This window comes from Phoca vitulina, unplaced genomic scaffold (genome assembly GCF_004348235.1).
Source record: "Phoca vitulina isolate PV1807 unplaced genomic scaffold, GSC_HSeal_1.0 scaffold4, whole genome shotgun sequence".
NCBI lineage: Eukaryota > Metazoa > Chordata > Mammalia > Carnivora > Phocidae > Phoca > Phoca vitulina.
The window spans coordinates 16,238,343-16,360,238 of record NW_022589707.1 but is presented as its reverse complement, the minus strand read 5'-3'; the positions used below and the strand labels follow the sequence as shown (position 1 = coordinate 16,360,238).

The window sequence follows — 121,896 nt, the reverse complement described above, 5'->3', positions numbered from 1 at the left end:
AATGCTGGGGAGAGTGGGAGAAATTTCTACTCATTTTCTTTAAAAGAGGAAGGGAAAGGGAAAGAAGGGAGGGTGGGAGAGAGAAAGAGGAAAAAATAATAGAAAACCTTAAGAGATGATCCTGACCCTTTTCTTCCAATTGCAGCTATGTCATCTGAATTCCCATTTTCCCTAAGTAAATGGTTTCACAAAAGTTTGTACTTTTATTCTGTGTGCACATGCGTGTTAGCATGTGTGTATAGGTACATGTGTGCGTGCGTGTCACTGCTACCAAGTGAACGTTTCAGTTCTGGTTTCAGTTTAGTTTTCCTTTTTTTCCTTTTTTATTTCTTTAAAATTATTTTTCCTTTGAAACAAGTTCACCAGGAAACCAGCTCCCCTCCCACCACGCCGGACAGGCCGCAGCCATCTTTTTTTTTAAACCGCGCTGATTTTCCCTCACACCCCCAAACAGGAACTCCTCAGGACGGCCTCTGAAGGCTGGAGTCTCTCCCTGTCTGGCGGGACGCCGTGGTGGCGGTGAAGGCCCCTCTGCCACAATGGAGGTTTCTGATTGTGGGACACAGTCTGGTTTTTGTTTTCTTCCTGTCTTCTAATTAAAAAAGACATTCCTGACAAAAGAGAGAAGACCATCAATAACTGTGGTTCAGGAGATAATAAGCTTCTTCTAAAGTCAAGGTAGAAGTTTTCATATTTGCTCAGGTACCTCATTCTGGCCTCTGCCATAAGAACTCAGCAAGAAAAAAAAAAAAAAAGAAGTTGGAGTCTTTACTTGTGATTTCAAGAGAGCAACTGCTGTAATGGATACTGCCTGCAGTCCTTTTCTGAGTGTGCTGTGGAAACTAGGGATGCTTTGTGGGGGGTAAAGAGTGAGCCAGCAGGTCCAGGCTGCCCACCTCAAACCAACCAGAAAATCTCTACTTTAGTCCATTTAAATACTGGGGTTTCATGCAAGAGTTTATTCTGAAGGAAGACTCTGCCTACTAACAAAAGTTTAAAAACCACTGATTTAGGCTGTATGAAAAGGGCACTGTGTGAATGTATGAAGCAGAGTGGTTAAAAGTAAAGGCTCTGGCACCAGCGTGTCTATCAGTTCCTGACTGTGACATCAAGCAAATCGTTTAACATCCTGGAACCTCTATTCCCCTGCACAATGGAAATAATAATGGTGACTAACCTAGAGCACCACCTCAGGATGATCTGAGTGAATACACACAAAGCACTTAGAACAGTACCTGACACACAGTAAGGGCTCCATAAATGTCAGCCGCGAGCATCCACAGCTGTCCCCACATAAGCCTATGTGTACCAATGCTGGCTATTACCGACACCGCAGAACTGGAGAATCCCAAATGGTATCACTACTCACTAAAGAATAACATTTAGAAATAATTTCTGGTGTGGGTGAGGGGCACTGCTGCACAGTGCCTTCATCTACTACTACACTAAATGACAGAAACCACCAGAGAGGTGCTGCACATTCATTGAGAACTGTCTCGTGGGACAATAAATACTGCCTAAGACCTCAAAGGGGGGTGCGGGTGCTTAAGAGGAGAACTGCCTTTCTTCTCTCAGTCAAGAAATTGACACCCAAATCCCACTACCCAGTTCTTTCTGTCCTCAGCTAAGATTCTTGTTTTGCTGCAGAACCAGGAGTCAGGAAGCACATGGAGAAAAACTGGTGATCAGGAGCTAGACAAAGATGCTATCTCCTTTCCTCTACCTCTTGCCTTGGGCAGAACCTGGCATTTCAGTGTTCAGACTGTAGAAGTGTTAAGAATAAGCATCTTTGCTCATTAAATCCAAAAGGTCAGTTTTAGGAGAATGGTGTCAATGTAATCACAGTCAGCTTTAGGTCAGTACTGTTTTCACCAAAGTAGCCAGGTTAAAAATATTTATTTGTTAACATACACTCTTACCATCCTAAAGTGTCTGTAAGGGGATGAGAGGAGGAATTTTTTTTTGAGATCTCCTACAATAATAACTTTCCTATGGGGGTGAAGATGGTATCCAAAAGCAGCTGGCAATTACCTGGCTGCCTGGGCCCAAGCAAACCAGGGTCCTTTCTTAACTGTTTACCAGTGTTAAACTGTTAAGTCCTTCCCTAACTAGCTATAGTACAAGTCCCATGATGGGCATTAAAACCTATGCCATCCTGGGCGCCTGGGTGGCTCAGCTGGTTAAGCGACTGCCTTCAGCTCAGGCCATGATCCTGGAGTCCCTGGATCGAGTCCTGCATCGGGCTCCCTGCTCGGCAGGGAGTCTGCTTCGCCCTCTGACCCTCCCCCCTCTCATGTGGTTTCTCTCTCTCTCAAATAAATAAATAAAATCTTTAAAACAAAACAAAACAAAAACCTATGCCATCCTAAGCGCTCCTGACAGTGAGGGGAAAAGCCAGGAACTATAACCACTCACCTGGGTGACAGGCACAGTTCAGGAGTGTGAGCTATCGGAACAACCTGGTGAAGTCTCGCAAGGCCCAGCAAACTTGTTTACATTCCTCAGCACTAGAAAAGAAAAGGTAGGTTGGCCCCTGATGAGAAAGATGTTAATATGCTGCAAACAACCACAACACTGAGGTCCACTGAGAACTATCCTAGCTCTGCTTGAAGCTCTCTCCATTGTCTCTTGATTCTGCTTCGGATCTTTCTGTAACTCAAGGCAAATATTAACTACTGCATGTGAGAATAATTATAAGCTGTATGGTCCCTAAAGAGTGGCTGTGGAAAAAAACTGCATACATTTGAATCTTGGCTCCACCACTCTTGGGCGAGTTACCAACCTGTTTTGTTGCCGCATCTGTTACCTACCTTATAATGTTTGGAGGATTAAGTCAGTTCAACATTTGGTTGAAGTCCCTGACATATGAAGTCCCTGACATAAATACAAGAAAGCCAGAACCCCCAAATAAAAAAAGCAAGCATATTCACCTAAGGCTGACAACTTTAACTCTATGAGCTGAGCTAACTTAGGTACCCTGGTTTTCTCATTCTCTTCTAAAAGCAGATTTTGTTTACAAAGCCCATTCCGGCAACTAAGTCTCTATCAGTCATCAATTTTCTAGTTGGACAGGCTGCTCAGGGTTTCCTCCTGTGGGAGGAGAACGGAGAGGATAGAGGAAAGGGTTAAGGCATGTAGAAAGGGGGGAGGAAGCAGGACTTGGTCCTCAGGCAAGCACTGAGATGGGGTTTGAATAGCCCAATATTCACCTGACCCTTTTTTTTTTTTCAAAAGGCCTGCTTTGTCCAAAACTGTCACCGAGAAACCAGTTGATGCCCACCTTCTTTCCTCTGTGTCAGTCTTCAGAACAGGTTCTGGTAACTGAACATGAAGCTGAGCTACAAATAGTACCTGGAAAAGGAAGAACTCTCGAATATGCTCATTCTTCTATGGCCCACTCTCTGGCTCAGAAAAACTCAGGGACCACAGCCTACCGCCTAAGATTCAATGTTAGAAGAGCTTTCTCCTCGTAATGGTTAAACACCAGGGGAGAGAACTGCTAACAGTGGTTCCACAGAAAAGGTGAAAGGAGAGCTATCTCCTTAGTGCCTACATCTGGATTTCCCCACCTACTATAAGGTCTGAAACATCATTAAGAACCTTGATTCAGACCCCAAGATTTGACTCAACAGGATATTCTAGAAACTTTCTCCAGTCTCTCTCCATCCAAAATTAATGAAAATGATAAAGTCTTCTGGTTTTACTGAAATTCTGCCATTTGTGAATTTAACATGCTTCAATACAACCATTCCTTCCCTCAGTCTATTTCCAAATCAATACTGACTATTGAGGAGGCAGTTGGGCTGGTGAGCACAGATCACTCATGCTCCCACTGTCACAAAGGAAGAAGATATGTAACCCAAGAGAAGCCACCATGTGGCATGTTATCATAAGGAACTACAACAGTAAGAAACAGTTAAATGTGGGGCAACAATGCAGGCTTAAGATTCTTTTGCTACTCTAATGCCTTACATGTTTTAAACTCTACCCTTCTTCTACCCTTGGTTTAATCTGGAAGAGAAATGGTAACTCCATCCTTCACCTCTCTTGTGACACAGGAGAAAAAGTGCCAAAACCAGAATGCAACTACAGAGAACTGTGTTAGCCAGGGTGAAAGAGGGGTAGGCTGGCATCTCGAGTCAGCTCAGCTCTGCTCCCAGTCCTGTTGGCAACTGCTCTGGTGTCCGGAGCCTCAGCCAAATGTTTAATGTGTCCTTGATTAGGCTCAAAGAAATGGATTAAAAAAAAAAAACACCAAACTTAGAAGCTACAACTATTTTCTGTTTTCCACCTCAGTCCTTCTGGCATTTATTTCCCATTTCATTCATTTATTTAAAATGGCCACTACTGGGGCACCTGGGTGGCTCAGTTGGTTGGGCGTCTCTGCCTTTAGCTCAGGTCATGATCCCAGGGTCCTGGGATCGAGCCCCGCGTCGGGATCCCTGCTAAGCAGGGAGTCTGCTTCTCCCTCTCTCCCCTGCTCATGCTCTATCTCTCGCTATCTCTCTCTCCCTCTCAAATAAATAAAACCTTAAAAAAAAAAAGTCTTAAAATGGCCACTATTTTTTCTAGATTCTATTTTCTGGCTTCTAATCCCACAACCCTGATCCTTTCACCATACTTCTGAATACTTTTATGGTGACCGTTCCTCAAGACCCGTAATCCTAGCGGTGTGCTGAGAAATACAGCCCTTCTCACCGGATGTTCGTGGATAATGGAGAGTAACCGAGCTCTAACTAACGACTTGAGCAAGACACCCCCATACTGGCTTCTAACTCTAGAGTCAATGCTTCCTTTATTCAACATCTTCTGACCTTGAGATTCTCATGTAAGTGTTAAGAGTCAGGGAATAAACATCAACATAGAGACATGGGAGATGATGGCAGGATTTCTTCTAGTCATAATTAGTGGTGTTTGGAGAGCAAGAATGATATTTCAAATGAAAAACCTCAGCTTTCTTTAAGTTGACCAACTAAAAATGTTAGGGAATTAATTACCAGTACCCTTTGAAAAACAGGCTTGGACTTGCTGAAATGAAACTGAACCAGTTTACCCTCCCTGTTAGGATGGCAAACAAAGCAGCATGTTGAGGCAGGAATTATAGGACCTTACAACCAAAAGGGAGACTGAGTCATGCATGGAACAGAAGGTTCAAGAGCAAAACGCATACTAGAGAAAGAATTACTACAAGGAGGTGAGCAATCTCAAACCTTTTCTCTAGTACCTCGACACTGCCTCTTCTGTTCATTTCCCACCACACGTCACAGCCTACTATAGGAGGAACTACAAAATGTATTCCACAATGAGAGACCAAGTAGGCCAGGCTGGTAGTGCACCTTATTTCCCCATATCACAGGGCAAAGATCACAGATATTTTTGTTTATAGCATTGCATTATTTGGGTTCTTTTTCTGTACCACTCAATTTTCCTTAAATGAGGGAATGTCCATGACTTTTCAGACTTATTCTATGGTTCTTCCTATCACAGATTAGCCCAGATAAGGGAATACAGGTTTGGTGGAGACTTATTCTAGAATGTGTGGGTGGTTGCCTTACAGCTGGCAGGAGACATGCTCCAGCTAGCTTTGCAAGTACATAATGACATTCCAGCAGGTTCTTTTCCAAGGAGAAAGTTAACATTCACTGATCACCTACTACATATCAAATCTTTAAATTTCTACTTGATATCTCATTAAGAACCCCTTATGAATAAGATAGGTAGTACTAAGACTATTTTTCAGTGAATAGACCGAGGTTCAGTAAGTGGCAAGATGCATGCCAACATCCTTGACTCTAAGCCTAGTTCTTTGAGGGTTCTCTCCAGGCTCTCATTTGCTTTAAGGAAATTAGAGCCAAAATGATCCTACCCTTCTACTGACCAATACTAGATGGAATACAGGAAAACAGAAACAGAAAGAAGCTACTTTTCCCTGAGACTGCTTAGAGGTGGAATACTACTTCTACTGGGAAGATTCACAGTAAAAAGAAATAAAATAATTTTGTAAAGCCATCCCAGTCAATATACACCCATCTAGAGGAGGGGAAATTCCCTTCTGACAAAATAGGTCATGAAGGTAGTCACATGTCACTTGATCTATGGCCAAAATCAGTAATACTTCTGGGACATGAAGTTAAGCCACTTTTAGTAAGCTACAAAATAACAGCACTCATAGGCTTGGAATTTTAACAAATTAGCAAAATTTGGAGAAACTCTGGGAGGTGAGAAAGTAAACCATTTTGGAAAGTAAGATAAGAAATCTCAGAAAAGAAGATTAGCTCTTATACCACCACCTACAATTTATTTTCTTCCCCTTTCATTTTTTTAAAGATTTTTATTTGAGAGAGAGAGCGAGCGCAGGAAAGAAGAGAGAGAGAGAGCAGGCATGCACACAAGCAGGGGGAGGGGCAGAGGAAGAGGGACAAGCAGGCTCCCCGCTGAGCACAAAGCCTGAGGAGACTTGGAGATCAGGACCTGAGCTGAAGTCAGAAGCTTAACCAACTGAGCCACTCAGGCACCCCTCTCCCCCCTTTAAAAACTAGGTCTGGTTTTAATTATAAATGTATACCACATGCTCATAAAAAAAATGAAAGCAGTGCAGAAAGTTATGAAATAAAAAGTGAAAGTCTTTCCTCCCCTGCCATCCTGGTCCTAGTTGTCTATCTCTCCAGAAATTTGCTAGGCATATATATAACATATATAATAAAACAACTTTTAAAAAGTGCAAGTTGGTTCATTTACAACAGCATCAAAAAGAACGTAAAAAACTACAAAATGTTGCTGAAAGAAATAAAGACACCAATAAATACAAAGACCTCTCCTGTTCATGGACTGGAAGACTCAATTTTGTTAGGATGTCAATACTACTCAAAGAGATCTACAGATTCAATGCAATCCCTATCAAAAATCCTACTGACATTTTTTGTGAAAATAGAAAAATCTATCCTAAAATTCATATGGAGTCTCAAAAGACCCTGAATATTCCAAATAACCTTGGAAAAAGAACAAAGCTGGGGGTCTCACACTTCCCAATTGCAAATTATTACAAAGCCATGGTAATCAAAACAGTATGGTACTGACATAAAGACAGACACAGAGACCAATGGAATAGAACAGAAGGCCCCCACAATAAATCCCTCGCATATATGGTAAAATGATTTTCAATAAGGGTGCCAAGACCATTCAGTGGGGAAAAGGACAGTGCTGGGAATTCTTTTCAATCCAAATGAATTGAAAGCAGGGTCTTTCTTTTCTTTTCTTTTTTTTTTTTTTTTAAGGTGGGGAGGGGAAGAGAAAGAGAGAGAATCTTAAGCAGGCTCCATGCCCAGCACAGAGCCAAATGCGGGGCTCGATCTCACAACCTTGAGATCATGACCGGAGTAGATATCAAGAGTTGGGACACTTAACTGACTGAGCCACCCAGGCACCCTGTAAGCAAGGGTCTTGAAGAGATATTTGTACAGCCATGTTTAGAGCAGCATTACTTACAATAGCCAACAGGTAGAAGCAAATCCAAATGTCCACCAATAGATGAATGAATAAATAAAATGTGGTAGATACATAAAATGGAATGTTATTCAGCTTAAAAAGGCAGGAAATTCTGACACACGCTACAACATGGATGAACCTTGAGAACATTACACTGAGTCACAAAAGGACAAATACCATATGATTTCACTTATACAGGTACCTAGAATAGTCAAATCATAAACAGAAAGAGTGATGGTTGCTGGGGGATGGGGAATGGGAGAAGGGGGAGTTGCTGTTTTATGGGTATAGTTTTGGTTTTATAAGATGAAAAAAATTCTGGAAACTGATTGCAAACAATGTGAATGTGCTTAACACTACTGAACAGTATACCTGAGAATGGTTAAAATAAATTCCATGTGTATTTTTTCACAATTAGAAGTTAAAAAAATTGTCAGTACAAGTTGGGTTATATGATACTGTTATTTTTTCCCTTTATAATATACTTATATATATTTCTGTAGCATGACATGCATATTCTTGCTCCTTCTTTTTTAGTGCCTCTTTATTTAGTTACATTCTGTTATTTAACCATTCTCTATTAATGAGCAATTAGAATATTTCCAGTGTTTTTCACTATTACCAAACCTTACTGCAACACTCATTCTTGGACCTGTAAATCATTCCACTACTGTATGCATATAAGCCAATGCCTAAAATTTAGGCAAAATTCTAGAGATTCTAGATATATAAAAAGGCGTTATCAGGGTAAGGTAGCACACAGTTACAAAATTGCTACCATTAATACTACCAAAAGCCATCAAAATCTCATAACCTTTTGATTCAGTGATTGCATTTTAAGGAAAATAGTCAAAAGAAGGAAAAGGCTAGGGTTTTAATATTACCCGTAATACTAAAAAATAATCTAAATGTCTACTAACAGAGGCACTGTACGGAAATTAAGTAATAGCTTTCTGGCTATAAAGTAGTAATTAGGAAGAATATGTAAAATGTTTACTATGGGCTCACAGTAAAAAACACTCATGTATACTTAACATTTTTACTAAGCTGTAAACAAGCAGCTCATGGGCTAATCCATCTCAGAGAGATATTTTGTTTGGCCTGCATGAAATTAGAATTTCAGTATCTTTAGGCATAGTGAAAATTTTCCAATTCACTGCAATTTACATCATCTATGTTTTACAACTAATGCTTCGCCTATTCACATCTGCATTCCTGACCCCAGAATACAGATGAGAACAGAGGACTTCAGAAAGATAAAGACAGATCTTGTGAAGGGTAGTGGGCTAATGAATGCATTTTTCTTTTGGAAGAGATAACGCCTCCATTTAGCCATTAAGATCTTATACCAGTTAATAAATTTGTACAGTAAAATTGATGCACACCTATACGGCATGATGATATTAAAACCCTAGCCTTTTCCTCCTTTTGACTATTTTCCTTTGACTATTTCCTCAGATTGGTTTCTAATGTCAATTTGTGCAAGTTAATGCTAAACAGACACTAAATTGTGAATTTACCAAGGCAAACAGAAACATACTCTTGGGTAAATTTGGTATAAGAAACAAAGATATATTTTTTCTGCATACCCACTTCTGTTCACATTAAAAAAAAACACAACAAAACCAAAAAAACCTCACATCACTCACCTAGTGACTTGTTTGTGGAAATCTGTAAGTTGTTTGTGTGTCACTGTGACCGCTCCCACAGTTGTCTCCTTTGGCAAACCTTTCAAGGAGTTCTCTAACCATCGACAAAAAGTCTGTGCAGAGAGACAGTAAGAGTTTTAAGAGGAGGCAGGACTTACTCAACTGGACACTACAAGTAATAACAAAACCTGCAGGTTTTTCTTAGCAGCATCAGCTCTTCCCGACTTGGAAGTAAGGAAAGGAATTAACAAAAGCACTACTATCTTCAGGCCTTCCAACCCTCTGGGGTTTGGAATAGTCTACAAAGGCAAACCTAGACTTCCCTTCAAAGGTGTAGCAGGCATCATTTCAGAAAGCCCTTCTCTACCTTAGAAGAGAAGTCTCTTTTGGATGAGACTATTGTTCTGTTTGTCATTAAACTTCTGTAATATTTCAAAAATTAAACAGCTGCCAGAAAACTCTTGAGTGTAAAGATCAAAGGCAACCTACAGCAAAAGTTCAGTACCACAAAGAGCAAGGACAAAAAGTATATTTAAGTAAGAGGTGCCTGAGTGGCTCAGTCGTTAAGCATCTGCCTTCGGCTCAGGTCATGATCCCAGGGTCCTGGGATCGAGCCCTGCATCGGGCTCCCTGCTCAGCAGGAAGCCTGCTTCTCCCTCTCCCACTCCCTCTGCTTGTGTTCCTGCTCTCGCTATCTCTCTCTCTCTCAAATAAATAATCTTAAAAAAAAAGTACAGTTAAGTAAACATGTCAGAGAATATATACATAATATGAATCCAGGGTCTAAAGGATTTTAAAGTCAACTCTCAGTAGAATAGTCATATCCAGTCAGCTCCTTTGTGATACCTGCCTGTTCTTTGGGTCAGAAAATTTTGTTGCTCACTCTGGTTGCTACTTAGAATATTACTGGGGCACCTGGGTGGCTCAGTGGGTTGAGCGTCTCACTCTTGGTTTTGGTTCAGGTCATGATCTGATGGGTTGTGGGATCCACTGCTCAACAGGGAGTGTGCTTGGGATTCTCTCTCCCTCTGCCCCTCCCCCGACTTGTGCACACTCTCTCACTCACAAATAAATAAATCTTTTTAAAAAATGTTGTAGTGGGGGGGGCGCCTGGGTGGCTCAGTTGGTTAAGCGACTGCTTTCGGCTCAGGTCATGATCCTGGAGTCCCTGGATCGAGTCCCGCATCGGGCTCCCTGCTCAGCGGGGAGTCTGCTTCTCCCTCTGACCCTCCCCCCTCTCATGTACTCGCTATCTCTCATTCTCTCTCTCTCAAATAAATAAATAAAATCTTAAAAAAAAAAATGTTGTAGGGGTGCCTGGGTGGCTCAGATGATTAAGTGTCTGCCTTTGGCTCAGGTCATGATCCCAGGGTCCTGGGATCGAGTCCCGCATCGGGCTCCCTGCTCAGCGGGGAGCCTGCTTTTCCCTCTGCCTCTCTCTCTCTGTCTCTTATGAATAAATAAAATCTTTAAAAAAAAATATTGTAAAAGAATATTATTTACATCTGAGCATAGTCTCTTTATACCTTTTATATGCACAAAAAACCCTACTTCCTTCCTCTTCAAACTAAAAATCAAATTCTAGAGACTTCCTCTGGGTTATTTTCAGTTGAACTGTTCTTTGAGTTAGCTCTAAATTTTCCATGCCTTTCTTAAGTAGGGTGTACACCTTGGTCGTAGTTTTCAGCAATAAAATAACCTTTTATAACTAAATTTTTTACATTATATATTCCCCCATTATGTTAATTTATGATAACATACTGGAGCAAAAGTAAATATTATATTATAAATGCTTAAGAAGTCCTGCATAATTCTCCAAATGTTGCCCCCAAGGAAGATAACACTCTACTAAGACCAACAAGGAGGGGCAAGAGATTCAGGAAGAACCCTTAACTGATAAAGTTTTGGCATCCAAAAACAGCCTATGAGATAGCCCCAACCAAGAATAAGAAGAGAAACTAAAAAGCAAAACTAATCAGCTAGCACACAATGGGTCTCATCATCTTCTAATAAAGGAATCTGAGAAATCTGGTTGAAAGCACTGAATAAATTTGCCACAGATGGGTATCCAACAAAGAAGGTAAGGGTTTAAATATATTCACGTATATTCACGTCACATGACAAAGCTGATATGCCATCTTCTATTGAAAAATCCCTCCCACGTGTTGAATTTTGAAAATGTTACAGAATTAAGAAAGTGCTCAAGAATGAAATTTTCCTTTGGGCTTACATCCTTAGAATTTCAATCAGTTTACAGGGTACAGACAATCCGTATTTATGTAAGAGTTCATTTACAAAAACTCAGTTGTAAGTTGATGTTTATAGAAAACAATCACTTTAAATTGCTTCACACCCATTCTGTGGGTATCTATCTATATAGTAAACTCTTATGAGCCTATGGATATCTGGTTTCTGTTCCTGACTCAACTTACTGTTGTAATTTTCTTCCCTCTGTTAGCACTTAAGGATATGTTTACAAATTAAGAATGTTTTTATTTTTATTTATTTTTTTAAAGTTTTTTTTTATCCATTTATTTGAGAGAGAGAGAGAGAGAAGCAGACTCCCCGCTGAGCAGGGAGCCCCACACAGGGCTCGATCCCAGAACCCCGAGATCACGACCTAAGCCAAAGGCAGCTGCTTAACCAACTAAGTCACCCAGGTGCCCCAAGAATGTTTTTATAAAGTTAAATTTACATAATAAGTTTTCTGACACCTGGGAAACAAGTATGTTTGTAAAAATTAACAGTATGGAAATTTTATTTCTCATGTCAAGGACTTTTGTGATTAAACCTGTTGGCACTGATGGGGTTCACTGAGTACTTTCTTTATGAAAACACAAAAATATAGCCATATTAAATTGAAAAAGAACATGCTGAACAACTAGCAATAGGACCTGTAGATACTATTCATTCCTGAAGCACTTGAGCTTACATGGAAGAACTGCAGAGCTACCTGATGAAACCAAAGTCACATAGGAGCCTCAAGAGTTTGCTATAGAAGAATTAGGGGTGCCTGCGTGGCACAGTTGGTTAAGCGTCCAACTCTTGGTTAGGCTCAGGTCCTGAGATTGAGCCCCGTGTTGGGCTCTGCACTCAGCTCGGAGTCTGCTTGAGAGTCTCTCTCCCTCTCCCTCTGCCCCTCCTATTCGTCTCCTCTCTCTCTCAAATAAATAAATCTTAAAAAAAAAAGTTCAGGGGCGCCTGGGTGGCTCAGTTGGTTAAGCGACTGCCTTCGGCTCAGGTCATGATCCTGGAGTCCCAGGATCGAGTCCCGCATCGGGCTCCCTGCTCAGCGGGGAGTCTGCTTCTCTCTCTGACCCTCCCCGCTCTTGTGCTCTCTCTCTTTCATTCTCTCTCTCAAATAAATAAAATCTTTAAAAAAAAAAAAAAAATTCATGTGGCTGTTTTGGAAGATAAACCTAAAGAAAATGTTAGAAATTTATCAAGCATCTGCCCTACACATGACCACCTTTCATTTTAGCCAAAGATCAAGTAAAGCAGATGCTCACTAAGACAATATAAACCAATCACTGAATTTTGGAGATGAACACACAAATCCAAGGCAGAACTTCTGGCTCAGTAACATCAGAATCTAACAGTAAAAGTGTACTCTGTTTTGTGAAACTGCTGAAGTTGAGGCTAACAACTGTCATCAATGATACAAAGCAAGAGATAACATTAAGATGCATATGGACTTAAAAGTTACAATAAACTTGTGCATCTGGATTTTTCTGTGGTTCTGGAAGATAGCTCACTTTAACTAGAACCAACTGTGCACTTTTCTAAACTGCTTGTAATTAATATTAAAAATTATAAATCCTATTTAAAAAATAATGTATAGGCTATGTATACTTTACCACTATGCTCAAAACTTTCATGCAGTACACATAACCTGATTTGTGATCATGTGGCCCAGTACTGATATTATTTGGACATTACTGGATAGCCTAAAAAACCTTCCATGCTCAGGTGATAAATGACCTGGATCAAGAATTGAAACAAGATGCAAGTTAATCCAAAGGAGAAATCCAAGTGTATATTGTGAGCTGATTTTCTGCTTCTGTATCCCCAAATGCTCTGGCTAGATTTATTACCAAGGAAAACCTTTATACAGTGCTATCTAAGGAGCTTGGAGTGAATTCACTTCTTGAATAACCTGTACTACTATGTAACTGATATGTGGGCATCTCTCACAAGTGAACAAATTTCTCACTGGCCAGCACACAGCTGAATTCAATGCTTAGTATTCACTTCAGGTAATATAAACCCTGTGACAGTGACACCAACATGCTTTCAAAAACCTAATAATGAATTACTGGCCTTCTATAGGCCCCTTCATCTAATAATTAAGCTTAGCAATATGCCTAGATTAGGTTCCATGAATATACAACAGAGCTGGTTTCAAAGTTATAGTCTGCCTCCAGGGACCAAAGTTTAAGGACTGTGAGAATGGGTTCTTCCTGAAAACAGTCTTACCGGTCTGTCAACCTGCATGATCTCCCAGAGCACTTCAGCCACATCTGGTAGGGTATAGGGAGGGAGACAAAAGCAGCACGTGTGGAGCAGTTGGCTTACAAGTTGCTGTCCAAGCTGGTTCATCACCTGTCCAATCAGTTCTTTCCGTAATTCAAAGTCTTCTTCGTGCTATAAGGAAACAAGAGCAAAAGATGAGTTCTAATTTCAACTCTCCACTCTTAATAATTCCTCCTTCCTGGAAAAGGAAGTATATATAATATATAACAGCTAGATTCACAGACTCCAATAAAATGTTCCGTCCTTAGGAAGAAAATATCAAGAATTTAGTATCAAGGAAATGGGCATGGATTTCAGCTGAGATTAACCTTAACCCTTAGATTTTTCATGAATAGAAAGCAGAAGAGAAACAATGACTAAAGGTTACAGGTAGCAATTTTAATTATTTTTCAGAGAAAAATAATTTAAAGTGTTCCTATTTCCTTTTTTAAAACCAACTGAATTGGGGCGCCTGGGTGGCTCAGTCTTTAAGCGTCTGCCTTCGGCTCAGGTCATGATCCCAGGGTCCTGGGATCGAGCCCCGCATCGGGCTCCCTGCTTGGCGGGAGGCTTGCTTCTCCCTCTCCCACTCCCCCTGCTTGTGTTCCCTCTCTCGCTGTCTCTCTCTGTCAAATAAATAAATAAAATCTTAAAAAAAAAACACAACTAACTGAATAAACAAAGACTTCTATCAGATACCTAATCTTTTCTATCAAAAAAACCTTATTTTCTTCCTCTCTATAGTCTTGAATATACATATATTTCTAATATCTTGAAAAAAATAACTTTTTTTTTAAAAGATTTTATTTATCTGACAGAGAGAGACAGCGAGAGAGGGAACAAGCAGGGGGAGTGGGAGAGGGAGAAGCAGGCTTCCTGAGGAGGAGAGCGCCCGATGCGGGGCTCGATCCCAGGACCCTGGGATCATGACCCGAGCCGAAGGCAGACACTCAACAACTGAGCCACCCAGGCACCCCAGAAATAACTTTTTATAAATTGCTTTTCACATCTAGTTTTCTTCTTTTTCTTTCTCCTTTTATGACCAAACTTCTTAAATAATTAGCCCACTCACATAGTTGCTTATTTCTTCACTGTTCTCTATAACCTTAAATTCTAATCCATATTTAGCCAAATCTACCTTTGAAAATTTTGTGAACTATTTTACTACTCCAGTCCAACTATCCTGACTTTCTCTATGATTTATGCCCCAGTTAAGACTATCCTCCCCTCTCTGATCCATCCAAATTCCACCTATATCCGATGGTCCCACTGAAGTCCCTCTTCTTCCAGAAATTAATCCCAACCCACTTCTGACCAAGGAGTTTTCCCTCCTCTGATCTCATAGCAATCATGACTTTTATCACTCAACTGGCAATCAAATACTGCCTCCCTATTGTTATTTAAATATTCATATCTGTTTATCTCTTCTACTAAACCTCGAATGACATGGGAGCAGAAATACTTTTAGACTGTTATATATACCTTACAGCACTTAGTAGAGGCTGTCTTAAATCTAATAGTTAATGTTTTGGTTAGTGAATGGTATGTACCTACCAATATAGATCAAATAACGAGAATCTGGTTTTCCCCTAAGAAATGAGGAAGACATGTAAAAAGTGATAAGCTGCAAAGTAGCAAGGTACAATGTTTATACTTACATCATTGGCTACCCCTGTATGGATAAGGTCTCGTAGGAACCTCATGACACTGCAATTGGCATCCCGGTGGTCCAGGGTAGTGGAGGCAATGGCCCACTGCAAGATAGGGATGACCACTTGGCTCCTCAGCAAGGTAACAGGGCTACGCTGAATAAATCTGGTGTGGAAAGACAGGCTAGATATAAATGACAGGATTAGGCTCTACAAGCAGCCAGAGTAAAAGGCAAAACTACGGATGCAGACAGTAAAAAAATCAGTGGTTGCTAGCGGTTAGAGGGTTAGGGAGGGCTGAACAGGTGGAACACATGGATTTTCACAGTATTAAATCTATTCTGTATGATATTATATTGGTAGATACATGTCATTACACATTTGTCCAAATCCACAGACGGTACACCACCAAGAGTGAATCCTAATGTAAACTATGGACTTTGGGTGATAATGACATATTAATATAGGTTCATCAATTCCAACAAATGGACCACTCTGGTGGGGGATGTTGACAGTGAGGTAGGCCATGGCGGGGGCGGGTGAGCACTGGTATATGGGAACTCTCTAAACTTGCCTCTCAACGTCCCACAAGATTTCTCAGACCCTTTAACGTACACGGAGAATCTCCACAAAAAAGATACAGTATTTTCCAAATTTACTTCACAATGCTTATGTGCAAAGAGCATCTCTGGGGATCAGTTTTTCAAGGAACACACACTGGGAAAACAGAGACTGGAGAGTCCACCCAACGTTCTCCCGTATCAATAACAACAAAGGTGGGGGCGCCTGGGTGGCTCAGTCGTTAAGCGTCTGCCTTCGGCTCAGGTCATGATCCCAGGGTCCTGGGATCGAGCCCCACATTGGGCTCCCTGCTTGGCGGGAAGCCTGCTTCTCCCTCTCCCTCTCCCCCTGCTTGTGTTCCCTCTCTCGCTGTGTCTCTCTCTGTCAAATAAATAAATAAAATCTTTAAAAAAAAAAAAAAAAAAAACAACAAAGGTGTTTCTAACTTGTCCAAAAACTAACCAAAAAAGCGTATGACATACAATCCTGAAATAGTCAATACTACTTTGCATTTGTGATAAAATATGTATTAAATATATAATTACATATAATAATCTATTTTCATAATTTTTAAATGCTTTTATGTTCACTAACTGATTTGGTTCAAATTCCTTAGCGAGGGACTAAAGAAGGAATTCAAAGGTTTGGCAATAATATAAGTCAGTGTTACTGGTAAAAGGAAATTCAAGCAAAAACTGGGGTGGAAAGCTGGGGGTAGACCAGGAAGTGCAGAACAAGATAATTTCTAAGGCACCTTAAAATCCTAAGAATTTTTTACTCTGAGATGTGATTACATCTAAAGGATGCCAAGCTTCCTAAAGGAAAAAGCTGAAGTGGATCATGTCATCAGAGCAGCACAGAAAGTTAAAACTACAGGGGATTCTAGAGATTTTCTAGTCATATGTTTTTACCAAGCTGGTTTTGTCTTGTCCATGTTCTCTCCTTTGTGATAGAAACCCAGCTGCTTTACCCTGCTCCCATCCAACTCCTTTTCCTCACTTACAGGGATATTCTGGTTCACAATTTAACTTTGGGCTATGAATCATTAACCTACCTATACTTCACTAACCTCATTTTATAGAGAAGCAAACAGTCAAGTGTTACATGACAAGACGAAGCAGTGATGGGGATAAGCAATAAAAGAAAGGGTTGCTCTTCAGAAGGACTGACCTGGTGGCCAGCCTGAACAGGTCATCCACAGTGTCAGGGTGATTCTGGAGCCCATTCTGCTGTTCCAGCAGCTGAAAGGTAGGGATGCACAGTGCCTAAAACAGAACAGTGGTTTTAAATAAATGCTAGTATATAAATCAACAGCATTCAGACTTGCTAAATATCACAACATATACAAAAGGAACAAAGTGGGGGAAGCAAAGTGGGAAAAGAAAAAGACTATGATGAGAATCAGATCAAGAAAAGGAAGAGAGAAATCTTTCTCAATTGATATACTTTTCACATATGAAGTCCACATTTCAGAAAGGGTTGAGGGTATAAATTTTAGTTGATGAAACTGGACAGATGTCATCTCAAAGTTTTAGAAGTTTCTGGGGGCACCTGGGTGGCTCAGTTAAGCGCCCAACTCTTGATTTCAGCTCAGGTCATGATCTCAGGGTCATGAGAGTGAGCCCTGCGTTGGGCTCCATGCTAGGCGTGGAGCCTGCTTAAGATTCTCTCTCCCTGTTCCCACGCTCCCTGCCCAGCTCGCTCTCTCTCTCTCAAAAAAAGAAAGTTTTAGAAGTTTCTGAAAGTAAAGACTGCTTAGGTACTAGATATGGTCAAGTCCACTAAAGGAGTAGATGACGTTTTTTTTGAAGTTTTAAGGATAGTATGTCGATTTTATTTCTGAGAGAGAGCGCCAGTGGGGGTGGTGGGCAGAGGGAGAGAGATAATCTTAAGCAGGCTCCACGCCCAGCCCAGAGCCTGATGTGGGACTCGATCTCACAACCCTGAAATCATGACCTGAGCCAAAATCAAGAGTCGGACACTTAACTGACTGAGCCACCCAGGTGCCCCATGAAATGTCAATTTTAAAGAGCAAGACATCTTGTGAAAAGGAGCATCATTAACTCCCTAATATATTTTCCTCCCTATGACTAGGAGGGAAAAAAGCAGTGTATCAAGAGCCTTTTCCAATGCCTACTATTTACCCTATGACCATCCCTGCTAATAAGTGAGTTAGTTCACTGGTTGCTCTAGGCAAGAACCTAAAAATAGAATCATGCTTGAGCTTAGAGATCTTTTGTTTTATATCCATTTGTTCCCTTTTCCACCTCTCAAAAAACCATTATCTCTAGAGAGCATAAATTTGGCAGTAATAGCTGTAATGATCCTTACAGTCATATGGTCAATCTCTCATTCTCCCAGGCATGTCTGTCCAGAGAACAACTAGCAAGTTTCTACCTCTCTGTTATTAGGAAATCAGTATGCCTGGAGGATAAACAATGAGAAGCAAGAGAATTCAAAACATGGTGAAGAACAAACCGCTCAGGGCTTTAATCCCTCCAAGATACTCCCCAGGGAAAACAGACCTGGAGCATGTCTAGTAGTCCCTGCCGACAGCCCTCTTCCATGCCGTATTCATCCACAAGGATACTGCCAAGGTACAGGAAACAGGAATGCTGATGTACGTGGTACACATTCACCATCTGCCAAGGGAGAAACCAGTTGTTCAATTCTTTACCTGCCTAAGTATCAACTTAGGAAACTGTCTGGAGGAAGAAATTCAGAGACAGACTGGTTTCTTCTCTTTAAGACAACATAGTAAAGCTTGTTGGCAACATTTTTTGAAACACAGGGCTCAATTCTTCAATAATTTTCAAGTACTCTTTTTAGAGTCCTTTCAGCCTTTGACCTTTTATCTTCCCAAAACAATGTTGTAAGAGAGCTGTATAACAACTCAAGCTGGAAGCCAGTAAGATGCAATCACCCAAGCTATTTGCAAAATCCTAGCATAAATCCCAATACCTAAAGGTTGTTCTTATTTGCATTAAAGATTAACTATTAAAAAAAAAAAAAGCAAGCATATATAGCTATAGCAGGGCTAAAAATACCAAATACCCTTATCCTGAAAGAGACTGTGAAAGCACTGTTTAAATTTTGAGTTGTTTCTAAACCCCTCTACTTAAAACTTTTAAGTAAAAAACAGTGTTTCTAATCAAGATACCTGGATCTCAAGAAAATAAAAATGTTAATACAATATACATATTTGAATTAAATGATTTGTTTAGCATTTTTTCCCTATTCTCCTCCAAAAATTAAGAGGCATCTGCACATTCATCTATGTAAAATGCCATCACAACACACATATTGATTTTTTTTTTTTTTTAAACATAGGCCTTGAACTCACGACCCTGAGAGCAAGACCTGAGCTGAAATCAAGAGTCGGACGTTTAACCGAATATACTGGTTTTATTATATAAATTCAACTCAATGAGTGTGGTGGGGGCTGAAAGACAAAGTGACTGACTCTTATTATTAACATACACCATAGAATGGTCATGTGATGAGAGCTATGACTCTATTCGGTGTTGTATACTCAAAACTATATGCTCTACATAATGAATGATTTAAGTCAGGAGCTGGTAAACGTTCTCTTAAAGGGCCAGATAGTAAAAATTTTAGGCTTTGCTGGTCATATGATCTGTCTATTCAACTTTGCCACCATAGCACAACTGGCCAATACAGAATACTTAAATGAATAAGCATGGCAACCTCTTAGTAAAACTACATTTACAAAACCAGGTAATAGGCCCATTGATTCTATTTTGCTGACTTCTGATTTTTGGATTTTAAAAAATACTTTTCATTTTTTCACATATACTGACTTTAGAACACATTTCCTATACAAGGTGCTACTCAACTGGGTTGGTCGCATACTTAATTAGCAGGAATAAAAAAAAAAATCAAAGTCATGAGGGCATCCTCTAACAGCAAAGGGGCACTAAATCAAGTTATGTTCGACCCAGAATGTATTACACTGAAGAGGACATATAACCAAAGGTGGAAACGCATGCAGTACAAACATCTGGTATCCTCAGGGTACAGTAAACATAAACTTTAATCAAATCTACAATATAAAGGAGGCAGGGCTGTGCATATGCCAACTGATACTGCACTAGCATGACCCTACTTGAGGGTGCGTGCTTCCTTAAGAATGAGGTGCCCAGGAGAGACAGGCAGGGCAGGGTCACACCTCTGGGGGTAGTCACCACAAACTTAGCTCTCCATCCTCAGGAGGCTGAACTGTAAATAAACGCTGGCCTCTGCCCGCTGCTGTCTGTCCTTGCCCTGGCTGTTCTGGTCTCTCTGACCACTTTGCACAGAGCGAGCCCAGGTTCCGCTTTGCACGCAGCTGCTGCTCTCCCCTGCTTGCCCCACCAGGCCGGCCACCCTGCATCCCACCCGCCTCGGCTCCCAGGTGCCACCAAGGAACCGACACCTCCAAGACCAGCAGAGTTGCCAGACAGGAGCTAATAAAACTAGCAAGAATAAAGGTGTCGTGAAAACATGTGCTTGATCCATAAAGAGATTCTAACCCAAACCCTATATATTGTACAAATGGACACTGCTCCTAATGGGAGGGGTGATTTATTTTCAACATTTTTAATTTGTTTTCTTAAGGGTTTACGATTTTGAATTTTTCTTGTTTGTTTGAAAGAAAGAATTTTGATTATATCAAGCTGAGTGAGTGCAGCCTGTAAAAAGGATGTTAAGTTGTCGGTAAAATATGCAAGTGAAGAGAAATATATTGTACAAATTCTATTAAAAAAGGCGGGGGGATGCCTGGGTGGCTCAGTCGGTTAAGCATCTGCCTTCGGCTCAGGTCATGATCCCAGGGTCCTGGGATCGAGTCCTGCATCAGGCCCCTTGCCCAACATGAGTGTGCTTCTCCTGCCTCCCACTCCCCCTGCTTGTGCTCTCCCTCTCTGACAAATAAATAAAAACAAACAAATCAACAAAAAAACAACTGGCTGGCTCAGTCAGTGGAACATAAGACTCTTGATCTCAGGTTTATGAGTTTGAGCCCCACGCTGAGTGTATAAGTTACTTAAAAAATAAAATTTAACATGTAAAAAAAAGGCACCTAGGGTGCAGAATTTAAGAGGGCACTCATTGTCAGGGTCAGCTCCTCAGAGGGTTTGCCTCCTTAAAATCTGCACCATAGATATACTGTCCAGGTAGACAAAGGTCACTTCTGGCTGGGTGGGTGTGGCCCAGCCTGGAGCTGTGCATTTTCCCTCAATGCATGGATGCAAAACTTAAGAAGGCACTTACTCCAAGTCCTGCAAATGCCAACGTTGACACTTTGCCTTGCCTCAATCTAGTCCTGGCTTTGCTGTAAGGTTAACATCAAATTGCTTAGTGATCTAAGTTACTAGTTGTAGGCTTTGTATATAGAATAGTTCTTGATGTGAATGTGATCTTAGAGAACTCATACATTGAGTCACACCATCATAATTACGTATCAATCTTGGTGATTATAAAAGAGTCAAACATTTCTTGACAAATAACAGACTTATGTGATCATCTGTGGTTGAGATAGAAAAAAATTCCTTTGGGCCAAGAAACAGCAAAATTTGACGGGACACATTTTAAAAAGAAAAATTAGTACAAAAATGCTTAGTGCTGGTATATGAGAGCTGAGCATTAAAGTCATTCTCTTCTTAATTTCACAGTGGAATGTGTTACTATTTAGACTATCACTATACAGAATAGATTATAAGCAGTTTCCCTCAGAGACAACATACCATAGGCACTACTTATCTCTTTCAAATATTTTGGAGTTTGTAATTTAATAAATACAAAAGTGTTTCATTTCATCAGCAAAGTTTTTGTTCTAAAGACTCCTATTTCAGGGGTGCCTGGGTGGTTCAGTAAGTTAAGCGTCTGCCTTCAGCTCAGGTCATGATCTCAGGGTCCTGGGAGAGGCACCAAGTCAGGCTCCCTGCTCAGCGGGGAGTCTGCTTCTCCCTCTCCCTCTGTCCCTCCCCCCGCTCCTGCTCCCCCCAACCCTCTCCCAAATAATAAAATCTTTAAAAAGGAAATAAAGACTCCTACTTCAAATTCTGTACACTTTACATTTTCCCTCTCAGGAAGAACTTACCTGTGTAACCAGTGGCTGAAGCAGGGCTGCAGATCCTTTGCCTACACAGCGAACAGCAAAGCGGAGGCACCTGCAACAACGCTCTACAATCCGATTATCAGCCCGGTGTTTATTTAGAGTCTCAGATAAAACTGGCCATATCTGAGTCAAAAGTCAAAGAGCACAAGAAAGAAAACAATGAACAACTAAGAGCTAAAAAAAAAAATGCTCCCAAGTTGGTAACATCTGATTTGGTTTTCAAATAATTTGGGAAAAGCTTTCTTTATAGGAAAACACGTAGCCCGAATCTAGTGTGCATGAGTGCATGCGTGCGTGCGTGCGTGTGTACGCAATATGCCACCCATCACTAAAACACAACCACTTCTTAAGAGAAGCAGTGACTCTTTAGAACAGGAAGAAGAGCATGTCTAACTTCACTAAAAGATAAACTTTGGAATTCCTGATTTAGGATGAAAAGAATTAGTATGAATTATAGAGGAACAGGTGTTTAAAGACAGTTCTGATTTGGAATTCTTTGAACAAAAGGGCACAGCTAATAAAAAGGCATTATTTGATACTGTCACTTATGGATACTTGGTGTTTCCCCCCGTGAAGTCTGAAAAGCACTTCTCAAAACATGCCTTTTGATCCTCATATTACCCTCAGTGAAAAAAGTAGAAGTGTGTTTACGATGGGGAAACAAAAGCCATGAGGGATAAATGGCTTTGTCAAAAAAAAATTCTGCTAGTATTAATCAGGCCTCCTAGCAACTCCAGGATTCACATAGTTAATCTCTCTCTACTTCTCGGGACTTTGAGTGCATTTCCCCACAGTCTGTTTTCTTATCAAATCTTAAGTAAAAAATATTTATTTGAATATAAATTCTTCTATTCATTGAAATTTAAACTGTATCAACTGTATCAACAAACTGAATCTTCCTATGAACCCAGAAGACAATACCTTCTCACTTTAGTTACCCACAGCCTTGTAAGGAAAAAGGAAGAAAGCCTTGTTCCACAGGCATCCGTTAAGCACTTACTTCCTGTATGACTTTTTGGCACGGATGAGTTTGTCCATTTTCCACAATGGGATTGGTGTGTCTGGGGAAAGGCAACAACCCAAAATAGTAAAAGAAGAGCAATTTAACTGAAGAGCCACAGCCCCGAACCCCCCTAGCTTACTTGGTAATATTGTCACCACATAAAGAATACCAAAATAATAAAGTTATTTATGACTCAACACCTTTTCCTTCTATTCAGTCAAACAAACACAAGCACATAGTTTAAATCATTCCCCCTCCCCCCTTTTTTGCCACCTTTAAGCCGCTTCCACTAAAGCATGGGAACTCAATCTAACTCTGGCTTAACATGGGTTGTGGAGCACTACAATTATCTTTTTCTTTTTTTTTTTCTCTTTAAAACCAGAATAGGTAGACTCTTCCAAATTAATAAAAAACATTAATTAAAAACCAGGTTATCTAAATCCACTATGAGAAACCAAGTACTGTTCCACTCTCAGCATTAAAAGGCAAAAGCTTCAGGAATTCTAGTCTACCCAAGATGTTTCTCATGGTTCTAGTCTGAATCCAGTGATACATGATATGGGCCCACTCATAGTATGTCAAATCCAATTACTTGTCTAGTTCTAGAATCCATTAATTTGAAAGAAAGCAGGAAAAAAATCCTGTATGATCACCAACCTCTTTAAAAGAAAGAAATTCTTTAATTTCAATAAGCTCAACAGCAACTTAATAAAAATCTTATTTTCTTTAAATTGGGGGATTTCCATCTATTGCAGATTTTCTTCCATTTATTGTGAAATAAGGGCTGTTGGTTGGGCTTTCAGAATGTCATGTAACAGGGCTATCATGATTATATAAGAAAAGCACTGCACCAATTTTTTTTTTTTTTTTTTTAAAGATTTTATTTATTTATTTGAGAGAGAGAGAATGAGAGAGAGCATATGAGAGGGGTTAGGGTCAGAGGGAGAAGCAGACTCTCCGCCAAGCAGGGAACCCGATGCGGGACTCGATCCAGGGACTCCAGGATCATGACCTGAGCCGAAGGCAGTCGCTTAACCAACTGAGCCACCCAGGCGCCCAGCACTGCACCAAATTAAAAAGAAAAACCTGCTGACAAGAACACATAAGCTAACACACCTCAGTTTTAACTTACTCCACATAGGCTTTTACGTAACAACTACTCTGATATTCCAGTTATATCTATGGGTCTGACAAATTATAAAAAGCTCTCAAAACTCAAGTGCTTTTTTTAATCATTAGGCTCCTCTTGACTTCAAAGAAAGATTCTTCAAAGAAGGATTAATTTCACCTGATCAATGAAAAGGCTTCATGACTTTTTTGCACCCCTACCAAACACAGCAATAGCTCTGAAAGTGTGGTCCTTGGAATAGCAAGCAGCAGCAACAGCATCACCTGGGAACTTATTAGAAATGTAAATTCTTGGGTCCTACCCAAAATTCAATTGACTCAGATACTCTGGGGATGAGACCCAGCAATTTGTTTTGATAAGCCCTCCAGATGGCTGTGGTGCATGTTAAACTCTGATAATCACCGATCTAGAGACCAAAAATTTTAATTACATTTTAGAGGATCTTTTGACAAAGGTCTGCCAAGAACATATTCTTAGACTTTGTCTTTGCACCAAAATTTCGGGTAATGGGCTTATCAGTCTCCTAACAGAAGAGATTATAGGCGGCACCTGAAGTTTAGGAAAACAACACTTGCTTTCTTCAATACACAATGGTCTTATTTGAGCATTAACCCAAGGCAGGGAACCAGTCTCCCTTCTTACCTAAATATTACTGCAAGGCGATCTAAGAACACAGTGGGATCTGAGGATATACCATTGCTGGGCTCCTGAGACAACAGCTGAAGGGACAGAGAGGCATCAATACCCTGTTGTTACACATACATACCTACCGCAAGCACTGCAACATACATCCTTACATCAACCTCCCTCTCAATCTCTGCTTATTTCCTTCTAGGGTGGTGCAAACTCAAATAGTATAAACTTTTAAATTCATATTGTCAAATTACTTTCCTTCATCTTACTGCATCATGCCCAAGACTGCATATTACTACATTTTACGACATGATCACCGTGGAGTGGAAAACAGTATTATTTAATTTTTTTCCCATTTACTTTTATAATGACCAAGACATTATATACATTATATAATATAGATCATATGTAACATTATTATATAATCTATATCTTTATTTCACTTTCTATTACAACACTTTTTTTTGGTTTTTTTTATTACAACACTTCAAAATGACTAAGGCTTCATAATAAATTTTAAGAGATAAAGCAAGTTGCTTCTTATTCTTTCCTAAAATTTCTTAAATGTTTCTACCAGAATATCATTAGAGATAAACTTTAGAATCATTATGTCAAATTCTATTATTGCGCTATAAATGTAACTTGAGAAGAGTTGACAACTTTACAATATTCTTGAAGGAAACATGGTAGGTTATGGTTTTGGTTCCTAACTTGAATGGTATTTTCCCCATTATATCTTCTAAATTGTATTACTGATAGTGAAAATCTACTGATTTTAGAATACTTATTCCATATATGCAGCTCCCTTGACAGATTTATTAATTTTAATAACTTTTTAGTTTATTCTTTTGGCTTGTCTAGGTAGATAAAAGATCACCTGTAAATTGTCTTACTAAACCCCTTTTTAAATTGGACTCACCTTTTTCAATGCCATAACCTGAACAGAACATAGTTCACTAAGGCATTCAGTAATCTTATCCAAAGGTAACCTGGCTAGGACAAGTGCTGTCCCTGCAAGACAAAGAAAAATACAAATAAAACAAAATAAAAGCTGAACTGAGGTAATTCATTGGTCTCCATCATTTGACTAACAGAAGAGGCCGGCTGGTTTCATTCTTTTAAAAAGATCAACACTGCTTTTTCAGTTATAGTATCTTGTTATTTAGGTCGGTTTCTCTTTATTTGGCTTAGACAACAAAGTGACCTTCACACTAACATTTGTAACTCAAGTTAATATTAAATTCTCTCTCCTCAGCAGACTATGGGTTTAAAGATGTTTAAATACATCTCCCCTTCCAACTCTTCAAATACTTAAAAAAAATCTCCTTCACAAAGCCAATGCCAAAGCTGTTTTTATATAGCACAGTACAATGGTTCTCAAACTTCCCAGAGGTTCTGATCTAGCATGTCAAGGACAGCCTTTATTTTTGATAAGTACTGTAAGCAATTCTTATCATCAGAGAAGTGTGAGAAACAGACATAATTTTTTTGTAAGAATGGGCTGAAATTAGAGATCTGATTCTAGTTATACCATAACAGAATCTATGAGCTAGGTAAGGTATTATCTCTGGGCCTCAGTTTCTTTATCTGTAAAATTTTGAGTGCTTTGAACAGAATAAGTTAGTTTGCCTTTCTTTCATTTTTTAAATAGTTGCAAAAGCCTACCGACCCCTTCTTTTATTAAATAAAATCTTAACTTGGAACTCCAATAAAATACATTTATAAAAAAAGTAGCTGGCTTAAAGTGGGAATAGAAGGCCCAGACCCTTCTCATTCAGCCTTCCTCTTGTCATGATCCCCATCAAAGCTGAAGCATCTCCTCCAGAGCCAAACGATTATATATCAGTCTAGGTCCTTTCCAAGGTAAAAAAAAAAAAAAAAAAAAAAAAATTCCATGACTGATTTTTCTCTCTTCCAAAATTTCATTCAACAGAATAATAATCAATCCATAAGTCAAAATGTGAATGAAAAAACTAAATGATTTTTCCTGGTAGTCTATAAGCCATGGGTGAGTTAGACTTATTTAAAACTGGAGGGGGGACTCTAACTTAAATATGCTTTTTCCTTTTAATTCATTCCCACAGAAAAGAATGTTATTATAACTTTTTATTTTTTGAATTTTTTTTTTTTAGGATGTATTTATGGGGCACCTGGGTGGCTCAGTCGGTTAAGAGGCTGACTCTTGATTTTGGCTCAGGTCATGATCTCAGGGTTGTGGGATGGAGCCCCAAGTCGGGCTCCCCATTCAGCTAGGAGTCTAGGTGGGATTCTCTCTCCCTCTGCCCCTCTCCCTGCTCACATGCACTCTCTCTCTCTCTCAAATTACATCTTTCCTTTTTTTTTTATTTATTTGACGTATATAGAGAGAGGCATGAAAGAGAGAGCACAGGCAGGGGACAGAGGAAAAGGGAGAAGCAGGTTCTCTGCTGAGTAGGGAGCCCGATGCAGGGCTCAATCCCAGAACCCTGGGATCATGACCTGAGCCAAAGGCAGACGCTTAACCAACTGAGCCACTCAGGCGCCCCATAATTACATCTCAAAAAAAATTTAAAAATAAAAAGTTTTCTTCATTAAGAGGATATCACTGATGACGGAGATGCCACATCCTACAACACACAGGTTTGACGTCACTTCAGTATCAAGGTTAAATTTCACTAGAAAATTACGAGATGGCAGAAATAACCACTAGCAGTAACTAAGTAATAAGAATATTTGACTCTGATTCAATGCTTTATTACCTATGCCTATGAATGGAAACAACAAAAACCCACGCTACAAAAAGAAAATCTGTCTTGGAAAATGCAGAAACACTGACTGGAAAGGAACTTGGCCATAGATATAGAAAGATCAGTTAGTTCCCACACAAGGGCATCCAGTCTAGCCAAGACTAACTTGTTTGCTATTCACAGAGGCTTAAATGATGCCACACAGGTTATGTTACCCAATCTTTTATTTGATATATCCTCAATCCCCTCTAACTACAAGCTGTAAGGATTTCACTACCTCACAGGGCGCCCCGATCTGTTTTCAGAGTTTAGTTAGAAAGTGTTTTCTTTCTAAAAGCCAGTACATGTCAACAACTGACTACTACTCAAAATAAATCTGTTCCCTCTTTTATAGGATAATCTTTCAAATATTTAAAAACAGCCATCATACTTAAAGTCTCTTCTTTTTTCCTAGCCTTAATCTAGTTCTTCTTACTCTGAACTTCATCACCACTTTGGCTGCTTGCCTCTGGATAGGCAATCACTGAGTGTAAAGCTGATCCATAATGGTTAAAGACCACTAAGAGACCAAGTTTCTACTGACAGGACTGATCCACACACACTACCTTTAAGTTTCCACCTACCACTTTGGTATGGCAATGCTATCTGGTTTCCCTTTTTATTCTTTCCCCAACTCAAAAAGGAACTATGTTTAGTTCAAATGTGTCATCGCCACCCCAAAATTTAGGTCTGTGCTATACACACTGTAAGCAGTTTGAATTAGTTATACGGCCTTAAAATATTCTAAGAAAAGAATGCATGTATATATAATCAGCACCTTCCCCTGAGTGGAACAGCCAACTTTCTCCATCACTAAGCATACTGCAACTGAAAAACTGGGATCTGACTAGTATAAGATAACCCTCCAGAAGTGGCTTAGAGACGTTACTGGTTAACATCTGAAGTAAATACCTTTTAGCAAGCCCACAGCAGCTTCTGGAGACAACATGAAGGAATCAAGGGAACGGGCAATCTCCAGGAGTCCATTAAAGTGCTGAGCCATGTGGTCTCGGCAGACAGAGCAAATGTTATGAATGGCTTTGGCTGCAGCAGAAGCCAGAGGCTTTTCACACAGGCCTTTCATCAAATAGCCCAACACAGGGTCTAAGGAGAGAAACCACACAGTAGAGATTACATTTCTGAAACTCAAGGAAAACTTCTAGTTTCTTAGAACAGAGGTTTATATCCCTGCCCTCCCCCTTTTAATCAAAACAACTATTTAAAAAAATGAAATGTGTTCAAACTCCAATATATAAAACATAAAAAAAGGAGCTGATTTCACTGACATAGTGTCAGGGAGCCCTGGGTCCTATCTATTCACCTTCTATTTCTTTCCTCATGGCTAGGCCTTCACACAGCACAGTTTGAAAACCACTGGTGGATAAGACCATCCAAGTATTAAAAATAAGGTAATATAAGAAAGAATATAAAGCTCACTCAGAGAGCTACCATTATTTATACTCAAGAGATGAGTCACTATGTAAAAACAGCCTATGTTAATCAGGACAATGACAGTTATCTAAAGTGGACACTTTTATACTTGCTTCTTTATAGTTAGAAAAGGCCTTAAAAACAGGCAGATTGAGCTTTAGTACTTCTAGAAAAATATTCTACTTTGTAGCAAATTAAGTGTTCCAAAGAAACTGATCAAACTGGTGAATTTCTATAAAGCACATTCTACTTGTCTTTTACCTTACTTTATAAAAATCAGAATGATTTTCTATGGAAAAATCACATATGATTAAAAGAGCACTTTATAAGTACGTCAGAGTAACCTCATGCCAAACCATAAAAGAAGGAATCAAAAGAATGTCATAAAGCACATTAAAATGTTATCTCCATTTCTCGTCTAATGACCGATCTGATACACCAACCAGCATGAACCCCTGGCCCCCTCCACAAAAGAAGCCTAAAACCTTTAAGCCTAGGAATCAGAAGAACTAAGTATACAGTATAGGGAACTATAATACTGCATGCTTCTGTGATTCTCAAATGGAATGTATTGTTTTAACTATTCTAAAGTACAAACATGTAGCAATTTGTCTTATTGCTGAAGCACACACTTAAATGAGATACTGCATGGTGGTACTGAATGATAAGGCTTAACAAACAAACTCACTTCAGTTTCTTGTGGAAAAACATTCAGAGAAGAAAGTCAAATGTTGAGATAGATAATAGAAGTGAAGAATCTAAGAATTAGAAAATAGGTTTTTTTTTTTTTTAAAGATTTTATTTATTTATTTGACAGAGAGAGACACAGTGAGAGAGGGAACACAAGCAGGGGAAGTGAGAGAGGGAGAAGCAGGCCTCCTGCTGAGCAGGGAGCCTAATGTGGAGCTCGATCCCAGGACCCTGGGATCATGACCTGGGCCGAAGGCAGATGCTTAACGACTGAGCCACCCAGGCGCCCCTAGAAAATAGGTACTTTGAAAAAAATCTTTAAATGGTATGTTGAACTTGAAAGTATCTCAGCTATAATGTGAGCATGTCTATCATATGCTCTACATACAGAAATAAGAAAAAAGAAACATCACTTTTTAAGCAAGAGTTTCAAATAATAAAAAAGATCATACGTAAAATAAAATCAAGCTGAAAGGTGGTAATAAATATATAATCCAGTAATTTCACTATTGGGTATTTACTCAAAGAATATGAAAACACTAATTCAAAAAGATACATGCACCCCTATGTTTAATGCAGCATTATTTACAACAGTCAAATTATGGAAGCAACCCAAGTGTCCACTGAAAGATGCATGGATAAAGAAGGGGTGTAAACACACGTGTGCATGCACACACACCGGAATATTACTCAGCCATAAAAAAGAATGAAATCTTGCCATCTGCAACAACATGGATGGATCTAGAGAATATAATGCTAAGTGAAATAAGTCAGAGAAAGAGAAATACCGTATGATTTCACTCATATGTGGAATTTAAGAAACAAAACAAAGGAAAAAAGAGACAACCAAGAAACAGACTCTTAACTACAGAGAGCAAATGGATGGTTACCAGAGGTGGAGTGGGTGGGGGGATGGGTGAAATAGGTGAAGGGGATTAAGAGTACACTTATCTTGATGAGCACCGAGTAATGCACAGAACTGTTGAATCACTATATTGTACACCTGAAACTAATATAACACTCTATGTTAACTATACTGGAATTAAAAAAAAAATGATGATAATATAAGCATAGGAAATACATCAAACTTAATATATAATTAGTGATATTCACAAGTTTGGGGGGTTCTTAAAATTCTCAGAACATATCACTCCTATCAGGGGGCTTAATATATACTACCCTAGATAAATTATTTAGTGTCTTTGGATTTGTTTATCTGCAAAATGAGAGGAATAAAATAAATGACTTCTACCTTTACTTTTGATTCTAAAGTTACTCTGTATAATCTTTATTTTTTCAAGCCAATAAGGGCATCCAGAGGTTATGTAAGTCAAAATTCTTAATTTTAATTTGTACTTATTTTGTTTCAAATGATAATTCTTGATTTTTAAAAGGAGCATGTATTTAACACTGAAAAAAACCCTTCCTTTGCTTTAGCCTATTAATAGCATCTAAGTTAGAACTACAGGGAGTCTGATTAGCTCAAGCATGTGCCAGAGACTAACAGCAATGTTCATGCCAAAGCAGACTATTAGCAGCAAACTATTTCCCTATCTAGAGATCTAATCTTTCAAAGATCCCTTCTCCAAAGGATGATCAGTTTATAAATGTTGTGTCAACTAAGCAATAACTCATAATACAGTATTTACTCTCAGTGTCTAGAAATATTCTACCTACCAATAAAAATAGAGAACAAGCGAACAAGAGCAAAAGTAAGAGAAGAAATCAGAAAAATCATTCTCAGCAGCTGCAGAGGAGTGAGTTCATACATACCAAGAAACTGAGGATTTCGATCAACCACTTCGCTCATCTCTCCAACCAATTCAATGCTGGTGTATCGCACAGCTGTATGTACAGTCTCTGGAAGACGGACAACTCCTTCTAAGACCTCCACAAGTGTTGGATTGTTCTCCCTGAGTACAAAAGGCAAGTACTCACAGTTACTGATTTCAGAGGTTAGATTCTGGTCTAATAACAGGCCGCAAAAAGACAAATCATTGCTTTTTTCTAAACACATAACCATTTGGATGAAAGTCCTTAACATTTGGTATGAAAGTTTTTTAAGGCAAAAAGACAGAAACAGAAGATACTGTTTCAGAGAAGCATACTGCTCCTTAATCTTCTAAATGCCAATAAAGTATCTAAAGACACATCCTGCTATCAAATAAGGTTCTTCAAATTGGAGAGGCAGGCATTTACTGTGGATGAATGTCTTCTTTTAAAGAATCTGTTTTAGTTATTCTTATATCTGCAGTACCTAGAACAGTGCCTGGCACATAGTGGGCACTCAATAAATATTGCTGAATGGCTAAATGAATGAGTAATTCTCACAGACCACTTGGTATTAGTTCTTCTCCAAAAGATTTCTGATAGCTGGATACTGGAAATTTTAAGAACAGGTAAGTATGGGTGGGCCAGCTCACTAACTAAAGGAATAAGAATACAAGCTGCAGGAATAGGTAAAGGTGCCCTGACTTGGAACATGAGGGAAAATTAAAGTTAACCAAATACTCTCCATGGCTCCAAGAATTTCTTTTTTCCCTTTCCTTGTCTTTTTTCCACTCCCCAAGAATACTGGCTGAAATTCTTTATGCCCCCGTAGTGTAGGATATAATCCAGAAACGGAAGATATTTAAAATCCAAATAATGTCCTGGATTAGAGCAAAACCACTCCATGCTGATAAACTAAGTCCTTTATATACACTAAAAAATTATAATCATGCAGTTGGCCTCAAATGTGGATAAACAAAAAACAATATAAAATCTTCTCTCATTTATGCCTTATGTTTCCTGGGAGCACTAAGCTAATTTTTGAGACTCTCTACCCATCCTTTTTCACACCAGCACATATCAGTTAGAATGGAAGTGATTTTAATAATCTTCAGACTATCACTGAAGGTTCCAAAAGATATCAAAACAAATTTAAGAGCAAACAGTATGGTATGTAATTCAGGACCAGTACATCTTATTAGAGAAAAACAAACCTACTCTATTCTCCTTGAATATTTATTGGATTAGAAACAATGTAAGATTTCACTGACTAAACCCTAAGTAAGCAGCTAAGTAAGAAGCACTATACTTTTCATAAATACATGCCTTAACCATCTCTCCAACCAAGGCCTGGGACAGAGCTCAGTTGCAGGTTATCTGATCACAATACAAGAAAACTTAATAGATATTAGCATCAATTTATAAACTCACAGCACAAATTTTGTTTTTAGGAATTCACGTTAAAATAATAGAATTTCTATGCTACTCAATTAGAAATCAAATTCTAATAAATTAAAAATTTCCCATGACAATAACAAAAATAATTGCCCCTTAGATTTTGCTACTCTTTTAAGGTGAAATGGTGCCTGTCTTGCCTTTCTGAAACTCACAAATGATTCTCTAAGGCAGACAAAAAGGAGAACAATATAATGAAATATTTGTAAGGATAACTTACCCAAGGTCCAAAAGCAGATGAGAGCTAATTAGTGCCTATTCAACTGCTTTTAAGGAAGTACCAACAATTTAACAGCCTAACAAATTTTTTATTATATCAACTTTCACAAGGGAGCCTCAGTTGGAAAAATCAATCAGCATTATCTTCCTAGCATCAAGAACAAAATAATTTTAACTCTAAGATATGTGGTTAAAACATGAATATCAGCAATGCATGCTACTCTGGAATAGACTCTAGAAGTCAGAAGACTAGGCAGCATTATAGAAGAAGTTCTAAGAGTTTCCAAACATATACCATATGAGAAAAATGGTGTAATTTTCCTTCCTTTGATATTTAGAGTTCCCAGCAAAAGACTTATTAGACACTCACGGATCAACACTCTTTGCTATAGCAGCCATGATAAAGAGAACCGCTTCTGTCACCTCCCAGGGTGGGTTGCCTTCTTTCAGAGTAGAATATAACTAGAGAAGAAGAGGTGGATTATGGATCCATTAAAAGGAAAACAGAATAGAATTCCAAAACAAACAAAACAAAAAATCCTGTTAGTTAAAATAAATCCAGCCCCTTGTTTCTAAATTAATCATCTCTCAGAGCCAGGGGAGAATATTATTTCATTTTTCACATCTTCACTAACGACAAGTAACTGCTATTTTAATATCTGAAATAAACCCAGTTAGATTCCCCAAGAGTGTATCAAGATTATCATCTGCCCCCACAAAATGAGTATTATGGAAAAGCAAAACATATTACATGAATGTCTTTTCCTGATCCCTATAATAACTGCTAAATACATAAATACACTTAAAATTGAGATACAATGTAAATTTCTTATATATGTATTGATTTTACATTTCTATTGTTTTAAAGACTTATCCGCATCAACACTAGCAGTATAAATTCTTAAAAAGTAGCTATTTAGAATTCCATATCTAAGCAAGGGGAGGAAAAAAGGAGACCAAGCAGAATACTCAAGAGATGTTCTAGTCCAGAAATTTCCCAGGGTATATCCATCTGATTGGGAGTGAGTTTAAATAAGGTTTCTGTAGTCAAATAACAAATACTGCTAAGTAAGATAAAATTAAATATTCTCTTGTTGTAGGACTTCACCGAGCCTTTAACATACTGTTTAAGTCATTTCCCAATTTTAATTGAGGATTCCCCTCCCCCCCAAGAACATCTCATAGGACTGGTGTTCCACAGAATACATCTTGGACAACACTGACAATTTAAGTAAATTTGTAAACTGAGATCTGAAGAACAAGTAACTTGCTCAAAGCCACATAGCGAATGACAGAAGAGCTGAAATGTGAACACAGGTCATCTGCTTATGATCTGGTGATCTCACTGAACCTGCTTTCTAGGAATCTCCAACCCTTTGTAATTAGATCAATAAACACACTTTGCTTAATATAAAGAAAAATAGGCATAATTTTATTAACACTTTCTAAATCAGATTATGCCCCCAAATATACAAAATGGCTGGGTTACCAAAAAAATAAAGGTTAGTTCAGTATTGCTGATAAGTATCAAAACTAGTATTTCAGAGCTTAGAGCATGATCCAGCAATATGAAAACTGCCTGAAATTATGCTAATGTTAAGTGATGTGGAATGGTGATGATTGCAACCTTATGAGGTAAAATGTTACTCACTGTCAGGAAAATCATAGGACTATGAATCTTCTACTCTAGTATAGTCACCTCTGGGATGAAACTGCACAGGAATCTAACCATAAGTGTGGACAAAGGAAATGCCAAATAACTAAAAGAGTTGCCAGGATTTGGCACATAATTAATAAAGCAGAAAAACTTGCCTATTTTCCTGGCTAGGTCCAAGTTCCCTATAAATACCTTGGGGCCTTAAGGTTTATCTATGATTTTCCATTCTGACTGGACAAGTAGAACAGCTTTCAACAGCAAGAATAATGAGAGTAAACCATAACTGAACCATCCACAGACTACTAAACAAACAAAGCTACTATATGCCAGGCAGTGTGCTAGGCACCTGCATATCTACTATCCCATTTAGCCATTAAAATTTAAGAAAAAAGTGGAACATTTACAGAAGACACAGAAGTGAACACAACTCAAGTGATCAGTAAAACCAGTAAGAATCTCCAAATGGACTTACCTGAGCAAAACACTCCATAGACCCAATCAAGAAAATCAAGTCTTTCACCAGATCTGATACCCTCATCCGAAACTCTCCGAAGTCATCAGTCTCCTCAGGAACCCCCTCCTGAAATTTCAAGTCAGAGAACATTTCTTTTAAACTTATCACTAAGGCTTTCACTGACCTCTATAAAATCAAGAATAAAGAAAAAGCCATTAAGAGATAAGTTGCCTAAATCAAAGGATATTTTACTATATACGGTCTCCTAAACTTTTAGGTATGTAAAGTCAATACAACCTATCCTCTACCTTTACTATGAAAAACTGTTCTTCCTTTTACCCCTTTTTCCAAGCCACACCTTGCTCTGTTGTTGAAAAAATTTGAGTGGTCGGGGTGGGAAGTGACCTGGAAGAGGTGGTAATTTAAGAGTTTATAAGTTAATCTTATTTTTAGTACTGAATAAGCCCCTGAAACTTCATGGTTCAAGATTTACCAGAATCAGTCATTATGACAACAGCTAGATGCAGAATAGAATTTTATTTCTTTTTATTTATTTTTTTAAAAAGATTTATTTATTTGACAGAGAGAGACACAGTGAGAGAGGGGACACAAGCAGGGGAGTGGGAGAGGGAGAAGCAGCTCCCCGCGGAGCAGGGAGCCTGATGTGGGGCTCGAGCCCAGGACCCTGAGGTCATGACCTGAGCCGAAAGCAGCCGCTTAACTGACTGAGCACCCAGGTGCCCCAGGATAGAATTTTAGACCTTAAAAAGAATTTTATATAGGTAGACAGATATATAATAAAACATAAAACAAGTATAGTAAAATATTAATGGTAGAATTCAGGTAGTCGGTATATAGATATTCACTATAAAATTTTCACCTTTGCCAAATATTTGAAAATTTTCATTAAAAAATAGAGAGATCATTTATACTTCATGCTTCCAATTGGGAGATGGTTAAGGGCATGTATAAGAAGCTTTATCCATGACTATGTGGAAAAAGCCCTAATCCTATTGAGAATTGCTGATCTAGTCCAACCTCCTTGCTTTAAGATGAAGAAATTAAAGTCAGAGAATGAGGGGGAAATGATGGCTATCTTGAGGTAAGGAATCATAAAGCACTCCACACATTATAAAGCACTATATATCCACAAGTATAAGGAATTGTCGCAAGGGAAATGGTGCCAGGGAACTAGCAAAAGGAAGAACGGGATCAAGCAAGTAGAGCCAACTGAAGCCAGAAGCCCTGCTTTTATTTACATATCAGGCTTCCATGGAAGATGTAGTTGAAGATAGAATTCCTCAGTTAAACAACAAAAAATAAAGGTTGAAAACCACTAGACTAGATCATCACTAAGATTCTTTCAAGGTGCAAAATACCATGACTCAACAATGTTAACATTAAAATGAAGAGAACAAAGACAGTTACAGTTTTCACTTCAGAGCTAATTGTGAGCAATGAGAAAAAACTCTTCAAGTCCTGGGTTAAAGGACAGGAATTAAACCAACTAACCAACCAACCAAAAGGATGAAATAAATGCTGTAAGATTTAAGAGACTAAGCAAAGAATGGAACTTAAAGAGTTTTCCAATTAGGCTATTTTATAGTATTTCTAGTATATATTCTTCTAAGCAAGTAGATTATTTCTGTATTTTCTTATAAATTACAAAATCAGTATAAAGAAAAATGTATACTGTATGTGTATGGGGAAGGAAATCATATGTAATTCACCACAACCTCACACAAATAACTTCTTTTGTGTTAGTTTTAATCCAACTACATGTTATACCATTAAAAATACAGCACATAAAATTTTACATTCTAATTTTTTCATTTAGCAAACCAATTACTGCTATTTCAAAAGTCATTATTTTGCATAATGGTCCACCAAGTTGCAACATCATAATTTATGTAACTCTTCTTATACTGTTGTACATGAGTTTATCATTTTTTTACTTTACAGATAATGCTTTATACATAAAATAGCCATTTTTTTTTCTTCAGCAGAATTATTTAAGGTAAATTTCTAAGAGAAGAATTACTGGCTCAGCAGAACTTATTTCTTTCTATATAAGCCTTATACTCACTCTTCCTTACACTGGTATTGATTTCTTTAGTGTATGCTACAGAGCGACAGAAAACCTGTAGATTCCATTAGCTTTATTATCTTTTTAGTTCATTTTCAAATTAGCACTGAAAAGAGTAGGAAATTAAGATCTGCAGAAGTGGAGAAGGGAACTTACATGGTCTGGTTCTAGCTGGCAGTGTCGAGCCAAGGCATGAAGCAGCCTCTGAATGTAAGCTTTGAAGATTCCATGAATAACTTCATCATTAGTTTTGTACAAATGCTCCCCGAGTCGGTACCAAAAGTTAAAGGAAATTTCTACTACCTGTCAAATTAAAAGAAAAAGAAAAGGTTTATTTGAATCAGAAAAGGAATGGAATATGAAGACAGTTTTATTACTAGAACCATATAGGAAAGAAGATATAATCTAAAGTAATACGAGTAGAACCAGTTAAGAAGCCACCTGTTCTCCAGCAGATTTATTACTATCCTCCCAAACTAGCTTCCCATGATAGGCCCCAAACTCCATTTATGGTAACTGGGTGTACAGTCCCTCTTTAGCTAGTAACTCTCCAACAGTATGATTCTGAATTTAGAGAAACAGACACAGAAATGGAAGTCTCTTTTAAATATTTTTTCTCAAATCTAAAATCATTTCATGTTTTGAGATTAAAATACCTCTTGACAGGGGCATCTGGGTGGCTCAGTCAGTTAAGCGTCTGATTTCGGCTCAGGTCCTGATCCCCAGGGTCCTGAGATAGGGCTCCACATCGGGATCCCTGCTCAGCAGGGTATCTGCTTCTCCCTTTGCCCCTCCCCCGCTCATGCTTGTGCTCATGCTCTGAGATAAAATCTTAAAAAAAGAAAAAAACCCCACCTCTTGACAGACAAACCATCTGCAAATCCCTGAACATACCAACCTTGTGTCATTTTTACTCACCTACTTTTCTGAGTGGGACTGAAAGGGAAGAAAAAGTCTGGGACTTTATCCACAGCTTATCTTACTTATGGCACTATTTAAAGGAGTGGTAATTATTACATAGTGCTACACTTACTCCCATACATGTTTTGTGTTTCATCCAAATCTAGATATCCTCGTGAGATCAAGTCAAACAAATACATTTTTTTTTAATGAATAAGAGAAAAAGAGATGAGAATCACAGAGCCGTGCTCCTCCCTTAGAGGGGCCCTACCATCCTTTTCCCATCAAGGATCCAAAATAGACCGATTTAAAACAATACCCAATTTGGGAGTTCTTTCTCACTTCTTATACTATTAAGAGGAGGTAAAACTTCTTGAATAAACAAGACTTAAAAAAATCTAGCCAACTTTTTTAAGAGGCAGGGTGTTGTAGGGATTTTGGAATGGAGTAGACTTTTAAATCCTTTCAATCCCTTTCTCATTCCCACTCACAATTTGGAGAAAAAATTTTGGATGTTAAGACTTATACAGTTAAGATTTTATGTGGTTTTGTTTTGTTTTTAGCTGTAAAGCTCTAAAAAGAATAACTGGACCTACAGAGGGGGCTCAGTTAAAAGGTAGTAAGCTTTCTTCCTAATGGGTTCCCTGAGGTGCCTACAGCAGTCAGCCCAGCTAACCGGGTAAGAAAATCAAAAAGGATTCAAAGCAGAAACCCAAATATAATTTAAAAAGAAAAACTCTAATACAGAGGAAACCACCACATCACGCTAATCAAAAATAAGACTATAGTTTCCCACAAATAAAAAGCTAGACAGGTGGCAATGGAATATAGGTAATATGCAACAAACAACCTGGAGAAAAATGGGTTTAGCATAATACAAACACTACCTCATATTGAGGATGTCCTGCACAAATAAGCAGCAGTTCCAGAGTTCGTAGGTCACCAAGACCTTGGCCTGGAGTACAAACAATTTTTTCAAGAAAAGTTTCACATAGTTCAGTGAAAATACGGCAGTAATTCAGAACTCTGCAAATGAAAGAGTAATGAGAGTACCAAGTCAGAAATCTGTATATTATATGTACATACTCACAGACATAGTTAAGTAAAAGGATCCTCAGCCTAAGGGACATGTAGTGATTATTAGCTATGCTGTATCAAAATCTCCATAAAAGCCACCTTTCCTTATCATATATTTTTATACATATAAGCAAATCACTCATAAGTCAGTTCAAATTCTCAATTACTAAAACATTTGAATAAAATCCTTATCAAATCACACTTGATACTCCAAAGTTCATCCCTAATTCTTAGAGCCTTATCCTTTGTGAGTGGAAAAAATTACTACTTTCCATTATTCCAACCTCTCCTTCTGCATCCAATTTGCCACTCTAGGTTCATTCGAGAGTAACAGAGCATCTTTAGGCTGTGGTGTCTATATTTACCCAGAGTCTTAAAAAATCACAAAGGATGGAATCTGGGGCTACTGCCTTAAATAATCACTCACTTGTCTAAATCTTCACGTGCCACAGCCATATGATAAGCAGTCTCCAATGTTAGGACTCCTTGAAAAAGCTGCATGGCTAATGGCAAGTTAGTCTCCACATTCTCAATGGCATAGAGAGCTGAGCACACACAATCTGAAGCAGCTTCGTGTAGGTTGGATGAGGTCTTATCCTGTTGCTGGGAGATGGCAGGAATAGGGAAGATGTTATGATCATTAAGCTGTAATTCAAGTACTAGCAAAACAATTATAGCCGGTTTCTGAACATGTACTTTAAATATATAACAGCCTAACAGTCATGGCCTTCAACCAGACAATATTCATCAATCTTCCCTGTCTTATTTCTATTTCCCTATATGCCAAACAAATCAGCCTTTTTGTACCTCAATCACAGTCACGTGACTTCTAAAACTCCATGTGCTTTTTTTTTTTTCCATACCACCCCTCCAAATGTAATGCCACGTGTTCCCTACGCTGTTTTAGTCTATGAAAATCTTTTCCATCCTTTTTCTGATATTCAAGTACTATTTAAAATGAAAGGGTCTAGGGCGTCTGGGTGGCTCAGTTGGTTAAGAGCCTGACTCTCGGTTTCAGCTCTGGTCATGATCTCATGGCTTGTGGGACTGAGCCCCACGTTGGGTTCCACACTTAGCACTGAGTCTGCCTGCGATTCTTTCCCACTCCCTCCCCGTCTGCTCCTCCCCCGCACTGGCACACACTCTCTTTCCCTCAAATAAATAAATAAATAAAATCTTTAAAAAAATAAAAAATAAAATGAAAGGGTCCAACAAGTCTCAAATACCCATACCTACCGAACACATCATCATCATATTTCAGAATACCAAGGTTCAACAGAGGATCCTAAAGCTTCTGGGAATGAGAGAAGGTAACTTTGAAAGGAGCAAAAATCAGTTATTTAGCTTCTCATCAACAATGATGCCTGCCAGTATATAAGAGAGAAAGGCCTTGGAAATCTTGAAGGAAAAGAATATTGAATCTAGAACTCTATACCTAGTTAAACCATCAATCAAGAATAAAAGCAAAATATAAATATTTCTCAGGAATGCAAAAACTCAAAATTTACTTCCCACATATCTTTCTGAGGAAGGTATCTGAGGAGGTTCAAAAAACAATCTAATCCAGAAGCACAGTAAAGAGAAGTTCCAGAACACCAGCTGGGAAGTAGATCTAAAGAGCAATTGATACAAATTAGAGTAAAGTTTAAAGAGACCTCTAGGGTTTCTACTTAGAAGAGTACAGTTGAGAGGATGGATAAATTTAGTGAAGGCATATTAGTCTTCTATGAATAATAAAAAACAAGGACATTTCGAATCTCCAGGGCGGGGAAAGAGTTAACACAAGCAGGGTTGGGAGAACACAAAGATAGATGCAAATTATTCATTAGCTTATTCTTAGGTTGAGAGGTGGATTCAAATATACTTACTATTATTACTGTGTTTTAAAAGTTAAATAAATGTTCAAATTTATTCTTTTGTATATATATCCAGCATAATATTTGTAAAAGCTTTAAAAAAAAGAACTATGGGAGAAAAGGCTATATATCTGTAATAAAGTTGTGGTCCAAACATAAAGCAAACTAAAATATGGCATGATTTTGAATCACTGAATGAATGTAAGAATGAGAATATATTTGACTCTGACTCTAAAACCACTCGTCTTTTAAGTGGCAGAGGGATCCTGACACTGGATCAGTGGAGAAGATAATATAATGCTGGCACCCTACTTGGCTTGTTCCTTACCCCATTTTAATTCCCAGAAGTAACCACTGTCTTGAGTTTGATATGTATTCTAAGCTGCCTTCACTTCATATGTAATCAAGTGTATTCATAGATTTCTTTCTTTCTTTCAGACAGAGAGAGGGAGCGGAGGGGGGGGGGGCAGAGGGAGAGGGAGAGAGAGAATCTCAAGCAGATACCCCACTGAGCACAGAGCCCAAAGCAGGGCTCAATCTCACAACCTGAGCTGAAACCAAGAGTTGGCCGTTCAACTGACTGTACCACCCAGGTGCCCCTCATATTCATAAATTTTTAAACAAAAGTGGGGTATTAATTTATTTATACTGACTATTCTTCACACAATTTAGTGAGATGAGAACCAAAATTACCATTACTGAGGTAGGGCATCAATAGACATGGAAACAAAGACAATGACTAGCAAAACAATTATTAGTGTCCTAACTTTCCTGAGTCTTAGCTCCTGATGCAAGAATGAAGCATAAATACACTAACAACAATGAAACACCAAAAATGTCTCCTTGGAGAATGTGCTTTCCTTTTCTTTAATTCACAGTGGTATCAACCCATTATCATGCTACCATCTTCTAAATAACAGTGCACTAACCAGTACACACAGAGCTTCCATACTAATATGACTTCATGGAAAGAGACCATCCAGGAAAAGCAGACAAAATCACTCCCATCTCCAAAGACCTGTTCGATATGTGCTTGAGACATTGCTATGTTTCTTGTTCTAAAAAGTAGTCTTACTCTATGCACTCACTTACTCCTATCTACCAAGACAAAATAATGTATTACTAGGTACTATTATTTTCAAAGTTTACGGAAAACATGCACAAGTACATAAAAAGACACTACTTTTTATTCCATTAATCTCAAAAGCCTCAAATCCACCCTATACATACCCTGATGCTTAAATAAACGATCACAACTGCAAAGATAATATTCTGATCTGTAACTGTCTCAAAGACCCAATGACCATTATTATATTTTTAAAACAAGAAAAAAGAGACCACTGGTTTTTTGTTACTTGTTGTTTAATATGTAAATCACTGATCAACATATAAAACTGCTTTCCTATTAAACCTAACTACATTCTATTCTGAGTATTAATATTAATACCTTCATTTGGTAACTTGGTAACAAGGAAGAGACATTGCCGCTTTCTTACTATACACCTTCCAATCACTGTACAGAAATCTGAAAACACTGCTATGTCCCCGAAGGTTAGTTACTACTGTGACTACGTGGTAAAAATACTTTCATAAACAAAGCCATTACTTACCAAAACCTCGAAAAGGAGTGCTAGTAACTTATTGTTCGCCATGAAGTTACTGTCCAAAACTCCTAGGTTAAACCAACTTCCTAAACAGCGAAAGACCTTCATAAGCATTTTCTCATCTGTTCCTGCTTTTTCTACACAGGTCATCTGAAAAGAAGGGAAAAAAAGTTAAATAATGCCAAACTTTAAATTTAAACATTACAATCACCTCTTAGGTGTAATAACGAGGAGGAAAAGAATACTAACAGCTAACAGTTAAAAGTGCTTTGTAAGTACCAGATGGTGCTCTCAATATTCTTAATTCATTAATCCCCACTAAAACTACAGCCAGGTACTATTTCCACTTTCTCAACTGGGAAGCTGAGATACAAAGAGATTGCAGACTTGCCCAAAGATAGTTCTGTTTCAGAAATAATGGTTTCTTAGATCCCTCTTCTGCATTAATATAATTGTATCAAAAAATTATCTTCAAGTAATACTCATCTACATAGTTGATTTTACAGAATAAAAACAAGATAGTCCTACTATTGTATATCCCCATATAAAAAGCTGATGTTTCAGCTTCTGCACTCGAATACTCCAGCAAATACACCATTCCACAGAAAGTGACACTACTATAAATATGGTAGGTTGATAAAAGAGATAAAATGAAAAGCTAACTAAAACTCAGCACTGTTTCTCTTTGCAAACTGTTTTTGTGATGTATGTTTTTTCCAAAATGAAGTGTAATGCAACTTTTTCTGGATTAAAAAAAAATGTTTAAAAGTAACTTTTACAGGCAATGGGTCAGAAACGTCATAATTGCCATGGGGTTTGTGGTGGGGTACAGATTCCCATAGTGATCTAAATGTTGACTCTTGTACTTCTAGGTAGCCATGCTCCTCCTATATTTGCTGTATCAAGCAATTATGATTATATTCTTCTCAATTAGTTTGAATTGTACTGAACTGAATTGAAAGAAGAAAAACAAGAATGCTTCAAGTAAATTCATGGCAACCACACACATACTTGAATCTTTGAAGCTCTGGATGTAAAGTCATCACACAACTGTTTGGCCTTTATACTTCCTGAATGACATTTCAATTTACTTCCTCTTTAAGAACTGTATTATTAAGAACTCTGTCTCTTAAAGCAACGCCTCAAAGCTGAAACATTTATGCCAGAAGCGTTCACCAGTAAAAATAAAGCAGAGGTAAATAAAAACTGATCTTGGATTAACAAAATGAAGACTAAATGAAGGGAGAAAAATATATTAGAGGACAGCCTCAGTCAACTATAAGGGCAAGAAGAATAATATTTAAAACTTTTAAAAGTTCAACACAATGTTTAGGAAAGGCTCCATTTGAAGAGACCACAAAAGTAAAATACTGACAAAATGGGATGGAATAGAATGAATAAGAGGAATGTGGGGGAAACAATGAAAAAGGTTTAAGAGGCCTTTGGTACCTGGTATTACAGCCAGCCTATTTTTCCTGGCCATTCTGGACTATTTCATTTTCTGGGTTCTGTAACATGACAAGCTACATGACAGAGTTATAGACCTTATTAAGTACCACAGGGACAAATTTTTCAGAATTCAATACAACAAATCAAGCTATTGCCTGTTGTCAATTATGAGGAAGTGTTAAGTCAAGCACATGCCGTGGGAGTCCGAGTGGCTACTACACTGACCACTGCGCCTGTAATGATGCTTATGAGGGCTGCAGTGCTGACTGGATTCGTTTGGCTTCACTTGAGACCTTACAAAAAGAAAATGACAAGCTCGGGTCCCTTAACTCAATTCAAGCCATAGTCTGAGAACCAAATCTTCCACAACCACTCTAAATGAAGCTCTTATTTTGTGTAGCTCCAGGGCTGATAGTCATACACATAATTTGTGTGGCTTGCTGAATTACAAACAACAGCTGAATTCACAATCTCACCAAATTTCTCATGTGAAAGTTAAGAAATTGTAAAACGTGGAATTCTGAAACTTGGAAAAGAGACATCTGGTGTCTGGACCCTAATGAAACAGATAATCTTGAACTCCCAAATTATTGAGTCTCCCTTACCAGCAGATGTAGTCTGCCTTCCAGTGTCTGAGAAGAATAGCCTTCTTCAGTTTGAAAGCCCTGTAATAATGTCATCTGAGACAAATGGCTTCATAGGTGATGCCCAATCTCTTCAAGACCTACCACAACCATTTCCTGTGCCACCCACTATGGCCAAATTTTAGCACCTTCTGGGCAGGGGGAGGGGTGGAATGACAGGTATATACAAGAGGAAATAACTTATCAAGAAAACTGTATAACTTTGCTAACATGTATCTGAAGAAACCTGGGGAACATATACAGGAATGATTCTAAGGGTACCAGACCATGGGAGGCTGGAATATACCACTAACTTGAGTCTGTATTAACCACAGACTCACAGAATGCCATATACAGAACTCATCATTGATATGAGTGTACTTCCTAGAGATTCTGGATTTAATGAGTATATATATGGTGCCTCTGGCAAGGACCCAGGAAAATCATAGTGCAAATATCTAGGACTTGGGAGCAAATCTATACCTTCTGCAGGTAATTATTCTTTTGAGAAACAGCTTCTGGCTTGCTACCGACCTTGGCAGAAACTGAACATCTATCCATAGGACATCAGGTGATCACGTGGCCTGCGCTTCTCATCATGAACTAAGTATGTCTGAACTACCTAAACATGGGCATGCATAACAGCAACCTGTCATCCAACAGAAATGGAATACAAGAAACTGAGTTCAGGAAAGTGTAAGAAAGTTGCATGAGCAGGTAGGTCAGATTCCTTTGACACCAACTCTTCTTGCATTGATTCATTTCCCTCAATCCATGCCTATTGCCTCCTGCCTCCTGGATGTTCCTTACAACCTAGTTAACTAAAGAAGAAAACTCTAGCCCAGATTACAGAATGATGTGCACAACATGCTGGTACCACCTGAAGGTGGAGAGCTGCAGAATTACAGACCCATACAGGGTAGTGAAGGACAGTGAAGGACAGTGGTTGTAGTGAAAGGACAGTGGTTGAAGGAAAATCCTAATGGGCAGAACTTGAAGCAGTATAACTGGTTGTCCATGACGTATGGAGTGAGAGAGAACCAAAAATATGGATCTGTACTTATTTATGGACAATTTTCAATGATTTGGATGACCAGGGATTTGGAAGAAGCATGATTAAAAGATTGGTGACAAGGAAGTCTGAGGCAGAAGTATATATAAATGGTATACAAATAGGCACAGACTGTGGAGAAATTTGTCCTATGTGAATACCCACCAAAAGACATCCACTATAGAGAAATCTTTCAATGATAGATGGACAAAATTAGAAACTCTATAATGTCAGCCCCTTTCCCCAATCACCTTGCTCAATACGCTCATAAACAAAGTGGCCATAGTAGCTGAGACAGAGGCTACACTAGGATTAACATGTTCTTCCACTAAGTTAAAACTACTGATGAGTGTCAAATCTGCCAACAGCAGAGACCAACACCAAGTCCCTAAAATGGCACCATCTACCATGGGGACCAGGTTGATTGATTAAAACTTCTATCACGAAGGAAGAAGAGATTTGTCTGGAAGGACAAGGCTCACAGGAAGAAAGAGACTTATATGCTGCATATGGATTTGCCTTCCCTGCTTGCAGTGCTTCTGTTAGCACTGTATTAACCACAGACTCACAGAATGCCATATCCAACCATCATGGCATCCTATCTAATCAAGGAACTCATATCAGAGTAAGGGAAGTACAGTAATGAGCAACTTTGACCTCTGTTGGAGAATCTGATCCCCAAGGAAGGAATGCTTCTACCAGGAAATACAAACATGATTCCAGTAAACTATAAGGTAAGTCAACCACCTGGACAATTTGAGCTTCTTATGCCACTGAACGAATAGGAAAAAGGGGAGGAGGGTGTTAATCTGTAGGCTGGAGTGACTGATCCCAATAACCAAGGAAGAACTGAGTTCCTCCTACACAATCGAAGCAAGGAGTTCTCAGTCTGGAACACAGAGAATTTTCTAGAGAGCTTCTTAATACTTCCATGCTCAACAGTAAAGGTTAATGGAAAACTACAGAAGCAACAACCACAAAAGGCAGGATTATTGAGGGCTCAGACTCTTTGGGGGAATGAAGGTTTGGGTCACTTCACAGAGTAAAGAACTCCAACCAGCTGAGGTTCTGAGCAAGGCAGGTGTCTTAGTCCATTCAGGCTGCTGTAACAGAATATGATAGGATGGGTGGCTTATAAACAACAGAAATTTATTTTTCACAGATTTAGAGGCTAAGAAGTTCAAGATCAAGGTATCCCCAGATCCAGTGTCTGGTGAGGAACTGGCTTCCTGCTTCATAATGAAGGATCTTTTCTCTAGAGTTTACACATGACATAAGAGGGAAGAGAGCTTTCTGGGTTCTCTTTTATAAGGGCACCAATCCCATTCATGAGGGTCCCATACTCATGACCTAATCACCTTCCAAAAGCCCCACCTCCTAATACTACCACACTGGGCACTAGGTTTCAACATATAAATATATAATTGCGGGGGGGCACACAGGCAAATATTCAGTCCATAGCAACAGATAAATTTTGGTGGGGGGAGGGGGAAGGGGGGAGACACACACACAAATATTCAGTCTATAGCAGCAGGGGAAAGAAGAAACGAGTTGTGCAAGAAAGCCACAGATACCAATTCTAGAATTCTTCTGACCAACAGATAAATGAGGGCTGTAGTAGCTCTGCATACTTCCTATTTGCTTGTTATGCCATTGCACACAAGTTTTTTGTTTTTGTTTTTTTTTAAGATTTTTATTTATTTGAGGGGTGACTTGGTGGCTCAGTCGTTAAGCGTCTGCCTTCGGCTCAGGTCATGATCTCAGGGTCCTGGGATTGAGTCCCGCATCGGGCTCCCTGCTCAGCGGGAAGGCTGCTTCTCCCTCTACCACTCCCCCTGCTTGTGTTCCCTCTCTCACTGTCTCTCTCTGTCAAATAAATAAATAAAATCTTAAAAAAAAAAAAATTTTTTTATTTATTTGAGAGACAGCATGAGGGAGTGTGTGTGAGCGCACGAGTACACACAAGCAGGGGAGAGGGACAGAGGGAGAGGGAGAAGAAGACTCCCCACTGAGCAGGGAGCCCAATGCGGGGCTCGATTCCAGTACCCTGAGAACATGAACTGAGCCAAAGGCAGACGCTTAACCAACGGAGCCACCCAGGCGCCCCTGCACACGAGTTTAAATGTATGTAAAAGAGTTAACCAAATAGGAAGCTAAGTTAGTCAAATAGGAAGACTACATACAGCTGGTTATAGATGTATTGCCTCTCAGCACCAAATTCACCCTTTTAGACTACTCTGTAAAAATGGATCTGGGCCCTTTAAATATTTTTTCCTGTGCCAGGTAGCAGTGACTTTTTGTCAAAAGGCCACTAGAGAGAAACAAGAGAAAAGGGTCTGCTTCCTGGTGCTAGTGTGCTCCCTTGGTAGCCTTCTACAGAATGTGCCACTCCTCCAGCCCCAGACTCCTATTTCCTCTGGTGCCTGCCTCTTGCAGTGCACTGGCCACCAGTTTCCCCAGCATTTCCCCCACCCTCTCCAATGGATTTACAGCAAATCGCGTCTGGCTCCTAAAGAATGTGCAACTTCTTCAGCACCAGATTCAATGTGCTCAGTTTCTCCAATGTCTGCCGGACCTAGTGGCCATCAGCTTCCTCTGGTACTCCCATACCAAGGTGATTTTGTGGCAGAGAGACACATTCCCTGAATAGCTTTCTTGGGCTTCCTAGAAGGCAGATTTCCAGCAAGTTCAAAAAGACTGATTTTCAGCAGCACAGAGTGCCAAAAATGACTTCTCCACAATTCTGTGCCTTCTCCAACAGGGTCTGGATCTTAGCCCTGGGAGGGGGTGAACTCCTTCTTCCTTGGAAACTCTATCTTAGCCTTGGGGTTAACGTCTGCTCCTTGTTTCTGTTTTATGCTTATATTCTTTAGAGCTCTCTTTACTTCTTACTAGACAATCCCTCATCACTGTAATCTCCAGTTAGAATTAATCATTCTTTGTATTAAACATTCCCACATACTACTATGTGGTTTCTCTCCTCTGACTAGACCCAGACTGATACTAAAAGGAACCAAGGATTCTAGATCTGGGGCAAGGAGGTAACAAGGTGAGTATTAGTCCTCTTTTTGTGTTAGGAAGGAGAGAAATGCTCCAGTGGCCAAAGTTATAATATTTTAAGCATCAAAAGAAAGATTTTAGTTGAGACCCTGAATCAATGAAAACCCATGAGCCGTAACACTCCATAAAGAGATGTCAGAAAAAAAACCAGTAACACTTGAGGCAGGTTTAAAACAAAAGCTTATTTTGCAAACAGGAAATTAAAAAAGAATTTAAGATTTATAGTGCTTTTCTAGTAGAGGAATGCCAGAATACTCACAAGAAAGGCAACTAATACATACACAGAAAGAATGACAGAATTATTAAAATATTATTTTGCAAACCACAATGAAACTTTTTTTTTTTAAGATTTTATTTATTTATTTGACAGAGAGAGACACAGTGAGAGAGGGAACACAAGCAGGGGGAGTGGGAGAGGGAGAAGCAGGCTTCCCGCAGAGCAGGGAGCCGGATGCGGGACTCGATCCCAGAATCCTGGGATCATGACCTGAGCCGAAGGCAGACGCTTAACGACTGAGCCACCCAGGTGCCCCCCAATGAAATTATTAAGACAATGATTACCAACTAGAATTTAAAATCTTTAGGCAAAGGTTGATATGGAATTTAACATTTTCTATTTTATGAACTACCATCATACAAATTGCATTATAAAGAGGAAAACAAACTTTATAAATGGAAGAATCAAACTGTCATCATCCTAATCTAGTCAACCCTAACATCACTAATGGAAGGTCACCAAAAAGTATTTCTCTTCTGATAAGATGACACATGAAGTATCTATGATGTATTCCAGTCAATAATGTTTAACCTTTTGGGGCATCTGGGTGGCTCAGTTGATTTAAGTGTCCAACTCTTGATTTTGGCTCAGGTCACAATCTCAGGGTTGTGAAATCAAGCCTTATGTCAGGTTCTGCACTGGGGATGGAGCCTGCTTTAAGATTCTCTCTCTCCCTCTCTGTCGCCCCCCCTTAAAAATAAATAAATAAAAATTTAAAAATCTTTAACCTTTTAAAATCAATCATCAAGTCTTTCTCAACCAGGGTTCTGGAAAGAATTAAGTCTTACAGAAAATTATTTGGGTGACTATTTTCTCCATTATCCTAAGGATAGTATACTTGTACCATTATTAATGCATAGGAGAGAATTTGTTCCATACAATGGATGCCTTAGGGCATTAAGGCTTAATTCTCTAGAGGAATCCCTACTGAGAAAGACTGTTTTAGATACAACTTCCAATTAAAGGAAATACAGAGAACAGAAAAACAAACTAAATGAAACAAAGACAAAGCAACCAGAAAATCCAAAAGGCAAGACAGTCTATAAAATAACTGGTCCAATCTCAACTCAATCAGTGTCATTTTGAAAAGAAGGGGAAGAGGGACTGTGATTAGGAATCATAATAAACTGGAGCGCCTGGGTGGCTCAGTCAGTTAAGCGTCTGCCTTCAGCTCAGGTCATGATCCCAGGGTCCTGGGATCGAGCCCCGCATCGGGCTCCCTGCTCAGCGGGGAGCCTGCTTCTCCCTCTCCCTCTGCCTGCCATTCTGCCTGTTTGTGTACTTGCTCTCTCTCTGTCAAATAAATAAAATCTTTAAAAAAAAAAAAAAGAGGGCGCCTGGGTGGCTCAGTTGGTTAAGCCACTGCCTTCGGCTCAGGTCATGATCCTGGAGTCCCGGGATCGAGTCCCGCATCGGGCTCCCTGCTCGGCGGGGAGTCTGCTTCTCCCTCTGACCCTCCCCCTTCTCATGCTCTCTCTCTCTCTCTATCTCATTCTCTCTCTCAAATAAATAAATAAAATCTTTAAAAAAAAAAAAAAAGGAATCATAATAAACTGATACAGGACATGGTTCTAGACTAGATACTGATTTGGAAAAATGCTGTAAAGGGTATTTTAGGATGAACTTGGGGAATGTGAAGATGGTCTGGGTACTTATTAGATGATATAAAAATTTACTGAAATGGAAAGAGGAAGCTGGATGACTGAAAAAGCAGGCTATAGGAGGATAGGTAAAATATAATCTCATTTGTATTTAAAAAATTTGTCATACGTTCATAGAGGATATGTACTAAAGGGTTAACAGTGTGATCTCCAGATGGTTTGAATATAATTTGTATTTTCTAATTCTCAATAATACTGTTTCTTTAAAATAAATGGTAAGTTGAAAAATGCATATAAAAGAATAATTTTCCAGTGAATTTCTAACACCGATCTGAACACAATTTTAAGTAAAAAATTTCTTTTTCAAATAAAAAGTTCTGGGGCGCCTGGGTGGCTCAGTCATTAAGTGTCTGCCTTCGGCTCAGGTCATGATCCCAGGGACCTGGGATTGAGCCCCACATTGGGCTCTCTGCTCAGAGGGAAGCCTGCTTCCCCCTCTCCCACTCCCCCTGCTTGTGTTCCCTCTCTCTCACTGTCTCTCTGTCTGTCAAGATAAATAAATAAAATCTTAAAAAAAAAAACCAAAAAAAACCCAACTCTCAAGCAACTATCATCTTTAAATAAAAATTAAAAAAAAAAAAGTTCTATGATATTGCAAAAGTACTGAAACAATTCCCTGAAAAATAATCTATAACCACATTATTGAAAAAATTGATCTAGACTAGACTATAAAGACCTAAAAATGAGATGGGGCGGCTATATAATTTAATACCATCAAGTTCAAGAACCAGCAAATACTTTCTTTAAAGGGCCAAAGAGTAAATACTTTAGATTTTATAGACTATATGTGGTCTCTGTGAAAATTATTCAACTCTGCCATTTCAGCTCAAAATTATGGACGTACACAATACATAACTGAATGGGCATGACTATTTACAGTAAAACTCTATTTACAAAAATAGGTGACTAGTTCATAGGCCATAAATTTACCCATCACTGGTCTACAGCATTAAAATGTCTACCTATGGGACGCCTGGGTGGCTCAGTTGGTTAAGCGACTGCCTTCGGCTCAGGTCATGATCCTGGAGTCCCGGAATCGAGTCCCTCATCGGGCTCCCTGCTCAGCAGGGAGTCTGCTTCTCCCTCTGACCCTCATGATCTCTCTCTCTATCTCATTCTCTCTCTCAAAAATAAATAAATAAAATCTTTAAAATAAAATAAAATAAAATGTCTACCTAGTCAAAAAGGACCTAATCACATTTAACTCTTTTTAAAAAGATGGTGTAGTGTTACCTAATCTATAATTGTGATATTGCCCAAAGGTCAATTAAAGTCCTGAACCACCTCCCTATCAAATCTCAACTGATCCTTAAGTAAATTTATACATTAGCATGGTCCTTTGTCAAGAGCCAACAGTTTGTACCATGAAGTAGTAGAAAAGCAAGGGATGTGTAATCACAAAGCCTGAGTTCAAATTCTGAACTAGCAGTTGTATAAGTCTCAAGCCTGTATATATCATTCATAAAATGGAAATAACATCACCCTCACAGTGTTACTTACAAGCTCAAAAAGTATAGTTTCTGAATATGAAAGTATTTAATTGTAAAGTGTTCTATAAATGTCACAGTATTATCATTGCCAATTCTTGCAAAGAAATCGTATTTCACAATAATGCAATTGAATTAAAAAATAACCACCATGGCTTTTTGCCCCTACAGAACAACTTAGTATTTCACACTTACTCACCAACAGAGATACCACTGTACTAGAGTAGAAGGCCAAATCTTCTATAATTTCTGTGCGCCGGTTAGCCCCAATTCGTAAGGAACGACTATGTACTTCTTCAGGTAACACTGTAAGGATCTCCAGCAGAAAAGGCAGAGAAGTTACATCATTGCTATATCTGGAAAAGGAAAGGGGAGAGATTATAGTTACTCAGAGTCAGAAAATACACAATCACAAGATAACAACAGGCTTCGAATAACCTATAACAACAAAAGCAGCATTCTCGCTACTGTTAAAATGGAGGAAAAAAACAGATAAAATTTTTTGGAAAGGTATATGGAAATCAAAATTTCAACTTGCATCATCTGTGACCCAGCAACTCCACTTCCAGAAATTTCTCTCAGAAAATCTCACATACATATGCGAAGTATATAAATATATGCACTGCAAAACTTTTTCATAATAGCAAAAATATTGGGAAAATATAAAGGTCCTCCATTATTAGAATAAAAAAGGTTACAGACAGTTATACAATGGAATATACATAGCCATTATAGTGAATGAAATATCTATGTCCTAACATGAAAAGATGTCCACAACATACTATAAAAAAAGTATATGAAATATATTACATATGAGTGAACAAATACATAGATATATTAGAATATATACGCACTTATTTATTTTAAAATGCTTAAAGTCTGGAGGGCTATATAGTCAACCATTAATAGTGGTTACTTATGAAATATTGAAATAGGGAGAGAGAAAGGCTTTTACTTTGAAAGCTTCCACACTATTAGAATGTTTTCAAGGAACATGTGTTAATTTTCTTAATGAAAATTTTCTTAAAAAAAAAAAAACTATCCACGGTGCCTGGGTGGCTCAGTCGTTAATCGGCTGCCTTCGGCTCAGGTCATGATCCCAGAGTCCTGGGATCGAGCCCTGCATTGGGCTCCCTGCTCCACGGGAAGCCTGCTTCTCCCTCTCCCACTCCCCCTGCTTGTGCTCTCTCTCTCGCTGTGTCTCTCTCTGTCAAATAAATAAATAAAATCTTAAAAAAAAACAAAAACAAAAAACAACTATCCATATAAAGGCTTTAATGACACACTGTAGTTGGATTAGGTAAATAGGACATCCACTTTGCTCAAAAATAATATCCTAACCAAATGCCAAAATGCAAACAAATATCAAGATTATCCGGCCAAGACCATGAGGAAATGCTTTTATTCAAAGTAGCAGGCTCCGTGTATCTGAAAATCATACTGTCCCTTTGACAGATATAAAATAAACCCCAATTAGTAAGAACTTTTACTCATAATGACTTCTCATTTAATATAATCTTAAACATTCTGACAATGTTTTTATAGAACTGCTGACATGTCAGTTAGTGGGAGTGACCCACAAGACAATGAAAGACTTCGCTGCAGTTAATTCAAGGAACATGTGTGTATAAATTATGAAGGCCTTTTATGTTCCACATGACACACTTCTGTAATATTTAAATTTTAAACGATTTTCTTTTAATCTAACAAAAGTTAGTAATAATTCTTTGTTAAGTGTTTGGGGAAATATTCCAAATGTCTCGCTAATGCAAACAAATTTCTCTTTGTACAAGGTTAATAGTAATTCCAAATGCTAGAATATAGTGAATACAAGTTACTTACTTTTCCACCAATGTTTGTACACATCCCTTCCAGGAAGGCATCTGTAGGGCAAGGTCTGCTATTGCTAAAGCCAGCTGAATAAGAAGAGATTAAATAAATGAATAGAACAGATGAACAGAAATAGGGTTACCATCAATATTAACTGGAAAGCAAAGAAACTAAACTTCTTTATCCAAACAATATGACAACAAAGACTGGCACCCCACCCACCCACCTCTCCTCACCTCCACAACTACACATATAATATAAACTCTCCCGGGCTAGCTACAAATTGCTAGGATTTAAAAGTTAACCTCTAAAAATGAAAAAACAAAACCAAAAAACAACAAAAAGAAATCAGAAAGAACAGACTATAGATTTTCCTCAGAATATCTCAATACTTACTTTTATTTGGCAATACCATAGAACTTCATGGACAGATAAATTATACTTTGCCAAAAGGCCAAAGCTACTGACAAAGTCAGCCCTTTGACTCACTCCTCAAGTAATGGAATGCCATTTCCCTTCTCTTTCCATTTCTCATCTTGAAGCCTTATGCAAAAGCCTCCTTCCTCTTCAAGGGCACTTCTATGCCAGGCAGAGAACACACATGAGTATGTATTCACTGAAGCTTCCAGTCTTCCTTTCTAATGTATTTACCAGTCTAAGGCGGAAGGGCCAGATGCTTCACTGTTTCATTCGTAAGACTTTTACTAGCCAACTGGTCCAGAAACGATTTTTTTAAAAGCAAGCAGGCAGACCTCTGACCCAGAACAGAAGAGTATACAATATTTTTATCATCTGCAATTTTAACGGGGCGGGGGGGGGGACGCCAAATATGCCTGCCTGTGAAAACCTATACTCATCTCCCCCACTTCTGGTATTTAAAATGGTTTGAAATCAAATGAACTCTAATATTAACATAGAAGATTTTCACCTTCTATCCACTTAAGAATATACCATTAAGTCCATAATAAAGTTAACATTATTTCACATGGCCTAGCAATGTCAATCAAAATCTGATAAATCCTAATGGCCTTACAAATTTCCCTAATGAGAAGCACAGGATTTACCTGCGTTACAATGACAGGTGACAAGTCTTTCAAGTTCTGGATATGGGTTAGTAATGAGTCCCGTAAAGAGGCATGAGAGTCTGTGGGGAGCTCATAAAATGAGGTCTGAATTTTCATTTTCATGGTCTGTGCAGCAAAGTAGCATGATTCCACATCCTGTCGGATCTGTAACAATTGGTCTGAAATCTCCCATGCATGAACCTGAAAGCAGATCAGACAAAAATGTCTTAAAGACTATTGTACTAAGTAATTTTAATGTTACACCTCAATACATATAAAGACATATGTAGACCAATATAATAAAAACCTGAGAAGCTAAATTACCCACTAATTTAGCCAATACCTCAAACTATATATTTATAGGCCCTGTTCAACAAAAGTATTACCTAAATCCTTCTGACTCATTCTAGGAAGGCATGAGAGTTATCAATCAGATCAATAGGTCTAATCTTGCTGATCAGAATCATTATTGTGTAGGGGGGAGAGTAGGAAGAAGAAATTCCCAAAAGCTCCTACTAAAACTAAAATGTCACTGTACAACTTCCAACCCTATCTGTTTAGATGTTTCTTTTCCACTTTAATAAGCTTTTGTTCACTTTGAGAATTGAATCTGATAACCATTTTAATATATCTATAAATAGGTCTCAGTAGACCTACATTTCAATCTTTAGTTCCTTTTAGCAGAAAAAAAATCTCACCCTAAATGAGTTATTTCACATACTTCTATTACTTTCTAATATATTTATGTTTGGCAAAGTGCTATATATACATACTACTAAAATCATTTTCACAGGAGAAAATAAATGTATCTATGGAAATAATAATGGAATGAAAGCATAGGATTTGGTCTCTAATGGCTAGTCACAGTTATAAAAGAGTTCTATTTTGAAAGATAACTTTGGGAACAAAGTTGTACAGTACAGAGTAGGCAACTAATTAACAACTGATTAATTTTAATCCAATTCTACCAAACTGCCTCTTCTTGGGAGAAGGCTAAAGTAGGTTGGCAATAATGAACTGAAAAAAAAATTTCAATCTCAATTCAGCAGAAGCAATTGTGGAAGGAGATCACATAGATTCACCTAGTCAATTTCTTATAAAGCTAGAGCACTTCACAAGTAATACATAATGATTCTTCAAGATCTTTCCAAAGATAAACAGGAGTCAATAAAGAGAAACAGGCAGAATAAATGGCCTGTACAAGTTCCCAAAGTAAACTGAAAACAGAGACACTGAAGTTCATTAGAGGTTAATTAACATAAAACTTAGCTTTCAATCAAATAAGATGGTGGAAAATAAGCATAAAACATTATGTCACACAAAAAATCTTCCAGCCACATAAGTTTTTAGCTATTTGGTATCTAACCAGTAACTCAAGCACATCTGTAGTTTAATATGCCATCAAAATATATTTTTCTCAAACTGATACTTTATAATCTAGTTTATTGGCTTTTAAAAAATATATATTTTATTTATTTGAGAGAGAGAGAGAGAGCACAGAGGGAGAGGGAGAAGCAGACTCCCCTGCTGAGCAGGAAGCCCTATGCGGGACTCGATCCCGGGACCCTGAGATCATGACCTCAGCCGAAGGCAGGCGCTTAACAACTGAGCCACCCAGGTGCCCCTGGCTTTTGTTATTTTTTAAGTAAGCTCTATACCCAATGTGGGGTTTGAACTCATGACCCTGAGATCACAAGTCGCATGCTCTACCAATTGAGCCAGCCAGGCTCCCCTCCAACTGTTATTTTAAAAAAATAATAGCAAAAAGATTCTATGAAACCTTGGAATCTCCATAAATGCCCTCATAAAAACACAGCAGTTAAAGAGCAAAACTAAAGCACTATGGGCATTTACAACAAAACCAGGTATTATCTTGTTATGTCTAAGAACCCCAAAATATAAGTGGTTGGGGACAAACCAGTGACATCTGTAAGACCTATGTAGTTTCAGCTTCAGTAAAAGCAGAAGCAGAGAAAAATAAGAGGGTATCTAATGGATATAAGGCAAGAGGAACACCAAAAGAACCAAAAAGTATTCAATGGAAAGAACAGAGAGACAATTTGAGGACTGAAAATAGAAGAGGTTTTGTCCGATCTGAAAGCAGGTGAGTAGAAGAGGTGAGTGGAAGAGGCCTACATAACATCTAAGGAGATGGTACAGTCTAGCTTCTATAAATTCTTGAAATGGAAGGACAGGACTCAAAACTGAAGATAGAATGCTGTGAACAGAATCAATATTATACAGGATAAGTAAAATAGAGACAAAAGAAGAAAAGGAGAAGGTAACAAAACTGGAAATCTTAGAAATCAAATCACATTTGTAAATACTATCAGAAAACAACAGAAAAGGGGGCGCCTGGGTGGCTCAGTCGTTAAGCGTCTGCCTTCGGCTCAGGTCATGATCCCAGGGTCCTGGGATCGAGCCCCGCATCGGGCTCCCTGCTCCGCGGGAAGCCTACTTCTCCCTCTCCCACTCCCCCTGCTTGTGTTCCCTCTCTCGCTGTGTCTCTCTCTGTCAAATAAATAAATAAAATCTTTAAAAAAAAAAAAAGAAAAAAAAAAGAAAACAACAGAAAAGGAAGTTCTTTGAAGATGAAAATACTACCCTTAGCCATGCCTCCAAAAGTTCAGAAAGACTAATTTCATAAAAAAATAAGCAATTGAAGCCAAATGCCATATATAGATATAGGGGGAAAAAGAAAATAATGAGCAGAATAACATCTCTACAAGGAAAGCAGACCAGAAAAACATTTTAAAAACTAGTCTACCAGAAAAACACAGAGATATTGGCTATCCATCTAAATAAATTGGACACGATAACATTAAACAATTGCTGAATCTAAAACAACAACAACAACAAAAAACCAGTCTAAAGTCCAAAGGACATAGAAGCCAACCTGAAAGAGCTCAATGGCCAAAGATAAAAAACCTAGTGTAAGAAAATGGATTATGATAGTATTGGATTATAAACTCAAAAATAAAGCAAATGCCGTGAGTCCATACTGATGTGAACAATGACCAAATAAGTAAGTGCGAAGTTATTTGTAAGGTATAAAACATCATTTTTACAGAAGAATGCTTAGTTAATAAAGGTAAGAAGGAATGAGAAAAATAGACAATTACTATTTCAACACCACAGTAATAATTGCTACAGGCAATGTTCATGAATAGGGGATAAAATTAGTGGGTGAGCTTTAAAAAGAAACAGGGGGGCGCCTGGGTGGCTCTGTTGTTAAGTGTCTGCCTTTGGCTCAGGTCATGATCCCAGGGTCCTGGGATCAAGCCCGCATCATCGCTCAGCAGGAAGCCTACTTCTCCCTCTCCCACTCCCCCTGCTTGTGATCCCTCACTCGCTGTGTTTCTCTCTGTCAAATAAATAAATAAATAAAATCTTAAAAAAAAAAAAAACAAACAAACCTCAGAGTTCTCTACTGGAGAGACAATGTAAAGAAACCTAAGACTACATGGAAAGCAAGAGGAGCCCGGATAAGTCCAGCCTTCCAGCCATTTCTATCAGTGTCAGTCATGAAAATGAAGCCATCTTAGAACCTCCAGACCAGCCCATCCACCAAACTTCATGGAGCAGAATTAGAATCCACAGAGTCCTGCTCAAATATGTGACCTACAAAATTGTGAGATACAATGAAGTGATTCTTGTTTTTAAAAATTTTTTTTAAGTAGGCTCCATGCTCAATGTGGGGCTTGAACTCACAATCTTGAGATCAAGAGTCACATGCTCTACTGACTGAGCCAGCTGAGTACCCCCAAAACAATTTTTGTTTTAAGGTAATTTGTTTCACAGATCATGAGAACAACCAACCAAATATTATGTGCATCCTGACAAAAGAACAGGATACCACAATGACAAGAGGATCAAACTTGTGTCTCATCAAACCTTCGGATGCAGCTGGCAATTTGCAGGAAAAAGAACAAACTAAACCCAAAGCTAGCACAAGGAAGAAAATAATAAAAACTGGAGCAAAGATAAATAAAATAGAGAACAGAAAAACAAAAATTTGATTCTTTGAAAAGATAAAAAAAAAAAAAAAAGCCAAACCTTTAGCTATATTAACTAAGAAAGAAATGAAAGTGAGGACTTACTATCAATTTTACAGAATAAAAAAAGATTATAAGAAATACTATGAACAACAGTATACCAACAAATTGGATACTGTAGATGAAATGGGCAGACAGAAACATACAATGTACCAAGACTGAATCAAGAAGAAATAGAAAATCTAAATAGACTATATTGCTATAACTAGTAAAAATATTGAATCAAAACCTCCCAATAAAGAAAAGCCCAGGACCAGATGGCTTTACTGGTGTTTTCTACCAAACATTTAAAGACCAATTTTTTCTCAAACTCTTCCAAAAAACTGAAGAGGAGGAGAGAATGCTTCCTAATTTATTCTATGAAACCAAAACTACTCTGATACCAAAGCCAAAGACACAAGAAAACTTCAGACCAATTTAAATATTGATGAAAAAACCCCTCAATAACATGCTAGCAAACCGAATTCAACAGTACATTAAAGGATTATACACCATGACCAAGTCAGATTTATTCATGGAATGCAAGGGTGGTTCAACATAAAAAAATGTAAAAGTGTAATATACCATATGTTAAAAGAATGAAGGGGAAAAAAAGACTAACATTTCAATTGATGCAGAAAAAGCATTTGGCAAAATGTAACACCCTTTCATGACACTCAACAAACTAGGAAAAGAAGAAAACTATCTCAACATAAAAAAGACCATACATGAAAAACCCACAATGAACATCTTACTCAATGGTCACTGGCAGGTTTTCAAAACTCTGAAGATCAGCAACAAGACAAGGATGCCCACTTTTGCCACTTAAATTCAACACAGCATTGGAAGTTCTTATTGGAAGTTCCAGCCAAAGCAATTAAGCAAGAAAAAGAAAAGGCATTCAAATTGGACAGGAAGGGGTAAAATGATGGTTACTTACATATGACATGATCTTATATGTAGAAAACCCTAAAGATTCCCAAAAAACCTATTAGAATTAATAGATGAATTCAGGAAAGTTGCAAAATACAAAATCAACACCCCAAATCAGTTTTTATATATTAAACATGAACAGTTTTTATACATTAACAATGAACAATTTGAAAAGGAAATTAAGAAAACAATTGCATTTACAATAGCATCAAAAAAAGAACAGAATCTACTCAGGAATAAAGTAAGGAAGCAAAAAGACTTGTACACTGAAAACTACACAACATGGGGCACCTGGGTGGCTCAGATAGTTAAGTGTTAATCATCTGAGCCTCAAAAAATTAAAAATAAAATTACCGTGTAATCCAGCAATTCTGCTTCTGAGTATATGCCCAAAACAATGGAAAGTAGGGACTCAGATATTTATATACACCAACATTCATAGCAGCGTATTTCAAAATAGCCAAAGGTTGAAAACAACTCAAATGCTAACTGAAAGATGAATGGATAAACAAAATGTGGTATACACATACAATGATTATTATTCAGCCTTAAGAAGTACCATTACATGCTATAACATGGATGAACCTTGAGGACATTTTACTAAGTGAAATAAACCAGACACAAAAGGACAAATACTGCATGATTCTACTAATATGAAGTACCGAGAGTAGTCAGATTCATAGAGACAAAGTTAGAATTTTGATTGCCAGGCACTGAAGGGAGAGGATAATGGGGAGAGTTACTGTTTGATGGGTACAGAGTTTCAGTTGAAGATGCAAAGTTCTGGAGATGCACTGTGGTAATGGTGGTACACTTGGGGCGCTTGGGTGGCTCAGTCGTTAAGCATCTGCCTTCAGCTCAGGCCGTGATCCCAGGGTTCTGGGATCGAGGCCCGCGTTGGGTTCCCTACTCTGAGGGAAGACTGCTTCTCCCTCTCCCACTCCCCCTGCTTGTGTTCCCTCTCTCGCTGTCTCTCTCTGTCATATATAAAAAAAAAAAAAAAAGTAATGGTGCTACATTAATGTGAATGTATTTAATGCCACTAAATGTACACTTTAAAATAGCTAAAATGGGGGTCCCTGGGTGGTGCAGTCAGTTGAGCAACTGATTCTTGGTTTCGGCTCAGGTCATCTCAAGGTCCTGGGATTGAGCCCCACATCAGGCTCCAAGCTCGGCGAGGAGTCTACTAAAGTTTCTCTCCACTTCTCCTTATGCCCCTCCCCATGCGCACATGCGCACGCTCTCTCCCTCTCAAATAAATAAATCTTTAAAAATAAATAAAATAGTTAAAAATGGTAAATTTTATGTTATGTGTATTTTATCACCAAATGAAAGAAAGAAACACAGTTTAGAATCTGCTCAATCTCTTCTTAGATTAAAGGGATTTGGTCCTATTATAAAGACCTGCCAGAAGCAAAAGAAATCATGTCACGAGGAAAACATTTATTATCCCTTCAACTTTTCATAATATATTCAGTATCAAACAAAAGCAAGACTAAGTAACAATAACAAAGGGAAAAGAAACAGACAACAGAAAATAATGTACCTAGATAATGGAATGAGGACTAAAACAACTATGATGTCTTAACTGAAGTGACAAAACTTAACATCACCAATAATGGAACAAATTTTTTTTTTTTTAAGATTTTATTTATTTGAGAGAGAGAGAGATAGAGAGAGCAGGAACACAAGCACGGGGAGAGGGAGAAGCAGGCTTCCCGCAGAGCAGGGAGCCCGAAGTGGGGCTCAATCCCAGGACCCTGGGATCATGACCTGAGCCGAAGGCAGATGCTTAACGACTGAGCCACCCAGGCGCCTGGAACAAATTTTTATACTACTCCTGATGTGTTTCACTGGAAACAACAAATTATCAACCATGTAGTATTCCTCCAAAAAATGTTTTACCTGAATGAAATCAGGAGAAAATGATGAGACAAATCCAAATAGCGGGGCATATTAAAAACAAACATGGGCCTAGATTTGTTTTTTAATGTCACTATCATAAAAGAAAAACAAAAATACCCTGAAGAACTAAAAAGACCAACTATAAGCAATGCATTTCCTTAAATGGATCCTGGATTAGGAAAAATAAAAAATAAAAGCTATTGGGAAATGTGAATATAGGCTGTGTATTAGATAATACCATTATGCCAAAGTTATATTTCTAGAGTAACAATGGTTTTAGTTTAGAAAAATGTCCTTGTTCTTACAAGAAATATGTCAGTGTTTAGGGGTACAGCATTAAAAGGTCTTCAATTTACTTCCAAAAGGTTAAAAAAAAATACACTCAGAGAAGGACAGAAAGAGAAAGACAGAGAGAAGCAAATGGAACACTGTCAAATTGAGAAGGGTTATCACTGTTCACGCTACAGTCCTTTCAAGTTATGAACTTTTCAAACAGTTGGGAAAAAATTAAGTAGCTGATTAATATATTTAAGGAATTAGAAGACAAACTGGAGAACGTCCATTAAGAAATGTAATCTATAAAAAAGAATCAAATGGAAATTCTAAAACTGAAAAATACAGTAACCAAAATTAATAACCAAATGGAAGGGTTAAAACTGCAAATTAGACAACTGAAGAAAAGATTACTATGCTAGAAACAAATCAAGAGAAAATAACAAGACCGAAGCACAAAATCAAAAGAGACAGAAGGGAAAGAATGGGAAGAATCCGAGTGACATGTGGGACACAGTGAAAAACTTTAACATACATATAACTGAAATCCTAGAAGGAAAAGAAAAAATGGGGCAGAAGCACTACAGATAATGGCTGAGAAATTTCCAAAGTGGTAAAACACACCACCCACAGACTTAAGAAGCTCTATAAACCCTAAGGACAGAAAAACCAGACCTAGGCACATCATAATAACACTGTCAAGAAGCCAAAGAGGAGGCGCGCCTGGGTGGTGCAGTCGGTTAAACGTCCCAACTCTTGGTTTCGGCTCAGGTAATGATCTCCAGGTCATGAGATCGAGCCCTGCATTGGGCTCAGCGCTCAGTGCAGAATCTGGTTAAGACTCTCTCTGTACCCTCACGTGCTCTCTCTCAAATAAATTAATAAATCTTAAAAAAAAAAAAAAAAAAAAAAGGCCAAAGAGGAAAATCTAAAGGACAGAGAAAAGAGAAAAGAAGATATATTACCTTTAAAAGAACAACAATTAGATTGATAGCTGGCTTGTCAACATTAACAACAGGAACCAGTATCTTCAAAGTACTGAAGGAAAATAACTACCAATCAGTTATTTTATACCAACAAAAAACCCTTCCAAAATGTAACAAAATAAGACATTTAAGACCCTAAAGAAAGGGGTGCATGGCTGACTCAGTTGGTAGACCACCTGGCTTTTCATCCTGGGGTTATGAGTTCAAGCCACACACTGGGTCTAGTGCTTGCTTGCTTATTTGCTTGTTTGCTGCTTTGCTTACTTACTTACTAACTAAATAAGATAAATAAACAAAAAAATTTTTAAATAATAGTAAAAGAGAAGAAGACAGTTTATAACCAACATACCCAAAAAGAAGAAAATACTAAAGGGTGTTCTTCATGGAACAGGAAAATAATTCTGGATGGAAACATGTAAATAGGAAGAAATGAAGAGTAATGGAAAGGTTAAGGATGTGAGTAAATCTTTATGGACGCTGATTATATAAAGTAATATCATCTTGTGGGGTTTAAAACATATGAATAAAAATACCTGAGAGGAGAGACGCCTGGGTGGCTCAACTGGTTAAGTGTCTGCCTTTGGCTCAGGTCATGATCCCAGGGTCCTGGCTGGGATCGAGTCCCACATCAGGCTCCCTGCTCAGTGGGGACCTGCTTCTCCCTCTGCCTGCCGCTCCCCCTGCTTGTGTGTGTGGGCGTGCCCACGCTCTCTCTCTCTGACAGTAAATAAAATCTTTAAAAAAAAAAAATACCTGAGAGGAGTTCTACATCTATCTAAGATGTAGCAAGTCAGAAAGAACACTGCTTTTGAGTTAACAATAAACAAAAACAAATAAATGACAAAATAACTTCTTAAAATGCATCAGAAAGCTCAGGTCCCAGGGCAACCAAGTAGACTGAAATCTAAAGACAGACCTCCAAGGAGACAGGAGGCAAGTACTGGTTCATCTGTGGCATAACAAATGAGGAAAAGACACAGGGCACAACATAACCAATTAATAAAAATACTGCTAAAATTATGAACAAACTGATAAAGTCTGAGTATGGACTAGCATGAACATGTAAAACCTCTGGGATTCATAGACACAAGGGGAGTTCACAACCACCTACAGGCTCTTCTCCACAAACCTCCCCCAAATACTCAGGACAAAGATCGGAGATAGGGCAAAAGACCAGAGAAAAACTCCTTTGGGTAGGATGATCCTGGACAGGAACCCTCAAGGGCACAGAAGGCACAACAAGCTGACTAGATCCTCTCCCTTACTGAACAAAAGCCTCAAGCTGTGTGGGGGCAGCAAATCTTGTCACCCTCACGGCACAGGTGAAGACCTATTGCTGTTACAGACCAACAGAAGGGCAAATAAAAGTATCCTGCACAAGACCTGCCAGATGCAAGGCAAAGCAAGAATGCCATAGGTGAGATCAGGGTCACTGAGAAAGCCCCACCACTGAGAACACCCCACCACTGAGAACAGCAGCCCTGGAGCTGAGACTATGGTAGACTGGGGCAACAGAGAACATTCCTGTCCTCCACTCCCCCACACAAATAACCACTAAACACATCATATTCAAACTCCTGAAACACAGAGATAACAAGAAAAATTGGAGGCAGGAATCTTTTTATATTGGCTCTATGACAGCTCAACCGTAGAACTTTGTACTATAATTACTCAGGGCTTCATTCATCTTTTCTAATAGACTGTGAGCTCTTCAAAGGTAAAGCTCTTCAAAGGTAAAGAACAATTTTAACTACTGTCTACATCTCACAAAATCCTTTGGCCATAAGAATTACTTAAATAAAGTATTTATTAAATTACTAAATATGAAGCAAAATGACAAGATACTATCATCTCCTAAGTCTGTAACACCTCTTTGCTTTCCCAATCATGAAAAGCTCATCCTTCTACTACATAGCTAAATACTTAAGGATTGGGAATCAGCTCTAAGAACAGAATCCAAAATGTACTGCGAAAGGGCAAGAGAGAATAAGCAAATCAGTTCTTTACAGATAAAGAAAACAAAGGCCGAGAGGATGAGACATTTTTCATTCAGAATCCTCATTTGTAGAACCTCACATGCCTTGCACAGATGGAGCCTTGGTTCTGTTTTATTTTAAATATAGATTTTGTTTTAGCAATGAGAAGAAGCTCAATAATTTCCTAGCTAAAATCTGAAGATTTAGATTTTTCAGAAAAATTTCAGTGAAGAGAACCTTAAAATCTCCCTAAAACAGGAATCTTCTGGAATGAGCTTACTTTAAAATATTACCAGTATTTCTGAAATAGGAAAAAAGAGAACAGCACTTAACTCCAAGCAACTAAATCACCTATAAAACTTGTATCTTTTAATGCTCATTATGTAATTATCTAGGTTTTTGTTGTTTTGTAACTAAACTAAAAGCTGAATTTCCTAGGACACTTCTAGGAGAAACTGGTCTTCAGAAAATTCCCAAACAGGTAGAACCAAAGGGAAACAGCTGTCCTCTCATTTTAACCATCCTTATTTATCTTGATGCTACCTCACCCACTGGTCTAATGTGCCTCTCTTTTCAAATACTTGTCTTTTAGAGTAAGAATAAAATACAGAGTGATCTCTAAAGAAACCTGGCAAACTTAAATATCACAGCTGCTAAGCAGACTGTCAATGAAAACTTACTTGGGATGATACTGTCAGTACTATATATTAAGGGGTCATAATTTAACACTTTATTTTGAATTCTAGGACAGTTTAAGAATTGTTGACATCCAAAAACAAATAATCTTGTTTTGGTCACTGAATCATAAAGAAAATGCAACCAAATCCTGATACCCTAGACACTACAGTATATTGCTCATTGTACTTGCCCTCTGCTGAGTTGCAGACAGAAGGAAGATAAGGAAGGAAAAGGGATTCTTGACAAGGAGAGAATAAAGCACTTACACTTCATAGGACTTTCTAGCCACAGATGCCAGGTGCTACCCACTGAAATCCAGGCTTGGACTAAGCTCCACATTTCTGAAAGGACCATCTCAACCGAAGCCTGGGGCTCAGAGTCAGCAGGAGGAAGCTGCAGCTCCCACCAGCAGCACATTTCAAAGAGGCTGCAACAAGAGAACATTTTCCATTTAAGCATCTAATTCCAATCTTCCATTTCACAAAGCAGTAGCAGAACAGGCCTTTACATCAGTCTTTTCAAAAGATATTTCCATGACTATGTGATGAATATGAAGCAGGCTATGGCCCAGCAATCCTTTCACTAACATACTCTAAGTCTTTCATTATACTTCACAGCAGATCCTAAAAGTACTTGCCCTTTCTTTTTCTTTAATGGTGCTCTGTTGCTCCAAGACTCACTTCTACACCAACAGTTCTAAAACTGCCGAATCAACCTAAAATCACTGAGCAGGCAGGCTGTCAACAAAGCAAGCACACACCCAGACAGGAGCCTAAGGATTCATTAGCTGCCAAGAATTGGAAGCGGATTAAAGCTGCTAGTTAATCCTACAAAAAACTGCTCAAATTAAGCAGAATTACTTAAAATACTTCACTGAGGACAGAAGAGCTCTGGCAAATAGAAAATGAGGTTCTGGAAATACAAATATTTCAGTGAAATTTGAAAAGTAACATAAAAGTATCAGGTTGCTGTACTTTTTTAAGCATTTCAATTAATGAATGATATATTTATTAAATAAAGACTTTTAAAGATTTACAGTATATTGGGGGAAGAGACTAAGACAGAGTAGAGTAAAAAGAATAAAACAAAACCCCCCGAAAAACTATCAGTCCAAGAACAAAAGCTTTAGACATATACCCTATAACAATGTGGTAAAGAGCTAGAAAACGAGAATTTCCCAGATCAAGAAAAAAAATCATTCCCATGAGAGAGATTAAAAAAAGAGTAAGTCTAATTTACCTGAAACAGAGAAAGTAACTTTTTAATTTGGTCAACTATCTTAAGTCTTTGTATCTAATCTTTCATGAGAATTTTACAAATTTAGGACAAACTGCTAGTTCTGTCACGAGTTACTTTCTGATGGTTTTCTTAGGGAAAGAAAATGGTTTGAAGGAATATTAAGAAAAACATAAACTATGGAGCCTAAAAGATAACCATTACTATCTAAAAATGATATTTTTCAAAATAACTTGTTTTGTAAGATGGCCTGAAATACAGAAACCATGATGAAATGAACTTAGCTAAAACTTTCACCACAGCAGTGATAAGTAAATAACACCCATCTCCAAAAGCAGAGTGTAAATGAAAAACAGTCATAAAAAGCCCCCAGCAGGCTCCCATACCCACAGAATACTCTTGTGTGCATTAAATAACTTTTCTAGAAGCAAAAAGGCTCCTTTATAGAGACAAATTCAGCCAACTTAAACATTTTCACAGCCATCTCCATAATAATTGAATAAATAATTAAAAGGGAGATACTATTTCCCTTACAGGAGGGTAGAGATTCCTAGCTAAAAATAATTCTTTAAAAGATCATTAAGCGGGGCGCCTGGGTGGCTCAGTTGGTTAAGCGACTGCCTTCGGCTCAGGTCATGATACTGGAGTCCCGGGATCGAGTCCCGCATCGGGCTCCCTGCTCGGCAGGGAGTCTGCTTCTCCCTCTGACCCTCCTCCCTCTCATGCTCTCTGTCTCTCATTCTGTCTCTCTCAAATAAATAAATAAAAATCTTTAAAAATAAAATAAAATAAAATAAAAGATCATTAAGCTATTCAAACTCCACGAGAAATTTCCAAACACTCTTCAAGTCAACTTTCAGACTGCAGCACCCACATGCACTGTTCTATCTTGATTCCAATGAAAGCAATCAGTAAGACCAAATGACAGCACTGAATCCTGGGGCCGCCTCAGTTTCTGATGAGATCCCCACGTTTCTGGGACAAGCATTTTCGAACAATCCTAAGTCCTAATGAACTCTGTCAAATGAAATTTGGCTCAAATTTATGACTGTCAGTCACGCATAATATGGTACTGAGAAATCCTGCCAAAATATTTTCATGACAAGTGTAAAAAATCCCTATCCAAATTTAAAATCCTCAATAACCTAAGTAGGTGAACGTGAACCTCAAGAATGGCCCTGAAAAAAGATAAATAAATCTGGATCCATAAAATCAACTTTGTTTGGGAGTGACTGAAGCATGCATTCCTTGGTAATCACTTTGCTTGCTGTGGGCCTTACTAATTATACTAGGCAGTCCTATTTTAAAAGCAGAAAATGCCAACCTTGAAACCATTTGAAACAAAGCCAAGGTAAGTACTTCCTAAAAGCCAAAAATATAGAAAACGTATTTCCTTTAATCACTGGTCTCTATTCCTGCCCATCTGAGCCAAGTTTTACAACAACTCATACAAACCAGAAGAATGAGAATATTCTCAGACATATTAAGCATATGTTAACACTGTGCTGAAGATTCAAGTTTTCAGTCTTACAGGAATGTTAAATGTCTAGCTTAAAGTGTTGTAAAAAAAAAAAAAAAGGCATCGAAGTGTTAGAAAACTCTGAAACCTTATGTAAAAAACATGTATATTTTCAGGTCTAATTCTAAGTACTTTCTTCTGTTCTGGGGCCATTTAAATAGTGTTATACATGGCTGAAACAGAAAATACAAGAAAACAATGAATACAGAGGAAAAATTGAAAAGAACTGTGCTATGGGCTTGAGAAAAAATAAGTAAAATACATAATGAAAACTCCATTAACAGAAAATTTCTCACCAAAAGAAAAAAACCACGTGTTTCATAATATTGTCATTTTGGAAACTCTACCAGAAAGGAAAATTAAGTCAGTATTTTTAAGGACTTCTGCACGCCAAACACTCCAATATTTTGCCCTTTAGCAGCACTATGAACTTCCAGTAACAAGAAATAAAGCTCCTATCTGAGACTTCAGCTGTACAGCAGTAAAACACTCTCTGGTAGTTACTTCAGTACCAGGGTACAAGCTAGAAAAATACAAGAGAGGTAATCTGAGCAATCTCAACTTCCTATGAATTAAATTTGTTTTCAAGTTCAACAGAGCTTAAAATTCTATAAAATCTGGAAAACAGTATGGCAGTTCCTTAAAACAAAAAAAAAACAAGCAGCATTACCATATAACCAGCAATTCCCTTTCTGGATACTCAGAAGAATTGAAAGCAGGGCCTCCAAAAGGTATTTGTATACCCATGCTCATAACAGCATTATCTGCAACAGCCAAAAGGTAGAAGCAACCCAAGTGTTCATTGATAGATGAGTGGATAAACAAAATGCGGTACATACGTTATTATTCAGCCTTAAAAGAGGATGAAATTCTGACAAATGATACACCATAGATGAACCCCGAGGACATTATGCTATGTGAATAAGCCAGTCACAAAAGTTCAAATACAGTATGATTCCATTTATATGAGGTACCTAGAGTAGTGAAATTCACAGAGATAGAAACCAGGTTGCTAGGGGCTGGGGGATGGGGAGGGAAAAATAGGGAGTTAACTATGTTTAATAGGCAGAGTTTCAGTTTTACAAGATGAAAAAGTTTGGAGATGAATGGTGATAATGGATGCACAACAACATAAATGTACTTAAACCCATTAATCTGTACACTTTAAAATGGTTAAATGGTGAATTTTATGTTATGTACATTTTACTGCAATTTTAAAAAAGGAATGATCGTGAATGAACCTTAAAAACATTATGCTAAGTGAAATAAACAAGACACAAAAGTACAAATAGTATATGATTCTATTTATACAAGGTATCTGGAATAGTCAAATTCATAGAGACAAAAAGTCGAATGGTGCTGCCAGGGGCTGGAGAGAAGAGGGAATGGAGAGTTATTATTTAATAGGTACAGAGTTTTAGTCTGGGAAGATGAAAAAGTTCTAGAGACCAGCGGGGATGATGGCTGCACAACGACATGAATGTACCTAATGCCACTGAACTGTATACCTAAAAATGGTTATTTATGTTATGAATATTTTACCACAATAAAAAAAAATCTATGCAATCTATTTTCCATTTTCTTTATAGACATCAGTGCAATCAACATAAAAAAAAATGAACTATCTGGAAAGCTTTGGAAGAAAACTGTGTTATAATTAGAAAATGCAGCACTGCCCTGATAATTTTATATCCTGAATCGCACTACCAACTCTGGTCCAAGGCCTGGGAAGACAAGAAATAAACTAATCCAAACATGGATGAATGCCACTGGCTAAGAGACTGCCATGCCAACATAAATACCATCACAAATTCTCATTCATAGTTTCCAACACACCAAAGACATGAAATGTCTGTATTTGCACTGTCCAAGACTTGGAATGTGGCAAATAAGGAACTGATTTTAACTTTTATTTAATTTTAATTAATTTAAGTAGCCACAATAGCCATCTGGCTAATGGCTACCATATTAGATGACACAGCCAGATTGCTAAACTCTGGAATACAGGTCTCTGGTTTTTATCATTTACGTGTTTCCAGTTTCCAGCAATGCAAGGCATACAGTAGTCCTGTTCATTGAATTAACTGATCCACAAAATTTGTAGATGAATATTTTCTCTTTTCTAGAAAGCTCTCCTTTCAAAAGTATGTCATGTTTTAAGAGTCACTTAACTGGAGGATGAAAGCATAAGCATAAAAAAAGCCCAGATTTTCAGATATGTCAAGTCAATAACTGCAATTGCTAAAAGAAAAACCAAAGACCCTAGATTTTTTTTTAACTAGGCTAAAGAATCAAGAAATTCCAGAGAGGAAAATTATTAAGAAAGAAATCTGAAGCTGAAATTCCATGATCCATGACTTTCCTGATAGGATATTTAGAAGAAAATTCCCAAGGATATGTGACAAACCAAACATGACGTCAACTTAGTCCATCAGAGCATGATTTCATTTGATTACTTTTTATGATTTCATCATTCCGTTTCAGTTTCCAGACTGAACTATAAAATTTTTGAGCTAACCTCTGACCCACAGATTGTCTCTATAAAAGTAGTCTCCTTATAATCTAAATTATAAACTTAGAAGAAATGCGTAGCATAATTCATTAGCTGTATAAAGAGACGGTCTTTCCTTCTATTGCTTGCTTTCTACACCGTCTACTCATTTGGGTTACCAGAAGTGGACAAAGTGTTCAGAACAGTTCACTGATAGGCTTCCTTTAAGATCTGTCTCAAAATAACTTGCTTTATTTTAAAACACTTTGGGTATCAGTGATATCTGCCTATCACATAAATCAAAACCATGGCTGTAGGTTGTTTCCAAGAATTTTGTCAGGAAAAAAAAAGTTTAGAGTAATGAATATAGATTCTTTGGCAAATGGTTGTTTTATACAAATACTACAGAAAGAGAAAAGATGCTAACTCATAGCATGGACTAAACCTTATACACCTTTAAACCAAATCTATTGTCACCAGGTCATTAGAATTCTACTAAATGGCTTTAAGATTAGTAAAGTGAGAGTTAAGAGGGAAGTGATACGTTTTTTCAAAATGTGTATTCTTCTGGGGTGCCTGGGTGGCTCAGTTGTTAAGCGCCTGCCTTCAGCTCCGGTCATGATCCCAGGGTCCTGGGGATAGGGCCCCACATCAGGCTCCCTGCTCCCTCCCCCACTCCCTGTGCTTGTGTTCCCTTTCTCGCTGTGTCTCTGTCAAAGAAATAAATAAAATATATTAAAAAAAAATGTGTATTCTTCAAAATGGTTTTCAAACAAACTAGGCAAATTCTTTCCTTAACAACAAACTTGAAATTAAAACACTATATGCCTGTTACTACACTAGAACAGACTTTTAGTCTGTACTTAGTGACTACCTCGAGAAAGCCTCATTGAGTCAAAAAGTTCCTCTCCTTTCCTGTACGCAAGTCTTTTAAAGAATAAAATGAGGGCAATATAAATTTATCTCACAAAGGTTGTGGTTTTTTTCAAAGATTTTATTTATTTATTTGAGAAAGAGCAAGAGAGAGCACAAGTGGAAGGGGGAGGGAGAAGCAGACTCCCTGCTGGGCTGATACCAGGACCCTGAGATCATGACCTGAACTGAAGGCAGACTCTTAACTGATTGAACACCCAGGTGCCCCTCACAAAGGTTGTTTAAAAAAAAAAAAAGGGGGGGGATGGAGGGGCGCCTGGGTGGTTCAGTTGGTTAAGCAACTCCCTTCGGCTCAAGTCACGATCCCAGGATCGAGCCCTGCATCGGGCTCCCTGCCTGCTTCTCCCTCTCCCTCTGCCACTCCCACTGCTTGTGCTCTCCTGCTCTCTGTCAAATAAATAAAATCTTTAAAAAATAAATAAATAAGGATGGAAAGACTCAAAACAGAACATCATAGGAGGCTGAATAATATTATTTTCAATTACCCATGGGTATGGTAGAGAGAGGCAGCAAAAATAAATGAAATCCATAGGTAAAGACAAATTTGAGACATCCAAATATCCCTTCGGAGGTGCCTACAAGCAGCTATTCATTCAACACACATTTTTGTTTTTAAAGATTTTATTTATTTATTTCTGCGAGAGAGAGAGAGCAGGAGCAAGGGAAGGAACAGAGGGAGAGGGACAAGCAGACTCCACACTGAGCGTGGAGCCTGATGTGGGTCCCTGAGATCATGACCTGAGCAGAAACCAAGAGTCAAACGCTTAACCTACTAAGCCGCCACCCAGGTGCCCCTCAACACACATTTTTAAGAACCTTTGTGTCAGGCACCTTGATCACTGCTTTCTTAATAACCATTAAATTATTCCCTCAACTGTATCATATAAACAAATAAAATGATTCTACAGTCTAATAGGGGGAACAAAACAGATTTTCAAAAAGGTAAAAAAAAATTACAAATGCAATTATATAAAGTGCTCTAGGTGTTCAGTGGAGGCAGAATGATTTTCATTTGAAGAGAATCAGTTAAGACTTCAAGGAGAGGGGCGCCTGGGTGGCTCAGTCGTTAAGCGTCTGCCTTCGGCTCAGGTCATGATCCCAGGGTCCTGGGATCGAGCCCCGCATCGGGCTCCCTGCTCAGTGGGAAGCCTGCTTCTCCCTCTTCCACTCCCCCTGCTTGTGTTCCCTCTCTCGCTGTGTCTCTCTCTGTCAAATAAATAAATAAAATCTTTAAAAAAAAAAAAAAAAAAAAAAGACTTCAAGGAGAAAGAATTTAGGCTGGGCTTTGAAAAGATTGGTTAGTTTCTTCATTTGAAGACAAGATAGGGAAAGAGTAAAACCACAGAGGTATGAAAGAATTAAAGAAATAACAAAATTGGACAGAGAAAGCATTCTCTACCACCTCCCTTCTCCCTCCCCACCATAACCATTTGCTTACTATGGGAAATACTACAGCTGTATGAATGCTGATGGGAAAGACGCAGTAAAGAGGGAGTCTGTAGATGCAAGTGAGAGACAGGATAACCAAAAGATCAAGGTTCCTAAGAATTCAGAAAATGGATGCAGAGCACCTAGACCTGACAGGAGAAGGAAGAAGCAGTTGGCTACACCTATGCTGAAGTTATACCAAATCAGAGGTGAAGGGCTGATGGTACAGCATATTTAAGAAAATTACTAGAATGATAGACCTTGTAATCCAAATTAGAGAGAAGTAAAGACAAGACCTAATGAAGAAACAATAGGAGCCAGTCAACTGAATAAGGTTTTGATGAAATTCAAAAACTAATTCAGGGATTTGTTTAACATGATTGAACTGATTGAATACATTTGTTTGCCCATAGGTCCCTTCCAAAAATCTAAAATCAGAGTAAAGAGATTTTTTAAAATGGGGGAGGGGTGTTCCACAAGGACAAAAAGAATGGAAACATGACTGATGTTAACAAAACTGTGAAAACTAGAATGCTTATGGAGGAGTTAACTGTCTTAGCAGGTCTAAAAAAGTTGAAACTTTTTCAGAGGAAGGACAGGATGAGAAAGGGGAAGCCAAGGGGGCAAAATGATTCATGTTGCAAAATCTCAGTGAATTTAAAGTACCAAGTACAAGAATTAAAAGGTACACTTGAAGGCAGATGCACAGGTGGAACAAAAAACAAAGGAGTGGGTTCAAAATCTGTAAGAAGCAGTTAGACTGAGATCTTTCCCGTGACTCAGTGGCCAGGCTACTATCCTCCCACCATCACAGAAAACTCAAGATTTACTTTGGAAAGACTGATACAGAGGGACTCTGCACTCTTAGCCAATAGACTCACCTAAGGACAAGAATATCATACTGAAAATAGATTAAATTAAAGCCTACATACTGGGGCACCCGGGTGGCTCAGTCGGTTAAGCATCTACCTTTGGCTCCAGTCGTGATCCCAGGGTTCTGGGATTGAGTCCCGCATGGGGCTCCCTGCTCCGTGGGGAGCCTGCTTCTCCCTCTGCCTCTGCCTCTCTCTCTCTCTCTCATGAATAAATAAATAAAATCTTTAAAAATAAATAAATAAAGCCTACATACATAGTGGTAAGATCCATTCCCTGGTTCATTCTCCCACCTGCACTGGCAGCCCCATTTATATGCAGAGGATTGCTCTCAGGATAAAAGTGGTCCAAGAAAAAAAGACCAACAGAAATATAAGAGAGAAGGGGTAAAGGTTCCCTTCTCAATTAGCCATCAAATAAGGGAGTAATCCAAGAAAAGATCATGGGATCCAGGATTCAATGCATCTAACACAAGAAAGAGAATGTAATTCCCTAGGAGGGTTTAAATAGAGATCCCAGGACAATAATTATGCAACAGACCTGGAGAATAACAAGGTCAGATCGAGCAGGAAGATAGAGCCCTCTAGGGAGAGGTTTTCTTCTACCAAAAAAGGAAACATTACCAATCTGAACATACTAAGAGGATATTTACATACTCACAGAGGGTTTTGAACAAATTATTACAGATATACAGAAAATGAAGCAAATGTGAAAGAAAGAAAAAGGTAATGACTACCACCAGAAAAAAAAAAGTTGCACAAAAAAGGAAAAATTACCATGTTATACATGCTATGTGGTTCACAATGTGTGTTGTGTATATGTAACAAAAACTGATATAACTATGTTTAGAGAGATGCAACAGAAGAGAAGATGGAGGGAGCCCAAATCTTCATCTTTCACAGAAGAAAGTCTAAACATAACTGCTCTTTACATCCTAGGACTTTTTCTTGTAAAATCTCCATTTTATAACTTTTTAAAGTTTTAAAAGTTTATTTTAAAATATTTTAAGTTTTAAAAATACAACTACGTGGGGTGCCTGGGTGGCTCAGTCATTAAGCGTCTGCCTTCAGCTCAGGTCATGATCCCAGGGTCCTGGGATCGAGCCCCGCATCAGGCTCCCTGTTCCGCGGGAGGCCTGCTTCTCCCTCTCGCACTCTCCCTGCTTGTGTTCCCTCTCTCGCTGTGTCTCTCTCTGTCAAATAAATAAAATCTTAAAAAAAAAAAAAAAAAACACTACATTTTTGGGGGGTGGTTGATTTTTGTTTTTGTTTTTTTATTGAGAGAGGGAGCATGTGAGCAAGAGGTCGGGGAGCTAGGAGAGAGAGAATCTTAAGCAGGCTCCCTGCCCAGTGCAGAGCCCCACGCAGGGGCAGGATCTCACGATCCTGAGATCATGACCTGAGCCAAAATCAAGAGTTGGACGCTTAACCGACTGAGCCACCCAAGTGCCCCATAACTTTTTAATTTTGATAGAAATTAAAATTATAGATTTCAAAAAATTTCAAATATTATAGATTTCAAAAAACGCCTACTATATAAGGTTACTTGAATCCCTAAGCAGCAAACTAGAAGAGTGGGTTGTGATCAGAGCAGATATCTGAGTTAGTGATGTGGGGGGCTGGTGACTTTTTTTTAAAGTAGGCTCCACACCCAGTGTAGAGCCCAATGTGGAGCCCAACATGAGTTTTAAACTCACCACCCTGAGATAAAGACCTGAGCTTAACCAACTGAGCCAGCCAGGCACTCCCCCCCTTTTATTTTAAGTAAGCTCTATACCAACATGGGTCTTGAACTCATGATTGCAAGATCAAGAGCCACATACTCTACCAACTGAGCCAGCCAGGCACCCCAGGCTGGTGACTTTTTAATAATGACAAGATTCAGGTTGTGACTGTGTGACCATGTAGCTGAGTTAGTGACTTGAGTTGGTGGCTTTTTAGTAATGAAAAGATCCAAGATGTGACAGTGTGATCACGAGGCTGAGAAAAGGAGGTAAGGGAATTAAGGGGCTGAAATGTCAGCTGAGTTGTGAATCCTGATGCTGAAGTTGCCTAAAAATGATGTGTTTTTAGGTCCACTTTTCCACCCTTCCCTACTGCTTTTTGCCCCACTATGCTGACCTATATGGACTATATCAACAGGTTCCGGTGTCCCCTAGCTTCTGTTTGGGTTTGCCCAAATAAGAATCCCAGGAGTTTAGGGGAATAAGGTCAATATATTTATTCCTCCAGCCCATCTCCTCTCAAGGCAGCCAACTCCACACTTTCCTTCGGAGTTCAAGTAACTACTCCCTCTCCTATTCCTTCCTGCCTATGGATGTTAATCAGTCTGGCTACGGGTTACTTCATTATCTCTTGTGGTACCACATTATACCAGCACCTTTATAAACAATACTTTTATAAAATAAGCCCTCCTTGAATTATTCTATTACAAGTGTGCCATCTGTTCCTGTTGGGACCCTTACTGTAAATAGTAATAATGATGATAATGTAAGGTTGTAACAGAGAGTAGTGGAAAGTAAGAAGAGTGACTACCATTTAAATAACAATTACTAACATATCTCAAACTCTGGGTTCTAAGAACTTTTCTAAGCTTTTTGCAGATATTAACTCATTTAGTCATCACAAATATATTATGTGGCAAGCTGAGATTTTTGTCTGGTTCATTTGCATATACCAAAGCCTAGCACAGTTGCTGGTACAGGGTAAGCACACAAATATTTATTTTAAAATACACAAAACAAAAAGCAAGTTTAGTAGGGAAGAGATGACTTTTAGTATGATGTATCAGATTTATAACTCCCCCAAAACTAAACACTAAATAAGAGCACATGTGAATGATTTTCTTGTGTAGCCTACAGTGAGTCTTATTCCTTTATCTTTTCCCATGAGTTTATCCAGAACTTGGGACCCCCAAATTTTTAAATGTAATATCTAAAGCCAAAGTTGCAAAATTTTAAATATTTATTATGCACCTGCAGCCCAGAGTCTCATTTAGAAGGGCAGAGCACCTTTAAGTATCAGTTATTAGTTTTAAAAAAGAAAGGGGAAGGAGTAAACTTTAAAAATATGCTTGGGAATATAAAATGCAAAAATAAGAAAGTCAGCAAGATCACCAAGTATACACACACATAGAAATAAAGCACAGAAAAAGTGAGTATGAAATTTAGAGGGAAGTTAAGACACGTGAATCAAAGAATGCAGAAATACAATAGGTCTAACAGGTTGAAATTAAACCCCTAACTGGATGTTCACACAGTCATATGGAATAATCAAGGCAGCTATGGATACCAGTATCTTATAAAGAACCTAAAGTCAAGGAAAAAAACAAGGTTAGGGAACAAATATGCAGCAAGATGTGAACTAACTGCAAGGATTTTCAACTGGTATTTTTCTCTTTACATCACGTTGTACTCCAAAACACGGTGGAAATTCGCGTGTAAAAGAATCTAGAAACCTGAGAAGTTTCGAGAATAATAGATTCAAACTATCACTGTTACTTAATGAAAAATCAGTAAGGCACACTGAGGTGCAAGGCTACGACTGGGATGGAATTGCCAGACGCGAACACTGGGACACCGAGAGGAACGGATAAAGCATCCGTAAGTGGAAGATGAAGAGAGACTGGGACTGGATTTGAAGGAAGACTAAACGCGAAAGCAGGGCCTAAGAAGCAAGTAGCAAGCGTAAAACTTAAACAGGACCAGATCGATACCACAAGCGAGTACAGGACCTACAAATCTGATTGTACGGGGTGGGGAAAGGGCCAGTTCGCGACCGACCAGCTGCGACTAGTTTCCGAAAAGCGGCATAAATGTAGCCTCGCAGCCCCACCCCGCGGCAGCAGCTCCTCCCTAAGGAGCATCTCACGAGGCCAACCGCCCGGCTCAGGATCCAGCTCGAGCCTAGGTCCCACCCCGCCCTTGCCCCGCGGCGCAGAACGGCCTCTCTGGGCCCCTCACCGAACGCTGCAGCTCTCCAAGCCAAAACGAGGCGCGCTCCTTTCCGCTGGGATCTGGGTCGTGGTAAAGCGCCTGCACTGCTTGGTATACGAGCTGCAAAGTCGGCTTTGCCCCTTCCATGGTGGTGGCAGTGGTAGCGACAGCGACGGCTCTGGCTGTTCTCCCGAGGCTTCTCCGGTTGCTCCGCCTTCAAGCTTCCTCACTGTGTCGGCCACGGCCGCTCCCTGACTGGCGCCATCTCCTCTTTGGCCGTTACCAGGGCAGAGGGGTTCCCGTGGAAGTTGCCCCCTCGGAAACAGAGGTTAGATTGTATTCGGGTTCCCGGCTTTTTTTCCTATCCTCCCACTAGACTCCAGACTTCTGAGTTCAGACGCCGATACTCGCTTCTTCACCCACTGAATTGCCTTCAGAAGTCTGTCCCCGCACCACACAAACCACGCAGTGTACTTAAGCGGCGTTAACCCGGACCGGAAGTCGCAGCACCGGTACCTTTGGCACACTTCCGCCCGGTGCAGCGCAAACGGCCTTCTTCCCGGCACGCCTCCTCCTGTCTCCCCGCCCCCTCCCGGAAGCGGCCCGGCCGAGCCAGGAGCTGGGAAGAGGTAGTTGGTTGTGGTTCTCTCCGTTACTTGCGTACGACTGGAGCAATAGGACCAGTGTGTTCCATACCTGAGCTGCTCTTCTCTCCTTGGCAGTGGGTCCAAGGTCTTTCCCACCCCCTTCGGACTTCTCCATTCCTATCCAGGGAATCCTTTCTGACGCCCGTGGACAAGGCGCCTCAATTCAACCGTCCGTGCAGTGTCCACCGTACTGGAAATGCCAAGATGACTGAAGACAGGGTTTCTGTACTGACTTTGGTGGATGAGACAGACACGTAATGTACAAGTAATGTACAAAACTGAAATCTGTGCCACACTGAGATGAACCCAAAATGCCTACAATCTCTGCTCAGCCCCTTGTCTACTAAGTTCTTAGCCCAACAAGGTATTTTATTCTATTGCTCAGGACACTCTGAACTCCATGGTATTTACATACATCTTTAGGATCATTTCCACATTGAGGGGCGCCTGGGTGGCTCAGTCATTAAGCGTCTGCCTTCGGCTGGGGTCATGGTCCCAGGGTCCTGGGATCGAGCCCCGCACTGGGCTCCCTGCTGGGCGGGAAGCCTGCTTCTCTCTCTCCCACTCCCCCTGCTTGTGTTCCCTCTCTCACTCTCTCTCTCTGTCAAATAAATAAATATTTTTTTTAAAAAGGATCATTTCCACATTGAATTGAATTTTTGTGTATGTCTTTCCGAATCAAAAAACAAAGGTCTGACAATTCTCAATTCACAAAAGAAAATGGTAATCTTGGAATCTGCACTCTGAAGAAATTTTGGACAAAAGTATGTTAATGGATTTCCCGACATTGCTGCTAGTTCTTTGCAGTAATAAATGCACTATTTGATGAATGCTTACAATGTGTAAAGCACTGTAGTTAAAAAATCTGATTCAATCCTTTTGACAGCTACACCAACTAAATCCCCATTTTATAGAATAAGAAGTAGGTAATGTACTTTGCCCAAGGTTATACAGTTCTTAAAGTCAGGATTTGAATCCAAATCGGTTTCACTACCATGAAGCCTGTTAAATAATACAATTCCTATCAGCCTGTGTATTCGTTTCTGAATTGTTACTGTCAACAGATTTGAATTGCCAACATCATAATGAAAACAGTGTTACTGCACAGAATTGATATGATTTCAGACAAAAGAAAAGAAACTTGATATTCTGGCAACCTAATTCATCCATTAATTCAGAAAAAATTTAGTAAGGGACGCCTGGGTGGCTCAGTCGGCTAAGCGTCTGCCTTCGGCTGAGGTCATGATCTCAGTGTCCTGAGATTGAGTCCCATATCGGGCTCCCTGCTCAGTGGGGAGCCTGCTTCTCCCTCTGCCTTCTGCTCCTCCTGCTTGTACTCTCTCTCTGACAAATAAATAAAATCTTAAAAAAAAAATTTAGTAAGATCATTTTGGTCTCTGCCCTCATGGAGTTTATAGTCTAATTGCAAAGAAAGACTAGCCATACAGTTTAAAAGTTCTGTGAATATTCACAAGCTAAAGAATGATGTTGGACCTACCTTGCACATAAATGAAAAAATAAATCCCAGAACCTAAATGTAAGAGCTAAAACTATAAGACCCTTGGAAGAAAACAGGACTATATCTTCATGATCTTGGATTAGGCAATAGTTTCTTAGATATGGCACCAAAAGTACAACACCAGAAAGAAAAACGGGTAAATCGGACTTCATCAAAACTAAAAACTTTTGGGCGCCTGGGTGGCTCAGTCGTTAAGCGTCTGCCTTCAGCTCAGGTCATGATCCCAGGGTGCTGGGATCGAGTCCCACATCAGGCTCCCTGCTCGGCAGGAAGCCTGCTTCTCCCTCTCCCGCTCCCCCTGCTTGTGTTCCTGCTCTCGCTATTTCTCTCTCTGTTAAATAAATAAATAAAATCTTAAAAAAAAAAAACAACTAAAAACTTTTGTGTGTCAAAGGGCACAATTAAAGTGAAATGACAATCCACAAAATGAAAGAAAATTTTTGCAAATCATATATCTAAAGGATTAGCATTCAGAATGTATAAGAACTCTTACAATTCAACAATGAAAAGACAATTCAATTTTTTAAATAGGCAAAGGATTTGAATAGCTATTTCTCCAAACGAGATATACAGAACCATAATGAGATACCACTTCACACTCCCTGAAATGGCTAAAAAAAGACATCAAGTGTTGGTGAGGATGTGGAAAGATTGAAACCCTCACACACTGCTAGTAGGATTGTAAATTGGTGCCGCTGCTTTGGAAAACAGTCTGGCAATTCTTCAAAAGGTTAAATTTACCAAATAACCCAGCAGTTCCACTCCTAGGTGTATACCCATGAGAATGAAAACATAAGTCCATACAGACATTTGTACATAAATGTTCATAGTAGTATTATTTATAATAGCCAAATGAAAACAACCCTAAGCCTACCAACTGATAAATGGATAAACAAAATGTGATATATCCACATGATAGAATATTAAATATTAAAGTAATGAAGTACCCATCTGGAAGCCAAGGAGAGAGGCCTCAGGAAAACTTGGTCCACCAACACGTTGATCTGGGACTTCCAGCCTTCAGAACTATGAGGAAATAAATTTATGTCATTTTAATTAATTTTAAAAATAAAGGAATGAAATACTGATACATGCTACAATGTGGATGAACCTTGAAAACATGCTAAGTGAAAACAGCCAGACCAAAAAAAAAAAAAAAAAAAAGCCACATATTATATGATTTCATTAATTTGAAATACAAGAATAGGCAAATTTCTAGAGACAGAAAATAGATTAGTGGTTGCCAGGGGAGGGGAAGTGGGGAGAGAAGGAATATTCTGGAATTAAAAAGTGATGGTTGCACAACTTTGTGAATATAAAAACCATTTTATACATCTTTAGGATGAATGTTATGGTATGTGAATTATATATCAGTAAAATCATTATTTTAAAAAGTTTTGTGATTAGAATTTTTAAAACACCACGTAGATATTTGGCCAATATTTGCAAAAACAACCAACCTCCCCACCCCATAGTGTCCTATTTCTCTTCATGTCCTCAAACCACTGTTATATAGTGGGTATATAGTAAATGTTTTAAATAACTTGTCTCCTAGCTCTTTAGTCAGAAAAATCAATCTAGTTGCAACGCTAAGTGGCTGGGCAAGGGGGGCAAAAACAGAAATAATAAACTTGTAGGGGCGCCAGGGTGGCTCAGTCGATTAAGCGTCTGCCTTCAGCTCAGATCATGATCCTGGGGTCCTGGGATCGAGCCCCCACATCGGGCTCTGCAGTCAGTGGGGAGTCTGCTTCTTGCTCTCTCTCTGCCACTCCCCCTGCTTGTGTTTTTTCTCTCTCTCTCTCAAATAAATAAAATCTTAAAAAAAAAAAGAAACTTGTAAATAATCCTGGTGAGGTCTGGTGGCCTAGAGGTCTGGTGGCAGTGCTGATGGAGATATGGATACTTAAGATGAATTTAGGAAGAAGAATTTTGATATGGTGATTGAGTTGTAGGTTGTGTTAGTAGGAAAGAGAAACCAGGGTTCTGAGTATGGAACCCAGAAGAAAAAAACAACTTTTGTGGTAGTGGGGAGGGGTGCAAGGGTGAAGATGTTGAGTTCAGTCTTAGCTATGTTGAGCATTGAGGCATTTATGAATGAGCCAAGGCCAGCAGACTGCAGTATGTGTGAGACTGAAGGCAGGGACTGGGTTGAAGATACAGATTTGAGAGTCATCATTATATATAGGTGGTGGGTAAAGACAAGGAAATGGTTGAGATGAGCCAGGGAGAAAGGGGGCTAAGGCAGAGCCCTATAGATGAACACTGAAGGATTGGCAAGGAAGTAGAGGCTAGGAAGGAGTAGCCAGAAAGGAAAGTGGAGAACCAGGAGAATGTACTGCAAAGGGATCATCTTTGAAGCAGCATCAAATGCTCCAAAGAGGTCAAATACTGTTAGAATAATAAATCTGAAATAAAATTTTAGAAATATTTGAAATACCTGGGGCACCTGGCTGGCTCAGTTGGTAGAGCATGTGACTCTTGATTTCAGGGTTGTAAGTTTGAGCCCCATGTTGGGTATAGAGATTACTTAAAAATAAAATCTTTTTTAAAAAAACTGAAATACCAAAAGCTCTACAACTTCTGTCCTAAGGCACGATGGCCACCCTAGGAACACCGAACTCTGATGCAAAGTTCGATGGGCCTGACCCCACTCCCAACAGAAAGGTCCTCACTTCTCCTTCCTCCAAGCAAAGAAATACGTTTTCTTTAAGCAAGAAGGTGTTTTTCTGAAGGGAAGAAAGAAAGGGTGTTTCTTTTACTCACTAGTGGTGAGCTTACCCCAAGGTGGAATATCATACATCAATAAACAAGTTCCTCTCTACTCCCAGACAGGTGCTGCCATGGGGACATCCATGAAAGCTTAGATCTGCCATGGGATGGTGTTTGTGACATTGTGGCCCCATCCAGTTCTCCTTAGTTCTCTTCTCTCATCCGCTGACCCCTACTCCAAACCCCAGGATGAGGTGAGCCACTGAACTCTGGGATAAGTTGTAAACGCAGCGTGGCAGAGGCCAGTGGTTTCCTCTCAGTACCTATTCTTTTCTTGTTTGGGTTGTTCAACCCTTCCTAGAGTTCCCTGAATGAATACTTTTTTTCCTAACCGATTCAAACGGAGTTTCTGTCACCTGTCATCAAAAGAGTTTTGATTAAATGCTCTGCTGTCTCACTTCAGGCTGTCATAAATGCCACACCACAGACTGGGTGGCTTACACGACAGAAATTTATTTTCTTACAGTTCTGGAGGCTTTCTGGAAGTTCAAGTTCAGGGTGCCACCAAGGTCAGGTGAGAGCTCTCTTTCTGGCTTGCAGATGACCAGATTCTCACTGTGTACTCCATACAGAGGGAAAGACAGTGTGATCTCTCTCTCTTCCTCTTCTTATAAGGTCAAAGTCCTATTGGAATAGGGCACCACCCTTATAACCTCATTTAATCTTCCTTACCTCCGAAAAATCCTATCTGCAGATACTGTCGCATCAGAGTGAGGGCTTTATATGAATTTGGCGGGGAAGCAATTCAGTCCATAGCATCTGTCTCCACCTGGCCTTGGAGAGCCAGGAGAAGGCCCTCCTATTCACCCAAAAGAACCAGATAACATCAGACTTGTTTGGCACACAGATGATAGTAGAAACTCAAGCACAGCTGTGCGGACGGCTCTAGAACAGAGATACGCTGTGCTTAGCTGGAAGACAAAACCCTCAGATTGGATTTCACAGCTTCCTGCCAGGAACAAGCAGCCACAATTTTCTCAGGTAGTAAAAGAACACTTTTAGGGTAAAAAGGTGCACGCATAGGAATGTTCATCCCGGTGTGGTTTGCCCTAGTGGAAGACGAAAATATCCTAAATTTCCGGGATGCCTGGGTGGCTCAGTCGTTAAGCGTCTGCCTTCGGCTCAGGTCATGATCCCAGGGTTCTGGGATCGAGCCCCACATCGGGCTCCCTGCTCTGCGGGAAGCCTGCTTCTCTCTCTCCCACTCCCCCTGCTTGTGTTCCCTCTCTCGCTGTGTCTCTCTCTGTCAAATAAATAAATAAAATCTTTAAAAAAAAAAAAAGAAAATATCCTAAATTTCCATCAATAAGGAACTGAACATTAGGGTGTATGCATACCTTAGATCCCAGGCAGCCATTGAAAATCAAGTCAGAACTATTGTTAATTTTGTTACATATCGATGAGGGATAGAAGCAGAAAAATGTTCACCTTTAGCCCAGAAGGCTGACTTATAGCCTGCATAGTTCCGATAAGGATCAAATACATACTGGTTGCTACATTCTTAAAAGGTCTCGTGACTGCCTGTGCATCTCACTGATAGTTAATATGAAACTGAATGAAAAGCACCAGTGGACCTCTAGATAGCTTTGGGATGTGGGTTGGTCACCAGAAAGACCAATTCAAGGTTTGTCACTTTGGGCCCAACTGACCTCCTATGAGGGAAAAGGAGCTGGAGACTGAGTTCAATCATATGACCATTGATTTAATCAATCATGCCTAGTAATGAAACCCTGATCAAAACTCTGGACATTGAGGGGTGCCTGGGTGGATGCCCCAAGCGTCTGACTCTTGATGTCAGCTCAGCTCAAGTCATGATCTCAGGGTCCTGAGATCAAGCCCTGCCTTGGGCTCTGCGCTGGGTGTGGAGCCTGCTTAAGATTCTCTCTCTCCTTCTCCCTCTGCCCCTCCCCCCTTTGCCCTCTCTAAAAAAACACAAATAAACAAACAAAAAAAACACCACATTTTTAAAAAAAAGATTTTATTTATTTATTTGACAGAGAGAGACACAGCGAGAGAGGGAACACAAGCAGGGGGCAGTGGGAGAGGGAGAAGCAGGCTTCCTGCTGAGCAGGGAGCCCGATGCGGGGCTCGAACCAGAAACCCTAGGATCATGACCTGAGCCGAAGGCAGACGCTTAACGACTGAGCCTCCCAGGCGCCCCAACAAACAAACAAAAAAACAAAACAAACCTCTGGACACTGAATCTCAGTGGAGCTTCTGACACGTTCATGTGCCAGGAGGGAGCCACACCCTGACTGCATGGAGAGGGGACATGGGAGCTCAGCCTTCCTCTCAGACCTCGCCCCACATATAGCCTTTATAATAGAACTTTAATCATCAGTGTAGCACTTTCCTGAGTTCTGTGAGTTGTTCTAGCAAATTACTGACCCTGTGGGGATTATGGGAACCCCTTAATTTGTAGCCAGTTGGTCAGGAGTGCAGGTGGCCTGGGGACCCCTAAGTAAGGCTGACATCTAAAGTGAAGGCCGTCTTGTGGGAGTCTGAGCTTAAGCCTGTGGAGTCTGATACTAACTCCAGATAGTTAATGTCAGAATTGAATTCTGCACCCACCCCCCCCAAAAGAATTGAATTGCAGTTCACCCAGTTGGGGTAGGAACAGAAAAGGTACAAAGTTCATGAAGTCTGTAATATGGTTTAACAGACATAAGCACCGCCCCCAAATAGTTGACAGAAATATGGCAAAATGTTAACAATTGTGGGGCACCTGGTGGCTCAATCAGTTAAACGTCTGCCTTCGGCTCAGATCATGATCCCACCGGGATCCTGGGATCGAACCCCAAGTCGGGCTCCCTGCCCAGTGGAAAACCTGCTTCTCCCTCTCTCTCTGCCCCTCCCCCCAGCTTGCGTGTGTGCTCTCTCTCTCGCTCACTCTTGCTCTATCTCAAATAAATAAATAAAATCTTTTAAAAAATGTTAACAATTGTTAAATGGGGATTAGTAAAAGTGTCACTATATCATTCTCTCTACTTTCTATATGTTCGAAATTTTCCAAATTAAAAAAAAAGTCAAAACTGGGGGGAAAAATCATGTCAATTTTTATTTATTGACATGAAAAGATATCAGAAAATCTTAGTAGAAACAGAAGCAGGGACGCCCGGGTGGCTCAGTCAGTTAAGCATCTGCCTTCAGCTCAGGTCATGATCCCAGGGTCCTGGGATCAAGTCCCGCATCGGGCTCCATGCTCAAAGGGAGCCTGCTTTTCACTCTCCCTATGCTGCTCCCCCTGCTTGTGCTCTCCCTCTAATAAATAAATAAAATATTTGTTTAAAAAGCTTAAAAAAAAAACCAGAAGCAGGTTGTGCTCAGCACATGAAAATACCCATTGATATAAAATTATATCTCTATTTGTATACAGGCAAGAAGAAGGGTCTGCAAGGATATTCACCAAAATGTTAACAATGGTTTTTTCTGGTGATGGGATTTTGAGTAGTTTATACTTTCTTATCACCACTTGATATATTCCATATTTCTTTATTTTTTGGCTACTCTTTCCATTAACATGTAAGCTCTGTGCAAATAGGGACTCTATTTTGATCACTGTCATATCCCCAGTGCTTTGAATGGTGCCTGGCAAATGGCAGGCTCACAATAATTATTTGTTGGATGCATTAATAATGATTATATAAATTGAATTTTCTTTATAATGATTATTTACATTTTTAACAAACATATTTTATCAAAAACAACACAGCTGGGGCGCCTGGCTGGCTCAGTTGGTAGAGCATGCAACTCTTAATCTCAGGGTCATGAGTTCAAGCCCCAAGTCAGGTCTGGAGCCCACTTAAAAAAAAATAAAATTAAAAAATTAAAAAACAGGGACACCTGGGTGGCTCAGTCAGCTAAGTGTCTGACTCGTGATTTCAGCTCAGGTCATGATGTCAGGGTCCTGAGATTGAGCCTCACATGGGGCTCCACTCTCAGCAGGGAGTCTGCTTGAGATTCTCTCCCTCTCCCGCTGCCCCTCCCCACCCCTCTAAAATAAATAATTATTTTTAAAAAATAATAAAAAAATTCAGGGTGCCTGGGGGGCTCAGTCGGTTAAACGACTGCCTTCAGCTCAGGTCATGATCCCAGGGTCTTAGGATCGAGCCCCGCATTGGGCTCCCTGCTCGGCAGGAAGCCTGCTTCTCCCTCTCCCATTCCCCCTGCTCGTGTTCCCTCTCTTGCTGTCTCTCTCTCTCTCTCTGTCAATTAAATAAATAAATAAAATCTTTAAAAAATAAATAAATAAAATAAAATAATAAAATTTAAAAATTAAAAAAATTAAAAAACAACACAGCTGTTTTTTTTTTTCCCCCAAATGATGATACTATATAAACTCAAAGAAGTCATAACCATCAGGGACCAGTGTGGATTAAATCTTGGTGGCTATTTGCCAAGAAAAAGCTGCACAGCATGAGCCTCTCCTGGCCCTTCTCCTGACTACTCAACCCTTAAGACACATTTTCTAGACCAAATGCCTTCAGCTTCACAACTTGAGACAGCCGTAAACCCAGCATCGGACAAATCTCTTTTCCCTCAATTAAACCCACATTCAGGGCTCGCGTGCTGAGGATAGCATCTGCCTTTGGCTCTCCACTCGGAAGTGCCTTCAGTTCTGGCCAGCTTTTCACCTGATTTTACTCACAAAGCAAATTCAAGCTGGTGGAAGAGGCTGGGAGAGGGGGGGTAGTGAATAGAAATCATGAATTTATTTTTTATTTTTTATTTTTTGAGATCATGAATTTCTGTGGAAAAATGAGAGCACCAATTAACTGTTCACAGTCAAGATGTTGTGAGGGACAGTTCTGATATACTGGGGTGGGAAAGCACTGAGCAGGTTTGAATTTTTCTCAACATTAACAAAGTGAGATTTGTTTTATTTAACTTATTATTATTATTATTATTATTATTTTATGCCTCGTATCCTGCAGTTCAGAGACCAAAAAAGGGAGATTTGTTTTAGCAAAGGAAATGCACTCTGCTCAGAGAACCCAGGGGCAATGGAGAAAAAAACATACACAGTTCAGGAAGGGTCCACCAAGCTCTCCCTGCATCCTGCTCTTCTATCTCCTACAAAGTCTTCCTTCCTCTGTTGAGCTCTTCTCTTTGGAAGCCAGACATTGAGGTAGGGGGAGTAGCTTCCTCCCGACAAGATTAATTTTTATCAGACATATTATATCCACATTTATTGACACTTAGCCCAGTTGGTTTTTAAGCAATGCATTGGGACTGGTGCCATCCAAACTGTTGCCCAGCCAGGCTGAAAGGAGAATGCACTTCCCTCACAAATGCAGGAAGGCTGCAGTGGGCTATGGGAAGAGAAAAAGAACTCTCTCTTGTGGTGAAAAGAGGGCTGTCCTAAACTCAGGCCCCCTGGTGCCCCTTTTTTCTAGCCATGTGACTCTAACCAAGTTAACTGGTGTCCTAAGTTGGACTCTCCTGCCAAAGAGGTCATGAGAGTTACCCACCATGCACAAGAAGGACCCAGTAAGATCATGTGGAAGTAAGATCATGTGAAAGGCGTAGTGTAAACAACTGTTAAAGTAATTAAACACCATTTTACAAATACGTGAAGTCAAACATTCACTTCTGGTCTTACTGAGAGACTTGGAAATCACAAGTTTTTACCCCAAACCAACAGGCTTTGCAAATATTGGAGGAATTGTGTATTTAATGAGCTGCCCAGGCAATAAGCAAGGCAGAGGCTTGGTCACCTCGCCAGCCCAGCACCTGTAACCGCTGGCACCCCTGTCATGCTACCTGCAGCTCCCTGCTTCCCTGCGCTGACCAGCCGGCTTTTACTTCCTGAAGAACTTAGGTATTTAGATCCACTTCTGACTCTCACCTGCCCTGCCACTCTGCTTAATGAGCACTGAGCACATACCTGCTCTGGTTCCAAGCAGCTGGATCTAGGCTGCAGAGCCTCTTTCCATGAACAAACCTTAAGTCTTCATCATTGTCCTCCAGCCTTCTAGATCTCTCTCTACAGCCTCAGACATTCCAACTTCCTTCTTCCCCCAAGGCCTAAATAATTCACCTTCCAGGACACCAACTTCCGCGGCTGATCCCTCTCTAGTTGTCACGGTCCTATCAACCCAGTTGCACACTAAAGTCACCTGGAGGAAACTTTAATTTGGGCCTTGGGTACCTCCTTAGACCAGTTAAGTCAGAAACCCTGGGGCTCGGTCTGGAGGTCCAATCGAGGCACTTTAAAGGTCCCAGGTGATTTTAATATGCCACTTGGTTAGCGGTCATGCCTTCGTTTTGCTACAGAAGGTTCTCAGCAGGGGGGCTACTGACATTTGGGACAGGACAATTCTTCTTTGTGTAGTTCTGACCCAAGCATTGTAGAATGTCACTAGCATACACATCATGGTGACAACTAAAAATGCACTAAACATCCCCAAATACCCCCATTTGTGAGTCTCACCTCCTTTCTTTTTTGCACCCCCCGCAAAAGTGAAGGCCCTTCCCTTCCTGCCTCAAGCCTCAGTTGTCGGGTGACCAATTGTTGTAGTTGGCTCAGGACCGAGGGGCTTCCCAGGACATGAGACTTTCAGTGCTGAAACTAGGAAAGTCCCAGTTAAACCATGATGCTTAGTCACCCTAGATTTTCTTCTGTCACCACCCATAAAGGATACCCATTGCTTTTTCTTCCCTTCCCAACCCCACCTCCCTCCATTCAAAGGTTGCTGACACAAACCAGGCCACCTGAGTTTCTCCTCCAGAATCTGCAATTGGAACTGGATGCTGGTCCCGATTTGGCTGGTGCTCAAAAAAAAAAAAAAAAAAATTAAATTTGGGAATTGTTGGTGGCCATTTTCTACCATGACAACTACTGTGGGCTGGGGGGAGGCTGGGCAGTGCCGAGAGTCTGTCTGTAGCAACAGAGCAAACACGTGCCCAGAAGGAGCAGAGGGGAGGTAGCATCTTCTTGGCTTCCCCAAAGTGCTCAAGTGATGTTCAAACTTGAGACTGCGCCAGCATCTATCACCAGAGAGCTCCTGAGAACACAGATTGTTGGGCTTCACGGCCAGAGTTTTGATTCAGTAGGTCTGAGTGTGGCCCAAAGATCTGTTTTTCTAAGGAGCTCCCAGGTGGTGTTGATGCTGCGAGTTAGGGGCTCCTAGAAGGAGGACCCCTGCTCTGGGCCAGAGTCCTCTCCTCTAAGAGTCCTTTGAGGGCCCAGCAGTCACGGCCCTGTCCTAGAGTCACAGGATTCTGATCTTTCCAATAAATTTTTTTTCCTAAATAGCTTTATGGAGATATAATGCACATACCATACAATTCACCCCCCTTATAATGCACATACCATACAATTCAATGATTTTTAGTAGATTTGCAGATATGTACAACCATCACCAGTCAATTTTAGAACATTTCATCACCTCAGAAGAAATCCCAGGCCCTTTAGCTGCCACTCCTCTTCCCGCCTGCTTCTCTCCCTACCCCAGCTGTAAGCAACCACTCATCTACTTTCTCTATAGGTTGACCCTTGAGCAGTGTGGTTAGGGACATTGACTCCCTGCATGGTTGAAAATCTGCAATTAACTTTGATTCCCCAAACACCGAACTCCTAATAACCTACTGTTGATTGGAAGCCTTACCAATAACATAAACAGTTGATTAACACATATTTTGTGTGTTATGTATATTATACACACTCTCTTTTTATAATAAAGTAAGCTAGAGAAAAGAAAATGTTAATAAAAACATAAGGAAGAGAAAATACATTTGCAGTACTGTACTGCATTTATTGAAAAAAATCCGTGTACAAGTGGATCCACACAGTTCAAATCTGTGTTGTTCAAGGGTCTACTGTACATAGATTTCCCTGTTGGGCACATTCCATATGAATGGAATTACATCATATGTAGCCTTTTGTGACTGGCTTCTTTCACTTACCATAATGTTTTCCAGATTCATCCACACTGTAGCATGACTGATCAACTCTTTGTTTCTTTTTTTTTTTAAAGATTTTATTTATTTATTTCAGAGAGAGAGAGAGCATGCGAAAGCATGAGCAGGAGGGAGGGGCAGAGGAAGAAGCAGACTCCCTGCTCAGCAGGGAGCCCGACACTGGGCTTGATCCCAGGATGCTGGGATCATGACGTGAGCCGAAGGCAGACGCTTAACCAACTGAGTCACCCAGGCACCCCCAGCTCTTCATTTCTATTCAGATCCTTGCCCGTTTTTAATTGGATTATGGTCTTTTTATTATTGAGTTGTAACACCTCTTTGTATATTCTGGATACAACTCCCTTAGCAAATATATGATTTGCAAATATTTTCTCCTGTTCTGTGCGTTGTATTTTCACTTTCTTGGTGGTGTCTGCTGAATGTTTGTGTCCCCTCAAAATTATGAAACCCAGTGTGATGGTAGTAGGATGTGGGACACTTGGAAGATGCTTAGGTCATAAAAGTGGAACTGTCATGAGTGGGGTTACGCTCTTATAAAAGAGACCGCAGAGCTCCCTGGTCTTTTCTGCCATGGGACACAATGAGAAGTCTGTGACCCAGAAGAGGGCCCTCACTTGACCACAGTGGCACCCTGATTTCAGACTTCCAGCCTCCAGAACTATGAGAAATAAAATTCTGTTGTCTGTAAGCTGCCCAGTCTATAGTATTTTGTTATAGTAGCTCAAACAGACTGAGATGGTGTCTTCTGAAGCACAAACATTTTTAGTTTTGATGAAGTCCGATTGATCTATTTGTTGTTGTTGCTCATGCTTTTGGTGTCACATCTAGGAATCCTTTGCCACATCCAAGGTCATGGAGATTTACCCTTACATTTTCTTTTAAGAGTTTTACATTTTACATCCATTTTGAGTAAATTTTTATATATGGGGTGAGAGCTTCATTCTTTTGCTTGTGGATAACTAGTTTTTCTAGCACCATTTGTTGAAAGATCATTCTTTCCCCATTAAGTGGTCTTGCACCTTTGTTGAAAATCAGTTGGCCATAGATGGATGGGCTCATTTCTGGACTCTCAAGTCTATTCTATGGGTCTATATGTCTATTCTTATGCCAATACCACACTGTGTTGATTGCCATTGCTTTATTGTAAATTTTGAAACCGAGAAGTATGATCCTTCTGCTACTTCTTTTTTCAAGACTCTTTTGGCTATTCTCTGTCCTTTACTATTCAATATAAATTTTAGAATCAGCTTACTAATTTCTACAAAGAAGTCAGCTGGGACTTTGGTAGAAATTACACTGAATCAGTAGATCACTTTGGGAATATTCCTATCTTAAAAATTCATGTATATAATATCTTCTACACCACAATAGAATCATATTCATTTTACTGTTTAGATAATGTTTTTTTTTTCAAGATAAGCCTTTACTATATGATCCAGCAATTTTATTTCTGGGTATATATCCAAAAGAACTGAAAGCAGGAAACTGGAAAGTTATTTGTACACCCATGTTCATAGCAGCATTATTCATAATAGCCAAGAGGTGAAAGCAATCCAAATGTCCATCAACAGATGAATGGATAAACAAAATGTGGTATATGTATATATACAAAGGAATATGATTCTGCATTAAAGAGGAATGAAATTCTGACAGTTGCTACAACATGGATGAACCTCAAAGACATTAAGCTAAGTGAATTAATCCAGTCGCAAAAGATGAATACTGTATGATCCACTTATATGTCTAGGGTATTCAAATTCATAAAAACAACAAGTAGAATGATGGTTGCCTGGAGCTGGACAGAATGGGAAGTTGTTGTTCAATGGACATAGAGTTTCAGCTCTGCAAGATGAAAAGATTCTGGAGATTGGTTGCACAGTAATGTGAATATGCTTAATAGTTCTGTTCAGTACACTTAAAAATGGTTAAGATGGTAAATTTTATGTAATGTGTTTTTTTACCACAACGAAAAGATAATCTAAAAATTAAAAAAAAAAAATTGAAAGGCCTTATGATTTGATCAAAGGAAGCAATTAGTGTCTAGATTCAGCTAGCGCTAAATACACTTCTTTGGTTTAATTTATGGAAATGTTTATATAGTCAATTTTTAATTATCCTATAGGGACTTCTCTGCCCCAAGAATCATCCTAGTCCCCAGGCCAACAATAAACAGAAACTGAGCCAGAGGAATAGACCATATGACTCTCAGTGTGTTTCTGTCATGCCAGGTGGGCCTTTCTGGGTCACCTCCTATTGTGTTCCAGGACTTAAGATGCATTCTAACATGTCACTCAGCATACATTAAGGATTAGGCTTTATTAGGTAAGGGGAGTTCTTACAAGGCTGGGTCAACAAGCAAAGAGAAAACAGGGGTTCCCCATCCTTCTATTACCCCACAGAGAGGTGTGCTGGGGTCAGGGCACTCTCCTGGATCCACAGAATAAGTCTATGTTCTGCTGAAGAGACATTGCCTCTCTGAGAACAGAGTCTTGTTCTCACAGCGCTGATCTATCAGGAAGGAGTGAGTTGACAAATGTCTGACCAAACAAATGGCTGGAAATACCAGCTTTTGTAGCATTTGGTACACCATTCCCTCCCCTGGGTTCACATAACAAATGTTGAAAGGCTCAGCGCAATCATCTTGCCCCTCGTTACCCTTGTATCTCCCCTTGATGACAGGTTCACCATGCCCTCAGTGTCTAGATACGCCGGGGACGGAAGTACACGACAAAGCAAGATCAATCAGAATTTTTTTTAAAGATTGTATTTATTTATTTGAAAGAGAGAGAATGAGAGAGAGAGAGAGCACATGAGAGGGGGGAGGGTCAGAGGGAGAAGCAGACTCCCCACTAAGCAGGGAGACTGATGCGGGACTTGATCCTGGGACTCCAGGATCATCACCTGCGCCGAAGGCAGTGGCTTAACCAACTGAGCCACCCAGGCGCCCTCAATCAGAACTTCTAACAAAAGAAGGGCCAGCAGCAACAGATCCTCCCATAAAGAAGAAAGCACAAGGAAACTATTTCCCAAACAGCCCAAAAGTTCTTTCTCCCCCAGAAACAGCTGCCCACCCAATTCTTGGCAAATCTCCACCCTTGTCCCAAATATAAATAAGTGCAAACACTTATCTAGGCTTTGCTATGTGCCAGCAACTGACCCAAACATCTTGCTTATATTAACTCATTTAATCATCACACTAACCCTGTGTGTGATGATTAAAAATAGTGAGGTAAGCACTATTTTTATGCCCATTTTGTTTATTAAATTAAAAAAAATTGAGTATCATTGATGCACAATGTTCCATTAGTTTCAGGTGTACAACATAGTGATTTGACAAGTTTATACATTATGCTAGGCTCACCACAAATGTAGCTATCATCTGTCACCATGGAACGCTATTACAGTTTCACTGACTATATTGCTTATGCTGCGCCTTTATGCCCGTTTTATATGTGAGGAAAGTAAGGCATATACAGGTAAATGAACTTGCTTATTGCCTCAGAGTCTGTGCTTTTACCAACAAACTAAACCAGAATTAAGACATTGGGCTAAGTTCTGCAGGAATCTTAAGCATGCATCATCCTAGGACCTGGGCAGTCTGACATTGGGCTCCTGGGAGAGGAGCACCAGTGAATGTGGCGGGAAATGGGGGCATATCCTGGAATAGAGCAGTGTGGGATGGGAGAACTTGGAGAACATTGGTGAGTGTAGAAGAGCAAAATAAATTGTAGGGAGTACAGTTGGGAGGGCGCTTTCTGGTGAAAAATACCGACATGACAAAGGTGAAACAGCAGAGTATTGTAAAGTTCTTTGGATTCTTTTGAAATAGCTTTCTTGAGGTATAATTGACATACAATACATTACACGTGTTTAAAGTGTAGAACTTGACAATTTTTAACGTATGCATACACCTGTGAAACCACCGCCATGGTCAGGATAATGAAAATAAACATCATCACCAACAGTTTCCTTGTGCACTTTTATTTATTTATTTATTTATTTATTTATTTATTTATTTTAAAGATTTTATTTATTTATTTGGGAGAGAGAATGAGATACAGAGAGCATGAGAGGGGGGAGGGTCAGAGGGAGAAGCAGACTCCCTGCTGAGCAGGGAGCCCGATGTGGGACTCGATCCCGGGACTCCAGGATCATGACCTGAGCCGAAGGCAGTCGCTTAACCAACTGAGCCACCCAGGCGCCCCTCTCGTGCACTTTTAAAAACCCTCCCTCTCTGCACCTCCCTCCAAACTCTCCCTCTGGTAGCCCAGGATCTGCTTTCTGTAACTTTAGATTATTTTACATTTTCTACAATTTTATAAAAATAGATTGTACCATATTTACTCTTTTTTTTTTTTTTTTGGTCTGGTTTCTTTCACTTTGTATAATTATTTGAGATTCATCATGTTGTTGTGTATCAATGGTTTATTCCTCTGATAGGGGACTTATATCTGCAATAGGTAAAGAACTTATAACTCACTCATGAAAGACAAATAATCCAATTAAAAAATGAGTAAAGGATCTGAACAGACGTATCTCCAAAGAAGATATACAAATACACATGGAAAGATACTCAATAACATTAGGGGGGCTATAATGAAAAAGTCAGGGGCGCCTGGGTGGCTCCGTCCATTAAGTGTCAGACTCTTGATCTCAGCTCAGGTCTCAATCACACAGTAGTGAGTTCAAACCCCGAGTTGGGTTCCATGCTGGGCATGAAGCCTACTTTAAAAAAGAAAAAGAAAAAGTCAGATAATAACAAGTGTTGGAGAGTTTATAGAGAAATTATAACCCACAAACAACTACTGGTAGGAATGTAAAATGGTGCAACCACTTTGGAAAATAGTCTTGAGATTCCTCAAAAGTCATGCCATTTGACCCAACAATTCCATTCCTAGGTATATACCCAAGAGAAATGAAAACAAATGGGCTCACAACTTATACGTGAATGTTTATAGCAGGAGTATTCACAATAGCCAATATGTGGAAACAACCCAAATACCTTCCATCTGATGAATGGATAAACAAAATATGGTATAATCCATAAGGTTGAATATTATTCAGTCATAAAAAGGAATGAAGTACTGATACATGCTACGGCGTGGGTGAATCTTGACCTTATGCTAAGTGAAAGAAGCCAGACACACTCACACAAAAAAACACATAATGCGTGATTCCATTTTAATATGAAATGTTCAGAATTGGCAAATGTATAGAGACAGGAAGTAGATTAGTGGTTGCCTAAAGGCTAGGGGTGAGAGCTGGGGGAAATTGAAGGCAATTGCTAAAGAGAACAGGGTTTCTTTGTGGTGTGATGAAAATGTTCTCAAATTGACTGTGGTAATGGTTGTGCAACACGGAATATATAAAAACCATTGACTCGCACACTTTGCATGGGTGAATTTTATTGTATGTGAATTATATCTCACTAAGGCTGTTACAAAAAATAATTTATTTCTTTTTATTGATGAGTAGTACTCCATTGTGTGAATATACTTCAGTTTGTTTATCCATTTAACTGTTGATGGACATTTGATTTGTTTCCCATTTTTGGCTATTAACAATAAAGTTGCCATGAACATTCCTATACAAGTCTTTGTATGGAATATGCTTTCTCTTCCCCTAGGTAAATGCACAGATGTGGAATGGTTGGATTATATAGTAGGGTGTATGTAACTTTTTAAAGAAACTACCAAACGGTTTTCTACAGTGTCTGTACTCTTACTTTCCCACCAACAGTTTATGAGTTCTGGTTCTTCCATATCCTTGTCAACTCTTGGTATGATTGGTCTTTTATTTTTTTTTTTTAAGATTTTATGTATTTGTTTCAGAGAGAAAGAGCAAGAGCGAGTGGGGAGGAACAGAAGGAGAGAGAATCCCAAGCAGGCTCCACATCCAGCATGGAGCCCAACACAGGGGATGGAACTCACAACCCTGAGATCACCACCCGAGCAGAAATCAAGAGTCAGACACTCAAAAGACGGAGCCACCCAGGCGCCCCATATGAGCTGTCTTTTTTCTATCCTCCCCCACCATATGATCTGTCTTTTAAGTCAGACATCCTAATATGTATGTAGCAATATCTCATTGTGATTTTAATTTGCATTTCCTTAATGACTAAGGATGTTTCAGCATCTTCTCGTGTGCTTATTTGTCATTCATATATTTTCTTCTTTTTTTAAAGATTTTAAAAAATTTTTAAGTAATCTCTACACCCAACATGGGGCTCAAACTCACAACCCAGATATCAAGAGTCACATGCTCTACCGACTGAGCCAGCCAGGGCCCCCTCATCTATATATTTTCTTTGGTGAAATGTCTGTTCATCTCTTTTGTCCACTTAAAAAAAATTGAGTTGTCTGTTTCATTATTGAGTTTTCAAAGGTTTTCATATACTCTGGGCACAAGTTCTCTATCAGGTATGTGTTTTGCAAATATTTTTTCCCAGTCTGTGATTTGTCTTTTTATTCTTCTCACAGTGTCTTTTCAAGAACAGAAGGGGTTTTTGTTTTTTGTCTTTTTAGTTTATTTTTAGAGCAGAAGTTTTAATTTTGATAAAGTCCAATTTACCAAATTTTTCTTTTATCGATTGTGCCATATCTACAAAATCTTTGTTTAATCAGAAGTCACAAAGTTCTTCTCCTATGTTTTCTTCTAGTAGTTTTATAGTTTTAGATTTTATATTTGGGTCTATGATCTAGTTTGACTTAATTTTTGTGTATGGTATGAAGTATGGATTGAAGTTCATTTTTGCATATGAATATGCAATTGTTCCAAACTCATTCATTGAAACCACTATCCTTTCTCTATTGAGTTGCCTTTAAATCTTTTTCAAAAATCAATTTTTGTCATTATATACATATTTTTTTTCTCTATTCACTTCCATGATCTATCTTGAGGTCCATTGCACACGCTCTTAATTACTATCGTTTTCTAAGAAGTCTTGTTATGTTAACTCTCTAGGAATGTTAGCTCTCCAACTTTGTTATTCTCTTTCCAAGTTGTTTCGGCCATTCTAGATCTTTTTCATTTTCAAATGGATTTTAGTTTGTCAATTTCCACATTTTTTTTTCATATGGAGAAGAGACAGAAATACAGCTTGTTAATGAAAAACGCAGGGGTCTGAGGTCAGTCTGCTTCGGCTCAGGACCCAGCTTTATCTCTTCATAGCCGTCTGACTTTGGGCAAGTTACCTAACTTCTCTGCAACTCCATTTCTCATTCATAAAACTGAGATAATAACATTAACAGTCTCATGGGGCTGTAATGGGGCTTAAGTGAAACAATGCATATAATGCTGAGGGCCTGGAAAAACAGACAGTGGGCAGGCCATATATGACAGTAGAACTCTGACCCACAGCCTCTGCCGCAACTCATCTAGGAAGCCAAGTCACAGCCTCTGCAGCAATTGGCCCAGAACAGTCAGGACTCGACCAAGTCAAGTATCAACTTGAGTATCAGCTTCTCTAATTTTTGCTCTGGCTTCCAGCTCAGACCAAGCAGAGAAAGCCAAATATGCTCCCCAAACCAATCACATAAGATGTCCCATTTCTAGTCCACCCTCCTCCAGCTTTCCTATGCCAAGAACCTCCCATCAGGGCACACCTGAAGCCTTCCCCTTCGTCACTATAAAGCTTTTCCTCTCCTCTGCCTGCCTTTGCATCTCTACCTAATGCAAATGATGGTAGCTGACTCCCTGGCTATGGCAAAGCTTTGAATAAGTAGCTTCAGTTTTTTCTCATTCAGGTGATCTTCACTTATTTCCACAGCGCTTAACATGGTGTTTTTGGAGTTTCATGGGTGCCCAATAAATTTTATACCGAGTGGCAGAATTGTTTTGTCAAATGAAATTTTACACGGAATCCCAATGTATAAAACAGATAAAAGTGGCTTTCAATAATTTATCTAAGTCAGTCGGTACTAACAATGGGATTTTCATGCTGATCTCCATAATATTAAAAGGGGATAATGAGAGACAGTTGTAGACACGGTATTTTAAAAAATCCTGATTCACGGGTGCCTGGGTGGCTCAGTCAGTTAAGCGTCTGACTTCAGCTCACGTCATGATCCTAGGGTCCTGGGATGGAGCTCAGCAGGGAGTCTGCTTCTCTCTCTCTCTCTGCCCCTTCCCCTTGCTTGCATGAGCTAGCACATGCTCTCTCTCTCAAATAAATAAAATCTTAAAAAAAAATCCTGATTCACACCATAAAAGTGGCAAATGCTAACAGTTTTTTTTTTCTTTTAAGCAGATCACCTTACCATCAAATATTTGCAGAACCCCCAAAACACCTCTTCAAAACTCTGAGGCTCTCAAGAGTATGGAGTAAAAACTGCAGGTGTGAAGTCAGGGTTTAGGGTTTTGATTTAAGTGGTAGGGATGCTTTCAACTCTCTGGGTAACATAGGGTAAGTCACTTGACCTTTGTCTGAGTTTGGTTTCTTCCCCTGCAAATTGAGGAGGCTGAACTAAGCCGGAACTCAAAAGTTAGTGTGCATCACCACCAGTGTGTAGTGAAAGGGGACTATGGTATGTGTGCCTGTTTAAAAATGCAAGTTTCTGGTCCACCTAGTGGCTGTAACTCAGTAAGTCTGGGGTGGCGCCCCGGAATCTATTTTAAAGCACCCAGATGATTTGGATGCTGGCAATCCATGCGCGCAACTCCAGAGACCCAGGGAGTGATCGGTCTTTTAGGTGCCCCCTGGCTCCTCCGTGTGGTGTTCAGGTGGAGTTGGTGAAGTCTCAGGGATGGAACAAGCAAGAGGAGAGGAAAAGTGGAGGGGAAAATCGCTCAACAGTCAGAGAAAATGTTTATGGGGAGTGTTTTAAAAAGCCCATGGTATCAATATTCCCTTTTTGAAAGCCCCCACGACTCTGGTCCAGAGAGAGTTGGATTCCTGGCGTTGGTCTTCGAGCTCTTGTGAAGACAATACACATTTTATTCTCCACTAGCCCACAGAACAAAGCACTCCCACTAACTTCCCAAACTATGCCCGGGATTTGAATACACCAGAGATGAATGGCAACATGCAAAATGCCTCCCTGCCCTCCCGCTCCAAGGTTTCCCCGTGGGTCACTTGGGGTAGGAGAAGACAAAGGAGGATTTGGACGGTCTGGGGTCTGGTTCTCAGAACCAGATTAAACTCTTGGCCACTCCTCAGCCCCGTGGTGCCGAAGTCACTCAAACCCGCAGTTGACACCCCAGCTCAGCGTGGCCATACCACCCTCTTGCGGCAGAAAGCGAGACTCGGCCCGGCAAGGAGAACAAACTCCAGGGGCGGGAACAATCCACAAAGACGCAAGGTTCTCCAGTTCCAAGGTTGGGTAAGAGAAGGAGAAAAATAAGATACCACCAGAGAGACACTCTCCATTGTCTCTTTCTACTTTACCTTTCCCTTCTGCATCCCCAAACCAGTCCTCCCACTTATCCTTGCCCTCTATTAATAACTTTTTTTGTATGCCTTGCTGTTTACAGGGTGTTTTCACAAATATCCTCTCATGTGATCCATTCTCACTCCCTTTTCCCATCACTTCTCATCCCCTTAGAGAACAAGAAGGAAAAACTGAACGAAAAAAAAAAAACGACCTATGTAAATGCCTTTCTTGCATTTTGCATAAGGGTAGCCCTGACCACACCCTTATTCTTGGGTTGCAGGACTTTGGAGCTGTGTTCATGACCTTGACCCCTGTAGGAGCCCATTAACTTTGTTCTGCTTTGTGGTCCCAAATAGAGCCTTAAACTTGCCAGGGCTTGATCACTTGGAAGAAAGAAAGCAAATCATGGGACTAAAGCAGCACTGGCCTGGATAAACAATTATTTTTTTGTTTAACGTTTTTATATGTTAAAAAAAAGAAGATAGTAGGAAGGGAGAAATGAAGGGGGGGAATCGGTGGGGGAGACGAACCATGAGAGACTATGGACTCTGAGAAACAAACTGAGGGTTCTAGAGGGGATGGGGGTGGGGGGATGGGTTAGCCTGGTGATGGGTATTAAAGAGGGCATGTATTGAATGGAGCACTGGGTGTTATACGCAAACAATGAATCATGGAACACTACATCAAAAACTAATGATGTAATGTATGGTGATTAACATAACATAATAAAAAAAGAAAAAATTCATCATTTATAATAAGAATAGAAAAATGCACAAGACATAAATGTACAGTTCAATTCATTCTAACAAATTGAGCATACTGTGTAACGTGCATCTAGATCAAGAAACAGAACATGACCAGCACTCCCTAATGCCCTCCTCATAACCCCATCCAGTCCCAACTCACCCCCAAGGTAACTGCTATTCTGCTTTAAACACCAAAGATTAATTTTGTTTGCTTTTGGATTTCATATAAATGGAATCAAACAATAAGTACTCATAAGTATATGACCTGTGCTGAGCATTGCGAAATTAATCTGTGTGGTTGCACATGGTTCATCTTCTGCTGTGTTATACCATTGTAGAAATATACCACAATTTATCCCTTTTATTGATGGTAGACATTTAGGGTATTTCCAGTTTGGGGCTATTATAAGAATGCGTCTATGAATATTCTTGTCCATAGCTTTTAGGAAATGTATGTACACATTTGGATTGCCTTTATAACTGGGAGTGGAATTGTTGGGTCATAGGATTGCTTTAACTGATACGGCCAAACAGATGTCCACAGTGTTGTACTAATTTACACTCCCATCAGCAATGTGTGAGTTTCCATTGCTTCGTATTCTTGACACTGTCGGGATATTGTTTTTCAGTTTAGTCATCCTGGTGGGTGGATAATGATGTTACTACCTTGTAGTTTTCATTTCCATTTCCATGTTGACTAATGAAGTTGAGCACCTTTTCAACAGCTTGTCAGCCATTTGGTTTGGGTATTTTCTTTTGTCAAGTACCCAGTTAAAACTTTAAAGCAAACAACTTAAAGCCTACATTACCTCCACCAGGAATGATAAGAGCATTGTTAAGTATTCAATTTAATCCCAAATAAGCATGTTCTATTCAAGGCTACACTGAGAAATATTCTTTATACTTGTATTTACATGGTGTTGTTTGGTCAATACAAGTACTGTGAGAAGTAGAAGGAGGATGTTATGCTTGGTTTATAGAAGGGGAAACCACCTCCGGGAAATTGTAACATGCCCCCAAATAAGCAGCAAAACCAAGCTGTTCCAGCAAGATTTTGCTGTTTGCTGGCTGTGTTCATTCCACTACAGTGGTTCTCAAACCTGTTTAATCTCCCCATGTTTTATAACAAATATTTTGTATCACCCACTCTTTACTACAATGAAATTAAATCTATAGATAATTTCCAAAGATAATATGTTGCCCCTACAGTATAAAGGAGAAATAAAAGAACTATCATTTGGGCGCCTGGGTGGCTCAGTCAGTTAAGCATCTGCCTTCGGCTCAGGTCATGATCCTGGAGTCCCGGGATCAAGTCCCACATAGGGTTCTCTGCTCAGCGGGGAGTCTGCTTCTCCCTCTGGCCCTCCCTCCTCTCGTGCTTTCTCTCTTTCACTCTCTGAAATAAATAAAATCTTAAAAAAAAGAACTGTGATTTATAACAATTACTATAATTACAAATAAAATAATAATAAGTGCCCAGGACAACTATACTAGAACACATAATGAAATAATTGATGCTTACCCTAAAAACAGACTCACTTTAAATTCAAACAGCCACAAATAAGACAAATACAGGCGGTCATCCTGACAACCCTGACCCTTCAATCGCTGCTCCTGACATGATTTTCCAAATTGACAAACAACTTTAGGTAAAATTCTGAACAAAATAAAGTACAACCATCCTTAACTTATACAGTAGTTTATTCCTGAGAAAGTCACTGTATTTCTAAACCATGTAGAAAATATTTTGTGTTTATGTACAAAAGAAATTAGGTTTTAGGCCCAGATAATGAATATCTGAGGATACATTTAAAAATTGGACCGCATGCAGGACAATTCTTCATTTGGGGGATTACCGCGCTTGTTACGGGACAACTTAGCAGTCTTGGCTCATGTCCTCCGCGTGCAATAGTGTTCCTCAATCATCGAGACAACCCAAAACTCCTTGGGGCAGTACCGCTCCTACCGAGAACACAACACTGCATGCTCTGTATAGCAAAGTCCCTGCCTAATGCGACCAAAAAGCTGGGCTGGGGACAGGGAAAGACCTGGGTTCAGCACTCAGCCAGACTTACTCCGTGAGACCTTGAGCAAGTCACTTAACGTTTCTGAGCTCAGTGTCTCCAGTTAGGAGGTTGGCTTCCGTATCCTGGGGCAGCCTGAGGGTGTTGTGACATTTCTCTGCACCTGTTGTATGGAGAGAGCTTCTATCCCTTACACTCCTGGTCTATGTCCATTCTGCCCGGCCCCATGCTGGCAGCACTTCACAAGGTTGACCCGTTACTCCTACACATAGTGCTTTTGATAGCCCCAGTCCCTGTTGATAAATAAGTTCAGCAGTAGATCGTATGGAAGATATTAGTTAGCATGAATTCTCAGAAAAGAAGTATCAAAATACCTATCTGTTGCCTGGGTAGAACATATTCCTTAAGGCCTTAGCTATTTAAAAAATACACTATTTGACATGTTCCCAAGTCTGAATGGATTACCACATCATAGCCCAAATCTTGGTAGATATAACACCTTCCCATTGGAATCCCAACTGCAGGCCTTGCTAACACATGCCTTTTTTTAAATTGGTGATAATTGACTGCCTGAAAAAATAGAAATCAAATTAGTAAGATCACAGTGGATTCAAAAGTATTAATAGAGCCTAGATTCAAAGGCACAGGGGTGCGGAATGTGAGCACCACATGATCATATATAAACTATACTATAGTTTTTTTAGTTAATCACATGAACTTATACAAATATAAAATTAACATGTGTTGGAGATTTTATTCAACTTGTTGATTAATGAAGGGACCAATAAGATGTTAAAAGCATTTCAAATGAGAATCTGGCGCACTGGACAAAGATGTTAAAAGCATTTCAAATGAGAATTTGACGCACGGGACAATGCATTTTTACAGTTCTTTGAACAGAAACCATTTGTATTACTATGGATAAGAAGCATTTGTATGGCTATCAATTTTCCACAATTTAACTCCTGTCCCTGCAGGTGGTAAAACAACCTGGTGTCAGTTTCCTATTGCTGCTGTAACAAATCAGCACAAACGTAGTAGCTTCCAATAACACACACTAATTACCTTACAGTTAGCTGGAGTATCTTACAGTTGTAGGTCAGAAGTCTAAAATGGGTTTCACTTGGCTAAACTCAAGATGTCCTCACCGCTGTGTTCCTTCTGGAGGCTCTAGGGGAAATCATTTCTTTGCTTTTTCCACCTTTTAGAGGCCAGCTCCATTCCTTGGCACATGGCCACCTCCTTCCATCTTCAAAGTCAATCCTAATGGGGCGCCTGGGTGGCTCAGTCATTAAGCGTCTGCCTTCGGCACAAGTCATGATCCCAGGGTCCTGGGATCGAGCCCCGCATCAGACTCCCCGCTCAGTGGGAAGCCTGCTTCTCCCTCTCCCACTCCCCCTGCTTGTGTTCCCTCTCTCACTGTATCTCTCTCTGTCAAATAAATAAATAAAATCTTAAAAAAAAACACAACACAAAGTCAATACTAATTAATGGTCAGTTGAGACTTTTTCACTGCAGCACCCCAGGTTCTTGATTTCATTGTCACGTCTCCTCTGACTCTCACCTCCTACCTCCCTCTTTCACTTATACGGATCCTTCCGATTATATTGGGCTCACCTGGATAATCCAGGATAATCTCTCATCTCTAGATCTACCAGTGGTGCAAACTCCTAGAGAATCAGATAATCCCCTAAGAGTCTGAGAGGCTACACCCTGCAGTCCCCCGAAAAGACACCAATAATCTCTTTTGCCCTATTTCCAGTCTCAGACAATTTTTCCTGATGATGCCAAGGCTAATAACAAGGGTAACTATGCAAAACACAAGGTCAGGCAGTCCTGTGACCACAGTCCCTGAGCAGGGAAGCAGCTGCCCCTTTAATTGGGCCATGGTCACTGTCCCTGCCCAACCAACTTGGCTCATTTCCCTTGGTCTCTGCTAGCATTTGAGTTTTCCAAACCTGGTTACTGATTGATCAAATTCCCTTTCCTCCACCCTGGAAGGATGAGAACAGAGCAGAAACATTTTGTCCACAAACTGGGCAAAAGGAGACAACAAGGGGAAATAGGCATACGGTGGGGCACCAGACAAAGCCAAGCCTTATGATTTTATGTCGACCTGGCATTGTCCCAGGGTTGGGGCAGGGAGTGGGGACAAAAAAGAGTGGAGGAGGTATCTCTCCACACTGCCCTCTTCCTCCCCTCCATTTGGCTTTCATGGAATAAGGGGGAGCCAAGACTTCCCTTGTCACAAGTCCAAGTTGGCTTCAGGCTATTAACTAAATAGCCACAGTGTTATGGGAAGTAGCTGGCCACTCTTGATCAATACAACAATTTTCAGATTGCTCCTGCTCAAAGTCCTGTTTAACACTACATTTTCACATGGCTTAGTTTCTCATCTCCTCTCTCCTAAGCAAATCCTCTTAAATAAATGGCAATTAACCAAGACAGAATGAGGACCAGGCTAACAGAGGCCAGAAGGTCCCTTCAGTCAAAGCCAAAGTAACTCATTCCTTCCCCTAGTAAACACTGACTTAGCCTCTGCTGAATGCAAGGCACCAGGTTAAGTTCTGATGGAGATATAAATAAGTCCTGCCTTCAAGGAGTTCCAGTCTAGGGGTGGTGAGGTAAGGGCGAAGTCACATGTCCAAAAGCAAAGAAGGGGGAGAAGAGAGTTCCAGATGGAATAGCAGTAGAGGAAATGCAAAAATGTGGACACAGAGGATATGTTCTTGGCTGAGAACTTCAGAGAGAAAGAAGTTCAATGTATTAGCTCAAGCTCAGGACAAATGGCACAATGTCATGCAGATGAGACTGGAGAAGGGGAGGAGGACCAGATTAATATGTGCGTGCTTCAATCTTGGGTTGAGTCCTTTGTTCCCTAGGTATTTACTTAGCACTCTAATGCACCCAATACCGAGTCAAGCACTGCTAACACAAACAAAAATGAGTAAGAAATGGCTCTACCTTCAATAAACCACAGTCTAGGGATATGCAAATAAATGCTTTCAGTAGTGTGCAACTGAGTGTTGAAAGAGATGTGCTTAAGTGCTGAGCCAGAGGCCCACAGAGTCTGCTCACAGGAACAGGGGAGAGGAAGGAGGGCCACTCGGAAGGTTTTGCAAAGGAGCCCTATAATTAGTAATTCTGCCTTGGTAGCAAGTAGAAGACAAGAGAAATTATAGAATGACCACGCATAGTCTACATGGAGGGTCTATGACTATAGACGTTCCGAAGGCACAAAACTCATCACATCCAGTCTGATTGGGTCCTTGATGGCTTGGTTTCCATTGCATCAAGACAATCTGAGGCTAAATTTATACCCTGTACAAATTCACTTCCCTTCTGCTCCATTCACTTGCCTCCGGCATTACATGCCTTGGACTAGATCTACCAGTGGTGCAAACTCCGCCCTACAGCTCTGCAATTTCGCCCAGGATTTGGTTTCTCCCAGCTTTTGACTTCGGACTCACTGTCTGGCTGCAGTTCTTTAAATTGCTGATTCTATGAAAGGCCTTCGGGTCACATCAACTGCCTCTACCAGTTACTCAGTAACTAACTCGCAAACCCTGAGATTCCCAGTCAGGCGAGAAGGAAGAGCCTACAGGCACTCTGCATTTGCTCTGCTTGGCTAACTTGGCATTGTAAAGAAAGTTTCTCCTTCCAGAGGTGAATTCCAGCCTTTACAGCCAGTAGAGCCAACAGTTCTGAGCCTGTAAGTGTCATTACCATCCTCCCCCAATGCTGTCCAAATCCACAGTGTCTTCTCCCCACCCTCCCAACTACACCAAAGACCCTGCAGTTTCATGGCATCCTACTGTCGCTGCATAATTTTTCTACCCTCCAGGTCCCATGTTTTTTGCATAATGAAAATCATAAAATGATTTCTGTGTTCCTGCCCTACTGGGAATTTTCTTTCTTTCTTTCTTTCTTTCTTTTTTTAAGATTTTATTTATTTATTTGACAGGGAGAGACATAGCAAGAGAGGGAACACAAGCAGGGGGGAGTGCGAGAGGGAGAAGCAGGCTTCCTGCCAAGCAGGGAGCCTGATGCCGGGCTCGATCTCAGGACCCTGGGATCATGACCTGAGCCGAAGGCAGATGCTTAATGACTGAGCCACCCAGGCGCCCCCCCCTACTGGGAATTTCTGAAAGGGCTTGTGCCCCTCATGTAGCCAGAAACACGGTGCACAGAATCCACTCTGCTAGATTCCTCATGGGACCACTTAAAATAAAAAAAGACCCTGGCAGACATTGGCCATTGGCCACTTTGGCTAAGGCAGGGGTGAGTGAGCCTCTCTTTCATGGAATTCTGCTTCCTGGCTCTGGATTTGACCTATGTGCAAATTTCCAGGAAGTACTGAACATCATGATGCTATTAACCAGCATGGCTGCTGAAGGAGGTGGCTTTACAGAAATGGTGGCCCTGAGGTTGGGACAGAGAAGTAGGCTGGCTAACTGTCTACACCTCCCCACTAGTCTGGCCAAGTCCAGAACGTGGCTGGGGCCTGTCCACAGCAAGAAGACCCATGGGGACAACTCGAACTATGTGTGCATGACTGTAGAGGTAAGTGTTGTTTATGGTGTAGGTGGGGCTTGCTGTGTGCTCCTCCCTAAATAACCTGTCAGTTCCAATCCTATTAATACCTTCCTCTTTTTCTTCATGCCTCATTATTTATCTGTAGGAATTTGTCCATGGTTCCAGCCACAAAATTTTCTAGGTAGTGAGCCACCTTAACGAATGGGGCCAGTCCAGTGGGCCCAGATCTAATACATTCTGGTCTTGGTGAATGTCAATACCAGATGTGCTCTCCTGGGGATGAGAGGTACAAAAGGGGTTTGTTCCACGTGAGACCCCATGACAGCTGGTCACGGAACTCATAAAGCCACTGACATTTTTATCATGCATTTGTCATAATGATACTGGTACTGTTTCAAGATGCCAAAGTAGTGCCCTGAGACCTCAGGTGGCAGCCCCTCCTCGGCTACCTGCTGATTTTTAAGCTTCGTAGTTAGGTGCATGACCACCTCTACCCTCACCCCCTGAACCCCCAGTCTCGTCCCACTTCCTGAAACCTGCTTTCATCTGAATCATCCCACCACTGGCCAAACACATGAGGAGTAAACAACTCACGGGACAGTGACTGTCTGTGTCGTCACCCTTATGCCTACTGGGCTCCTATTTATATAAAACGTCCAGCACAAGAGAGCGCAGTGAGCAGGCTCTTTATAAAGAGTATTTATTTCCGTTATCATTATGCTATGTGATGACCCCTAAATATAGTTTTAAAATTCCAGGATCATCTTTCTTCTAATTGTCAGTTGAACATCTCTCCTTTAATGTCTTGCCCTGACTTCAAGTTCAACATGATTAAAACTGAACACATTCCTTCCAAATCAGGGTTTTCCTTCCTACTTCTCTATTTCTCTTACCATTCTCTCAGTCTTTGGGATTAAAAACCCTGAGAGCCCTCCCTCCAAATCCTCACTAACAACCGTCCCTCATATTTTATCAGTTACCTGATACTTCAGATGCTTTTCAAATGCTTCCCTAACCCAGCAGTTCTCAACCCTGGTTGTACATTAGAATTATTAGAGGAACAGTCTTAAAATACAGACGTGGGTCATGTCTGGGGCCATCTCCTTCATACAGTTGTGCAGATCATTTAGTGCAAAGGGTGAGTGGGTGGTCAATCCAATTCATGTTCTGCTTGTTAAGCCATTGGCCCTGGCATGGAGCTACATCTGATGGCAGGAAGGGAAGCCTTTTGAACTCACACAAAGGCACAGTATGGACCAAGAAAGCCCTTTGAACTCACACAAAGGCGCTGTGCAGGCCACGAAGGCCCAGGCCATCCTGCTGAAATTCTGATTCAGCCAACCTCGGGATCTATACTTAAAAGAATTCCCATGAGATAGAAAAACTTTACCCCTAAATAGCTGCATTCATTTCTCTCTCTTTTTCACGTTATTATTGTTAGACATATTACTTCTATGTGTGTTATAGACCCAACGATACATTCTTATAATTATTACTTTTAAAGGAGCTTGAGAAGGAGAACAAGTATGTATTTACAGAGTTTATTATATTCACCTTCTGATTTATCCTTCCTGTTTCTCGCTATTTCTTCCTATGGATTTGAATTACCGTCTGGTGTCATGTCCTTACTTCAGCACTCTGCTCCCACCTGCCTACTTTGTGCTATTATTGTCAGATAGATTACATTTTTTTCATGTTATAGGCCCAACAATGTATTTTTATACATCTTATTTTATGTCATTGCTTTTTTAGAAAAAAGAAATATAACTCAATACCATAAAATTCAACCTTTGATGACTTTTGATGGCTAGTGCTTGTTGGTCATTTGTCTATCTTCTGTCTATTCAGAGCCTTTGCCCGTTTTTAAATTGGGTCATTAGTCTTTTGACTGGTGAGTTGCAGGAGTTGTTTAAATATTTTATGTATAAGTCCTCTATCAGATATGTGATTTGCAAATATTTTCTCTCGTTCTGGTACACTGTCTTTTCACTTTCTTGGTGGTGTCATTTAAAGCGCAAAAGGTGTTAATTTTATCTATTCTTAATATAAGTAAATTTATCTAGTTTTTTTGTTTTTGTTTTTGTTTTTAGAGAGGGAAGGGGGGAAGGCCAGAGGAAGAGGAAGAGAGAAAATCTTAAGCAAGCTCCACAACCAGCGCAGAACCTGATGCGGGGCTCAATCTCACAACCCTGAGATCATGAGCTGAGCTGAAATCAAGAGTCAGAGGCTTAACTGCCTGAGCCACCCAGACACCCCTAAATTTATCTAGTTTTAATAATTTATCTACTTTTTTTCTTATTGCTTGCACTTCTGGTGTCATATTTAAGAAATCATTGGCTAGTCTAAGCTCATGAAAATTTAAGCCTATGTTTTCTTATAAAAGTTTCATAATTTTACCCCTTATATTTAGGTCTTTGATCCATTTTGAGTTAATTTTTGTATGTGGTGTGAGGTTGGGTCCAACTTTATTCTTTTGCACATACATACATAATTGTCTCAGCACCATTTGTTGAAAAGTCTATTTTTTTCCTCATTGATTGGTCTTAGCACTTGTATTCATTTCCTAGCATTGTTGTAACCAGTTATCACTGAGTGGCTTTAAACAACAGACATTTTTTCTCTCACAGTTCAGGTGACCAGATATCAAGGTATCAGTAGGGTTGATAGCTCCAGAGGCTTTGAGGGGAACACCATCCTGGCTTCTGGTGGCCTGCTGGCTATCCTTAGTGTTCTTTGGCTTATAGATGCATCACTCCAATCTCTGCCTCCATAGTTACATTGCATTCTCCCTGTGTATCCATGTCTCTATGTGTCCTTTCTTCTTATAAGGACACTAGTCTTTGGATTTAGGACCCATCCCTATCCAGTATGGTATCATCTTAACTTAAAAGGCCCTATTTCCAAATAAAACCACATTCTGAGGCTCTGGGTAGACACGAATTTTTAAGGGGACACTATTCAATCCAGTACAGTACGCCCGCTGGTTGCCCAAGTTCACATCCATCCCATGTGCAAAATACATTCTCTCCATCCCAAGACTTCCAAAAGTCTTAACCCATCCAGCAACCTGTAAGTCCCAAATGTCATCTAAATATCAATTCAAAAAGCCCCATTCATCATCTAAATTATCTAAACAAGGGGCACCTGGGTGGCTCAGTCAGTTAAGCGTCTACCCTCTGCTCGGCCATGATCCCAGAGTTCCGGGATCGAGCCCCGCATCGGGCTCCCTGCTCAGCAGGAAGCCTGCTTCTCCCTCTCCCGATCCTCCTGCTTGTGCTCTCTCTCTCTTTCTCTGCCCAATAAATAAATAAATAAAATCTTTAAAAAATAAAAATAAATTATCTAAACAAGTATGGGTGAGGCTCTGAACATGGTCCACTCTGGGGCACAATTCCTCTCAGTCCACAAACCTGTAAAACCTAGAAAATAAGCTATTTGCTTCCAAAATGCAATGGTGCAACAGGCGTAGAAGAAAATTTCCTTTCTGAAAGGGAGAAAAATGGAAAGGACAAAAGGGATATTGACCTAAAGCAAGTTTGCAACCCCACAGGGCAAATTCCATTAAGTTTCCAAACCGAATCCTCTGTGACTCGATGCTCTGCTCTCTGGGTTCCCCAGGGTGAGCCCGCCCTCTCTGGCCTCTTCCTCCATAGCCCTGCCCTCAGATTCATTCTTCCCCCATCATCTCATCCCTGTCCCTTTCAGCTCAGGCTGGCAGTGTTTCTGCTGGTGTAAAATTTTCAAAAAACTTGTCAGTCTTCTATAATGTGGAGAAGATCCACACCATTAGACCCCATTGTTCACCATGGAGTCTTCTTGGAAAACCCATCTCTATTCCTTGGCTTCATCTGAGATGGTTGATCAGCTTTGTAAGTCACATGACTAATCTCTTTAGCAAATGGTTGTCTAGGAACTGTTGGTGTTTCTTCTAGAGCATGTTCTCTTATCTTTTGCAATATGGATGGACTAAATCATCAAGCTCTGGTTCCTTTTCGTTAATGGTTCCTTTTTCAACTTATCTCTTTCCTTTTGCATTTTACTCAAAGCAACAAGAAGAAACCAGGCCGCACCTTGGATGTGTAGATTAGTGCTTTTCATTAAATTTGGGAAGTTTTCACTCATTATTTCTTTGGCTATTTTTTTTTTTGTCTCTCCTCTTCTGGTACTGCCATTAAACATTTGTTGGTGCACTTAATGACATCCTACATTTCTCTGAGGTTCTATTCATTTTTATTCACTTTTTTTTCTCTTTGTTCTTACAATTGCATAATCTCTATTGATCTATCTGCAAGTTCACTGATTCTTACTTCTGACAGATCAAATCTACTGTTGAGTCCCTCTTGTGAATTTTTCATTTTGGTTATTGTTCTTTTCAACTCCTGAATTTCCATTGATTCTTACGATTTCTATCTCTATTAATATTATCTATTTGATGAGACATTGTCATCATATCTTTCTTTAAATGTAAGCATGGTTTTCGCTAGCTTTTTTTTTTTAAGATTTTTATTTATTTATTTATTCATTTGAGAGAGAGAGCAAGAGCTTGAGCAGGGGGAGGGTCAGAGGAAGAGGGAGAAGCAGGCTCCCCACTGAGCAGGGAGCCCAATACAAGGCTAGATCCCAGGACCCTGGGATCATGACCTGAGCCGAAGGCAGATGCTTAACCAACTGAACCACCCAGGTGTCCCTTTCTCTAGCTTTTTGAATATATTTATAATAAATGCTTTGGAGTTTTCGTTGGCTAAGTGCATCATCTGACCCCCTCATGGCAGTTTCTATTACCTGCTTTTTCCCCTGCTTGGTTTTTCTTTTTTTTGCATGTCTCATATTTTTTTTATTGAGAAGTAGACATTTGAGATAATATATTGTAGCAACTATAGAGGCTGATTTCCCACTCAGAATGTTGTGCTATTGTTATTTGCTTTGTCATTTGTTTATTTGTTTAATGACTTGGCTGAACTAATTTTGCAGTCTATTTCCCTTATGGTGTGCAGCCTTTGATGTCTCTGCTCAGATATTTACCCCTTGTTTTTATCTTTTAGCCTGGCTACTTACAGGTCACTCTGGGTGGCATAACGTACTTATTGGTCACAGGTTGTACTTAAGGTTCCTTAGCCAGTTTCATTTTTACATTTTATTGTTGGATGTGTGTTTGGCTTGGAGGCTATAGTCACAGTTCAGGTAGGTTTTTTTGTCTTTGTTTTTGTTTTTGTTTTCCCCATGTCTGTTCAGGGCCTAGTAGCTTGGATGTGCCCTCTCTGATCACTCCTGAGAAGCTGCAGCCTTGGGCATGCCCACATGTCAGGCATGTCCTGACTGCCAGGAATGAGTGGTTTTGCTTTGAAGTCTGATTTCCTAGGAGTTGCCCCTGGTTAGAGTAGCTTATTGCTCAGTCATCATTTGGTCAGAGATTGTGCTTAAGCCCCTTGTACCATGAGGGCCCCTGTGTGAACAGGCCTGTGTATAGCATGAGGAACAATTACAAGTCTGCCCCATGCCCTGCTCTGCTTGCCCATGAGTGAGTACAGCCAGGCAACTGTGCATAACCTTCCTCATCCCTAGAATTGAGTATACTTTCAAGAGGGTCCTTCTTGGCTTTCTCTTTCCCCAGTTCCCTATTAAATTTTTAATTGCTCTGCCATTTTGTTGTTATCATGGAGCTGCCAGCCTCTTTGTATTTGCTTTACATCAAGATCTCTGTTGTTTTCCATAACACCTTTAGGCAGAGTTCTCCAGGCTCTGATCCAATAAAATTGGGGTCTCAACCAGAGCTCTAAAGCTCTTTACCTTATAAAGATAAAGGTTGAAAGGATTGCCTTTCCTTCTGGACAGAACCCCGTGCCTCTGCATCAGAGCTGGGGGTGGGACCCATTTTTCCTAGAGCGACACCCTGCTTTGAGAGAGAGGAGAGAGGGGGATGGCAGCCGCTGATCTTCTCTACTTTTTCTTCCCAGCACAGGACCCCCACTCTACAAACTGGCTTGAGGGAGGGGTGGAGTGATGGGGCTCCAGTATTCTCAGCTTGCCATGCCTATAATAGAGTTTCTGCAGCCGAAGACTAGGGGCAGGAGAAACCTCAGCCATCTGCCTTTCCCAGGATGAAACTATAGCCAGATTGGAAGCTGGGAGGAATCTTCTTGCTGAGAATAGAGCTCTTGGGTTGAACTTCCATAACAAAGGCAGGAGGAGGGGGGCGGCAGAGAAGGGCCAAGGGAATAATGGCTCATGGCTCAAATGCCTAAGATTTAGGCATTTCTTCCTAAGATTTAAGTTTTCTTGTCTATTATTTCTCCACTTGCTCTATGCCCTTAGAACAATTTCCAAGGATTTTAAATTATTATGTTGTGTTTTGTTTTATAGTTTTTACCAGTTAAGTTCTTGTTTTGCTGGGGAGAAAGTCCACCTAACTCCTTATTCTGCCATTCTGGAAGTCCCACCCTCTATGTACTATATTTAGAACAGTGCCCATCATGGTAAGTACTCAACAAATGATGATAACTGTTCTACTTTTGTTTCTCCCCATTTATCCTTCAAGATTTAGTGGTTTCCATCTCCTCAGTGACGCCTTCCTCAGGTACATAGTTCATGACAGCCAACCTGCCTCTAAAACCAGTAACACATGTGCTGCTTTGCCCACTCACTTACCTTCTATGCATGGGTGCTGTCTCCTTGGCTGGGCCATGAGATGATCTTCTGCTTTTTTATATTCCCAACACATCTGATGCTCAGCCAATATTTGTTAAATGATATGTAACACAGGGTACTGTATTAATAATAGAGGAATAGTTTGTACCTGACACTATATAAATAATCCCATTGACACATCCACTCAATAGGCTATTTTTTAAAATAAGTTTTTATCGTAATTAACATATGATACAATTCATCCATTTAAAGTGTCCAAGTTGGGTTGGGGTGCCTGGCTGGCTCAGTCAGTGGAGCATGTGACTCTTGATCTTGGAGTCAATGAGTTCCAGTTATTACTTTAAAAAAAATAAGGAAAGTGTCCAAGTCGGTGGTTTTTAGTATAATCACAGAGTTTTGCAACCATCATCACAATTTTAGAACATTTTCATCACCCCCATTAACAGTCATTCCCTGTTTTTCCCCAAGCTCCCATCCCTGGGTAAATGTACTTTTTATCTCCATGGATTTGACTATTCTAGACATTTCATACAAATGGAATCATACAATATGTGATCCTTTGTGATTGGCTTCTTTCACTTAACATAAGGCATTCAATGAAGCCAAATTGCACAACATTTCAGTACTTCATTTATTTTAATTGCTGAATAATATTTCACTGAATGGATATACCACATTTTGCTTATCTGCTCATCAGTTGATGGACACTTGGGTTGTTTCTACTTTTTGGCTATTCTGAATAATGCTGCTATGAACATGCATGTACAAGTGTTTGTGTGGACATGTTTTCATTTCTCTTGGGCATATACCTAGGAGTGGAACTGCTGGGGCATATGGTAACTCTATCTTCAAACTTTGGAGGAACTGCCAAACTGTTTTCCAAAGCAACGGCACCAGTTTACATTCCCAACAGCAGTATATGAAGGTTCCAACTTCTCTATATCTTCCCCAACACATATTGTCTTTTTGATACCATCATCCCAGTGAATGTGAAATGAGATCTTATGGTTTTGATTTGTATTTCCTTGACAGCTACCAATATGGAGCATCTTTTCATGTGCTTATTGGCCATTTGTATGTCTTCTTTGAAGAAATGTTTATTCAAATCCTTTGCCCATATATAAATTGAGTTATTTGTCTTTTTATTACTTAAGAGTACTTTATATATTCTAGGGGTGCCAGGGTGGCTCGGTCGTTAAGCATCTGCCTTTGGCTCAGGTCATGATCCCAGGGTCCTGGGATCGAGCCCCGCATTGGGCTCCCTGCTCGGCGGGAAGCCTGCTTCTCCCTCTCCCACTCCCCCTGCTTGTGTTCCCTCTCTCGCTGTGTCTCTCCCTGTCGAATAAATAAATAAAATCTTTTTTAAAAAAAGAGTATTTTATATATTCTAGATACAAATCCCTTATCATATATATGATTTGCGGAAAATTTCTCTCCCATTCTTGGGTTATCTTTTCACTTTCTTGATGATATCTTTTTTTGTTGTTAAGATTTATTTATTTATTTGAGAGAGGGAGAGAGCGTGGGGAGGGGCAGAGCAAGAGGGAGAGGGAGAGAGAGAATCTCCAGCAGACTCTCTGCTGAGCACAGAGCCTGAATGGGGGCTCAATCCCACGACCCTGAGATCATGACCTGAGCTGAATCAGTCAGAGACTTAACTGACTGAGCCACCCAGGTGCCCCTTGATGATGTCTTTTGAAACACAGAACTTTTTTTATTTTGAAGATCTCTAATTTATCCATTTTTTTCTCTTTGCTGCTTGTTGCTATTGTTTATCCTTAGAAAGTATGGACGTGAGGATTGTCCAGAGAAAGAAAAATACTTATGATGGGTGTGCTAATTTGTTGATACATGATATCTACCCAATTCAAATACATTTTAGCAGAAAGGGAATTTATTGGTCATAAACTCTGGGAAAGGTTGAACCACTAAGCCATAGGATGGCCAAGGTCATGGTTCAACCTTGGAAAGAACTAGATCCAGAATCTTTAATAACACCAGGGCTCTCTCTCCAGCTCTCCTCTCACTTATTTTAGTTACATGGCCAGAAACGCCATCCCTGGCAGCTTCCGAGTTTTACATTTTACAATTCTGACTCCAGAGAAGGGGGTGTTCACATGTTTGGTGTGTCCATACTCCTAATAGGAGCACATCTACTGCTTGCCCCTAGCCCCTCACCTCACATACCAACCCCCCTCCCCAGCCACACACCTTATATGAAAAGCTATTTTCTGGAAAGATTATGAGACATAATGGGGATCACTGGTGATAAGGGTGGAGGGAGAGGCTGTTACTTTTTATTTTATCCCTTTTATCATATGGAATTACTTTTATTTTTTAAAATTTAAAATAAAACAAACGTTTAATGTTTAGAAGGAAAAAAATGTGTATAGGAGAAAAGATGGGGGAGAAATCGGGGCGCCTGGGTGGCTCAGTCGTTAAGCGTCTGCCTTCGGCTCAGGTCATGGTCCCAGGGTCCCGGGATCGAGCCCCACATCGGGCTCCCTGCTCCGTGGGAAGCCTGCTTCTCCCTCTCCCACTCCCCCTGCTTGTGTTCCCTCTCGCTGTGTCTCTCTCTGTCAAATAAATAAATAAATAAAATCTTTAAAAAAAAAAAAAGATGGAGAAATCTTCCAAATGCTAGCAGGAGACAGATGCATTAAGAAGATAGTCACATATGATTGTTTTCTTTTTTTCAATTTTTTTCCAAATTTTTTTTGTAAGGTGATTATATAATTTTATACCAAAGATAATCTTTAAAAAAAACAGAGCCAGAAAAAAGCTGAAGAAACCCCTCAGGGATGCTTCTGAAAAGCAAAATTAAACGAATACATAATCTCCTCTCAGATTAATCATTTTGGGTAAAATCTGGATTTCCGTATCTCAGTTTTGCATAAATCTGAGCTGACCCAGAGCCACTCTGCCCTTTTGGTCCTGGTGGTTGTGACTTGGCTGCTCAGTGTGTGAGTCAAAGAACTGAGCAAAGAACCTTCCCTGTAAGCCACGTAAGCCCAAATCCAGTTCTGGGGTAAGAAGCTGGAAGGGAGTGGTAAGGGTTTAGAAGGCTAGAGATGATGGTAAAGCTCCTTTATTATAAGAGAAGTGGAGATAGGAACGACGTCGGCTTGTCTGCTTCAGTTTTGTTGCCAGACAAGGTCTGCCTAGATTCACTCAGCTATGAGAATTTACTCAGCCATAGACAGATGCAGGGATGACCTTGGAATGTGCTTCGCTGGTTAGCAGATTTCCTTCGGCCTCAACCCTAGCCTGCCCCTCTCTCCTTCTTTCTTTTCAGTGACACCTCCTTTTATATAGTCTCCACAAGGAGGTGCCTGGGTGGCTCAGTCAGTTAAGCCTCTGACTCCTGATTTCAGCTCAGGTCATGGTCTCAGGGTTGTGGGGAGGAGCCCTGCAGGGAGCCCCGTCCTCAGCAGGGAGTCTGCTTGAGCTTCTCTCCTTGCCCCTCTGCCCCTCCATACGTGTGTGTGCACGCTCTCTCTCTTGCTCGCTCTCTCTCTCTAAAATAAATAAATAAATCTTTCTATGGTCTCCACAAGTCTTTCTGATGGGACCTAACACAGGTGTCTCAGGCTTCTCCCCTCCCACGGGTTTGCCATGGCTGTTACTGTGTCGTCCACCAAATCAGCATCAGGGAGCAGAAAGGACAAGATGACTGAACAGAAGATGACTAAGGTGGCCACATTTTTAAGCAGCAAGTTTAGGCGCGGACCTGGCAGAGTCAGGCAGCATAAATGAGGGACTGGAAGGAGGCTGGTTCTTTCCCTTCTCTCTGGCTCCAAGACTCAGCCCCCAGCTGTGGGAGGAAAGGGAGAGGGACCGTGCCTGAGGTAGTACTGGTTTTCCAATGTTATTTCAGAATTCCGAACTTACGAGAGACTTTAACCTTGCTTACACTATTTGTTCATTCACATTATTACTTGAGCATGGCCATTATGTTTTACACATCAGTGCAGACCCCTCCCTCGTTTTCCTATACTTGCATGTCAACACCCGTAGAGGCCAGCAAAAACCACAGCATCTGACCCCTTAAGGATAATCCAGAGCTGGGTCTAACCCTTCCAACCCTTCCCTTCAAAGAATCAAGCTGACTTCCAAGTTGAGGGAACTCGGTTGGTTCCTGCTCACAGGGACATTCTCAACCTTGCTGTGGGGAGTGTGGTGGGACAAGGTGAGTGGCAGAAAGTACTGGCCTGGGACCCAAACCCAGAGTGGGAAACTACTGGAATAGAAAGTTGCCCCTTCTTCTTCTTCTTCTTCTTTTAATATTTTATTTATTTCACAGAGAGAGAGGGAGAGCACACGTAGGCAGAGGGAGAGGGAGAAGCAGGCTCACCCCTGAGCAAGGAGCCCGATGGATGTGGGACTCAATCCCGGGACCCTGGGATCATGACCTGAGCTGAAGGCAGGTGCTTAACCAACTGAGCCACCCAGGCGCCCTGAAAGTTGCCCCTTTTTAACGTAGATCTGGAAGCTGCTGAAACTCAACTGGTCTCTTTGTATTAATTCAAGTGTGGTTTTACTTTATAAATTGTGGTTCCTTTCTCTGGTCTTGTTTTAAGCTCAGGCCCTGATGCCCTGGGGCTAGAGGTTGGATTGCAGGAGATTCCATAAGGGGCATAGGAATGGTGTGCGGAGGGGGCGCAGGGCAGGCAAATCTGAGTTCTCAGAGAGTGCAACGATTCTGCATCCCATCATCAGGCAGTACGACCTATACGGAGCCAGGGACATCTAAGGCTGGGCCAGGATGTAAGGCAGAAGAGAGAAGATCACAGAATCAACAAAATAATATTGTGAAATGCAAGGAGGTTGGCAAATGCAATGGGGCAGATTTTGTTCTGGGTATTAAAACTGCAGAGCTGATTATGAATAGGATGGCACTATTGGCTCGGGGGAAGCCCTGATTGGCCAGGCTGCCCTGGTGAGCTCTGACCTCACCAGTACCCAGCCTCCTCTAGGTAATTGGAGGGGCCAAAAAAGGGCACTTTCTTAAGGACAAAAATACCTCCCATCATAGGTCTGATGGTGAAACAACTTTGTTCCTTTAATGGGATTGTTTCTGCCAAACTGGATCCAGTGTTCTTGCTAAAATGCAAATATATATTTGGAGCAGTGGCAGGGGGGACGGGAAGGTAATAAGTCTTAGCAACTATGAGCACTTTAGCAGCAATTTGTTTAGGGACAAAGAAAAATTTCCTAAGAGGACAAGGTACATAATTGGATGATGCGGGTTTTTGTTGTTAGTGGTGGCGGTAGTTGGTTGTTTTGATTGGGGGAGGTGGTGCAGGGGAGGGGACAGGTTGAAGGAGGGCTCAGAGCCAAAGCTGTGCTGAGAAAGGCAAGAGGCAGTCTGAGGTATCATAGTCCTTGCTCTCAAAAGATACATGATCCAGGCACTAGGATTGAGACAAGATAAACTGCTGACATCTAGCTTCTCAAAGTAGTCATTGGAAATGGAAGGAAGAGCCAGGATATATTAGAGAGTATAGTCACACAGAAAGGGCTCACAGAGGTGGGGGATCCATTCACCTCCCCACTGGGCAGAAAGCACTTGCTAAAGGAAAGAGTTGTACACAGAAGGTTGAAATCAGCAAGAAAAATGTCTTGGGCCAGACTCTGTATTGCTAAGGAGGACCTCCTACCCCAGCTGCCAAGCCCTACACAGGCCACATCTCCAGGGAAATGCCAGGGGTCCACTTCCATTCCAAGAACCAATCTGATATCTACTTGTGCTTCATCCCACAGGCCGCAGGGTGTCCTGATCTATCAAGAGCCAGCACTCTGTGAATGGTCGAGCACTCCCCCTTCATCTAACCAACTAAACACTGCCAACTAACTACCACTTTGGAAGAGGGCCTTGGAGTGTCTGGGGAGTCAGTCGTGCTCAGCTTTATGTCCCACTGTGCTGTGACCCCTGGCACCCCGGGCAAGGGCTCTCTCCTGCACACCCCAAAATAGCACCTGGCCTCATTACCACGTGCCAACTTGCTTATAAATTAGACCCTTCAGGCTTTATAATTCCCCAAGCCATAAAACCTCAGAGCTTTAAAGGCCCTCAGAAAATATCAAGGCCAATCCCCCCAGGAAGCCTCAATGCCACCGTCTTACAAAAGAAGAAACAGAAGCACAGAGAGATCAAGGAGCGTGTCCAAGTCACACAGCTACTTAGTGGCAGATGCGGAGTAGAACCCACTCAATGTTCCTTCCTCTAGAACTTAGCCTCTGCCCCTTATTATTTCTGGCAGAAGATAGAAAGATAATATTTATGGCCCTAGGAAAGTGTCGCTCTTGGATTGCATTCTGATTTTTTCCTCTCAAGACTCATTGAAAGCCATATAAAAAATATCCCCACTGGATTTTAGTTTTTTTTAAAAAAGAACAAATCTGAAGGAAAAATAGCAAATCTGGTATCCTAATGAGATAATGAATGCACAAGTACTTTGAAAGAGGTACGGCACTTCAGTGCTTTTCAAATATAAGGTATTATTATGCTCTTGAAAGAAATACATAGGCCGCACTGGTGTGGGGGTGGGGCCTGCTAGAGATGGTGACTCACACGCTGTGGGAAGGAGTTTTCTCCAGAAAGCTGACTCATTTCTTGGTTGTCCTAAGCTGAGGGAGCCAAACTTCTTGGGGTTATTTCCTACCTCGGTAAGGAGCTGGCGATGGGTTTTTTCTGGGTTCTGGGTGGGGTTCTTTCTAGCACTGCAGGAAGGGCTGCCTTCAGTGTAGGGGCAGCTCATCTGTCTCAGGACGGCCCAGGCCAACTGTGGTTACTGCAGTTAACTGTGGTTAGCTGTCAGCATGACCAGCCTTTGGGTTCCACCTTTAAAAGAGCCCTCCCGTGCTTCCCTCTACTTACTGGTGCTGCAGACAAGGGGTCATCAGGCAATTACCAGAGGTGAAGAAGTCTAAAGAAAACGAAGTATAAAAAGAAGCATCCTAGATCTGGCTACAGCATGGTGACCTCGCATAAGGGATGAATTCCTAAGAAAAGGTGAACCTTGTTAGTGATCACAACACACAAGCAGGGGTGATGGCACGCCAGTCAGTACTTGTCTGGATCCGTCTGGCTGCTATAACAAAATACCGGAGACTGGGTAGCTTATAAACAACAGATATTGATTTCTGTTGAAAGTCCAAGATCAAGGCGCCCAGCAGATTCGATGTCTGGTGAGAATCTGATTCCTGGTTCCTAGATGGCTGTTTTCTTGCTGTGTTATCATATGGCTGAAGAGAGGAGCTAGTTCTCTGGTGTCTCTTTTGTGGGGTTCTGCCCTCATGACCTAATCAC

General features: G+C 40.0%; 1 protein-coding gene across 2 annotated transcripts; it reads right to left on the bottom strand.

Annotated features, from left to right (window-relative positions):
• Nucleotides 1-287: 287 nt before the first annotated feature.
• Nucleotides 288-78,905, bottom strand: TNPO3 (transportin 3). 2 transcript variants are annotated; one of them, XM_032401607.1, is made up of 24 exons: nucleotides 78,432-78,514; nucleotides 66,257-66,417; nucleotides 55,206-55,406; nucleotides 54,154-54,227; nucleotides 52,511-52,667; nucleotides 42,710-42,853; nucleotides 39,671-39,846; nucleotides 39,054-39,192; nucleotides 37,423-37,569; nucleotides 35,199-35,306; nucleotides 33,440-33,531; nucleotides 31,399-31,538; nucleotides 28,417-28,608; nucleotides 25,659-25,750; nucleotides 24,749-24,825; nucleotides 22,975-23,035; nucleotides 21,957-22,097; nucleotides 18,382-18,498; nucleotides 17,027-17,121; nucleotides 15,305-15,461; nucleotides 13,611-13,778; nucleotides 9,135-9,247; nucleotides 2,416-2,507; nucleotides 288-611 (listed from the first exon to the last, which is right to left on the bottom strand). In XM_032401607.1, exons 3-23 carry the CDS (start codon nucleotides 55,326-55,328, stop codon nucleotides 2,447-2,449), a joined length of 2,574 nt encoding a protein of 857 aa, XP_032257498.1. In that variant the 5' UTR covers nucleotides 55,329-55,406; nucleotides 66,257-66,417; nucleotides 78,432-78,514; the 3' UTR covers nucleotides 288-611; nucleotides 2,416-2,446. The 2 variants fall into 2 exon arrangements, with proteins under 2 accessions (XP_032257498.1, XP_032257497.1); XM_032401606.1 differs by lacking the exon at nucleotides 66,257-66,417 and having other exon boundaries at nucleotides 78,432-78,905.
• Nucleotides 78,906-121,896: the final 42,991 nt, after the last annotated feature.

Coding starts and splice junctions, on each gene's coding strand:
- TNPO3 (XM_032401606.1), bottom strand. CDS start 78,551: ATGGAAGGGGCAAAGCCGACTTTGCAGCTCGTATACCAAGCAGTGCAG. Junction 42,854..52,510: donor GTACAGTGGTATCTCTGTTG/GTGAGTAAGTGT, acceptor CCTTCTTTTCAG/ATGACCTGTGTAGAAAAAGC. Junction 28,609..31,398: donor TCGAAATCCTCAGTTTCTTG/GTATGTATGAAC, acceptor TTCTCTCCTTAG/ACCCTGTGTTGGGCTATTTG.